This window comes from Eucalyptus grandis, chromosome 8 (assembly GCF_016545825.1).
Source record: "Eucalyptus grandis isolate ANBG69807.140 chromosome 8, ASM1654582v1, whole genome shotgun sequence".
Classification (NCBI taxonomy): domain Eukaryota; kingdom Viridiplantae; phylum Streptophyta; class Magnoliopsida; order Myrtales; family Myrtaceae; genus Eucalyptus; species Eucalyptus grandis.
Window position 1 is genome coordinate 68,482,530 of NC_052619.1, and position 115,365 is coordinate 68,597,894.

Sequence of the window (115,365 nt, forward strand, 5' to 3'; positions counted from 1 at the left end):
TACGACAGACTAAGTAAGTTTTTAATTCAAAATGGCTTTGTCAAAGGTAAAATAGATACTACATTGTTTATCAAAAGAGAAAGCAAAAGTTTTTACTTGTTCAAATTTATGTTGACGATATCATTTTTGGATCTTTTAATGAAAATCTGTGCAATAAATTTTCTAAGTCTATGCAGGATGAGTTTGAAATGAGCATGATGGATGAACTAACCTTCTTTCTCAGGCTTCAAGTGAAACAACTGAAGGAAGCAATCTTTATTCATCAAAAAAAAAAAAATGCTAAAGAACTTGTCAAAAGTTTGGACTAGAAAATTGCAAAAAGAGCGATATACCAATGTCAAGTTCTTTGAAGATGGACAAGGATGAAGAGGGAAAGAAAGTTGACCAGAAGCTATACAGGAGTATCATTGGTTCACTTATTTATCTAACTGCTTCTAGACCTGACATTTTGTTTAGTATTTGTATTTGTGTCAGATTTCAATCAGACCCTAAAGAATCTCATTTAAGTGCTGCAAAGCATATTATCAAATATATTGCCTCAACTTCAAACTTGGGTCTCTGGTATCCTAAAGAAAGAGACTTCACTCTTCTTGGATACTCAGATGCAGACTTAGCTGGTTGCAAAGTTGATAAAAAGAGCACCTCGGGCACCTGTCAACTACTTGGAAGCAGGACAGTATCTTGGTTTTCAAGGAAGCAAAGTACAATAGCTCTTTCTACGGCAGAAGCAGAGTATGTAGTTCTTGAAGTTGTTCACAAATTCTGTGGATAAAACAATAGCTAAGAGACTTTGGAATTGAAGATTCATGCACTAAAATTAAATGTGACAACACCAGCGCAATCAATCTCACCAAGAATTCGATTCTTCACTCAAGAGCAAAACATATAGAGATTCGACATCACTTCATTAGAGATCATGTTCAAAATGGAGAAGTTTCGATTCAGTTTATTGACTCAAAGAATCAACCGGCGGATATATTTACAAAGCCTTTGGAGAAAAATCAATTTGAAGTTATTCGTTCCAGACTTAATATCTTAAAATCTAAAAAGTTCGGACTCGGGACTGAAAGTCTAAAAGCACTCAGACTCAGACAATCAAGATCTACAACTGTAAGTTATTTCTATTTTAGAAACTTATCTCTCGGTTCAAATCTTGAAAAGATATGATCATCTATCCAAATTTAATTGGTGTAATTTTCCCAATTTTTCGTGATTAGTGCAATCCTTCCTTTTCGAAAAGAAGTTATTTTGAAATAACAGTTATCTAATTTTTAAAAAGGCAGTTATTTTTAAAAGGCATTTTCATATTTACCTTTTCACGATGCTCCTTTTGTTCTTGGCTATGCACCTTATGGATTTGATTTTTTTTTTTTTTTATGTTGCAAGCTTTATGGCCAAGTGAATAAGTGTAATTAGGTATTTATATAAGTAGGAAATTAAAGTGGGATTATTAGGAATGATGGTGGGCTGGATAATTAAGGACCAAACCAGCCCATAGCCCCACCATTCGGCACTTTTGGCTTGGCCCGCGAAACCCAAAGGAAAGGGCTACCGTCCGACCGGCCCATGAAGCCCATAGGGTTGTTGATAGAAGGAGGGGTGGCCCATGAGAGGCCCATCCTCTTGCATGGCAATTACCAAGTGGCAAGGATTATCCAAGTGTCCCCTTGTATGTTTTGTGATGATTACATGCTAATCATGAGGGGGAAGAAAAGAAGAAGGGGCGGATTGAGCAAGGGGGCGTCGCACGAGAGAAAAGAAAAAGAGAGAGTGACCGTCCGAGAGAAAGAGAGGAAGGGAGAAAGGGAGAGAGCGAGCGAGCGAGAGAAGAAGGGGAAGAGGGAGGCCGTTCGCTGCCGTCGAGCCACCGAGTCCCGCCTTACCCCCGCCGTCTTGGCTTGCTGTGTTGTGCTCGGATTAGAGGCAAGTAGAGTCCATAAACCTACCATTTGCTTGCTGTGATATGTGTTGTAAGAGATGATAAACCTTGGTTGTGGTAGAAGTGAAGAAATTCGAAGCTCTAGGGAAAAATATGGTAGCCTTGCATTCTGTTTTCTAGAAAGGCAGTCTGACCTTTGATGAATTTGTGAGCTGCATGCGACTTTTTAGTTGGAATTTCATTTTGACTTCTTGATGAAAGTTGTAGAGAACTTATTTTAGAGTAACATATAAAAATTTCAGAAGAAATGAACAAGTATTGACTGGTGAAACTATTTTTCTTTGAAGAAGTCAGATCTAGAAATGGTAATGCTGACCTAGTATGATTCTGTGAATTTTAAAATTCTCCGGTTGAAATTAGATCTCGTGTTCTGAATGAAAGTTGAAGATAACATGTTAAGGAGTAACATACTAAAAATTTAGAGAAAATGGATTAGTTTAGGTTGGTGAAACAATCTTTATTCAAAACGGTTAGAACTGGAATTCCGTGCCGAGGGTTATGGACAGTTATGGTTATTATATTTTTTAATCTATCACAAATCTGGTTTCGAGTTCTTCATGAAATATTTACTTCTGGATTTCTTCTATAACATATAAAAGTTTCAGAATTTTTGGAGCTGATTTAGGATTTTTATCAAATTTGTGAACGAAACTATGTATGGCAATATTCCGAAATTATAAAGACTGTGATGCGTGGACTGTACCGAATTGTATGATGTTCTTTTGATATGGTGTCCTTCACAGAATATTTTCCTCTAGATCTTGTACATAACATGTCGAATATTTCAGAATTTATTAAGGCTTTTTACTAATTTTTCAAGAATTATGACCAAAGGAGTGCAATATGTTTTTATCCGGAAATTTGCTGCACTTTCAAAAATAAATGAAATTGCTCCATGTGATATAATGTCTTGAGTGGTTGATTATGCTACATATGTAGTGACATATGGCATGTTATATGACATCAAAAGCTGGTTGAGACCTTTGATATTGTTGCATCAAATGCCATGTTGAAATTGATATAAATGTGTGAATATAAATTGAGATAATAACAAGACTATCGAAGGTGTGAGCCTACGATGTCTCAGGAGTTTCAAGATGCCCGAAGTGTGTGTATCGGATGCCCGGAGTGTGTGTGCCGGATGTCCTCGGGAGTTTCGAGATGCTCGGAGGTGTGTACTGAAAGCCCTAGAGGTGTGTGCCGGGAGGATTCCTCGTAATGCTAATTGGGGTACGAGATGCCCGGAGTGTGTGTGCTAGATGCCCGGAGGTGTGTGCCGGAGGCTCCTCGCTATGCCAAGTTGGATGCGAGCGATAAATTGAGGGATGCAAACATTGGTCCCTAGAAAAAAAAAATGATGTGATCTAATTGAAAGATAAATATCGAGAATTGAATCATGTGCATGGGTGTGTGCTTATGGCATGGGATGAACCGCACGGGAATGCAAGCCTGGAGTGCATGGTGGTATGTACACATTTCATGATGATATATGCATGGCTGCTTGATGATATAGGTACAAGTGCATGGTGATATATGTACATCGTATGGTGATATATGCATGGCTGCAAGGTGAGGTATGCTTGAATGCATGAATGATATGTGTTTTATTCATGATACCTTGATTGTTCTGTTTGATACATTGTGTAGTTTGGTGGATCTTTACTGTTGAGTGGTTATACTCACCTCTTTTGGGGATTAACATTTCAGATTAGAAAGATGCCTCTTTCACCAGTTGTGCATGGTACCTTCTATGGCATACCTACTGACGTTGAGGTGGAGTGCACAGAGCATTCCTGTATTAGTATACCTAGTCTAGAGTATGTTCGAGTCCATGTATTGGTGATGTATTATGTGGGTTCTACTGATGGCCCTATTATCCAAGAGTTTTTGTTTGTTCACGTCGACACAATGGGGTGATGCTAGGGATGCTACCGCCATCGCCGCCCGATGCACTGGGTTGGGTGTGATGGCACATATGACTGGTGGAAGCTAATGTTTTTTGGGGATAGCCGACGCTTGTTGATGGAGGGGTGTACATGTTTGATATAGGGTCGAGTTCTCTTTTGGGTTATAGCCAAGTATAGTTAATAATCTTGGCCTTTTTGTTGTACCAACCCAAGATGTCCATCATGAAAATGTAAATAAAAGTGACTCAGCTTTGACTTTTCTTTTGGTGCGTAGTTGGTGTGCATTGCATTATTGTTATTAGAGTGAGGGATGGTGAGACTCGTTTATGCTTCCGTTGATGAGCTACGCTGGGACCTTTACAAAAAAAAAAAAAAAGGAGAAAAAGGGGAAAAGAATTTTATTGATCAACCCCTATGAACTATGGTTTCACTTTAATTAAAAAGCTTCAAGGACTGGCATGTAATAGGATAAGTGACAAGTACCTGTGGTGACCCTAACGGATCGGGGGCCGTCGAGGGGTGCCACAACGATTGGTATCAAAGCAAATGGTTATAGGTGGAGTGATAAGGAGCCTCATTTGGAAATTGAGGAATATGATGGCAATGCACACCATAAGGTATTAAATGGAATAATTGGTTAACTTTGAATAATGGGTAATTGGTATTCACTCGTAGATCCCTAGTAGTTTATTATGAGTTGTCTTTAGGTGCCAGTAACATGTTTATGTTACTTATATAGTAGTAGTTGCTTTTAAATGGAGACAGTGAGTCTCAAATTATTCCTGAGGCAAATGCTTGGAAACTGCAGGAAAGTCATGGTGCGAGCTGGAAGTGCTCATCCATCGAGGGCTGAAGCCTCTGCTGCAAGGGCTGAACCCCGAATGGAAGATATCTTGCAAGCATTGGCCAATATTGGAAATCTGATGGAGAGGCAAGCACAGCAACAACCCAAAGTGGAACGTCGCCCTCAAGGACTGGTGGAGCAATTTCTAAAGTTGAAGCCACCAAAGTTTAGTGGAATGGAAAGTCCTGAGGAGGCGGAACATTGGATTGATGGGATAGAACAGATTTTCCAGTTGTTGGACTGCAATGATGTTGAGAAAATAGTTTTGGCAAAGTACCAGTTGAAGGGAAATGCAAAGTTTTGGTGGAGAGCTTCGAGGGATACGATCTTTCCACCAGTCGGTGTGGCGGGATGAGTTTGTTAAAGCTTTTAATATGAAGCATTTCTCTAACTGTGCTAAGGATAAGAAGATCACTGAATTTGTTCAGTTGGAACAAAGGGAGCTAACAATGGATCAGTATGAGGCAAAATTTTCTGAATTGTCTAGGTATGCTCCCAGATTGATTGAGGATCGTGAGGAAAAAGCTAAGTGATTTCTGAAAGGGTTGAGGACTGATATTAGGAAACAACTGGTGCATATGAATATAAGGGATTATCATGAGATTTATGAAAGGGCATAGTTAGTGGAGCAGAAGCTGATGAGAGAGCGATCAGAGTTTAAGAGACAGCTAAGCTTTAGTGATATCAGGAGAGGTAAAAGACCCTATCCTGGTCAAGGTCAAACTTGGGAGGCTAAGAAAAAGAGCAATTTTGGAAATTTTGGAAGAGCTAGGGATGGCCTAAATATAGGGAAAGCACCCTATCAGCCTAATGTTTGTCGAAGGTGTGATGGGCGGCATGGCCCAAGACCTTGCAATGGACTGCTGAGATGTTATGATTGTGGACGAGTAGGTCACCTTAAGAGAGACTACCCACAAGAGAGGTCGTAAATGAGTGTTGGCTCAGTGCGACAAGCTGTTAGACCAAACCTACCAAGGAATCCTCAGAGGCCACTAGCACAAGGAAGGGTGTATGCGATCACCCAAGAGGAAGCGGAAGCTTCCAAAAATGTTATATCATGTACGATTTTCATAAATGGCAAGAAGCATATGCATTGTTTGACACGGGTGCTACGCATTCATTTATATCTGAAAGATATATGCAATTGAGTGAAATAGAAGCTACGCCTCTTGAGACGCTTCTTTATGTTTCCACGCCTTTAAAGAATATGGTATTATCTATGATGATGTGTGCAAAATGTAAGATAACAATAGGAGGAATGGATATGGAAATAGACCAAGTCGTAATGGCTATGTATGATTTTGATATTATCATAGGAATGGATTGGCTTCGTGAGTATCAGGCCAAAATGGATTGTTCTAGGAAAATGATCCAATTTGTTTTACCGGACCAGTCTAGTTGTGAATTTTTTGGAGGTCAGACCAACCTATCTATAGCACTTATTTCAGCAATAGAGGCTCATGCATTACTTGACAAAGGATGTCAAGGGTACCTAGCAGTGGCTAAGAATTTTACTAGGGAAGAACCTAAGCTCGATGAAATTCGAGTAGTCAGTGAATTTCCAAATGTATTTCCTGAGGAGTTACCTGGTTTACCACCGGAATGAGAAATTGAATTTGAAATTGAACTAATGCCTGGAACAGGACCAATATCGAAAGCCCCGTATAGGATGGCCTTAGTGGAACTGAAGGAATTGAAGGTGCAACTACAAGAGTTGCTTGATAAAGGATTCATTAGGCCAAGTGCTTCTCCTTGGGGTGCACCAATCTTGTTTGTGAAAAAGAAAGACGGGTCAATGCGTTTATGTATTGATTATAGACAGCTGAATCAAGTGGCTATGAAGAATAAATATCCTTTAGAATTGATGATCTATTCGACCAACTACAAGGAAGTTCGGTCTTTTCTAAGATTGACCTGAGATTGGGATACCATCAGCTAAGGATTAAGAAAGAAGACATTCCTAAGACTGCATATAGGACTCGTTATGGACATTATGAGTTCTTAGTTATGCCTTTTGGATTGACGAATGCACCGGCCGCATTCATGGATCTGATGAATAGGGTATTTAAGCCTTATTTGGATTAGTTTGTGATTGTCTTCATTGATGATATCTTGGTATATTCTAGAGGACCTGAGGAGCACGAGCAACACTTGAGGATAGTTTTGCAAACTCTGAGAGATCATGAATTGTATGATAAATTCAGCAAGTGTGAATTTTGGCTGGACCGGATAATATTTTTGGGACATGTGGTGTCAGAAGGAGGAATTGCAGTGGACCCGGCGAAAATTGAGATGGTAATAAATTGGCCAAAACCGACAACACCCACTGAAATACAGAGTTTCTTAGGATTGGCTGGTTATTATAGAAGATTTATTGAAGGGTTTTCACGACAGTCAAGCCCCTTAACGAAATTAACGCGAAAGAATGTAAAGTTTGAATGGAGTTGAGAATGTGAGAGGAGCTTTCAGGAACTTAAAAGAAAATTGACCACAGCTCCAATCCTGACTATACCATCTGGGTCTGATGGTTTTACAGTATATAGTGATGCATCTCACGAAGGACTGGGATGTGTTTTGATGCAATATGGCAAGGTCATAGCCTATACATCTAGACAATTGAAACCTCATGAACTGAATTACCCAATGCATGATTTGGAGTTTGTAGCTATAGTGTTTGCTTTGAAAATATGGAGACACTATCTGTATGGAGAGAAGTTTGAAATTTGTACAGATCATAAGAGCTTGACGTATTTGTTTTCGCAAAAAGAATTGAACATGAGACAAAGAAGGTGGATGGAGTTATTGAAAGATTATGACTGTGAGATACGATACCATTTAGGAAAGGCAAATAAGGTGGCAGATGCCCTTAGTCGAAAGTCGGCTATGGACATGGCTAGTCTAAGAATAACATAGTGGAATCTGTTAAAGTCTATTGTGGATTCAGACTTCAAGTTGGAAATGGACCACCTTACTGGTATGCTTACTGCATTAAGGATTGAGCCTGAAATCATTCAGAAAGTTAAGATTTTACAAAAATCTGACCCGGAAATTTTGAAAATACGAGACGATGTGTCTTTAGGAAAAAGACTAGAATTTTAAGTCTCTGAAGATGGAGTGGTGAGATGCCAATGATGACTTTGTGTTCCCGACAATGAAGAAGTGAAAAAGGAAATTCTGTCAGAGGCACATAGGAGTAATTATAGTATTCATCCAGGTAGTACAAAGATATACAGGAATTTACATTAGCAATTTTGGTGGAATGGCATGAAAGTAGATACGGCTAAACCTGTTTCTCAATGTTTAATGTGCCAACAAGTGAAGGCGGAACATCGCAAACCTATAGGACTATTGAGACCGTTAGACATACCATAGTGGAAATGGGAGCATGTAACAATGGACTTTGTGCAATGACTGCCAAGGACATCAAATGGTCACGATTTGATTTAGGTGATAGTGGATCGCTTGACTAAATTTGTCCATTTCCTAGCTGTCCGCATAAACTATTCAATGAATAAACTTGTTGAGATGTATGTAAGCCAGGTAATACGCTTACATGGTATTCCTGTAACAATCACCTCTGATCGAGACTCTAGGTTTACTTCAAATTTTTGGCGAAGTCTCCAAAATGCCTTAGGGACAAAGCTTCAATTTAGTACTGTTTTTCATCCTCAAACAAATGGACAAATAGAAAGAGTGATCCAGACTCTAGAAAATATGCTAAGAGCCTGTGTTATTGACTTTAGAGGAAATTGGAATGAAAATTTGCACCTAATAGAGTTCGCCTATAAAATAGTTTTCATAAAAGTATAGGCATGGCTCCATATGAAGCATTATATGGAAGAAGGTATAAAACCCCTATCTGTTGGAATGAAGTAGGTGAAGGAAAATTGACAAGACCCGAGCTAGTGCAAGTTACTACAGAAGCGGTTAAGATAATCAGGAAAAGACTTAAGACGGCCCAGAATTGACAAAGAGACTATACCCAGAATCGACAAAGAGACTATGTTGATAGGCGTAGAAGGCCTTTAGAGTTTAATGTGGGAGATCATGTATTCCTTAAAGTATCCCCTTTGAAAGGAATATCTCGATTTGGAATGAAGGGTAAGTTCAGCCCTAGATTTGTTGGACCTTTTAAGATACTTGAAAGAATAGGAGATGTAGCTTATTGTTTGGCGCCGCCTCCTAAATTGGGAAATTTACATGATGTGTTTCATGTGTCGATGTTGATAAAGTACCAACCGGATCCTGATCACATACTCAATCATAAAGCCATCAAAGTGGATGAGAAAGTGAGATACATCGAAGAGCCTATGCAAGTACTGGATCGAAAGGAGCAAATTCTTTGGACCAAGAAAATCCCGTTGGTAAAGATATTATGGCGACATCACGATGTGGAGGAAGCCACATGGGAGAGTGAGAAATCGATGAAGGAAAAGTACCATTACTTGTTTCAAAAGGCATAAGTGATGTCTAATTTCGAGGACGAAATTCTCTAAGGAGGAGAGAATTGTGGCATCCCAAAATTTCATGGCAATTTTTTAAGGCATTACGACCTATGGAAAAGTGAATGGTTGTGTTGTTGAAGTATGTTGTGGCCTTTAGACCGAAAATTGTAATAGATTAAGGCCGAACACTTTAATGGAAAGATATCTTATGTTCTTGGGTTATCAAAGTTGGTACTATAGGATAATTTGATAATAAGAATTTTGTTCTTGGCTATGCACCTTATGGATTTGATTTTTTTTTTTATATATTGCAAGCTTTATGGCCAAGTGAGTAAGTGTAATTAGGTATTTATATAAGTAAGAAATTAAAGTGGGATTATTAAGAATGATGGTGGGCTGGATAATTAAGGACCAAACCAGCCCATAGCCCCACCATTCGACACTTTTGGCTTGGTCCGTGAAGCCCAAAGGAAAGGGCTGCCGTCTCGACCAGCCCATGAAACCCATAGGGTTGTCGACAGATGGAGGGGTGGCCCATGAGAGGCCCATCCTCTTGCATGGAAATTACCAAGTGGCAAGGATTATCCAAGTGTCCCCTTGTAATTTTTGTGATGATTACATGCTAATCATGAGGGGGAAGAAAAGAAGAAGGGGCGGATTGAGCAAGGGGGGCGTCGCACGAGAGAAAGAGAAAAAGAGAGAGAGTGACCGTCCGAGAGAAAGAGAGGAAGAGAGAAAGGGAGAGAGCGAGCGAGCGAGAGAAGAAGGGAAAGAGGGAGGCCGTTCGCTGCCGTCGAGCCGCCGAGTCCCGCCTTGCCCCGCCCTCTTGGCTTGCTGTGTTGTGCTCGGATTAGAGGCAAGTAGAGTCCATAAACCTACCCTTTGCTTGCTGTGATATGTGTTGTAAGGGATGATAAACCTTGGTTGTGGTAGAAGTGAAGAAATTCGAAGCTCTAGGGAAAAATATGGTAGCCTTGCATTCTGTTTTCTAGAAAGGCAGTCCGACCTTTGATGAATTTGTGAGCTGCATGCGACTTTTTAGTTGAAATTTCATTTTAACTTCTTGATGAAAGCTGTAGAGAACTTCTTGGAGAGTAACATATCAAAATTTCAGAAGATTTTTCTTTGAAGAAGTCAGATCTGGAAATCGTAATGCTGACCTAGTATGATTCTGTGAATTTTATAAAATTCTCCGGTTGAAATTCGATCTCGTGTTCTGAATGAAAGTTGAAGATGACATGTTAAGGAGTAACATACTAAAAATTTATAGGAAATGGATGAGTTTAGGTTGTTGAAACAATCTTTATTCAAAACGGTTAGAACTGGAATTCGGTGCCGAGGGTTATGGATGGTTATGGTTATTATAGTTTTTAATCTATCACAAATATGGTTTCGAGTTCTTCATGAAATATTTACTTCTGGATTTCTTCTATAACATATAAAAGTTTCAGAATTTTTGGAGCTGATTTAGGATTTTTATCAAATTTGTGAACAAAACTATGTATGGCAATATTCCGAAATTATAAAGACTGTGATGCGTGGACTGTACCGAATTGTATGATGTTCTTTTGATATGGTGTCCTTCACGGAACATTTTCCTCTAGATCTTGTACATAACATGTCGAATATTTCAGAATTTATTAAGGCTGTTTACTAATTTTTCAAGAATTATGACCAAAGGAGTGCAATATGTTTTTATCCGGAAATTTGCTGCACTTTCAAAAATAAATGAAATTGCTCCATGTGATATAATGTCTTGAGTGGTTGATTATGCTGCATATGTAGTGACATATGGCATGTTATATGACATCAAAAGCTGGTTGAGACCTTTGATATTGTTGCATCAAATGCCATGTTGAAATTGAGATAAATGTGTGAATATAAATTGAGGTGTGAGCCAACGATGCCTCGGGAGTTTCGAGATGCTCGAAGTGTGTGTGCCGGATGCCCAGAGTGTGTGTGCCAGATGTCCTCGGGAGTTTCAAGATGCCCGGAGGTGTGTGCTAGAAGCCCTGGAGGTGTGTGCTGGGGGGGATTCCTCGTAATGCTAGTTAAGGTACGAGATGCCCGGAGTGTGTGTGCCGGATGCCCGGAGGTGTGTGCCAGAGACTCCTCGCGATGCCAGGTTGGATGCGAGCGATAAATTGAGGGATGCAAACATTGGTCCCTGGAAAAAAAAATGATGTGATCTAATTGAAAGATAAAGATCGAGAATTGAATCATGTGCATGGGTGTGTGCTTATGGCATGGGATGAACCGCATGGGAATGCAAGCCTGAAGTGCATGGTGGTATGTGCACGTTGCATGATGATATATGCATGGCTACTTGATGATATAGGTATAAATGCATGGTGATATATGTACATCGTATGGTGATATATGCATGGCTGCAAGGTGAGGTATGCTTGAATGCATGAATGATATGTGTTTTATTCATGATACCTTGATTGTTCTGTTTGATGCATTGTGTAGTTTGGTGGATTTTTACTGCTGAGTGGTTGTACTCACCCCTTTTAGGGATTAACATTTCAGATTAGAAATATGCCTCTTTCACTAGTTGTGCGTGGTACCTTCTATGGCATACCTACTGAGGTTGAGATGGAGTGCACAGAGCATTCCTGTATTAGTATACTTGGTCTGGAGTATGTCCGAGTCCGTGTATTGGTGATGTACGATGTGGGTTCTGCTGATGGCCCTATTATCCAAGAGTTTTTGTCCGTTCACGTTCAACGCAATGGGGTGATGCTAGGGATGCTACCGCCGCTGCTGCCCGATGCACCGGGTTGGGTGTGATGGCACGTATGACTAGTGGGAGCTGACAATTTTTGGGGATAGCCGACGCTTGTTGATAGAGGGGTGTACATGTTTGATATAGGGTCGAGTCCTCTTTTGGGTTATGGCCAAGTATAGTTAAAAATCTTGGCCTTTTTGCTATACCGACCCGAGATGTCCATCGTGAAAATGTAAATAAAAGTGACTCGGCTTTGTCTTTTCTTTTGGTGCGTAGTTGGTGTGCATTGTATTATTGTTATTGGAGTGAGGAATGGTGAGACTCGTTTATGCTTCCGTTGATGAGCTGCACTGGAACCTTTAAAAAAAAAGGAGAAAAGGGGGAAAAGAATTTTATTGATCAATCCCTATGAGCTATGGTTTCACTTTAATTAAAAAGCTTCAAGAACTGATATGTAGTAGGATAAGTGACAAGTACCTGTGGTGACCCTAACGGATCAGGGGCCGTCGAGGAGTGCCACATCAGCCAAATCTTTTTATCAGGATTTTCAGGCATGGTAATTAAGTTACCACCTCAGAATCTATCAAATATTTGACAAATGACCTTAAACTATTTCGCATTGTCATACTCGCCAATATACTCACGGCCACTATTAAGCCTAACAACTTTTTAAGACTAATTGTAATTGTTTTATTCTTTATCTCGGTAATTTTACTTCCACGATAATCTATAGAAGTCTTTAGATAACCGTTAAGAGTAGACATAATATCAACATTATCAACTTTTATACTCTTCTTTTAGACATGTGTGAGATTATTCCTTAAATAGAAAACTTTTGGAAACAACATTTTCAACCATATACGAGATGTATATGCCATTAGAACTTAAACACAATTTTTGCAGATGTGTCCTAATTTCGGTATTAGATAAAACATAACTTCAAGCCATTAAAGCTTTCATCATCTTTTAGCAGTGCAATCAGTAAACAAGCCACTTTTCAAATGTTCCAGAATGAAACGTTTCATGGACATTAAGCAAAATTTTAATGCTCTTTTCTCAAGCAACAAATCATTTGTCCACAACTTAAAATTTGAAGCAGTTAAAACCTCAATAATAGTGAAGTTATTAATTATAGAAAATATGACTGAAAAATAAGCAATGTATATAATTAGCATCATGTGAGTACCGTATAACTTAACGTACAAGTACACATCTAGAGAGTTACACATATAATCATATAATCACATTTGGGTAGAGTACATGACATGCAGTTATACACTCTCCACATGATAGCGGTTATAAGAATATATTCTAATCTTCGTGAATTCATCACCTTTGAGCAGATGAACCATTGGGATCAGTTAATCCTCTACCACATTATCATATATCCCTTCATGAACTAATACACAATCATCTCATTTGGGAGTATGACTACGCATTAGACTAAAAGACATCCCAATCAGCATACAAGACCGAAATTTCTCAAACCCAATCACGCGTGCTCAATTGAATCTTTGAAACTCTCTCATACCAGGGATATAAACTTAACTTTAATGATAGGGGCAGGTTATCACTAAAATCACATATCATGCTAAGTACATTGCTTTATCCATTAATAAAAATTAATCATATACATATATTTATATGTATCTATACATATATATATATATGTATCTATATTTAGCGAACTTGAAAGATAGATTCCAATGAAATCACTAATTACAGCAACACAAGAAACTTCTCATAACAAAAAAGAAAGATCTCTTATACATCCCGATTATCGATTACTTGAACAACATTAAAAGAATGCCGATCCAAAGGATCCCTCACAAGTTAACATAAATAGCAATACAGGGTACTCTAGATTGACAAGCTTAATAGCTTATCAACTATTGCTCATGAGTTTCATAAGGCAAAACATGACTCCAAGGCCAATAGCTGATTTATTAGTCAATTTTAAGTAACAAATTATCATTGCATCAACCAGTGGCCTATAAATTGAGTCAAAACACATAACCAAATATCTAAACTATAACAATAGATACAATTGCTCTGTGTAAATGCCGTCATACTTCTTAATCATAAAAATATTCAACTTGATAGACATTAACTAGCAACCAGATGAGTTTATATACAATATGCAATAACTTAACTGACATGCATCACCAACATTCAGCAGATGTGTTAATCAGTAGAATCAATTTGGTCATAAGTTCTTAAGACGTCCATCATTCAAAGATTACTAGCGTGTCAAGGAATATGCTTGAGCAACGAAAGTTTCATAACCTTTACTGTTTCTCATCAGCTCAATACATAGCTCAAATATTATCCCATACTTATTGTATCTCATTAAGCCAGTTTCAATTTATAATAAAGTTTGATTTTATTAATGAATCACACATTCATAATGTTTATGTAATAACATATTAGTAACCCATCACCTGTATTTTCAAAATCACATAAATACAAGAAAAATACACAAAAATATATTTAAAATACGCGTATTTAGGATTTTGTATGTATTTTCACATCCATAAAATTATTAAACATATAAAATAAATTCACCACAAGATAGAGGACAGCCACACGAATCCAACGCCGCCAGCCACGCGCCAAACGGAGGCTCCATGCGCCCCCACGCGTCGCCTAAGTGCGCAGCGCGTGGAGCACACGCGCGAGCCGCGCCTCATGCATGGGAGCACGTGAGGGCACGTGACCGCGCGTGGGCACGTCTCCGACACCCTGGCGGCGCGTGGACACACATGGGAGCGCGTGAGACCTCCCCCGGCGACGCGCCTCTGACCGTCTTGCTCGTCTCATCGAGCCTAGTCTAAATTTGTGATTTAATTTTATTTTTATTGAACAAAAAATCACGAAAATCACAAATTATGGCACAAATCTTATGCGTTCGAGTTCTAGGGTTATGGTTGCTCTGATACCACATGTTGGACGCAAATTGCGTAACCCCAAGATCTCCATAACTAAAACAAAAACATGCATAATTGAGTAGAAAAATTAACGCATCTATTTTGGGATCCATCGAACATAAAGCAGAAGCAGAAAGGGGATTATCCACTCATCAAGGGGATCCACGCATCAAGTCTTTCTCCTCTATTACCCTTCGTATCACTGGCTCAATAAGGCGGCCCCCTCACGTGTAGCGTTAGGTAAACGCCCCTTAGGTGAGGATACATGTGAGAATTAAAGTTAGATGAGAGACTTGAGCACTATTTATAGAGTTTCCAGCCAGGCCCCCTCATTATGAGCTAGGCTCAACTCGGCCTACACTAGTCAGCCCCATATTAGACTAATTAAGAAACATTCTATCTCATCTTAAACCAACCATGTTTTACAGTAGCTGTAAAAACAGTAAATTACAGTATCAATTAATGTAGTCCACATTAGGAAAACTCTTACACCTACTACTTCTAGGTTGAGCCAACCTTCAATAATCTATTACTGAATTGGAGAATCACATAATTATAATTGCTTATATACTTGAGTGTTCTCTAATTCTATAATTATATTCAATTTCCATGGTATTTACAGCACGAACTTGGTGCTCAGCCCTCCCTTTTGTTCGAACAGTGGGAGACTCCCTTCTGTTTGGCTGATGAAAGAAAGCATAAAAGACCAGAGGACTACTACACCTTGCGCTCAAAATATTACTAAAAGGGAGTTCTTTTTTTGTGCTGAATGGACTCTGCACACCTCACCCTGTCTTATTATTGCCTTCTTTGTCTTGTTCCTTACATTGCTTATCCTTATAAATCTGCAGCAGAGCCAATCAACTGTCTTGGACGGATTGGATGACATGCTGAGAGGACAAGTGAAGCTTCACAGTAAAAAGGAGAAACTATTTGATGGGTCCGGCACTCTACATCCATGTGCGGTCGCTCCACTCTCTGGTTGTCATCCGTTTGATAGGCCTCACCGAACAGGAGATTTCAAAGTCCCCTCCTATCTTAGCTCAATTTCAAGCCTTGCATTCGAATCAAAATCTTGACCCAATTTTCTATGTGACATAACGATTTTGAAATCTTAACTCAATTTTTCGTCTTCATTTCACTAATGTGAGCTGATGAATCCGACGTTCAAATTGATATCTTAACACTTGAATTTCTATTCCCATTTCACCTATAAGAGTTAATGAGTCTCATGTTTGAATCAATATCTTAAGTGATCTCGCATTCATACTTTAACCCGATTTTCTATTTCCATTTCATTGATAAAAATGATATGTTCTTTCGTCTTCATTGATTTTTTCGCTTGCTTTTCCTTGTGTGGTAGCGGCTTCTTCTTCTTCACTCTTCACTTCTCATTTCCCAGTACTCTTGTGATGGAGATGAGACTAAAAGAGCTAACAAGAGAGGGGAGGGAGAGAGAGTAACGAAGGGGAGAGAGAAAGGATGATTTGAAATCTCCTAATAAGTGGGGCTTTCGAACATGTAACGTCCAAAAAGTGGAGTAGCCATTCATTCAAATGAACTGTCAAGCATACCCAATGTATCTTCCAAGAAAATATTAGGTAGAACTATCCCTCTACTTAATATTATTGATCAGGCTATTTATTGTTTGACACTTGTACAATAAGGTCCGCTCATCAATTTTTATTTGACAAGTGGGCTGCAACTTGCCCTGATGAAGCCTATCTTCCTCTCTTCACTGCTCATCTTTCCCGATAATCCATCGTTTCGTCCATAGTCACTCTCCACTGTCCATCCCCACAACAAACCCAACTTCTTTTGGCAAGGTAAAACATAGGAACTCGTCCTTAAATAAGATAATCACATCTAGGAAAAAGGAAGAAAAGAAAAAGGAAATTAGGAGAAATGGTGTAGGAAGATAGTGAGGCTCGAATTCGCCTTAGATAAGACAATTAAAAGGAATCCCGCCATGGCTGCGACCGGTTCTGGCCACCTTGCCAAGATACATCCAGTCTTCAGTGCCTGCGTACGTGCGAATCATCACAGCCTCTTCGTTTTTTTTTTTTTTTTTTTAACACATGCTCATTCTTTTTCAGAGTCTTGGTGGAGAAGAAGGATATTGGTGATGAATTTTGGGTAAGTTGTCAATGAAGATGATGAATACAACGAGGAAATGAAAGCGAAGCAGGAGCATTTCCAGTGATAATTTGGTGATGGTGAAGCTCCGCCATCAACCGGAGAGGGGGGCGACCACCGCCGACGGCTTCACCCAGGACCTTCTCCGGGGGCAAAGCTTCCAGTGACCATGCGGGCCACTCATGAGCAGTGAAGAGACTTGTAAAAAGTAGGTGGATTTGTCGAGGACGATGAATAATGGAGAGAAGGGCTTTGCGCGTGCAAAAGCTGCCGTGGTTCCCACCTGCCAATTAAAAATTGATGAATTAGCCTCACCCGTGCACATATCAAACCATTAAGTAAACTGGTTCAAAGATTGAATCCTCGATTAAATTTATTTCCTTTTTTGGTTGTGGTAAATATTTAATATATCGTCAATCATGTAGGGTGTTACATTTCATATGTGATTCGATAGGAACATGCATTATATAAAATATATCAAAAAAATTACTTACGTTTAGTTTATATTGCATTGCGTTTAGTTTCCTAATTCAGAAATTACATATCTTATTTGCATTACGAATGATGTAGTAATTAGTAAATTACCTACTTTTGATTAGGATTTAATATGAATTATTTCCTAATTCGATTTAGGTAATCATCAAGATTTAGGCATTTTCCTATTTAATTTCCAAAGAAAATCCAAAAAAGTATTGCATGTATATCTCATCTAGAATTAATTAATTTCGTAAATTCCATGTCACATATTACATGACACTTAGTAGTCATATGCTTTAGGTCATGCCATAATTGCATCTCATGCATTACATATAATTTTAATATCTATAAAAAGAAAACACAAAAATAACAATCTCACATAATTGAATATAGGGTTAAGTCACGATTAATTCTATTTCATGTCATGAGAATTGCATATAGGTCATATTCAGTAAAATTTAATTAACATAGCATACATGTCACTCAGATTTCATTTTTAGTTCATTAATGCATGCTACTTTAGGCTTATATAAATCAAATTACATGTCAAGGTAGTTAGTTTATAGTTCTTTTGCTTGTCATTAGGATTAGTTTGCGTATAAATTGCATTTAAATTCTATTCACATGTCTCTAGTTTAACTTAGAATTTACATAGACATAACTTAGATTAAAATTTCATCCGATGCATTGCATATAGATTCATTTTTATAAATACAAGAAAAACCCGTGAAGAATTAAATGTCGTTGCATCTAGAAATCTTGTTTAGGCCAGACACGTGTTTTTTTTTTTTTTATTAACAATCTTGCGGATCACTTTGGGCATTATCATAATGAAGTTATGATTAGTAAATGCATTGCGGTCTTTTCCCATTCTTAGAAATTTATTTACTGCATTGATTTATTAAGTGTTAAATTTTGATTGCGCAAGATCACTTCTCACATGGTAATGAATTAAGATTAAAATTAGCCGAGAGCGCTCGCAAAATATTTTTGAAATAAAAAGAAAATGTGTCAAAAGGACGTTAGATTTATCTACCGTAACCAAATATCCATATCCATTAAATTTCTAGTTCTTGGAAGTAAAATGTATTCTTATACTGTACTTGAATTTCTAATTGACCTTAACAAATTAGTAGTGCCTCTATGAGGTAAGATAAATTGTATGTTTAAATTGTGTGCGAAGATGTGATTGATAAAACTTGAGAAAGCTTATGCTAAGTGTAATATCTACTGACACGTGGAATAAAGACACGTGAGCATTTTCTTTTCTTTATTTATTTGCGAACTTAATATTTTTCTACATCTGTTGAACAGAAGGCCATGGACTAGATAATAATTCAAGACGAAGGTCCACGTTGAGGTCCCATTTCTTTTTAATTAATAATTTCAAGCAAGGAAATTGACATTAACCATCTCTAAATTTTGGCCTCATTTGTAATATCATCCTTAAACTTTTAATTTATCAAATATCATTCTTGAACTAATTCTAAATGTTTGATGTAGTTTTTAAGCATTCAATTTGTTCAATCTACTCCATCAACTTTCTATAATAAAGTCAAATTAGTTATTCGATACTATTCACAATTATTCGTAATGGCAATTTCACTGAAAATTTAGAATACCTTTTTATTTCAATCATTTTCATAAATCAACAGAGTGAATTGGCGGTTAAAATTAAGTAGAAACTAATTAAGAGTCATATTGGATTAATATATCTACTCTTTCTAGCCTAAGTGTTTTCTTAAAATTATCTAGGACCGATGTTAATTTATCTATAACCACCCGTACCTTTATAGATCTTTTTCCTAAATTTTTACATTAATATAATTTTCACTCTTGTGTGTTCCATGTTGTCTAAAGAATAAGGAACAAGATTTTGAATTTGATTAGTATATGTATGGATATCTATAAATGAATTAATATCATTTCTAGATATCCTCGTGATATTATTATTATTATTATTATTATTATTATTATTATTATTATTATTATTATTATTATTATTATTATTATTATTATTATTATTATTATTATTATTATTATTATTATTATTATTATTATTATTATTATTATTATTATTATTATTATTATTATTATTATTATTATTGGTCGAAAGATATCCTCATGAGATACATTGGCATAAAATAGAAAAAATATCAATCTGAGACAGCTCTAAGGGTGTTTATACTTTACTATTATAAAGAGCATAAGTCAAATTTACTTGCTTTGAACTGTCATCATATCTATAAAGACCGAAATGGTTGATTCTTGAATACAACTTAAATGAAAAGATATTTGTAAAATCTAGGTAATGTTGTAATTATGAAAACTTGTTAATAGAACCAAAGAACCAAGTTGGTTTATATTGAAAAGTTAATGGACTAAATTGAACAAATTGAAAGTTTAAGAGCTTTATCGAAGTGTAGTTCTTCATGTGTATAGCTGTTGTGTTTCATGTCATCTCATCCCCTTGTTTCGGTTTGAGCAATGCAAGATATGAATCAAGTTGATTTGTGAATTTTGTATTGGACTCTTGGAATTTTTGTGTTGTTAGATTTATTAGATGTTGAATAGTTTTAAAAAAAATGCCAAAAAATTGCGCCTTGAATGACCAACTTCTCTTCTCTAGTAATTCTCTTATCTTTTGCCAACTTTTATTTACTTTTCTTATAGACGCTTTAAATTTATCAACTATTATACGATATTATAAATCTCTATTTCAATGACTTAGAAGCTTTTTTCCATTTAAGTAACACAATAGAAAAGTTGGTAAATTAAATAAACGAAAAAAACTTTGCTGACTTACTCAAATGAGAGTAATCTCAAACTAGTTTATAGCTTAATCAAAGAAATGTAGATAAATCACTTAACTTGAAGTTAGCAATTTGTCAATAAATATAAGACGTAGTTAATAAAGTAAATAAAAGTTGTAGAAGATATAAAAAAATTGTTGATCAAAAGAAAATGAAGTTAATAATTTTTTAAAAGAGTTGGTAGATCAAGGTGCTGTTGAGAAATGTAAATAATAGTTTGTAAACGGTAAAACAAAATATCTGCGAGTAACTCAACTAGACTTGACCAAGTATTAGCTAGTAATGTACCATAAGAAAATTTGGCAAGTCACGCTAAATTAGATTGTAAACGCTAAAAAGAGTTAGTAAATAAGAAATTGTTAATCAAGGTGAACAAAAGTTGGTAACTTTATAAAAAATTGCTAAGTCAAGAAAACAGAAACCAAATTCGGTAAATAAGTTAAATTGATGGCCCAAACTACTGATTAATTTAATGTGAAAAAATTTGGTAAGTCGCTCTAATTTAGATTAGTAAATTTTTTTATAGGAGGGTGTATTCAAAACACAAGTAAATTATACAGACAAAAGTCTGTAAATTGGCTACAAACGTCCATGATTTACAAACTATGTAACAACAATAGTAGCGCCCGATCATAGTCGTCATGCTCAATTTGCATTAGACTGCTTCAAATAGTTTACATCTTTCCTCAACCTCTCTCTCGACGTCTTCCTAGATAAGCAAAAAGACGCGACCCTTTGTCCTTTTGACTTGTCTCGGCGCTGGAGTTCCCCGAGGATGGATTTCGAATCACACTGTCCAACATCGTTCGACGAGCTCGATGCGCTTCAAGAGCAGCCAGAAAACGAAGCGTAGTTTGTTGATAATCGCAGGAGTGCTGAATAGTTATTGTATGGACCTGGTCACATTATGGACCTGGTCCAGCGGACGCAACTAGGTAAATTGTCAGGCCGTATTTGTCAGCTTGCACAGGTAATTGGAGGAGACGTTTTGGACATATGCAGTCATAGCGACTTTATCACCCACTTTGATTTCACGTTTTCAAGAGATCGATTGTAAAAAGTAATTACATCAAAACGGGCATGTATAGACTAGAAAACATCATCACGAAGCTTGATTCTCACTTCATCATCGAGTGCAAGCAATTTCGATGGTCGAGTCCATGCTGGAGTTTCGAGCACACCTATAAAATATAACTAATAAATGCCAAAAATTTTATCATTTTTGATCCAGTCATTGTCTCATCAGCTAGGAAACTGATGTTGGTCGTGTATCAAAAATTGAATGACGTGTGGAGCAACGCCATAGCACCACGTTATCAGCTTAATCTTTGGCTTATGGCCAAGCGCAGACTTCCCACTCAGCTCTCTTTTTATCTTATGGTAGAATTGGGAGTGCTTCCTATGCGTTTGCAAGAGTATGCCTGACTCTATTGATCAATTATTTTTTGGTTTCTTGTGTCACGACCGGCGCCGCTTTTTTAGCTTCCAGATGCAATTTGCCTTGGCACAACAGGATTTGGAGGGAAAACCTCCATTGGGCCGCTACTTTTTTTTATGTATAAAGATTTCTATAAGTGCATTGCTCGTTTTTCCTTCAGTGCTCTTTGTCATATCATTTGGAAAACTAGAAATAGCATCCTCTTCAAAGATCAACCTCTTACTATCCCAGCCATAAAGAACCATCTTTTCAAAGTGGTTAGAGATAAGGCTATCACTTTCAGGAACGTTGAAGATAATTTTAAAAACAGAAGGTTGCAGAGAAGTTGGGCCTTTGACCCGATTATTTTCTTAAGGATCCATAGTTTGACTGGCGTCTGCTGCATTGGAACCGCGGGTGTCGTTCCTCCTCGTTCGAGGCTTGTTTGGTAGCCGGTTATACATGCCATGCTTGTGTCACGGGCCGATCGATTGGGATCGTGACCGCACGGCGACTCGGGTACTTTAGGATTGATTTGGATTGTCGAAGCACGATCGTAGAGAGAGAAAGTTTCTAGAGAGAAAAGCTCAGGAGAGAAAGAAGCTTTATATTGCTGAAAGGATTGGATGATAAAAATGAGAGGAGGGCACCCTTCTTATACTCGAGGGCCTCTGATTACATCCGTTAATCTAGAATTCATTTGGTGGACGAGATCACACCGCCTCAACTACCGACATTAATGACAACTACTAACTACCAACATAAATAGATACAGACTTCTAGAACTTGGCGGCTCAATTACCGTATTGCCCGCCCTTGGAAAGTTCCGAAAGAAAACTTGTTGGGAATCCGAGCGAACGCAGAGGTCCTCCGCATCAAGGGATGGCCCTTTAGCTACCAGAACCTCTTGGCCGTGACACTTGTCTTTTGGTGTTTGTGTTGTAGTGTGTGTGCTGCGTTTTATTGGCTTTTACATCTCGGCTTCCTTCCACTCCTTATGATCCTTCATTTGGAGTGTAAGTTTTGGTGCCGAAATCTTTTGTACATTTAGCATTTCCTCAATATATTTATTACCTTTTACCAAAAGAAAAAAAAAATTGAATGACCTTTCCAAGGCATGGTGGACGTGTTCGAGGCAATCAAATCACCTGAACACCTTGCCGTCTTCTTCCAGGAATCTAGAATTGGCTGAATTACAGGACACCAGAATATCCCTAGGCATTTTATAATTGGTGTAAAATAATGAAATACACCAATCACCGGAAGTTGTGTTATATAAACATATGTGCTTGTTGCTGAAATTTCACACACGGGCGTCTCCCTCGTCTATCGCTACTTGCATAACCTCTCGTTCCCGCATCTAGTATAGATCTGAAAAGACCAGCCGAAATTGAATAAGATTTGGCAGACTTTAGATCAATTTCAACTTCCATCACTCAGTATACACTTCTTGATCTTGCTCTAGAGAGATACAGGTGATGGATCCGTCGCCCCTAGAATCGAGAAACTCCCGTGCACTTGCACATGCCGTGTGCGTCCCCTTCCCGGCCCAAGGCCATATCAACCCCATGATGCAGCTCGCCAAGCTCCTCCACGCTCGCGGCATCTTTGTCACGTTCGTCAACACCGAGTTCAACCACCGCCGCCTCCTCCGGTCTAGGGGAGCTGAATCGCTTCAAGACCTCGAAAACTTCTGCTTCGAGACGATACCAGATGGCCTCCCGCCATCGGACAGCAATGCAACACAGGATGTCCCGGCCCTCTGCGACTCGATCCAGAAGAACTGCTTGGGCCCTTTCAAAAAATTGCTTGCCAGGATCAAGAGTGACGAGGTTGTTCCGCCTGTGACTTGTGTGATTTCAGATGGGGCGATGGGCTTCGCCAGTGAAGCTGCGAAAGAGCTTGGAGTCCCAGAGGTTCAGTTCTGGACTGCCTCAGCTTGTGGGTTCATGGGTTATTTGCAGTACAGAGAGCTTGTTAAGAGAGGGATCGTTCCATTCAAAGGTACTTCTTCTGTTTATTTATTCATCTTTGCCTCTCTCGAGTAGATTCACTAGATCTTTACTTGTTTATTTAGTCATCTCCCCATTCATGAGTTATTTCCATTCATCTGTTTCTCTTGTTAAAGTTCTGGATTCGATCCTCACTGCATATTATATGGAACAGATGAAGACTTCCTGAGCAATGGGACGCTTGATGATCCCGTTGACTGGATCCCCGGCATGAGAAACATCCGACTCCGGGATATCCCGAGCTTCATGCGGACCACAAACCTGAACGACATCTTGTTCAACTACTTACAAGAAGAAGTGCAACACTGCCTGAAATCATCTGCTATCTTGTTCAACACCTTCAATGAGCTCGAACACGAAGTACTGGAGAAAATAGCAGACATTTCCCCTCGAATTTACTGTGCCGGGCCCCTTTCCTTGCTCCTCCAGGATATTCCCTCGAGCCCAGTCAAGTCTTTCAGGTCGAGTCTGTGGAAGGAAGACTACAGCTGCCTCGAATGGCTCGATCAGAGAGAAGCCGAGTCAGTTGTGTATGTGAACTATGGAAGTATCACTGTCATGACTGAGGAACACCTGAAGGAGTTTGCTTGGGGGCTTGCAAATAGCAAGCACCCATTTTTGTGGGTCATCAGGCCTGACGTTGTGCAGGGTGATTCTGCAATCCTACCACCGGAGTTCCTGGAGGAAGTGAAAGACAGAGGGTTCTTGACGAGTTGGTGTCCGCAGGATCAAGTCCTGAGTCACAGATCCGTCGGTGCTTTCCTAACGCATTGCGGGTGGAATTCTACTTTGGAAGGTATCTGTGGAGGCGTTCCTCTCATTTGCTGGCCGTTCTTTGCTGAGCAACAGACGAACTGTCGGTACGCATGTACCGAATGGGGGAATGGCATGGAAGTGAACCAAGATGTGAGGCGTGAGGAAATAGAAGCTCTCGTTGGGGAAGTGATGGAAGGGGTCCGCGGGAAGAAGATGAGGGAGAATGCTAAGAAGTGGAAGGAGGGAGCTGTGGAAGCCACCGGTCGCCAAGGGCCATCGTACAACGACTTCAATAGATTTATTAATGAGGTTTTCCGTTTGAATGATTAGATCAAAGGGAACCATTACCAGATTCCACCGTACGCCGAAAATCTGTCAAAAGAAGAAGAAATGAAAACACCAGGGTTCAAGATTTCACTACTTGTTTCCAGTATGTTAGTTTGCACCAGTTCCTTCGACATTGTATTTTAAGTCATTCAGCGTTAAATAATATGAATAAAGATATTTTACTTTCTTTACTTTCTATTATTGCATTTGCTGTCTTAATCTTGCATGCGTTACAGTAGTATTTCAAAAATCCCAGTAGTATGCCCAAATGCGACACATTCCACGAGTTTATATGATCGAAAAGTCGACAATTCAAGATCTTCAGTCCGCCTTCCAACGGTTCATCTGGTTTCCTTGCCCATGTGGAGCGAGCAGATCAACGGCGAATGTTTTGAAGATCTTGGTACATCTCCTTGGGGGCTTCTCGACATTGATGGCGTGCCCTGCATGCTTTATGCCACTAGCTGTGCATTTTTATTCACACGACTGTTCAATATAGCAAAAGGGAAAGGGTAAATCAGACGGGCACATTCCCGTAGTTTGATGAAAAACTCTTCCCACGCGGGAATCACTAAAGGGTGTAATTACAAGCTAACCCTCGTAAGAACTCTCCGCACAATTCAACAGCAAGTACGAGCTTGGGGACGAGCCTGGGAAAGGGCATTGAAGAAGAGGCATTTCTTTTAGAAAAGAAAAAGTTGGGAGTATTGGGAAGGCAACTCGTTTGGCTTCTATCTCACTTCGCTGTCCATCGCCGATTGCCACCGCCAGTTGAAGCCCGCGGCAAAAGCAGTGAAGACTTCTGCAAAGGCGATGCCCAGGAAGAAAGTTGTGAAGAAGGTTGCCGCCGCGAAGGTGAAGAAGAAACCGGTGAAGAAGTCGAAGAGCGTGAAGCTGCTGGTGAGGACTTCAGGGGACGGGATTTTAGACGATGATTTGTTTGTGTATAGAAAATGGTTTGGCAACATTTGACATAGCCCATTTCTTTTTTTTCTTTTTCTCTTGGTTTTTAAATTGTGCTAACTCTATTCTTGTTAGCGCATGTTTCTATGCAAGCTGCTAGGCGAGATTTTATTAGATGGTTGTGTTTGATAATGGGGAATCGAAAAGCTCTGACTTGTGTGGTGCTCCAATGAACGGAGTTAATAGTTAATCTCACGTAGAAGATTGCAAGTGAAATGGTGTATTGGTATCTTGTGGACCAGACGGAACTAGATCCACAGATTGTTTCGTTTGTATCGATACTCTATCTCTCTTTTGCAGCAGTTTCTCCAACCATAGAAAACGAAAAAAAGAATTATGCTTTCGCATCTATTTTGACAGAAGAAGAGGGGGGAGGGGAAGAATGAGAAACTTTTCGCAGCGCATTCGTTCTAAACTTATCTGGAGGCAGAATGCTTTTTGAAAGTCCCATCTCCTTCTGAAGCTCTCGGGGATTTCATCTTCAAATATTTGAACCTCCAAAAACTGTAAATGGGTTGGAGAAACTGCTCACTTACGGTGATTCTGTATTGTTTTCATTCGGGTTCTCTTTGTTAGGAATTATATCAAGCTCATACTTGCTCCCGAAGAACTTTGAGATTTCGAAGCTCTGTTGAGGGCAGTCACCGGCCCCTCTGCCTCTGCCTCACTCCCTTTCGAGCACGCGAGGGATAGCTGCTTTGTCGGCGACGGCAGGGGAACGGCCGTTCGACCAACACCAATGCAGCAATGAGCACGAAATAGTCAAATCTAAGAGTGAAGAAAGACATTCAGTTTTTGAGAGCGTTCGGTAGAGAGGAAAGAGGTTTGCTCTTTGTCCTTCTTCTTCGGACAAGGAAAGCACGAAGAGGAAAGAGAATACGAGACAAAGAAATAAATGTGTGCAGAGCAGGAGAGAGAGAGCGTAGGGAGCTAGTGTGTGCCAAGGTTGCACGGACACTCTCCGACACCCTTCGTGTCGTGTCCGACACTCCGACACGTGTCCGACACGCTCCGACACGTAGTCAACTGCCTTCGACACGTGATTTCGACACGCACGGGTTATTTTACAAATTTCCAAAACTTTTGGGGTTTAAATATAAATATATAAAAAATAATAATAAAAGCTAAAACAAATTTCTAATACTCATTTGAAGATGTTGGGTGCTTGAAAGTGCAAATTTTCACTTAATGAGCTGGAGAGTTTTTTTTTTTTTTTTTCAGAAGAAGTAGATAATGTGGATAATTGAATTTTTGTTATATTTGATGATGGAATGTTGATTTTTTTTCGTATTGTTAAATTTTAAATTTAATAATGAAACGTGGATTACTTGTTTTTTCCTCCAAGTTTTATGGATTATTACAATGAAATGTAGTTGAATTTGTCAAATTAAAACAATGAATGATATTAACAAATGTATGATTAATGTTATTGGTATAGATTAATTCTATGCTCTTTTTATTATTATTATTTAGTTATTTATGCATTTATATATTAAAATATTTATTTAATATATAATGTGTCGGAACGTGTCGAAATTTTCTACTTTTGAAAAATAACGTATCGGCGTGTCGTGTCGTGTCGTGTCGCGTGTCGCATGTCCGTGTCGGTGCAACCTAGGTGTGTGCAGGCTAGTGAAGGAAAAATAAAATTATTTTTGTGCATAAAGTCGTTTGCTGGTGAGCCGGTCCCACACCTCCATGTGTCGCTTCCTTAGTGGTTGGAGATCACACTAACCTGGTGGTCCAGGACCACCCAATATTTTGTCAGCACGAGGGAGTGGCTTCTCTCGAAGAGAGTCAAGAAAATGGACAAAAAGTAGCCCACAAATTTCCTTCATTATCAACCCGCTGACCCCACGAGTATATATATATAAGAAACATGAGAGCGCCTTCTTCTTCTGTATGAACAAAAGAAGTCTTTCTGCGGTAATAGATTCAGCATACCAATGAATCCAATCAGAAGGGATAAATTGGACTTGGAGAAGGCAACAAAGTCACGCTTCACGCTTGTTGAAATCTTCAGCCAACGATTCTTACGCGCCGATTTATCAACCCACACGTGGTCGAGTCACACAATGCTCATCAGTCAGATTTTGTTTGATAGGCCCAAGCTTGAAACATAGTTTAACATAAACAATTCTAGTAATTTTCTAGAAAGAGTCAATAAATTAAGGTGCACCTAAAAAGTGCAACTAAAAATTTGTCAGCGATAAGAAAAGTTAGCAAATAAAAAAATCAAATAAATGTTGATAAGTAACTCAATGAGAGTAGACCCAATATTAGGTAGTAATCTAACGAGAGAAAAGTTGGCGAGTTACATTAATTTAGATTGGTAATCACCAAAAAAGATTAGTAAATAATGATTTGCTAACCACTAAAATAAAAGTTGGTAACTACATAAAAATAATTAGTATAGCAAACCAAACAATTAGAGTTTGATAAGTAACTTAAACAGCAATTGGTAATCCAAAATTAGTTGGTAATTTAATATAACATAAGTTGTAAGTCTCACTAATTTAGTTTGATAATTTCATTAGAGAGCTAGTAACATCGAAATAATGATAAATTATACAAATAAAAGTTGGCGTTTTACAAATTAACGAAAAAGTCAGCAGCTTCATAAAAATATTAATAAGTTACTAATAAATTACCTAGAAAAAAAGTGGTCGTTGTAATTTAATTTTCAGTAGAATCTAAAAAATCTCATAAATACAAAATACGGCTCAATTCACTTAAAAAGCATGAACTTTAATTGGAATCTCAATTTTGGCCAAAAAAATATTTGCCCCATAAAAAGGCACCAATTTGCTCTGTGTCCCAATTCCAACCAAAACCTTTTTCTTCTAATAAAAAAACACTAATTTCCATTCAATACCCAAATCTAACTGCCATCAAGTTTCAGCCAAATACTCACGGAACAACATGTTGAATCTTTAACGGCATCGTTAGACACAGAAACTTGTTGTGTGCCAGATTTAGGTACAAGCTGAGAACTGATTTTTTTTTTTAGACATTAGAAAAGTTTTTGGGCCTATGCTTTTGAATGAGACAAAAAAAAAATGATTTGGCCCAAAATTAAGACACGACTTAACGTTAGTATATTTTCATGAGATAAAAAAAAAAGGAATTGGATTAAAATTAGGATCCGACCTAAAGTTGCCGTTTTTTTAACAGGAATAAACCTACAAAATACAAAGTACAACAAAGGCAAATGATACTTTGAATTGTCTGATTCGCTTTATTATGATAGAGCCTCCATTCATGTTGAAAATATTATGATCGAAGAGCCATTGAATCTGTTCTTACTTTGTATCAGACAGCCTCTTCACGGACCACGTGCCAACATCCCGCTATGATGCTGGATGCTGGTCAATTTCACGAACCGGGACAACCACGGCAGGTCATCGTACCTATGATGATGATGCGGATCAATTTCGAACAGAATTATTAATTCACGTACAGACGTAACTTTTTGCCGTTTTGACTAATCTTACCAAATGTTACTCCATCGGACTCGGTGCATTTAAAAAAATAAAAAAGCCAGAAAAGGAAATTCAGTGCCGTGCAGCATCTTGTCTGTTTGCATGAGTAATTCTGTTGAGATATCTATAAAATTGCAACTGAAATTCAATATCTCAAAGCGTTCATCTCTCTCCTTTTCTTTTGGTAAACCCCAGAAATGTGTCCTTAGGATATAGCAATTATCACGCTGACCACTACACATATGATGATTTACAATAGAAATAATTATTTTGGACATATTCGATCGTAGGAATTGTGACATCTAAATGTAAATAATAATTTTGTAACAAGTGATTAGTATCACTTAATTAATAGAATGCGTTTAGATATTATCTTCTACATTTTTTAAAGACCGATAGAAAAGATGTTTATCATACTTGACTACTAAACAAAAATTTAAAGCAAAAATCACTGGATTGAGAAATGACTTGTGTATAGTATAACAGGGTTTGATTCTCACATTATTGAGCACAAATGATTTCGACTTTCAACTACTTGCTCAAGCTTCGAGCGCACCTTTACGATACAAATGAGATTTTGTAGATCCGACAGTTACTTACCTAAATAAATACACCTATTTATAATATTTAAGTATTAAACAACGCATTCATCTAATGGCTTGAAATTTTAAAACAGTTGATAATGATCTCACGAAAGCTTACATGGTATCAAAAAAGGATGCCTTGAGTTTGAATTTTTTTCAGATCCCTTATTCACCTTCTTGATGTATATTCCATGTTGTAGTCACAAGTATTAAAATATTTAAATATTACACCAACTTCAAAATTTAAAACAGTTGGCGATAATCATGCAAGATCTCACAAAATAGTGGAAAACAATTAATACTATCATGTTTATCCCTATATATATGCATTATGAAATTGTCATTGTCAATCCACCTATTTTTTAATCAAGTAAAAAATGGGTTAATAGCATGAAAAACTCCAAACTAGTACACATGTGTAAATTTATCCCAAGCTAACATTTGACAACTAAAAACCCAAAACCAATACATTTATAACAAATTTACTTTCTATTAGTTTATGTTAAATGGGATTAATAACCCGTGACAAACGCCGAGGGGTTATAATCCCAAATTGGCACACCCGTCAACTATAATTTAATGATAAAATTTAATATCTATTTTGAGGTTTTTGGTGATCAAAAACTAATTTAAAATAAATATATCATAAATATACTAATTGAGAATTTTTCATGATATTAACTCCTAAGGAATTGATGTTAGGCATGTATCAAATCGATAGTACAATTCACAAGTTCGAGAGGTAATCAACTCACCTGACCACCTTGTCTTCTTTCTAGAATTTGCAGTCATTCACATCTAAAAGACCAGAAAATTTACATACACTATGATTAGTATAAAAAAATGAAGGGCCAGTATTATAAAAAAATCTCAAACCGATACATATATAATAATTACATCCCAAATTAGTTTTTAACTACTAAAAATCTCTAAATGGCATATTTGTAATAAATTTACGCTCCGTTAATTTTCATTAAATTGGATTAATATCACGAAAATTTATAAGTTAGTACATCTATGATAATCACAAAGTAAAACTTCAAAGTTACACCTATCAACTACCACATGTCGTTTGACTCGGTAGTTTAACCATAAAATTTAACAAAAACAGATGATAAATTTATCATAGGCATACCAATTTAAGATATTTCATGATATTAACCCAAAAATGAAATATACAATCACCCTATAAGTATACGCATCTCCCCGTGTCTAACGGCGATTCCATGAACTCTTCTTTTGCGCATCTAATATAAATCTGGAAAGACCGACCGAACTTGAGCAGATTTGGCAGACTTAAATCAGTTGCAAGTTCCATCACCCGGCGTACGCTTTCTGGATCTTTTGCCCTGGGGAGAGACCTGGGTGATGGGTTCGTCATCCCAAGAATCAAGAAAATCCCATACACATGCACACGCCGTGTGCGTCCCCTTCCCGGCCCAAGCCCACATCAACCCCATGATGCAGCTCGCCAAGCTCCTTCATGCTCGCGGCGTCTTCGTCACGTTCGTCAACACCGAGTTCAATCACCGCCGCCTCCTCCGGTCTAAGGGACCTGACTTGTTCCAAGACCTCGAAAACTTCCGCTTCGAGACAATCCCGGATGGCCTCCCGCCGTCGGACCGCGATGCAATGCAGGATCCCCCGGCCCTCTGCGACTCGACCCGGAAGAACTGTTTGGGCCCTTTCAAGAAATTGCTTGCCAGGATCAAGAGTGACGAGGTTGTTCCGCCTGTGACTTGTGTGATATCAGATGGGGCGACGGGCTTCGCCAGTGAAGTTGCGAGGGAGCTTGGAGTCCAAGAGGTTCAGTTCTGGACTGCCTCGGCTTGTGGGTTCATGGGTTATTTGCAGTACAGAGAGCTTGTTAAAAGAGGGATTGTTCCATTCGAAGGTAATTCCTTTGTTTATTTATTCATTTCAGCTTCTTTCGGATAAATTCACTAGATAACTACTTGTTTGTTTAGTTATCTCCCCATTCATGAGTTATTTCCATTCATCTGTTTCTCTTGTTAAAGTTCTGGATTCGATCCTCACTACAGATGAAGACTTCCTGAGCAATGGGACGCTCGATGATCCCATCGACTGGATCCCCAGCATGAGAAACATCCGACTCCAGGACATCCCGAACTTCATGCGGACCACAGACCTGAACGACATCATGTTCGACTTCTCAGGAGAAGAAGCGCAGCACTGCCTGAAATCATCTGCTATCTTGTTCAACACCTTCAATGAGCTCGAACACGAAGTACTGGAGAAAATATCAGACATTTCCCCTCAAATTTACTGTGCCGGGCCCCTTTCCTTGCTTCTCCAGGATATTCCCTCGAGCTCAGTCAAGTCTTTCAGTTTGAATCTGTGGAAGGAAGACTACAGCTGCCTCGAATGGCTCGATCAGAGAGAAGCCGAGTCAGTTGTGTATTTGAACTATGGGAGTATCACTGTCATGACTGAGGAACAGCTGAAGGAATTTGCTTGGGGGCTTGCAAATAGCAAGCACCCATTTTTGTGGGTGATCAGGCCTGATGTTGTGAAGGGTGATTCTGCAATCCTCCCACCGGAGTTCCTGGAGGAAGTGAAAGACAGAGGGTTCTTGACGAGTTGGTGTCCGCAGGATCAAGTCCTGAGTCATGGATCAGTCGGCACTTTCCTAACGCACTGCAGGTGGAATTCTACCTTGGAAGGTATCTGCGGAGGTGTTCCTCTCATTTGCTGGCCGTTCTTTGCTGAGCAACAAACAAACTGTCGGTACGCATGTACTGAATGGGGGATTGGCATGGAAATAAACCAGGATGTAAGGCGTGAGGAAATAGAAGCTTTTGTTCGGGAAGTGATGGAAGGGGTCAGCGGGAAGAAGATGAGGGAGAATGCTAAGAAGTGGAAGGAGAGAGCTGTGGAAGCCGCCAGTCGCAGAGGGCCATCGTACAACGACTTCAATAGATTTATTAAGGAGGTTGTCCATTTGAATGATTAGATCAAAAAAAATCCATTACCAGATTTTCACGTATTCTAAAAATCTATCGAAAGGAGAAGAACTAAAAACACCATGGTTCAAGATTTCCCTCTTCTAGTTTCAAGTCTGTTAGTATATGCAGCATTAAATAATATGAATAAAGACATTTTACTTTCTTTACATTCTATAATTGCATTTGCTGTCTTAATCGAGCATGCATTACAGTAGTAATTCAAAAACCCCAGTGCTATCCCCAAATGCGACACGTTTCATGAGTATCATGTGATTAAAACCTCAATAATTTAAGACCTTCCGTCCGCCTTTCGACCGTTCATCCGGTTTCCTCACCCATTTGGAGTGAGCGGATCGATGAGGAAAGTTTTCAAGATCTTATACATCTCTTTGGTCCTTCTCTACATTGATGGCGTGCCCTGCATCCTTTATAACCATTAGTTGCGCATTTCCATTCACACCACTGTTCAATACAACAAAAGGAAAAGGGTAAATCAGGCGGACACATTCCTGTTCTTTGATCATAAAACACAAGGCAACACCCATTGGAATGGCTTGAAGTTGAATCAAAATGCATAAAGAAAGTCATCTACATTCCTAAGTTCGTGAAATTCCGAGTTCCACGTAAACAGGCAGCGGACAATGCGGAACTTTAAAATGTAGCGAGCTGCGCGTACTCGAGCCAAATTCACTGGGGGTCTCTCTAAGTTTCGAAAGAGGAAAATGAGAGTGGCAGACTTTTTCAGCTTGGTTGAGGGAGTTTGATAGGGTAAACAACTGCTTAAACTGTCCAGAGTCCTTCCGAGTAACTTGCGGAACGTCATTACGGGCAAGCAAAATGAGATAATCTGGACTCTACGATCTAAATCGCAACGTGCCTCGTGCATAAAGGGTCTCCAGTGTGACGGCACGGTAAGATAGTATGATAGGCTGATCGTTTTAATCTTTCAGCCAACTCCATCAGAAATACTTCTTCATGCTCCCCCAAATGATCAGCAGCCACTGCATCAACAGTCAACTACAATTTAGCAAGAAGATGAAGAGTGGGGAAAGTACATTAAAAGTGCCAAAAGTTTCCGATGGGTCAAAGATATCAGTAAGTTCAATAGTTAGAAATCAATGGGATGATAAATCTTTTTCACTAGATTGAGAAATGACTTGTGTTAGTAGAAAATACTATAAGAGGGTATGATTCTCACTTTATTGAGCACAAATAATTTCAACTTACAATTTTCTGCTCAAGCTTTGAGAGTATCTTTACAAATGAGATTTCATAGATCCGACATTTACTTACCTAATAAAATATACATTTTATAATATCTAATATTAAACAACGCATTCATCTAACGTTTTAAATTTTTAAAATTATTATCAATGGTCTCGCAAAAACTTCATAGTATCAAAAAAATGAGATCGTAAGTTTAAATCTTTTTAGATCCATTATTTTGCTGTCTCCATATATTTCACTCAGTAGGCACAAATATTAAAATATTTTAATATTAAATCATTTTCAACTTTTAAAATAGTCCGGTAATAATTGTGCAAAATCTCGAAAAACCATGAGGAAAACATGTAATATTGTAATGTTTATCCCCATACATGCACGATGAAATTGTCGTTGTCGATCAAGCTATTCTTTCATCAGCTAAGAAATTGATCTTAGGCACGAATCATAACGAACGACCAGTCAAAGGTCCAGTAACGTGTTGAAGGTAGGCGTCACCTTACCTCACAATGACACTATTAAGGTAAAGTCACATCTAAAAGACCAGAATAGTCGTATGCGCTCTATAATTAGTGTAAACAAATGAAATATACAATCACCCTATTAAGGCGCGCATCTCCCACGTGTCTAATATAAATCTATAAAGACCGACCGAAATTGAACAGATTTGGCAGACTTATATCAGTTGCAAGTTCCATCACCTGGGACACACTTTCTTGATCTTTTGCTCTACGGAGAGGAAGAGACGTGGCTGATGGGTTCGTTATCCCAAGAATCAAGAAACTCCCATGCACATGCGCACGCCGTGTGCGTGCCCTTCCCGGCCCAAGGCCACATCAACCCCATGATGCAGCTTGCCCAGCTCCTCCTCGCGCGCGGCGTCTTCGTCACGTTCGTCAACACTGAGTTCAACCACCGCCGCCTCCTCCGGTCTAAGGGACTCGACTTGCTCCGAGGCCTTGAAAACTTCCGCTTTGAGACGATCCCAGATGGCCTCCCGCCATCAGACCGCGATGCGACACAAGATTCCCCAGCCCTCTGCGACTCACTCCGGAAGAACTGCTTGGGCCCTTTCAAGAAATTGCTTGCCAGGATCAAAAGTGACGAAGTTGTTCCGCCCGTGAGTTGTGTGATATCGGATGGGGTGATGAGCTTCGCCAGTAAAGCTGCGAGAGAGCTTGGAGTCCCAGAGGTTCAGTTCTGGACTGCTTCAGCTTGTGGGTTCATGGGTTATTTGCAGTACAAAGAGCTTGTTAAGAGAGGGATCGTTCCATTCGAAGGTACTGGCCTTTGTTTATGTGTTCGTCTTTGCTTCTCTCGGATAAATACACCAGATCTTTATTTGTTTATTTAGTTATCTCTATCCACATGAGTTATTTCCGTTCATCTGTTTCTCTTGTTAAAGTTCTGGATTGGATCCTCACTGCATATTACATGTAACAGATGAAGACTTCCTGAACAACGGGACGTTGGATGATCCTGTTGACTGGATCCCTGGCATGAGAAACATCCGGCTGCGGGACATTCCAAGCTTCATACGGACCACAGACCTGAACGATATCTTGTTTGACTTCCTAGGAGAAGAAGCGCAGCACTGCCTGAAATCATCTGCTATCTTGTTCCACACCTTCAATGAGCTTGAACACGAAGTACTGGAGAAAATTGCAGACATGTCCCCTCGAATTTACTGTACAGGGCCCCTTTCCTTGCTCGTCCAGGATATCCCCTCGAGCTCAGTCAAGTCTTTCAGGTCGAATCTGTGGAAGGAAGACTACAGCTGCCTCGAATGGCTCGATCAGAGAGAGGCCGAGTCGGTTGTGTATGTGAACTATGGGAGTATGATTGTCATGACTGAGGAACACCTGAAGGAGTTTGCTTGGGGGCTTGCAAATAGCAAGCACCCATTTTTGTGGGTGATCAGGCCTGATGTTGTGGGGGGTGATTCTGCAATTTTGCCTCAGGAGTTCCTTGAGGAAGTGAAAGACAGAGGGTTCTTGACGACCTGGTGTCCGCAGGATCAGGTCCTGCTTCATGGATCGGTTGGTGCTTTTCTAACCCACTGTGGGTGGAATTCTACATTGGAAGCTATCTGCGGAGGCGTTCCTCTCATTTGCTGGCCGTTCTTTGCCGAGCAACAGACAAACTGTCGGTACGCATGTACGGAATGGGGGATCGGCATGGAAGTGAACCAGGATGTGAGGCGTGAGGAAATAGAAGCTCTTGTTCAGGAAGTGATGGAAGGGGCCGGCGGGAAGAAGATGAGGGAGAATACTAAGAAGTGGAAGGAGAGAGCTTTGGAAGCCGCTGGTCGTGGAGGGTCATCGTACAATGACTTCAACAGATTCATTGAGGAGGTTGTCCATCTGAAGTATTAGGTTAAAGGGAACCATTACGATATTCACATATCTTCCGAGAATATATCGAAAGAAGCACTAATTTCCATTCTGTTGGTTTGTTCAGTTCCTTTGAAATGGTATTCAGAATCTTACAGTATTAGATAATATGAATAAAGATACTTTACCTTTTGTACATTCTATAATCGCATTTGCTGTCCTAATTTTGCATGCTTTTACTGTGCCGAATTAAAAAATTCCAGTGATATCTGCAAAACGTGATGCATTCCATGAGTATCACGTGATTGAAATCTCGGCAAATCATACCTTTGGTCCGCCTTCCGACCATTCATGTTTTCTGGGGTCATGTGGAGCAAGTGGACTTGTATATTCTATAATCGTATTTGCTGTCCTAATCTTGCATGCTTTTACCGTGCCAAATCAAAACATTCCAGTGCCATCTGCAAAATGCGACCCATTCCACAAGCATCACGTTATCGAAACCTCGGCAAATCATACCTTTGGTCCACCTTCCGACCATTCATCTGGTTTCCGGGCTCATGTGGAGCAAGCGGATCGATGATGGAGGTTTCTAAGATCTTGTACATCTCTTTAGGCTTCTCTGCATTGATGGCGTGCCCCTGCATCCTTTATGACCACCGGTCGTGCAATTTCCGCTCCACATGCCTTTTCAGTGTATGGAAATCATTATCATCTGATTGGAGTTTACGGTCTTGTGGACGACCGATGTATGCTGACCTGTGTTTTCGTGCCGTTTATGAATGGACTCGTCCCCTGTAAACTGGTCGCTCCAAGCCCACTCTCAAATCACCACGTATGATGCTGCGTTTGGAAAAGGCTTTGGAAAGGGACTTTAGGCCTCATCTTTAGGCCAAATATTGGGTGATAGGTTTCATTTTTGAAACCCACTTGCCTTTGAAAGGCTGAAAGCCCAAGGCAAGTGTTAGGCTACATTAGGCTGAAGCTACGTTGGACTTTCAGCTTTTGCCAAGGGTAGGTCCCGATTTTATCCTCACTGATTTTTTGATTTTCCAATTTTGCCCTTGTTTGTGACTGTTCATTTTCATCTCCTTGCGCTAGCCAACGTGGTTGCTATGGCTACGAGGGTTCGGCAAGGGGAAGTAAAGAGAGGCCAACAACATCACTAGTGACCCAAGCGGCCGTTGTCAACAAGCCATGTGATCATCGCTGGGGGGTCACGCAACCTAGGCGAATGTTGTCTAGGTCGCGAAACCCTCACAAGGCCAATTGAGGTCACCGATCCAGACAATGGACGACCCTCGATAGTCATGCAACCCCAATGAGGGGCTGCCTAGTGTCGAGTGACCCAACTGGCCCTTGTCAAGGTCGACCAAACTTCACGAGGGTCACGCCGGCGAGGGCCTGCGTTTGCGTGACCCAACTGGCCCTCGCTGGGGTCAAGCGAGCACGACCTAGTTGGCTTTTGCCAGCGTCAAGTGACCTCAGCGAGGGGTTGCACGAGTCATGCAACCTAGCTTGCCCTAACCTGCGCAACCTAGTTGGCCTTTGTCGGAGTTGAGCGACCTCCGTGAGGGTCGCTAGCGAGGGCAACCTGGAGACCCAGGTGGCCCTCGCCAAGGTCAAGCAACCTCCGTGAGGGCTTGCACAAGTCGCGCAATCCTCACCAAGGGCCACCCGACCCAAGGTGACCTTCACCGGTGGTCCTAGGGGCAGATGACGGCCACCGACTATCCATTGGCGACAGATCTAGATCACCGCCGGCCACCTGGTCTATTAGGGATAAAAAAAATTAATAACCAAAGTGCTTGAGTATAATTTTTCGTAACACAATTTTAAAAATACTTTACAATAGACTTTTAAATTACAATTTACCAAATACAATTTACATTTTGAAAAAATCTTTTAACTTAAAGTTTTTTATATTCTTTCAAAGGCTTTTTCCAAAAGTTTTTGAAGTGGATGAAGGAGTCATTTGAAAAGGGCAAGTGTTTTTTGTACTTTTTGGCTCGTCGCAGCAGCCATTACTAAGATTCAATAATTGCCTTTGTCGTAGTTGGAAACATTTTTTTGCATGTAAATAGAATTGTATATCCTCTTCGAAATTGGCTACAAAATGGGAATTTTGGCTAGACTGAGAGTTTGATAATCATAATTTTTTTCTCAGGAAAAGAAAAGGGATTGCTTGTAAATAAGTGGGCCGTCCAAGATGTTAGAGACATATCTTAATCTTTTGAAAATGACAAAATAAATTAAATGCTACTAACTTGTTTATTGATTGAGTAACTAGATAAAAGATGCACAAGTCAACATGCAACTGATAGAACATATAAAGTATATTATCAAAGATTATACTTTGAAGAACTAGGAAAGTAGACTGTATGTTAAAGTTGAACTTATTCAAATTGTGTCATAACAAAGTCTAGACTCTAAGGCTAAACAAGTTCAAAACGAGACACAAATATAGAACAAGATACAAGTGCAGAACGTACCACTAGTTCCAAACGTGACAATTTCAAAACAAAGCAAATTCAAAACGTAACTAGTTTAGAACGAAACAAGTTTAGAATAAGAAAACTTGACAGAACGTGACATAAGTCCATAACATATAATAACTAATGATCTGATTTAGATTTCACACCAAAAAAGACTTAATGGACTCAATTTTATTTGATTGGAAAATCAATTTTGAGACAAGTTCTCCTATATAAAGAAGCTCTACTTTTGAAAACCAAGACTCTGATTGTATAAATTATTAGAATCAAGTGGAGATTTAGCTTCTATCCCTCAACAGCCCCCAAATCTTCTTGATATAGATCTATCCAATGGATAAATTGGAAAATGATCATCTATAGATTGTCCAACAGCTAGTTTGCAAGTGGAGGAATATATAAGAAGACCAAGGTACTGACGAGCATGTGAAAGATGAAGCGTAAAATATATAATTTCAAATTTTGATTGTACTTAGACCATATACACTTATCTTTCGTAAGCTTAAATTTTGTAATCATTTGAGAGGTATTAACAATGTTATAAGCGTGTGTTTTGGTGTAAGATAGGAAATCCTATCAGTTTGGGTATAAGCAACACCAGTTTTGGGTAGAAGTACTTGGGTAGAAGCTGCACAACTTGACTATAACACGGCATTTATTATCTAGTAAAATCCAACAGGCAAGCTATCAGTATCGAAAAGTGAATAAAGGATTACTATAATATGAACTATTATAAATCTTATGTGCAATTTATCTCTTATCCTTAAACTCTCTTTATTTATTGCTATAGTCCATTATACACTCGCGAGGTGCTTTTAAAGTTTGTTCTACTGCATAATAGATTTTGAACTATGTTTCAAAATCTGACCTCTTTGATTTTGACTCGTTATTCCACTTTAGATTGTCAAGATTTTTTTATAATCACCTACTCACCTCTCCCTCCTCCCTATGGGAGATACCTATTAGCTACTTTCACAAGAGAATTTGCCGGTGTCTTTTTAGTGCCTAAGCCAAGCCTAACATGATCATGACAAAGAAATGGCAATCAAGTCTCGCAAAATAATGGGCCGGCTTGGCCATATGAATATCTAGCCCTCGCAAGAGGTAGATCATTCTTCTTAAGAAGAAAGAATTCTAGCATTTCCGTGGTCTAGGATTTCCCTTTTCTTTTGTCCAATCTGTTAGTTCGTCCAGTTCCTTCTGCATGGCATTTTCAATGCTGGTATTTTCAATCGTACAGCATTGAAAACATGGATAAAGATATACTTTCTGTACATTCTATAATTATATTTTGCTGTCCTCATCTTGCATGCATTACAGTAGTAATTCAAAAATTCCAGTGCTGTCCTATGAATGCCATACGTTCCACAAGAATCATATGATCGAAACCTCGGCAAGTCAATACATTCAGTCCGCCTTCTGCCCGTTCAGCTGGTTTCCCTTCTCATCTGAAGTGGGGGGATCGACGAGGAAAGTTTTTAAGATCTTGTACATCTCTTTGGGCTTCTCTGCATTGATGGCGTGCCCTGCATCCTTGATGACCACCAGCTGTGCATTTCCATCCACATGCCTGTTCAAATGCGACAAAACAGAAAGTAAAATCAGACGGACACAATCCAGTTGTTTGATGACATATAGATATAGGCAACACAGATCGGAATGCAATAAAGTCGTAGACAATGTTATCTACATTCCCCGAGTTCGTGAGATCCTGAGTCCCGCAACAAGAATCAGCGGCCAATGTGAATTTTTCTAAATGAAGGTAGCTCTGTACTCGAACCAAATGCACAGGTTGTCTCTAAAGTTTCCGAAAGAGGAAATTGAGAGCTGCTGCTTCAACTGTCCGAGTCCTTTCAATTAACACGCGCAACCTCATTGCAGGTAAAAACTACATGATAATCTAGAGTAGCATCTTAATTGCTCCCTTCCTCGTGCAAAAAGGGCCTCCAGTGTGACGGCACATTAAGACAGTATAATAGGCTAACCGTTTCAATCTTTCAGCCAACTCCAATGGAAATACAACATCGTGCTCCCCCCAAATGATCAACGGCGACTGCATCAGAGCCAACTACGATTTAGCAGGATGAAGAGATGTATAAAGGAAGAGAGATCAAGGACATCTCGACAGATGAGAAGCATGAACCTTAGCTAGCTTTGGTAGGTTAGAAAGTTTTCTGTCCTTGTGTAGAGCAACAATCAATTCTATCCTCTCTTGAAGATACTCTGTGCACATCACCTGCCAAAAGCATCAAGGTTTAAACAGAGTAACTACTAAATGTCCTGTTGGATCAATTACAGAAGGTTTGGTTTCAATTCAAACAAATATGTATCAGCAGCGTCCAGAACTCCACGAAAGTGACTCTAAACCCTCCTAATCTCCCGCAAACCATAATGACAAGCAGATCAGAACCACCGTCAACCATATATATATGTGGATTTAGCCCATGAAACTATGATGCCTTCTCAGTACCAACTGGATTACTGTCATCCATCCATATCACCTGCACTTCCCCAGCACCACATGTCCAAAACACTGCCAATTCTTGAGGTAACTACAATCCATTAGCAACATCAATGCCCCAACCTTAGCAAGATGATGACGCTACGGGAATGTCACTTTTCGACATAACTATCAAAGCAGATCTCGACGATCTAGCACAGATTCGCAAAGAACTGACTTTCAGCGCGTTCAAGCAAAAGTTGCAATTCATAAACCTAGCCCGACCCACGAGCATGACATTATCCAGGACAAACATTTTACTCACATCGATGAAGTCCTGGAGGAAGCAATTGGGCATCCGCTTGGGCGGCCGGTGGAACGAAATGCGCACCAAGTCCCGGACCTTCTCCGGCTGCTGCGGCAGCAGCACGCTCACCGCCTCGTCCACGCTCCGAACCCGAAACATCCCCTCCTCCATGTCCTTGTCCTCCAAGCACACCCCCGCGCAGATCAGCACCAGCTTGTCCACCCTCTCCCCGAACTGAACCGCCACGCTGTACGCCACGAACCCTCCGTAGCTCATCCCCACCACATTCATCCTCTTCACGCCGATCGCCTCCATCAGCGCCACCACGCACTGGGCCTGGAACTCCTCGCTCCGCTCCGGCCTCGTCGTGTAGGAGTCCCCGAAGAAGAGGAGGTCGGGGACGTACACGTTGAAGCGTGCGGCGAGCGGGGAGACGAAGTCGTTCCACTGCCACATTGCGTTGGCCCCGATGCCGTGGAGGAGGACGAGGTCGGGCCTCGCCGGCTTGGGCCTCCTGGGGACCCAGCAGTGCATCACCGTGCCGCCGCCGAGGTCGGTGACGGTGGACTTGAGGCCCGACCGCGAGAAGGAGAAGCGGAGGCACTGGTCCCTCGTCGCCGTGAAGCTGCAGCACCTGGCCATCGGAACGATGCTCAAACGCCCGAACCCTCTTTGCTCTGCCTCTGCTCTGCCTCTGCCCCTGCCTCTGCCTCTCTAGAAGCAGAGCTCAATGGTGGGTATGGCGATCAAAGAGCTGCCTCGTGAAGCGGGGAACACGGCTATGGTCCTCCAACCTCGTGGCCTGCGTCGCTATGCGGCTGCAGAGCGGACGATGGTCCTTGTCGCGCCGTTCGAACGTGGGAGGAGAAACAGGGGATGCAGACAAAAGTCGCCCGGCGTGTTCAACGAGAGGAACGTAATGGAGTCTTCTTCTTCGTCGGTAATGAGGCTAATTAATCAACTAAAAGTTAATTTAATCTTCTTCTTTTTTCAGTGGCGCTGGATTTAAAGAGAATGCGATTTTTAATATTCACGTGCCAGCTTGACCTCCACTCGCAAGTGGAAAAAAGGGGGAATCGATAAAGAGAGTACATTGATTGGATGACAGGGCCCAAAGGATTTGTCATTTTTCGAGAGGTGTGAACGAAATTTGATTTTTAATTGTAAGTTTTTTCTTTTTTCTTTTTTTATCCTAGAACCACTATACAGTCAGCGGCCGACGGCATAAATCAAAGGGAGCTCTAGCGAGGCCCATCTCTCACGGCACTCTACTTTAGTCGCACAATAGGGCATGGAATTTCGAACGCCTCCCCTCCCAAATAAAGAGGCAGGACGCGAATCTATCACAGAGTGGGCATTTTTAATTGTAAATTGATATCATAAAAAATCTTAAATCGATACACCAACAACACTATCCCAAGCAAACTTTGTGAACATCAAAAACCTCAATAGGTACATATATAATAAATTTACCATAAACTAATTTTATTCATAATGAATTTACCATCTATTAAACATTCATTAAATTGGATTAATACCATGAAGAATTCCATTAACTACTATGTACCATCTAACTCAATAATTTAAACAATATAATTTAATGAAAACTAAGCGAAAGTAAATTTATCACGGGTGTATTCATATTTAAGATTTTTTTGCTTAAAATATTAATTTAAAATAAATTTATTATAAATATATCAGTATACTTTTTTTATGTTATTAATCCTCAATTATATGAGAACGAAAGTCGTTGTTTTCAAAAGTGCAACAAAAAAAGTCCACGATATTAATATTTTAAATCAAGATCAGCGAAATTACCATCAGTCCAATCGTGGGGGCATGCTAGAAAAATTAGGTGATTCGACCCTAACCCCATCATTTTCCGTTATCCACGACGATATCGTTATGCATTAGAAAGGGGCAATCTTTCTAGAAGCGACTCTGTACAAATTCAAGGTTTGATTTCCAAAACATCTTCATCATGGTCCTGCTTGTCGCCATCACCGCACCAGCTTTCTCGAGAAACCATTATGTCTAAGTGGAGCTTCGTCGGTATTCCACCGTTTTTTCTGGTGAGTGGTTGTTCAACTGTTCCCTCAATTTCAAATGTTAATGGTCAAAATTGGCCGGGGGAGGACCTGCTTATTTTCCACAAATTTCGTGTTCTGGGTGGGCAGTGACCAACCCCGTTCCCTGACTGGATGAGACTGCTGCTCCCGTCACCATGGACACGACATCGGATAAACGGAAACCGGTGGCGGCGACGGGATGTCCGATAGTAGTCGCGGTGAGAGAGAGATAGAGGCAAAGATGGCTGAACCTGGGAGCCTCTTCTGGTCGCGACTCAATAGGATGAGACCGGTGAACTGTGATTGAATGTTGCCCCCTGTGAGGTGAGGATGGCCGCCCGGCCAGTCCAGCCCGTCAGGCACGGCATGCCCTTGGCCCGACACAATCGGGCCGTGCTGGGTCGTGCTCGGAGGTGGTGACGGCACCGAATTTATGAAACATTTCTTCGATTTTTGCCTTCAAATTAGTCAAAAATGTACTGAACTTGTACCTCATCCGTGTTCAATTGGATTTTTGCCTTAAAATTATTCAAAAATGTACTGAACTTGTACCTCATCCGTGTTCAATTGGATTTTTGCCTTAAAATTATTCAAAAATGTACTGAACTTGTACCTCATCCGTGTTCAATTGGAAGAGTGGCTTCTCATTGATTTTATTCAATTGATTTCTGTAATTTTTTTTTTTTTTTGGTAACCGAGAATTTTGAATTTTGAAGAGTGGGATATCGACATCAACCCAGTCTTGAATTAAAATCTACTCCATGGCCATTATGTTCAACAGGCGCAGGTATGGATGGGAACAAATAAGCCGCCTAGCAGAGAAAACACAAATTTGCAATAAATAGGAGCAAAAAAATAAAAATAAAGTCGATGTCATATGTCCCATTCCACATGTCAATAGTCCCTCTTCTTCTCTAAAAATTAAAAATAATACCACAAGAATAGTTCTAGGCAACGACTAAATTAGTTTGTTATGGAGAGACTCAGCGTTTTGACATTTCCCAGATGCAAAAGTTCAAAGGGCCACCAACCAAAACACTCACCCTGAATGGAGAGTGCACAGACAAATCTCATCTTCAGCCGACCAAGCTTCGAGCATTCTGTGCAACGACTTTGCCGTGTTGAGCTCGGGCCAAGCCATCTGAAGATATGGAGGAGTCTTAGCATCGCCGGGAACTTATAAATATGGAGATAATACAGTCAACTGAATAACTTGATCAGCATCTACAGTAAAAAAAAAAAAATACAAATAGTTGATGGAACATAACAGGGATGTATTGTCGCCTCCTCACCCAGCAAAACAGCATCGACAAACCTCAACTGGCCGATGACTGTGGCACATTAAGTTCTCCTGCTGCTCGCATTCTCCATAGCCATTTGTTTGCTTCTGGTCAGATTACATCTGCTTGATTCAAGATAATTGTAATTGCTTGGGGAGAGCACCCTGCAATCCAATGGAATAGATATGATTAAGCCACAGCCAAAGAACAACTATCGAGAGCGAAATTCTAACGACACAAAAATAGTACGAAATGGATGTCCATTGAAAGAAAACACACAGGTAAAACTGCGGGGAAGATCGCAACATGATGGTGGCTGGCTTGAGATTGGCAAGTTCACTCACTGACAGACAAAGGAAGCACCATGGTCAGGTTAGAAATCAGCTTCAGCTGCCAATGACAACAATTGCAGCATGGCATCCATTTCATCACTTCGAAATTCCTTGATTCTCTGAGCTAGAAAATAAGCATCAGTCGATGCAAAACATACTGGATATTATAACGAATAAGATTACAAAGAAATTGCTATCATGCCAAACTAATTATGCTTCATTTAGCTCAGTAAATGGTTGATTCGGCGGTATTCTTATGTGCTAAGTTGAGTATTCTAATAACTATGATCCTGGTGGAGTACGATAAAGTCTATTTATAAGCAAATTATTCAGTCTTCAGCAGGGTCTTATTTCTATTTAAAATTCCACTTGTGCTATGAACCCAGCAGCCATGTCAATTGTGCACATGCATCAACATGCATAAAATTGCAGAAATTACCTTTAACCTTCCAGCATCATACTCCCAAAACCAAAGATCACTCCTAAACCACCGCCATCACCATTCTCCCCACCATAGTAAGTGAAAGCAAGATGAGCTATCATTTTTATGCCAAAGGGAAAAAGAAAATAAAACAATCTTGAATTCTTTCTTAAGATGAAACTATTTGTCAGTTGATAAAGTTGCCAGCACAAAGCGACAGCAATTCTCACCGTAAGCCAAATGCAAAGCAAACTTCAGATCCCAACTCAATCGACTTTGATGATCTCATCAGCCCCTGGACCAGTGATGTCTGATAAAGAGGGATCTGGCTCCCCCATGCTCAAAACGTACACTGACATAGCTCTCCTGTAATTGTGCAAGCAATATACTTGCAAGCGGTCATGGCTTGTTTCATCTGAAAGAGCAAGATACTCGCAAGAAGATCTAGTCAATTATGTTGCACTCCAGGCTGCTTGCTTCTGCACGCCCCCACCTTTCATCATTTTCCTGACCATCTCCGCCTCTTCCCATCTCCCCATAGAACTACACATATTAGAAAGCAACACGTAATATCCATCATTATCTGGTTCAGATTGAATTGCACGGTTTGCAACTCTCATTCCGACCTCCAGTTTTTCATGGATGGCACAAGCACTTAATAGAGCCCCCCATACACCGCCATCAGGTCGCACAGGCATTGAAAGAACCAACTCTTCAGCTCCTTGCAGATCACCAGACTTGCTGAGAAGATCTACCATGCAAGTATAGTGCTTTACGTTGGGTTCAATGGAATAATGTTGCATTCTAGAAAAGAGACGCTTCCCTTCTTCAACAAGACCTGCATGTGCACAGGCTGACAGAAGTCCAAGAAAAGTGAGTGCGTTTGGTCTAACCTTTGAGTTCTCCATCAGCTGGAAAATCTCAACAGCAGATTTTGCATGTCCATGCATTCCATAACCAGAAATCATAACATTCCAAGAAATAATGTCCCTCTCGTTCATTAAGTCGAATAATTCACGAGCTTTGTCAAGTTTTCCACATTTTGCGTACATATGAACTAATGCAGTTGTAAGAGGAAGGTTCGTTTCAATCATTTCTTCCTCCAGATACTGGTGGATCCTTTCTCCTTTCTCTGACGAAGCCAGATTAGCACTGGCTGCAAGCACACTGACTAATGTTGCAGAGTTAGGCTTCATCTCCTCTGATACCATTCTATCAAAAAGGGCAATGGCACCTTCATAATGCTTATTATGAACATAAGATGATATTACAGCGTTCCATGAGACAGTATCTCTCTTCATCCTTGAAAAGATTCTTTGTACAACTGCCAAATTACCCAACCTACCATAGAAACCTATGAGTGAATTGGCAAATGAGGCATTCCCATCAATTGATCTTCTGATGGCATAACAATGAACTGACTTGCCCAGATTGGTTGCTCCTAATTTTGAACACGAAGAAATGACAGAGACCAAAGAATCTAAATCACATTCAATGCCTAGATGTTGCATATTCTTAAAGTACAGTATACAATTCTCTTCCATTCCCAACTTCCCACATCCTGAAACCATAATGTTCCACGGCTCTTTTGCAAGTTCATGTGCTCTAGTGGCAAAAAGCTTTTCAGCAACATTTAAGAGCCCGAACTTGCAATACATGGACAATAACGCATTGTGGACCATCTGATCCTGAACTAACAGAGAATGTCTTCGTATAAGCAAGCCATGAAACGTCCTCCCTTCTGAGACACTTATGGTATTAGCGAAAGCCAAAAGTACGCAACTGGTAACAATTCCATCTGGATATGTTCCACTGGATTGCATTTGAAGAAACAAAGACAAGCACTCTGCCATACATCCGAACCTTGCATAGACACTGATTACTGATGTCCATGAGAGAACATCCTTATTGACAATCTCACAAAAAGATGAATGAGCATCTTCAGGGAAATCACATCTCGAGTACATAGACAAAGCTGAACACTTAACTACTTCACAACACAAAAGTCCACTTTTTACTGCTAAACCATGAAGACAACGACCTTCTGATACTGCACCCATATTCCCAGAAGCTTGAAATCCACCCTCCATGGTTCTAAAATTGGGTCTCTCCTCCAACCCACCTAACCTCAGCATCTCGCGCAAACTCCACAATGCCTTCTCATTTTCCCCATTCTGCACGTATCCAATCAAAAGTGCGGTCCAAGCCACCACATCTCGCACGCGAATTTCATCAAACACCAAAGAGGCATCCATCATTTGGCCACACTTCGAATACATGTACACGAAAGAAGATCCGACCGCCGAGCTTCCCGCAAAGAGACCACATTTACACGCCAAAGCGTGGACCCACATCCCGTAATTCAGCGACCCAATGTCTGCGCAGGCTGCGACAACCATGGGGATCGTAAACTGGTCGGGCAGCTCATTCGCCGCGCGCATCCGGGAGTAAAACTCGATGGCCCGAGAACAGGCGCCATTCGAGAAGTGGGTTTTGACGATGGAGTTCCAAAGAAAGACGTCCTTCGCCTCAACACGATCGAACACCCGGGTCGAGCACGTGGGTCGGCCGAGAGACGCGTACAGAGAGACGAGCTTCGCCGCGACGAACGCGTTCCCGGAGTGCCCGGCCGTCACGACGAGGCCGTGGGACTGGAGGAGGGACGACGGCGAGGGGGCGCGGCTCGAGAGGATGGAGTCGAGGCGAGCGCGAACGTAGTCGGATCTCGAGAGCGGGGAAGACGAGAAGGAGCGCCGGGAGAGACGAGCGGTCCGCAGAGGGAGCAGCATGGGAACGGCCGTTCACGCCGAGGAGTCCGGGCTTATCGCCGCCGCGGTCGAACGCCGGCCGCCGTCGGCCGGGGGGGTCGGTCGTCGACGGGATTCAAGCCCGTTCCCCGGAGCTTAACCGGACATCTTCTTCAAAGAGTGGGCAACTCCTTCGCTGAGGGTGCCGACGATCGTTGCTTGCCAAAGTGGTTATACCTCCGGCGTAAATGTAATATTACGTGCAAGGTCAATCACCTTTGGGAAATTTTGCTCAAAAAAAATAAATAAATAAACTTTCGGAAAAATTCCGAATGGGGGGCATGAATTGCTGTCATATTCCCAAGTAAAGAGTTAAAAGAAGACTTTATTTCGAATAAGATTATGAATGTGTGTTTGGTGTAACATTCCCAAAAAATTTCCCATTAGAAAAATGTTAGACCGTTTGACAACTATTTTAAAAAAGCTTTTTAAGTAAAAGTCGGTATTTTGAAGGCTGAAAGAAACTAGTATTGACTTTTCAATATTTGGACAAATGCTGAAACTCTTTTTTTTTTTCAAAAGTATTATGGCTAATTCTTTAAATTTCCAATTTTGTCCCTATTTATTTTATTTTTTATTAAAAAAAGGACCAAACTATTTGCCGGTCTGGCGAAGAGCTATGGCCACCTGTGAGCCAAATTTAGCATTGGAGGCTATCAATCAAGGTTGCCTGAGGTCGCACGACCTCAAGCAACCAGGCGATGATTGCTTGGGTTGCACACCACCTAGGTTGGGCAGCCCTCGCTAGGGTCGCGCCACCCTCGCAGGAGGTCACTTAATCTCGGACAACCTCAATCGACAACCACCGACGCCAAATCTAACTTGTCGGCGCTATAGCTCTTCACCAAACCAGCAAAGGGTTTGATCTTCTTCTTTTTTAATTATATATATTTCATTTTTTAATATTATTGTCAAAATTTCTATTTAAAAAGATACATACATTATTATTTTTTCAATTTTAAACAAATAAAAATTTTAAAAAACTAATTTTAATCACTCAAAGGGCTTTCTAAATGTGTTTCCTATCAAACAACATTCCTTTCAAAATTGATTTTCAAAGAATAGTACAATAAATGACATTTGCATTTGCCTAAAAAATTTTAGGCTAAACTATTATGAGCTTTAAAAATACTAAATCAAATGCACTCGGAGCGCTTTTGTTTTTTCAAATAAGGATCTAAAATGGAACTTGTATCAAATAAATGTTTGAAGTGGTTATATCATCTCAAGAATGGCCTATCATTGCTAGTTGAAGGGTAATTTTTTCTTTTTATTTTGCAAAATTTTTCTTTTTCATTTTTCCTTTATAAAAAAAAAAAAAAAATTTGCCCCCTTCCCTCTGCCAACCATGGTGGAGGTCACTAGACTTAGGTGAGGGCGGCTCTTGCCAATGTTGGCCAAGGGTCACCCTTGCTTGGACTGGCGAAGACGAGGTTGCCCTTGCCCGCCTAGCCTTAGGCAAGGCAACCCTTGCTTGAGACCGATGATCACCATTGACCATTGATGAGGTGGGCAATGCCAAGGGAGGGAAGAGGAAAAAAAAAATCAAAAAATATACTTAGAATTATTTTTACTAAAATACCACTTCTCTAATGGTTGGATGCTAAAATTCTTTATTTGAGATGATTTGATTACTTCAATGTCCATTTTAGGTTGTTCATAAAATTCTAAACGCAAGTGAACGCATTGAACAAGTAATATAATAATGAGAAAATAGTATAGTCTTATAGAGATTGATGAATAACAAACTATTAAATATTAAAAATAAATTAATTCTAAAATTTATCTAACAGATCAAAATGTAATTGAGAATAAATTAAAGTTAAAAAAAAAAAAAAATTGGAAAGTAAATGCAGTAAATCAATCAAATAAATAAGTTAGAGAATCCGATTCACTATGGTTTCACTAGAATCACTAGATATAAATTTCAAATTGTTATGCGTATAATAACAATATCAAACATCTAATTGTGAATTTTCATAATCTATTTATTATCTTATCTCTATATATAGCAAACATGCTCAGTTTATTAATCTACTATATCTCCATATAAATTTAAATAAACATAAGTTACATTAAAATTTATTAATATTCCGACTTATAATGAGTCTTTTAAATCACTTTGTCACTGAATGCTATACAAATAACACGGTATATCTATATTTATATTTAATTCATGATCATATATTATAAGAAGCTATTGTATAGTATGACTTTTCAGTTTCAAACCTACATATCAAATCATTCAAGTGGTGACTAGTCACTTAAAAGTATCAAGCGCAATAATATATAACTCACATAAATGAAATTACTTGCAAAGCATAAAAGTCATAGAATTCATATTATCATGGTTAGGTTACATCGTAACTCTAATAAAAAAAAAAGAAAATTATAACATGATAGAAGAAAAATGAAAATATAAATTAAACCTAGCATCTTGAATCAAAAAGTAAGAATTATGTTATCACTTTTTGTCTTCTCTTCAAAATACTTGAAAAAACTCTAAAACAATGAAAAATAATCTAAAAATAAAAACCTAGCTATCCCCCAAGCTCTTGATATTATCCAATTGATAGGACAAATTCAAGAATCCTAATATAAGGCAATTGCATTTTTTCCCTGCATAAAATCAAGGAATAAATCGCAGAATCTTTGATTTGGTATCCATCTTCCAACATTTTTTTTTAAATTTGAATTCATGAATCACATAATACTCTTTTCCTTCTTTTTGCTCTTTCTTTTTTTTTTTTTTTTTTTGCTCAATGTCTCATTATTTTGCATAAATAAGGAAGATTTTGATCAATAGAAGGAAATTCAAATATTTTCTAATGAATATTTCCCTATAAAGTGCCATAATTGTTACCTAAAATAGGTAAAATAGCTCTATTATTATATAGTTATCAAACTCCTAAACTTAACATTTTGCTAATCCTTGAGCAAAAACTAGATATAATGCATACTCAAGCCAACAAACTCCTCTGTGACATATTTCCACTATTGTTCAAATTTACAATTCAAAGAAAAACACAAATTTCATCCAAACATTGAAATTGATTTATAAGTTAAGACCAATTTAATGATGTGATTCAAGTGTGTGTGTGAGTTCTCATCTTTTCAAATTCTATGTAATCTAGATAAATTCACATTGGTGTACAACCTCTCAAAAGTTCTCTGTAATTATGACAAATTCTCATAAGTTTGTTTTTCATTCTTCTCTCCACTATTGCAAGCTAATTACCACCTAAAAATCAATAAGATTTTTCTCGATTTGTAATGTAAAGTTAGGCTAAGGGCAAGATAACAATAATTTTAAGCACAAATCACCCATCAACAAGTTAATTTCTATGATCTAATTTGAGCCGATGGCATAATCCCCAATTTCACTATTTCAAGATAATCTTTGTGCCACCACATATCAACATTCTTTTTTTTTTTTTCTTTTTTTCATTGCTCTTTTTTTTTTTTTTTGAGAAACTTTTTGGCGGAGTTCCTCCCAAAGTCCCTCTTAATATAACTTGAAAATTTTCAACTCATTAAGTATCCAAAAGGCTCGCTCAATTAAAAATTGGATAGGAACCATAAAAGCAATTTTTTTTTTCGATGATACACCTCAAACAACCATAGCAATCAATTTTTTTTCATGCTTCACCCTTCCTCCCAAATTGCTATTAGGCTCAAATAAACTTTTATCCCAAAAAAAAAAAAAAAAATCAACATGTTCGTGGGGGTGTGGGACAATGATATAATTTGATAAAAGTTAAGCTAAACATATATGAGTGTCAATGAATAATTGGATAGTAATTAAAGCTTAATGAGATGACTAGGAATAAATAAACAAGATTGGTTTGAAAGGGTCAATTGATCCAAAAATTACCTAAATTTTTTTTCTTAGTTAGATGTAGTATAGGATTTCGCCTCAAGAGAAAATCAAACAAATTCTAAAATTTTGGTAAGATCTAAAAAAATCACATATTTCACATTAATGTTCTCTAAATTTACACACAATTCAAAAATTAAGGATTTTTAGTGTTCAGTAAGTGGGTCAACATAATTAGAATCAAAATTAACTCACACATCAATTGCAAGTTCGAACAAAATTTAAATTTTCCCAAGAATCACAAAAATTAACAAGGAATGTAATCATGATAAATAAATAGATAATTAATTAAATTTAGTAAAAATTGTGTCTCCCCCCAAACTTGAATGAAGCATTGCCCTAAATGGGGGGAAAAGGAACAATAAAACTCTCCTTATTGTAGGATGTGTCCATAGATAGCCTTGATGATTAAATTCCTAGAACGTGATCCTTCAAGAAAGAAAACTTTGAATCTTCAAAGTAAGGCTTCAAATGCCTATGAGATTGGATGGTAAGCTTGTATTATTCTTCCATCAAAATTCTGTGTATGCAAAATGAAGGGCTAATTTCTTTGATATCAACCATTTTCCATCCAATTGCATTCTTATGCTTTCTTAATACTCTGAACAATTTCTCCTCCATCAAATATGTTATAGAAGAAGATATAACTACTAACAAAGAAGAAACTCCATATAAATAAGCATATTTCAAAAAAGAAGGTAAAAGTTTGAGTTCAAGAATTTGAGGCTCTTCAATTGATGGCTTAGATTTTGTTGTGTGTTGTCCCAACTTCTCAAACTTAATTGTCTTTTGCCTTGAATATGGTGAAATTGCCTCTATGATATTTGCATACTCATTTATATGTTATTTCTCAATTTCTTTATCCTATCAAACCAAACATACTTCAAATAGGTCTTTAAAAGTATTTTCTTGAAAAATCTCATTTACCAACTTGACAACTATTTCAACTCTAAAACAAGAATTATTGTAAAATATATATTTCATTACTTTAAAAACATTAAATGAAACAAGATCATCTTGAACTCTACTAACCAACTTCCTATATATAAATAAGAGCTCTTTCCTGTTACTAGAAAATGTCAATCTAAGATAAGTAGTACCTTAAAATCTTCCTCCATATTAAGAACCATGAAATCTGCATGAAAGATAAATTTGTCAACTTTTATTAATACATCTTCCATAATATATCTTTAATATTTAATTGATCAATCATCCAATGTGATTGCTTTTACCTCACCCAATCCTAATTTCTTGAAAACTGAAAAAAGCATCAAATTAATAATTGCACTAAATCACACGATGCCTTACATTCCCTAATAGTGCAAGGAATAGTAAAACTCTCTAGATCTTTTAACTTCGGAGTTAATTTGTTTTATAGAATGGCTAAACACTCCTCATTCAACTTCACAATTTCATAATCCTCTAACTTCTTTTTATTTGCTAAAATTTTCTTCAAAAATATTCATAACTAGACATCTACACTAAGAGATCTGCAAAAGAAATGTGAACGTGCTTAAAAATATATCAAGAAAATTAGAAAATTACTTATTTATTTTGTGCTACTGGAGTCGTTGAGGGAATGGAATTGATGGCACATATGACTTGGGATTATTTAGAAAAAGTTTGCTCTTGCTTGCCTCATTTGATTGTTTATTGATCTTTTCTTCTGTATTTCTGAAAATCTCTTGTCATGCATCTTCTTCTCCCATTTGTTAACCACTTTTTAGGGTTATAACTTTATATTTTCAATTGAATTTTTCTCTATGTTGCTAGGCAAAGAACCCTGTTGTTCCCTAACATCATATTTGTTAACTAACCCACTTGCATCTCTAGATTTTTTATTGTAGCCTCTTGCCTTTTAAATCTTATATTCATGCTCTTGATGAAATCCTGAGTGGTGTTAATAAGTTTTATGACTGTATCTTATCTTCTAGATTTGACTTCATCTCTTCTAATAATTTGAATCACGGTGGTGGCCTCGTCACATTCTAATTATTCCATGAAAAAATTGGATGATTACACAATCTCGAATTGTATGTGTTGGAGTATGAATTATTTTGTGACCTATTAAAATTCCCAACAAAGTTAGCATTTGCATTAGGTTATGAAAAAGGGATACCTACTTGATATCGTATGCTAACATGTCTCACATCACAAACATCACATGTCAAATTCTGAATTTTCATGATTGAAACTTTCATGTTATTTAGGTTTTGTTGAATGCTTCAAATTGTGCAGTAATTGCAGCAAAAGCATCCACTTTATGAACTCCGCTAGCTTTTCACATTGGTAGCCTCTTAATAAGCCATTGATAACTATTGGATGTCATTTCATCTAATAAGTTGTAGGCTTTTTCTGGTATTTTATTATTTAGAATTTCTCCTATAGCTGCATCAATCATAGAACGAATATTTGTACTAGAGCCATTATAAAAAATTCATACCTGCATCCATATGGGTAATCTGTGATGTGGGCATCTCTTAAGAAATTCCTTGAATCTTTCACATGCTTCATATAATGATTCATAATTCATCTACATAATTCATAATTCATCTGCATAAAATTAACAATATCAATACGCATTTTTGTAGACTTTGTAGATAGAAAGAACTTATCAAGAAATTTTTCAGCCATATCATTCTATGTTGTGATTGATTCTGCAAGAAGATAAGAGAGCCAATCCTTACCTTTATCACTAAGAGAGAAAGGAAATAATCTTAATCTAATAGCATCATCTCTAACTCCATATATTTAATGGTGTCACGGATTTCAAGAAAAACATCAATCTGAGTGTTTTGATCATTGCTTGATAGCCCACTAAATTGCTCTGATTGTTGAAGCATTTGAATGAGTGATAACTTGTCAAATTGGATGTGGTGCCCTAAACTATTGGTGCAGTATAATTTCTCAAAAGTTTACGTGAATTTTCATTCTCACCATCTACCATTTTATTAGCATAATTTCTATGTTCTCTTAATCGCCTTTTAAATGCATATTCGATTTATGGATCAAACTCAGCAAATTTCCCTTGTTGGTTATGTGTCATAAACCAATGTACACCTTGAACGAAAAAATAAATAAATAAATAAAACGAATGCTAGATTAAATTTAGAATTATTTTGTATCTGTAAAATTCTAAGTGCAAATGAACGTATTGAACAAGTAATGATAAGAAAAAAATATCATATTACGGAGATTAACAAATAACAAACCAATTAAATATTAAAAATAGATTAATTATAAAATGTATCTAATAAATCAAAATAGAATTGAAAATAAATTAAAATCATAAAATTTAAAAGAAAAATTGGGAAACTAAATACAGTAAATCAATCAAACAAATATTAAAGCATCTGATTCATCATAACCATTATGTATGAATTTCAGATTATTACGCATACAAAAACGATATCAAATATGTGATAATAGAATTTCTTAATCTATTTAGTATCTCATTTCAAGGTATAGCAAACCTACTTAGTTTATTAATCCACTATATCTCGATATAAATTTAAATAAACATAAGTACATTAAAATGTATGTATATTCTCGACTTATAATGAGTTTTTTAGGTCATCTTATTATCGAAAATTACACAAATAACGTGGTATATCTTTATTCATGTTTAAATGGTTATATATTATAAGAAGTAATTGCATATTTTTACTTTTTAATCTCAAACATGCACATCAGATCATTCAAATGGTGGCTAGTCACTTAAAAGCATCAAACGTAATAATATATACTTCATATATATAACATAGTAGAAGAAGAAACAATAATATAAATTAAACTTAGCATCTTGAATCATAGAACAATAATTTTATTACCACTTTTGTCTTCTCTTCAAAATACTTGAAAAAGCCTCCAGAATAATGAGAAAATGATCTAAAAATAAAAACCTAGATGTCCCCTAGGCTCTCGATGTTATCTTATTCATAGGATACATTCAAGAATCCTCATACACGACAATTATTTTTTTCCACAAAAAATCAAGAAATAAATTATAGAATCATTGATTTGGTATCCATCTTCCAATGCTTTCTTATTTGAAATCCTAAATCACACAATTTTCTTTCTTTCTTTTTGGCCTTTTTTCCTTATTTTCATCATATCTCATTATTCTACATAAATAAGAAAGATTTTGGTAAATAGAAAGAAATCCAAATATTTTCTAAGGAATATTGCATTATAAAATACCATATTTGTTATTTAAAATCGATAAAATAACTCTATTATTATAGAGTTATCACATGCCGTTATTTGAAACTTTCTCATAAACTTTGAAAAACAAAATCATATGAATAGTCCTTGAATTTTTTATTGGTTCAATATAATCCTTAAACTATTGGTAAATGTTTAATGTGGTTCTTCTATTTACTCAAACGACAAATAATATGTTATTTGATGGTGTGGATTATTATTGGGCTAATACTACCAAAAAAAAAAAAAACTCTCAAACTAGTATACTCGTGCCACATTTACCTTCATAAAAACTCTTAAATTGGTGTATCCACCAAACTAATATATTTGTGCCACAATTACCCCAACCCGTGTTAAATTTGGACTTTTTTTTATAGATAAATATGGCACAAGTGTCCCAGTTTGGTTAAATGTGGCATGCATATGACATGAAACTTAGTTTAGGTAGATGTAGCATGAATGTATTTATTTGAGAATTTTTATGACACAAAATATAATTTGAGGTAAATATGACATGTGCGTATTGGTTTGGAAATTTGTTGCTGTATTTTTTTTTTTTTTTATATAATTGCATTGAAAGTACTAAAACTTATCAACAAATTGTAATTGAGTCAAAAAGTATAATTAAATCCTAAAACTTGTTACGAAAGTGCAATTAAATTTTAAAATTTTCAAAAAATACAATTAAGTTTTAAAACTTATCAAATTAGTCAAATCAAGTCTTTTTTTTTTTATTGATGGCACTTTTTAAAAGTTTTAGTATACGATTATACTTTCGTAATAAGTTTTAGGATTTAATTACACGTTTTGAAAGTTTTAGAATTCAATTATACTTTCACGATAATTTAAAATTTTAATTACACTTTTTAAAAATTTTAGAACTCAATTGCATATTTTTGATAAATTTTAAGATTTCGAATGCATTTATTCCAGTATTACTCCCATTAGACTTCTTAGGTCAAGATATGGATCAAATAGTCAAATTCCTTTTTAGGTGGTCTATGAGCTAGTGCTCGAGGGATTAGTTAAAAAATACCTTTTCTTTCCTGGGTCAATTTTTGGTGGCACTAAAATCATTTAAAAATCTTTTCTTTAATCATCTTTTCAAAGTTCGTTCAGAACGAAGCGTAGTGACTGGGGCAGAGCGGACTTGCCCACGCACCAAAAGTCGACCACTCGCGATTACCGCTTGACGTTGCTGTCGGATCATTGAAGGCGGACAGCGGTAATAATTGCAGACTTCCCTTCAAAGGCCAAATCTTTTTTCTCCTCTTCTGCATCCTCAGATTCAATGGAGACGGTGTAAGGAAAAGGCAAAAGGACAGAACCTTCTTACAGATTTTGTTCTCTCTCTCTCTCTCTCTCTCTCTCCTTTAAGCCCGACCCTCTCTCGGATTCAGTGGCCTGTCCAACTCAGTTCCCTTTGCCCTTTTGGAATAAACCATTATTCCAGGTTCGAAAAGAGATAAAGAGAGAGAATTCAGCCGGTGGGTTTACCTTTTTGGCTTCTGGGTCCTTTGGATTCTGGATTCTCGTCCCCTGTTGCTGGTCCTGTGGGTTACTGTTTCTTAGGTTTGTTGTCTTTGTTGTTCTGTAATTGGTGTCTTCTTTGTTCTGTTCCTCTTTCTGATTGAATTGTTTTGTGAAAGAATTCGGGGGCAGGAGGGGGGTGGATTTTCTCCGCGAGTTGCAGAACTTCGTTTAGTGCTGCCCGAGATCCTCCATTGTTGTTGTCAATCTTGCATTTTGATGTTCTTTCTCAACGGTTTAATGGGTCGTTGTTTTTCCTTGTTTAGCCTGTATAGTCTGAGCAACAAGAGCGCCGCCGGGGTGGTGGTTGGGGGTGGTGGAGCCTTGGGTTTTGTGGTGTGTTCTTGCAATAATTACCTGCAACGATCTTAGAGTCTGCTTAGTTTTTTGGTTTACTTAGCTCGGGATGAGTAACTTCTTGTTCATAATTAACAAGAATTAAGAATTCATCAGGTCGGAGCTGATGGTAAAAAAAGTTTGCCCTTCTTTCAGAGTTCTCTTGGTGGTGTGACCTTTTTCTAGAAACATTTTGGTTATTGCTCAGCACTTTCTTAATCTTTCATGAGTGAGCCTGATTGGAGTGAATAAGGTCTAGAGTGTGCTTTCCTATTAGCACTGGAATATGAAAGTTCAGTACCAAAGACAACTGTTGATGCTGGACCTCTGGAGTATTGGCAGTTGCATTTACTTTACTTTACTTGGCTCTAAGTTTGACTGTTTCTCAATTTTTTTTGCCCGTGATTCTTTGGATACAGTTCAGTCATCTTTGACTGATCCATGTTCCTACTAAACTCTTTCTTTCCCCTAATCCTTTTGGTTTTTGAATGAGGTGAATACTAAATATTGAGGCATATATATTTGCTGGTGAATTGACTGAAATATAGGACTTGAAGATGCTAATTTTGTGTTGTGTGTGAGTACAATTTCTTGCAATTAATGAGTGAGAGGACTCAAAAGGACCCATAATCTCCTGATGGGCTTCAGTCGCAGAAGTTTTGTTTAGCCTGATGATGCCAAAGTTGCTATTTTAAGAAGTTCTACAGGATTCCTTTGTAGAGGATAAGTTTCATGACAAATTATCTTCTTCTTGTAGAGGATAAGCTTCATAGGTAAGGGTTATGAGTAGTGTCGCTTGTCCATATCTGGCCATACCCTTCATTTTGCATCATAAACTCCTTTTTCAGATAACACCCTTTGCCCATGAAATTGCATTGCACATCACTTTACTCCCAAGGTTTATTTGTCCTCACACTTTCACAATTTAATAAGGTGCCCCGAGTTCTTATTGCTAGTGACTTTCGGCAGAGTTGAGCCACCCTGAAGAATTTGACAATTAATTGCCGAAACCAATGGGCATAATCCTCCATTGAGATGAATTGGCATCGAGATTATTTGGTGTCAATTTCTTTCATTAAACAGTGGAGCCCTATGGTTGCAGTAACAAATTAGTGAAATTCCGAGCTGAAAATTTTACTGGTTAGTGGTGTAAGGTGCCAAATGATTTCTTTGCACATTTTATTTCAGTAGTCATGGGTCATCTATCGCAGGCATGATCTGTTTCTGGTGCAAAGTTCATCTGTCCCTAGGATTTAGGCCAGACTGATGCATTAAGTGCGATAAAGTATTTTTCATGAGCAAAGTTACATCATTAAGGACAAAATTTAAGTGGAAATACTAAGTAGATTTTGCTAGTGGTCAAGCAACAATTGACCAGAAAAAATCATCAGCAACATGATAAACAGAATAACTCTGGTTGAGATGCATCGGCAATCTGCTACAGATCTCTACCCTCATATAGCAGATTCTAAATTGTGCAGTTGCCTGTCAGTATGCATTTTTTTGGTTGTCTTTGACATTTACTAAAATCTGGGTTGTTTACACAGGGATGGCATGCGGATATCCTTTAATATTCACCTGGGTTTGCCACTGCTGTGAGTGCTTCAGTTGATATTATAAAGATGGAACTCTCTCTCGTTCTTTTGGCTTTGGCTTGCCTGCAGTCTTTTGTCTTATCCGATTATCAAGGTACATGAATTCATTTGAGACTTGACCTGATGCATTTCCCGATTTTTTTAAACATCTTAAATGTTATTGTGTATTCTTGTGAGCCCTGACTGTTCACACTGGACTGGTCGGTTTGACCAGTCGAACCTGGAAAGAGTTTTAGGTCCAGTCTGGCTCATGCCCTTAATTTGGAGGCTGTCAACACCAGATTTGACATGGTCAAACCTGTTCAATTGAGGCTCTCTATTTTTTTTATATACTGTGGAACCCAGCACAAGGCAAGGAAGCACGTGTCCATGCCACCTGGCTATAGCTTTCTTTGTTAACACAATGATCTTGTTTTAATTCTTTAAAGCGATCTATGATTGAAACTTGAAATACTGTGGAGTCTGGAGCTCCAACCTGTGACTTGGCAGAAGTAACTGATCTGCCTTTTGCATTTTTGGGCAATTCTTCTGTAGTGTCTTCTGCATACAATTAATATGTTTATCGCTTCTTTTACCCACTGGGATTTCATCTGAATTGATTGAGCTGGAACTACAGTCCTAAGTGATTTTCAATCCAATACGGTTTTCTAATTATTGGTGGGAGTTACTTTGGTTCTCATCAAGGACAACATGTACCATAAGGTCTGATATCTGTTAGAAACGTCCAATGGCTTCTCCATGCCTTAGCATTTATGTTGACTAGTGAGTTTATATGCTGAGCACTGGACAGGAGCCAAAGGCCCATTTAGATTGTAAGTCTATAAGTCTCTATGCATACTTGCTGGGTAAGCTCGAACATATTTATGTCTTTTGCTGAGTACTATTTCTTTGAGGAAGAAAACAAAATTGCTAGTTGGTCAGAACGAAAGTGAGAGATGGTTCCCGTCTTAAAATGATTTAACTAGAAGTTTATTGTCTCCTTGGATCCTTTCTGAGAGTAGATCTCGGCTGAAACAATCAAAAGGGAATTAGTTATGTCCCTAAATCTTTCAGAAACCTGGTTTTGACTTCTTCAGGTTTTCCCTACCTGTATATTCAAAACTTTGCCTAATGCTCAACTAGAGTTATTATAGCTTTTGAAAGACAGAAGCATCTGCCACAAAGTGAACATCAGAAGCATCTGCTACAAAAACATGCTGAGTGCGCCATATTAATTAGCACCCTGTTTTGTACATCCTCTGTTAAAAACTTAATAATGTACAAAAATGAGGACATTCGGCTTATTCAGTGACATGATATGTATAACCATAAAGACTCTCTTGATCTGCATTTTTAATATAGTTATGATTGTTTCTATGTTCTGAATGTTTTTGGTGGTGATCTTAGTTTTTGAGCCACTGCCGCTAGCTTGATTAGATGCTGAATATCAATTCTTCTGGTTTTACAGGAGATGCACTTTTCTCATTGAGAAATTCATTAAATGCGTCAAACAGTCAGCTCACAGACTGGAATCCAAATCAAGTTAATCCTTGCACTTGGTCTAATGTCATCTGTGATCCAAATAACAATGTCGTTTCTGTGTAAGCTATCGTTACTTTGGGCTTTTCCTTCAGGTTGACTGCATGTGGAGGCTCTAATTTCAGATTGACTTATTTGTATGCAGAACATTGTCATCAATGAACTTTTCAGGTACATTATCTCCCAAAATTGGAGCGCTGAAGACGCTCACTACACTGTAAGTGTGGGCCAGAGTCGTTCACATGTCGAAGTATTGGCAAAGTCATAGAGTTCATTAGCATTGTTAATGGGCTTTCTCCTTTTTATCTTTGTGAGACCTTGTGTGAACTTGAAAAACTCAATTAATTAATCCCTGATGGAAAATTTACTTTGATTTCCGATTTAAAAGATTACATTGCGCCTAGTGATAGCATTGTGCTCCCTTTCATGCTAAGGTTATTCTAATCAATCTAAATTGTTTCCATTGTGCTTGCCTTTGTCGTCCTTTCTGAATATTGCCATTGTTTTGATGCAGTAACTTGCAAGGGAATGGCATAACTGGTGAGATACCTCCAGAAATTGGAAATTTGACAAGTTTGACCAACTTGGATCTGGAGAACAATCGTTTGACTGGTCAAATACCACCTTCCGTTGGGAATCTACTAAAGCTTCAATTTTTGTAAGCATCAGTATCTCCAGTGCTTTTATATCTGGAACAATCTATATGGAAATTGCAGCCCTAATGGATAAGATTTTGTGACCGTGCTAGCAGGTCATTAAGTCAAAATAACCTCAGTGGAACCATTCCTGAGTCACTTTCTACTCTTCATAACTTGATCAATCTGTAAGTAGCCATTCCTTCTTTACTTCAAGATGAGTCAGTATGGTTGCATCATACTTGATCATCTGTTTTATTTTATTTTTTTAAAATTAATTTGATTCCTATGAGCTAGTTCCTAGTTTTATTCAATTACTCAGCAAATTCTAAGGGCACTATTTAAGCTCTTATGCAGCCAGCTTGCCTTTAACAACCTTGAAGGTCAAATTCCTGCTCACTTATTCCAAGTTCCGAAATACAAGTAAGGCAACAGTAACACTTATTGATCAATCATTTTAACTAATTAAGCCTCTACCCTTGGTCGTTCCCTTCTTTTGAGAATCTCTCTCTCTCTCTCGCGTGTGCTCGTGTGCGCCCGCATAGAGGCACATGCATATTCTACTTATCAAATGGGCTAGACCATCAACAAGCATTGATTTTCTTGTTGTTTGTTAATTGCAGCTTTTCTGCAAACAAATTAAATTGTGGCATTAATCAGCTGCGTTCATGTGCCTCTGATGGCAGTGATTCAGGTAGTTTGCAGTAGTGAATGCTCTCAATTATTTTACTGTAACCAGGCAGTGTCATATAAGGCACATATGCCTTGATGATGTAAAGTTCATATTTCTGACAGGTGCTTCGCATAAGCCGAAAGTTGGAATTATAGTTGGTATAGTTGGAGGGCTTTTTATTCTCCTCCTTGTCATTCTGGTGCTCTTTCTATATAAGGGTCGACACAAAGGCTATAAACGTGAAGTATTTGTAGATGTCGCAGGTATGTGTTGCTCTTTCTGTCAATGACATGACTAATGGTATTGTTAGCATCTAAGAGGATGTTTTACGTTGAAGTCAGAAGAATTTAGTTGGTGTACAGAGTTTGAATTTGATTGATTGTAGGAAAGAAAGCCCTAAACTGGATTTATCAGAGCTACTTTTTATATCCTGTTCTAATGTTCCTTTTTCCAGTACTAACTATTACGTCCTACTGGCAGGTGAAGTAGACCGGCGAATTGCATTTGGCCAGTTAAAACGATTTTCATGGAGGGAATTGCAGCTTGCAACAGACAGCTTCAGTGAGAAAAATGTCCTGGGTCAGGGTGGTTTTGGGAAAGTCTACAAAGGAGTGCTTGCTGATAATATGAAAATTGCTGTGAAGCGATTAACTGATTTTGAGAGCCCTGGTGGAGATGCAGCTTTTCAACGTGAAGTCGAAATGATAAGTGTTGCAGTTCATAGGAATCTTTTGAGGTTAATTGGATTTTGCACAACACCTACAGAGCGCTTGCTGGTGTATCCCTTCATGCAAAACTTAAGTGTTGCGTATCGGCTTCGAGGTGAGAATGCTTGGTGCAAGTCCACAAACTGTTGTTGAATAACTCTTCAAGGAAAATGCGTTTTCGCGTTGCTTCCAAGCAAAATAAGAGGCTATATTGGTAATTCATTTCTGAAATCATACTACGATGAAAAATCAGTTTGGCGATCTCCTTATTGGACAAAAGCATTAAATCAGACTTTACAGTGAACTTCAAGCCTAGTTTGACCATTTTTTTGTCCAGTCTTTTCCTGTTGGATATACTCCTGCACTCTACTTTGGTAACAAAAGTTTGTCAGACTAGTTAAAGTGTTGAAAGTCTTATCAAGACTAGATTCCTGGCTCATACTTCTTTATACTTTATTACATAGTTAATACTCATGGATGACAATCAAGAAAATTAATTACATCTCAGGGACGACATATTTAGACATTTATTGTTGCTCAATACTTAATATTTTTTCATGTTTTTTTCATTTGTTACCATCTAGGCACTAATCTGATCTGGCTGCTGCAGAGATCAAACCTGGGGAGGCTGTTTTGAATTGGCCCAGAAGAAAACGGGTAGCATTGGGTGCTGCACGTGGTCTGGAGTATCTTCACGAACACTGCAATCCTAAGATTATTCATCGGGACGTAAAAGCTGCTAATGTTTTGCTTGATGAGGATTTTGAAGCTGTTGTGGGTGATTTCGGCCTTGCAAAATTAGTTGATGTGAGACAGACTAATGTTACAACTCAAGTTCGTGGGACAATGGGCCATATTGCGCCGGAATATTTGTCAACTGGGAAGTCCTCAGAGAGGACTGATGTTTTTGGTTATGGAATTATGCTTTTAGAGCTGGTAACAGGTCAACGTGCAATTGACTTCTCACGTCTAGAGGAAGAAGATGATGTGCTACTGCTTGACCATGTAAGACATTTTATTCTTCTCATTGTTTCTTTATGGAATTTATTTCCTCCTCCCTTTCTATTTTTATCCATTTGTTATTGTAGGATGCTCAGAATGGAAGATTTTGGCTAACAAAGAATGATTGGTTTGTACTATCTATGACATTCTAAGTGAAGCTGAATAGATTAAACAAATTCTATTTGTGAGAGTCGAAGTACTACTGCTGGCTTGTTTATCATTATTTACACAAGTTCCAGAACTGTGTTGAACACATAGGAATGATGATACTGGCTTTGATGCCCGTGCATCCATGCTCAACAACATTTTGTGCTGTGGGAAATCAATATTCCAGGAATGTGCCATGTAGTTAGAGCGTCTTATTTTCGTCTCGTTTCCATGTTCACTAAAGTGGCTGCTTTATTAAAGAAACTGGGATTTCCCTTTGCATTAACTCTTATCGTCATTTTCTGACCTCTGCCAATTCGAGAAAGAGGACATTGCAGTCCTTTCAAAAATTAGAAGCGTGCATATCCTTGTTGCTCTCTACTGTTGATTTTGCTAAGCTTTTAAAATCTTGAATCCGCATTTAAGCTGTTTAAGCTTTGCAGTTTATGAACCTCTGCATTGGTGGTTCAATGCAGAGGTTCAAAATCCGAAATCACCCACAACGGCTTCAAAATATTTTGAAGCATTGGTGGTTCAATGCAGAGTATCTCCACTGTTGATTTTGAAGCCGTTGTGGGTGCTTTTAGACTGTAAATCGGGTGACTTGTTCCTGTTGGAGGCTTGTTCTAAAATTGAGTAGATGTTCATGCTTTGTGAAGTACTTCTTTATGCTTGACCGCTTCACTTTACATGTGTGCATGAAGGTCAAGAAGCTGGAGAGGGAGAAACGGCTTGATGCTATCGTAGACCGTAACTTAAGTAAAAACTACAACATGCAAGAGGTGGAGATGATGATGCAAGTGGCTCTTCTTTGTACCCAAGCATCGCCAGAGGACCGTCCAGCGATGTCGGATGTTGTTCGGATGCTGGAGGGCGAAGGGCTGGCTGAGAGGTGGGAGGAGTGGCAGAATGTCGAAGTTACTCGAAGGCAAGAATATGAGAGGATACAGAGAAGATTCGACTGGGGAGAAGATTCCGTGTATCATCAAGATGCAATTGAGCTGTCTGGTGGAAGATGAGACAGAAGTGTTCTCTACCCTTATTCTGATAGCATCCTGTTTTCAATTCTTAGTGGTGCTTCCATTATTTCTTGTTCCATTGTGTTTGCAATGTACAGACGGAAGAATTGGCCAATACCAGTTTTTGTGTCGAAGTTTTCCTGCCCAGTGTGTTCTTGGTTTTGTGTTTCTGTGCTAGTATTTTTATGTCATTGACAATGCTAAGGTATAGTAAATTTTCTATATGAACGATGGTACTCGGTTTTGTGGAAAAATATAGCCGCCAATATTTCTAGTGTTTATTCAGTGTTGATCCAGAGTTGATGTACTTCCAGAATTGTTAACCACTCATTGCTGAGCATGAGCCACCTGCGTGATAACAGAGGCCGTTGCCCGTTTCTTCACAGAATTGCAGCCGGAACTCATTTGCAGGCAAATGCAGAACGAAACGAAACTGCAGATGAAACCTACTTGAATCAAGGTGATTCTCTCCTGAGTGACAACAGGGTTGCAGATATGATAACGGCATGGATATGGCACAGTGCCGTCGAGGAAGATGAGCAGCCCATTGCAACAACCAAGAAGCGAAGGTCATGTACACATTGCTCTTAAGAATCACAACCGCGGTTCCCTCTCCGCTGCTCGAACCAGTTTCATCTTCTTCTTGAGGTCCCAGTCATGGGAAAGACAGACCGAGCATGTCACCGGCCGGATGATCGGAACTATAACACAAGGTGTACAAGATGACTGGCACGGTGGTTCTTTGCAGATGCATTTGAGCGGAATGAGCTGTGGAAATGAATGAGCGCCGCCTCCTGCGCAGATTTCGTGTTCAGACGAGTTGGTCGGCCTGTAGTCTCCCGAGCATGCGATCTCGATCATGACATCGTCCGGCAGGCCTTCAAAGCCGGCCCTCCTCTTGCTGTCGAATTTATTTTCGTCATAAGAATGTTACTAACAAATTACTTAGCTTGCCGGAACGCTTGTCAAGCATCTATATAAACTTGAGGCATAACGAGGATTCAAACTTTGTTACATGAAATTTCAAAAAAGATATTCCACCTATCATACTAATATATTCATTACATTTCTTAGAAAACTCAATAAAAGATATTTTATTGTTGACACAGCTTCATTCTATATTGTGGCCGTGAATATGAACAATTAATCTCAGCCCAACTAATCACTTTTTGGAGGAAAAATAACCAAACCCAAATGATCAAATAATGACTTTTATGGTACTTTTCCATGATGATTTCTCCCACTTTTCTTTTAAATTTTGAATAAATTAAAGCTCTGCTTGTTTCACAAAAAATAAGTAATTTTAAAAATATCTTCAAAAAAAAATGATTATTTATATCATTTAGAAATGTAACTAAACATAAAATATTTTCATGATTCACAAAAATATTTAAATATAAAATATAATCCATAACAAAAGTAAATTTTATTTACTAATTATTTCAAGCAGTCATTTTTAAGAAAATATTTTTAAAATTGTTCATTTTTCGCACAAAACAAATGGAGCCCAGTGCTAATTAAGTCTCTAAAAGGTTGTATAATGCCTTAAATGTCAACATTGGAATGCTTTGGAAGGTTTCAAGTCACTCGATTCAAAAAGTTAAAAGCATGGAATGAAGACAAAAGTCATTAAATAATAGAAATCCATTCCGAAAGTCCAAACGGAGTGCTGGGAATGAAGACTAGACAGGTCGATCACGGAGAAACCTGTTGAGTCTCCAAACCATCCTGAACCAGAATCAACAATCAAACTCCTTCCTAAACCCTAATCCCTAAAGGAAAATCAAACTTAACTTCACTGAAGATCTTTCAAGGACACGAGGCTGCTTTTGAACTCGACAACCACCCTGCTCATCATTCTGTTCCTAGGTCTGACAAGACTTGCTGCAGATCATACCGAAAGAATCCCCTACGAGGCCAGAACAGAAGTAGCTCGCCATCTTGGCTATCCATAAGCTGCATGTGCTTATAGTTTGAATAGCTTGTTACGGACTCGGAAGCCAGATGCCGATTGGAGTCCCTTTCTAGATCGATGTCGCACTTCTTTATCCAATGCCGACTTGCATAGTCCTCCAAAACTCATATGCGCAGGAGTTCATCGCCAATCAAATACACATAGACACAGCCCTTCATTTCCGCCAAGTGCATATTCAAATGGCCATCGCTCGACAGACATGAATCTCCTGGATGAGGCATAAAACAAAATTTGCTCTCTCTAGTGCTAAAGACCATGATGGAATGCGAACATGGGGGCGACATGCCTTCCTTCCCAACAGCAACCACCATCTAGTGAAGACGACCCTCTACGCCAAACGGGACTTCTTGTTCTCTAGGACAATAAGGAAACATCCTGACATCTTTCCACGCCGCTGGCCCTAGACCGCCCATGTGATACAAGAAGCCAAAGTTTTTTTGTAAGAAAGCAGCCGGTATTTGTTCGGAAGGGAATGGAGAAAGAAACTGCAGATTGAACCCTCTTGCTGCATCCCAATTCACTCCTGCGTGACGGGGTTGCGAATATCATATATAGAGGGGTGTTGAGAATGGAGATTGCTAAATGAATCTAGAAGATTCACGTAGGAATGCAAGCAAGCCAAGATGAAGAAGAAATTCTAGAACAAGCTAGAGAAGCCTAAGTGGACAACATTCCACGTAAATCTAGAATGTTGTATTTAGTTCCTATAAATAGGAAAGAGGGGGGAGCGTAGCAAAACAACAAATGTAAGAGAGTGAGAGGAGCATGAGAGTATACTTCATGGATATGATAAAACTCCTCTACCAATACTTCCTTCAACTATTGTAAAATTATTTTCATAAACTAGTGAAACTATCCTTATCCTATAAAAATTGATCTTTATCCTTGAATTATCCTATCTTGTCCTTATCCATCCATTATAAACTATACCATACACTTGCACGTCGCTAACCAAAAACTATCATCAATACCAAAACCATGCTTCTGCACACATACACATCCAAAATTTTCTAACAACGAAAAAGTCGCAAAAAAGATCAGCAGTCCGTCACAACAACCAAACAAATCACAACACCTGAACACGGTCGTTATGCGTCAAAAACCCGGTAACATTGCTCATCTAATTGGTTTCTCCTCCAGAAAGTCCCAGTCCCAATAGAACAAAAAGGGCTCATGGAACCGGCGCTCGGAAAGCATGGAGCACATGACAGTTACCGAAGAAGCTCTTTGGAGATGCACTCGGGTGAAGTGAGCTGTCGCGATCAAAGCATGCCATCTTCTGCATACTCTTTTTGCGTTATCAAGTTGGTCAACTTCCAGTCTGCTGAGCACATCCATTACCAAATCATCCGGTAAGGTTCCTAAGCCATCCTGCTTCTCACCATCGGATACCTCGATTGACTTGCCCCAGTGATGGGGCAAAAGCCACGGGAAGCAGCAAGAAACCCCCATATGTGAGTAAAAGAACAAAGATGTGTTTGCTCCAATTGTGAAAATAACCATTAACGTTGTCATCTGTATTCTGTAATGTTTTAGGCTTTGCAAATTATTCAGCGTTGTGACATTGAAGGTGTTCCTTCTGATAATGCAACGGAGAGAATTTAAGCACACCATGCACAGCTATTGGATATGATTCAGATTCAACGAACAAAAAGGAAACCAAGTCGAAGCATGCAATTCACGGAATTCAGTCGAAGTTTTAGTAATTCTAAAAAGAAACAGCAAAAAGTTGATACCTTTACTTCGCAGCAGCAAGGTAGCAAGGCAGAGTCGGACCAAAATCACCGCTCAGTAAAGGACAGCGAGGGAGAACCCCCGGGGGGCGGGAGGAAAATGGAAATAAAGATCAGAGCGAGAGAGATATTTCCATTTCCCTTATTTCTTAGGATCATGCATATATCTTTTTTTTTATGATGTATATCCCAATCAATTATGATTGATATTGTATTGCCTTCAATAGTCATCGTAATAACCATCTAATAAGTACACTCGTGTAATCTTTATTATAAGATATCAAAAAAAGTCCTAAATATATTGCATCGATGATAATTCAGTCTTAAGCCTTTTAATATAGTGTCAATTTAGTCATTTGAGCTAATTTTGGTGAGATATTATTAACATGAATGCCGACTAACTTACATGGCATTGTCAATGCTAATGTAAACAATTTTTAATAATGTTTTAATTTTATTATTTCTTCTTTTTTTCCATCTTCTTCCTTTTGCGGGTGACTAGCCACTGGCTGAATTGGCCTCGCTTGGGCAAGGCTCACAATCATCAGGAACATGTGAGGCCTAGCAGGACAAGAGTGAGCCCCGACGAGGTTTGACTTGCCTAGGCCAAATTGGGTGACGGCAAGCCTCACCCAAGCCAGGGCAACCTCGCTGAGCATTGCCTTCGCCCTTGCAAGGGCCAGCCTCACCAAATCTAGCAAGGGAAGCCCTCATTGGGGCTTGCCCTCGCCTTGGCGATGCCAATCCAACCATGGCCAATACCTAGTCACTAGCAAAAGGAAGAAGATGGGGAAAAAATGAAAGAAAGAAAATCTAAAAATAATTTAAAAATAAATCAATACTAAAACAATATTAAAAGTTATCCACGTTAAGGCCAACAGTGCCATATAGATTGGTTGGTGTCCACGCCAGCAATACCGTACCAAAATTAGTCAAAATGCATAATTAGCATTATATCAAAAAGTTTAAGACCAAATTGGAACTATTAAAAAATTTAGGATTAAATTGTCACCAATGCAATAAATTTAATATTTTCTTTTGACACTTTTCCCATAGGTGGCCTAGCATCAATACAATAAATCTTTAAGACCCTCTTTCATATAATATGAAGGTCTAATTTTTTTGGCATAACAAGGGCTCAAACTTACTTTGTTACATGAAATTACAAAAAAGACGTTCCACCTATTATACTAATATATTCAGTTCATTATATTTCTTTAAAAACTCAATAAAGATATTTTACTCTTGACACAGCTTCATTTTATATTGTGACCATGCATATGAACATTTAATCAACCCAACTAATCACTTTTGGAGGAAAATTAAGTAAGCCCAAATGATCACTTTGTGAGAAATGACGATTTTTCTGGTACTTCTCGATAATGATTTCTCCCAACTTTTCTTTCAAAATTTGAAAATTAATGCTTCATTTGTTTCGCGAAAAATGAACAATTTATAAAATATTTTCCTTAAAATGATAGCTTATATTATTTACAAATATAACTGAACAAAGAATATTTTTATTGTTCATGAAAATATTTAATCATAAATGTTATTGATTATGAAAATATATTTCATTGATTAATTATTTCAGGTGATTTAATCGATCATTTTTAGGAAAATATTTTTCAAATAATTTATTTTTCATGCAAAACACACCGAGCCTAACACTGATTAAGTTCCTAAAAGGTTGTGTAATACCTTAAATGTCAATATCGGAATGATTTGGAAGGTTTCAAGTGACAAGCGATTTGTATTAAGTTAAAGCATGGCAGAGATTATCAAAAGAGATAAAAGTCCAAATAATAGAAATCCATTCCAAAGTCCAAACGGAGTGCTGTGAATGAAGACTAAAGAGGTCGATCACAGAGAAATCTGTTAAGTCTCCCAACCATCTTAAACCAGAATCAACAATGAAACTTCTCCCTAAACCCTAAACCCTAGAAAATCAAACTTAACTTCACTGCAGATCTTTCAAGGACACGAGGCTGCTTTTAAACTCGGCGACGACCACCCTGCTCATCATTCCGTACCTAGATAGGCCCAACATGACTTGTGTGATCGTCCTTGACCGCAGATTATACCGAAAGAATCCCCTGTGAGGCCAGAACAGAAGCAGCTCGCCATCTTGGCTATCTATAAGCTGCATGCCCTTATAGTCCGAATAGCTCGTTACGGACTCAGAAGCCGGATGCTGATTGAAGTCCCTTTCTAGATCGATATCGCACTTCTTTACCCAATGCCAACTCGCGTAGTCCTCCAAAACCCATATGAGCATGAGTTTATCACGAATCGCATACACATATACGCGGCCCTTCATTTACACCAAGTGCATATTCGAATGGCCATCGCTTGACGGACATGAATCTCCTGGATGAGGCATAAAACAAAATTTGCTCTCTCTAGTGCTAAAGACCATGATGGAATGCGAACATGGGGTCGACATGCCTTCCTTCCCAACCACCATCCAGTGAAGACGACCCTCTACTCCAGACGGGGTTTCTTGTTCTCTAGGACGATAAGGAAACATCCCGACATTTTTCCACGCGGCTGGCCATAGACCGCCCGTGTGATACAAGAAGCCATTGGGAGTTTCTCTGTAAGAAAGCAGCCGATATTTGTTCGGAAGCGACTGGAGAAAGAAACCGCAGATCGAGCCATCTTGCTCCCAGACGATTTCCTCCTGCGTGACGGGGTTTTGAATCTCATATATAGAAAAGGGGAGAATCGCCGAGAAGATAAGCAGTCCGTCACAACAACCTAGAAGATCCCAAATGCACATGGTCGTTATGTATCGAAAACCTGGTGACTTTGCTCCTCTAATAGGTTTCTTCACCTGAGAGCTCCAGTTGGGGAAGAACAAAAAGCCCCGGTCACCAACCTTGCGGTCGAAGAACATAGGGGAGATGACAGGTACCGAAGAAGCTCTTTGAAGATGCACTCTGGTGAAGTGAGCCGTCCCGATCAAAGCACGCCAACTTCTGCATACTCTTTTTGCGTGGCCGAGCTGGTCGACTTCCAGTCTGCTGAGCACATCCATGACGACATCATCCGGTAAGGTTTTGAAGCCGTCCTGCTTCCGACGATGGCGCGAAAGCCACGGGAAGCAACGAGAAATCTCCATATGCATCACTGTCAGTAGATGAACAAATATGTGTCTGATCCAATTGCAAAACCAACCGCTGACACAAGTCACCTGTACTCCGTAATGCCTTTTCTTAAGGTTTGGCAAATTACTCAGCGTAGTGACATCGAAGGTGCTCCATTCTGATTATTATGAAACAGAGAGAGTTAGCACGCGATGCACAGCTATCGAGCCTGATCCAGATTGAACGAACAAGAAGGAAACGAATTTGAAGCATCCGATTACTGAATTCAATCAAAGGTTGAAAATTTTCAGAAAGAAACAAAAAAAAGTTGATACCTCATAGTCGGACGGAAATCACCGTTCGGTGGGGACAGCGAGAGCGATTGACAATTAGGTTATTTCCATTCTTCCTGTATCTTACGATCATGCATATACTCGTTTGATGTACATATCTCGATCGATTATGATTGAAATTCTGTTACCTTCGATAGATATCTAATAAAGTCAATAAGTATATTCACGTAATCTTCATTAAGAGATATCAAAATATACAGCACATAATTTCCTCTTCCATTTATTTCTTATTTTGGTAATTGAATATTCTCCTGTGCATACTTTTATCATAGAATACTTTAATTAAAACGTAGCACAGTAAATTTAGCATAGATACAATAATCTTTTAACGCATCATTACTTACGTATAAAACTAAATTATCACATTGTCGGGCAAAAAAACAAAAATATCAAAACACAAATAATTAATTAATATAATGGAAAAAATGTAGGGACACATGATAAAATATTTTATATCTTAAATATTATACTATCTATGAAATGTTATTAACAATAGAAACTTTTATCGCCTAACCAAAATGGGAAAAAAATTTAAATTACATTCTAAAAAAAAAACTCACATATAAATGAGTTATAGTTAGATAATAAAATAATGAAGCGAAAGGATGAGGGACAAAAAATGGGTCCACGTATGTCACGTTACTTTCGTGGAGAAAACACCAAGATTTTCATAAAATGAGGAGTCTAGCAATTTACAATTTGAGGTGACAAACTTAGAAATAATACCAATGAAAGATTTTTTTTTTTTTTTATAATATATATTCTTATAGATTGAACGTGGATAGTGAAAGAAAAAGTCTGTGCAAACACCCTTGTCCACAGGAAAATATTCTGTGTTTTCAAAGTGCCACGTCAATTGTTGATGTCGCGTGCGTTTTTTAGTCATGTCGGCTGATTTTGTTATTAAAAGTGAATAGTGAAAGAAAAAGCCTTTGCAAACACCCTCATCCACTATTAATTTAGTGATTGAACTGGCTGTTCCTTTCAGGAAATAGAAGCGTGCACATCCTCGGTGCTCTTCTGTGTTGATTTTACTAAGCTTTCAAAAAGATTGAATCAGAATCTAAGCTTTTTAACTATGCAGCCTATGAACCTTTACGAACATGGGAAAAGGTTAAAAATAAAAATAAAAAATAAAGGAAAAGAAAGGCCTAATATCCTAAAAAGCGTCTAACTTTATCTCTTGTCCCAGTTTTATCTTTTATCTTATAAAAAACCTCTAACTTTATGTCTAATCTTAATTCTATCGAAAATCTTTTTTTGTCCTATAAAAAATCCCAAACATATGTGCAGTCTCAATTCTATCTTAATCCCTTTTTTGTCTCACAATAAAACCCCAACTTTAGGTCTAGTCACAATTTTATCTTAAACTATTTTTTATCTCATAATAAACCCTCAACTTTAGATCCAATATCAATTCTATTCTAAAATAAAAAATTATCTCATAAAAAAATCCCAATTTTAGGTCCAGCTTCAAATTTACTTTAATTTTTTTTTGTCTCGTAAAAAGTCATCAACTTTTACTTGAGTCCCAAATATACCTCCATTAATCTTTTGTTAGCAATTTTGTACTTGGTCTTCGATCTCTTGTGCTTGGGAACATTCCATCTCTTTGAATCAGAAAGCTTGTGCTTGAGAGGCTTGTACAGCTCGTGCTTAGGAATTTCTCATCTATCGGTTGCCAATGAGAAACTTTTGAATGGATGGTTAATAGTGGTAGATTTATGACTTAAGTAAAATTCATTGTTTTTTTATGAGATTGTAAAAATGTTAGGGTAAAATTGAGACTAAACAATAAAATTGGGATAAAACCTAAAGTTGAGAGCTTTTCATAGCACAAAAAAAAGTTCAAGGTAGAATTGGGACATGAAAAAAAAACATTTAAGGTAAAATTAGGATTGGACCTAAAATTAGAGTTTTTTATTAGATAAAAAGTAGAATGGGACAAAAGTTAAAGTTACGGACCTGAGCAGGTCCTTAAAAGGCTCTGACCACCAGGAAAGTTTGGGTAGAGGTCTGAGTCCGGGGTGTCGATAAAAATGTATCGGCCCCATTGGTTTTCCCGTCCACACCCCCCTTACGGGGGTAGGGGAACCAGCCTAGATCCAAGCGGGCTTCCTATGTGGACAAAAGTTAAAGTTGAAGGTTTTTTTAAGGATACTTGGCCGAAAAAGAAATAAGGAAATCTACTCTTTAACATACCAAACGTGATCGAGACGAGGACAAAGTGTCAATACAAGTCTTTAGAGCCCTCTTTCATAAAATATAGTTCAATATATATTATTTTCGAGAACTTAATAAAGATGCTTTCCAGACAGCTTTACTTAATATCGTGGCCATTAAGGTAATCAATTAATCAACCCAACTAATCACTTGTTGAGGAACAACTATTCAACCCAAATGATCACTTTGAGTTTGTGAGAATTGATGACTTTTCTGGTACTTTTTTTTTTCTTTCAAATTTTTGTAAATAACTTATATTAATTAAGTTTCCAAGGTTAATTCCTTAAGCATCAACACGCGAATGCTCTGCATTTGGCAATCAAGACAAAATTCATGACAAAATAACATTTATCATATTATGGGCTTAGTGCTTGCTCAAAATTGAATAAAGTTGAGTATAAGAGAGATATAGCCCACATAAAATTATTCCATGGAAGAGGTGAGATAAACGTGAATAGAATTTCTAATATGCATAACATGAAAGTTATTTTTCTTCAATAACAAATTTTTTAAATTAATAAGATTAAAATTATATTTCAATATAAATTATATTTGACTTCTATTATAAGAAATTCAAAATAACCAAGACTAAAAATTTAGTTTTTTAATTTAATCTTATTTTTTATTTATGTATTCAAATTTAAATTTATCTTAAAATATAAATATAAATATATGTATAGTTATTACATATTTAGGTATTTTGGTATATTATTACAATTAAATATTATAATAAAATTTTATTAGAGAATGACGGAGGGAAGAAGGAATAAAAAAAAAAAGAAAATAATTAAAATAAGAGAGGAAAAAATTAAATAAAAATAAAGTACGCAAGAGTGTCACTAGAGTTTTTTTCCCTCTCCGTTTGTGAACTTTTACGAAACAATTTACATAATAAGATATGAATATATCCAAATTTATTGCTGAAATTTATCAAAAAGTAGATAGGACATAACAAAAACCTTGATTTCAAATCTTATCTAGAAATCACGACAAGCAAACTTAGCCTAAAGGTTCCGAACAACTTGCGATTAATAAAGTCAAAGCATAGGATCCACAAAGATTTATCAAGTATCAAAAATTTAAAATAGCAATATCATTCCTAAACCCAAACAGAGGAGTAAAAACTATTCTGGTCCTGGGAATGAAGATTAAAAAGAATTCAATCACAGAGCATCAACAATCTAGCTTTCCGCTCCTAAACAAAACAACACTATCATCGTAACCATTACTACCTTTAAGGTCAAACTAATCTGATAGAAGATATTTTCGACCGAAAAAAAAAAATCTGACAGAAGCGGCCGGCCACCCCGAGCAGCGTGCCACTGCTTAGGCCTCGTCATTTCCCTGAACCACGCCCGGATTGGTTACCAGGGAAGGCTTCACGGGGATCAGAGGGGGGACCCTAACCCGTAGAGGGCTTGGCCGGGTTTCCCAATAGGACCCTTATCCCATACTACTCTCCCCTCACTTGCCTGTAAATGGCTTGTGAGGAGGAGTCCCCCCGGGATGGTCTATTCAGGGGGGAGCAGTTTAAGGACCTGCTCGGGTCCAACTTGGGCTCGGGGGGAGGCTCGGCCCACCCCCAGGGGCTTCGTTTCCCCTGGGTTGTCTTCATTGCCCTCCCCGGGCTTGTTCCTTGGGAGTTTTTCCGGGGAACTCCCTAAGATATAAACCCCATACAGGGACTCACTTCCCCCCTGGAGGGGCACCCTGCCTGATGGGTGGAGCCTTTTAAAGTCCTGCTCAGGACTAACCATTACTACCTTTAAGGTCAAACTAATCTCACAGAAGATATTTTCGACCGAAAAAAAAAAAATCTGACAGAAGATATTGCAAGGACAAGAGGCTTCTTTTGTATTCGGCGACGACCACCCTGGTCTTCATTCTGTACGTGTCATAGCCGAACCCGTCCATAAATGGCCACGGAACTCTTTTGATGGTTTGCGACTGCAGATTATGCTGAAAGAGTCCCCGGCCAGGCCAGAACAGAAGCAACTCCCCATCTCGGATGTCTATAAGCTGCATATTCTTGTAGTTTTCGTAGCTTGTTACGTTCTCATCATGAACCGGATGCCGATTTAAGTTCCATTGTAGATTGATATCGCATTTCTTTACCCACTGCCAGCTTGCATGGTCCTCCAGAACCCAGATGCTCATGAATTTAACTTGAATCGCGTACACGTATACGCGGCCCTGCATTTCCACCAAGTGCATGTTCGAATGTCCCTTGCTCGGTAGACATGAATCTCCCGGATGAGGCATAAAACAAAATGCATTCTCTCTAGCGCTAAAGACCATGATGGAATGCGAACACGGAGGCGACACGCCTTCCTTCCCAACCACCATCCAGTGAAGACGACCCCTTACGCCAGACGGGGCTTCTTGTTCTCTAGGACGATAACGAAACATTCCGACGTCTATGCACGCCGCTGGCCCTAGACCATCCACCTGATACCAGAAGCCATTGGGAGTTTCTCTGTAAGAAAGCAACCGGTATTTGTTCGAAAGCGGATGGAGAAAGAATCCGCAGATCGAGCCCTTATGCGGCACCGGGACTCGCTCCCACGTGACAGGGTTGTGAATCTCATACATAGATGCGGTGCGAGTCTTGATTAAGATAAACAGTCCGTCACAACAACCTAGAAGATGACAAGATCTGTCGACAGTTATGTCTCGCAAAGCCGGCGGTGACTTTGCTCCTGCAATCGGTTTCTTCTCCATAGAGCCCCAGTCGATAAAGAACAGACCGACATTGTAATATACAGGGTCCTCGAAGCACAAGGGGTACACGACAGTTACCGAAGAAACTCTTTGAAGATGCAGTCGGGCGAAGTGAGCTGTCGCGATCAAAGCATGCCACCTTCTGCATACTCTTATTGCGCATTTGAGCTGGTCGACTTCCAGCCTGCTGAGCACATCCACTACGACATTATCCGGTAAGGTTCCGAAACCGTCCCGCTTCTTGCCATTGGATGTGCGCGAACGCCACGGGAAGCAACGAGAAACCCCCATGTGCATCACTGTAAATTGATCATGAAAAGGAGAGAGAATTTAAGTGCGCGATGCGCAGCTTCTGGACATGATTCAGATTCAACGAACAGAAAGGCAGACAAAGTTGGAAGCATACGGTTCACTGAATTCCAGTCGAAGCTTGAAAATCTTTGGAAAGAAATAGAAAAAAGTCGATACCTTCAACTTCAAAGCGTTGTGACGAGCTTCCTTGGCCGAAACCGTCCCACTTCTTGCCATTGGATGTGCACGAACGCCACGGGAAGCAACGAGAAACCCCCATGTGCATCACTGTAAATTGATCATGAAAAGGAGAGAATTTAAGTGCGATGCGCAGCTTCTGGACATGATTCAGATTCAACGAACAGAAAGGCAGACAAAGTTGGAAGCATACGGTTCACTGAATTCCAGTCGAAGCTTGAAAATCTTTGGAAAGAAATAGAAAAAAGTTGATACCTTCAACTTCAAAGCGTTGTGACGAGCTTCCTTGGTCGATTAGGGGCTATAAATAAGAGATAATGATGATCCAATGAAGATGAGATAATGTTGATCAATAAGATACGAGATAATAATGATCCGATGATATATGATAATGACATACTTATCTAATAAAGCCCAATATACTCTTTTCCTAATAAAATTACATAATTCTCTCTTTCGGTTTTTTGTTCTTATCCCGGTGGTTGAAATCAAATAAATAAGGGACTCTTGTAGTAGAAAATTTAGATTTTTAGTGGCGTATTGCACAACTTGTTATAGAAAAATAAAATTAAAATGGAGCATGAAATATTTTAGCAATAATTCAGTTTTTTTGGTTAGCGTATGATTAGTCATAGAAGGCACATATAAGACTAATTATCACATTGTCAACCAAAAATTTTAATTATCAAAGTACAAACAACAATTAACTAGTGTAAAAGTAGACATATACAAACATAGTATAAAATATTTTGTAAGTATTATAGTATCTTTGAAGTGCATATTATCAATAGAATCTTTTATCGTCTAATTAATATCTGGAGAAACTTCAAATTATTCGCTAAAATAAAAGATAATTTTTTTAACACAGCGACTTATAATTAGATAATAAAATAACGAAGCGAGAGGATGAGGGATAATAAATTAGTCCACATATCTCTTGCTACTTTAGTTGAGAAAGGACCAAGATTATTTCACATAACGAGGAGAGTCCAATTTCAATAATCAGCAGTTTGAGGTGCCACACTTAGAGATAACACCGATAAGAGGAGAGTCCCATTTCAATAATCTACAATTTGACGCGACAACTTAGAGATAACATCAACAATTTATTTAATCTACAATTTGAGGTGACACGCTTAGAGATAACACCAATAAAATATTATGCTACAATATTTTCATAAAGATCGAACGTGGATGGCTAAAGAAAATCTTTCCAAACACCTTCACCCTATATTAATTTAGCTATTGATAAAAGAGGGGCGACCATAGCGAGATGAGCCGATTATTGAATTTTTTTTTTTTTTGGCAATACACAAACCACATTTTCAATGAATATTTCTTCAGAAAGATCCTTTCAGATTCATCTTTACAGTTAGCACATGTCTTCTCAAGTTCTGCGGATTAGGTAAATTTACGTGTATTAATGAAATATACCCAAAATTTTATGAACATAGATATATTGATCAACTAATTTGTATTTTAAAGTTTCGTGACTTCCACAAAGTTTGAACAATATTGCAATTTTTCACAAAAAAAAGTAACCAAAAAAAAGAAAAGGAAAATAAGCAACCCGCAGAGAATTACATTGTGCATGTTTTGACCATGAAAACAAAGAATTACATCGCGCATTCATGTAATAGCACTCATAAAAATTGAAATGGCACAGGTTCAAGTCAGATGGAAGCAAAGCAAGCACGAACGAACACACCACAATAGAAAAAGGGAAGAGAAAATGGGGAAAACCATGACAAAATGCAACAATAATGTAAACTGGATCAACTGTTGAGAGAGTGCCAATTGAGGGAGAGCCGTAAGGTCGATATCACGCAACAGTCGTCGCAGACCTAAATTCAACAAAGGTACAAGAACCACCTGAAACAGCCCCAAAGTATAAATAAAACCCGGAGTAGTCCTTAAAAGAGCTTTTACGCCTCGGTAGAAGGCTGTGCCACCCCGAATTTCGCCAAGAGCTTGTTCAGAGAGTCAGCCGAACAGACTTGGTACTTCACATTCCCAGAAGGCATTAGGAACACTTCGGCCAGCTCAAGCTTATCGGAAGTAAGGCTAGTGCTGTCCATAGTTTTGCTCAGCACCTTCAGGGCAAGCTGGATTGCCTCCTCTCGGTTGATCTCATCCTTGTAATCTTGTTTCAGAATCGATTGTGCCGCTTGGTTATTGGCACCGATAGCCGCAGCTTTCCAGCCGCCATAGTTTCCGCTAGGATCACTCATGTAAAGCTGGAAACCATAGTTCTTGTCCCATCCTGCAAACAGAAATGAAACACCAAATGGGCGAAGCCCACCAAATTGAGTATACCCTTGCTTAGTATCACAGAGTGATTGAACTAGCTGTTCCACGGGCATCGGCTCCTGGTACGCATATGTGTACCGTTGAGCTTGGACTCTAGCAGTGTTGATCAAAATGTTGGCATCAGACATAATTCCAGCAACGGCGCATGCCACATGATCGTCGATCTTGTACATCTTCTCCGTTGAAGTTGAGGTTTGCAGAAGCTTTGAAGTAACCTTCTTTTCACCAACCAAGACGACCCCATCCTTAGCTAGTATCCCTATTGCACTCCCAGCATTGCCAATGGCCTCCATTGCATACTCGACTTGGTAGAGGCGACCTTCAGGGGAGAAGATTGTCGTGCGGCTGTCATATCTCCTAGACATTTTTGGTAACTGTGTAAAATACAGGGAAAAAAGCAAATTAGAGAAAACGATTATGAAACTGAAATTGAAAGCGATGAAAAAATTCTTTTTGGGCAGTATGGACAAAAATATTCTTTAACTTCAATTGTATTTCTCTCTTGAAACAGTGGCATATGAACATTAGTGAAAAGGGCATGTTGAACCTCCAAGAAGACTCCACCAAATGTCTATCCAAAAGAAAACTACCAATTGTCACACTACCAGTCGTTGAGTGCAATAACTACACTATGGTCTCAGCCCTAGACAAAGATAACTCAAAAGAGGGTCAGCTCTGGACTAATCTAAAAGCCATTTATCCTGTCCAACTTACTGGAAATGTACATATAAAAAACTCATATTGTTCTTTTCCGTGAAGACAAAGTCCCTAATATGGACTTAGAGTATCCGTTATTTCATTGCAAATTCAAACTCTAATGGCTTGTCCCCAAATGGTAACAGGCTGAGGGACTAATCCAGTCAATATAATTGGGACAGCAAAGTACATCCCAAATGACAATATTATAAAGTTATTGCAGCAGCGCACATGCACATGCTTCCTAATTTTATCTAATCAGCTAATCATTGCTATAACATGTCCACCCCTTTCCAAGTAGGATCAAGATTGAATTGAGCAATTCAAAACGTTCAAAAGAACAGAGCAACCAAGCCTAAGGCTTATGGTTATCACATCAAAGTGCATGGAAGAATAAGCAATTTGAAAGTGTCATGGGTAGAATCCTACATTTTCAGATCAAAGGCGCATAACATAACTGATAAAGTAATTCCAACTCTAAGTATGTATTCCTTCATAGCAAGAACAATTAGAGAAAAATGCTATCTTCAGGCAATTAGAGTTTGTCACGTATTCAATCAAGTGTGTGAAACAAAAGACACGCGTAACAGAGATATGCTCGTCTCCCATGATGTTTCTAAAGAAAATATCAAGCCTTCAAACAAACTTGTATCAGGAAGATAACCATGCAGCAATCCCCAGTATAACTTTTTGGAACTTTTTATTGTCTAAGTCACCACTAGGTCAGAATTTCAAGTTAAATGAAAGAAATATGATACTGCAAGGATGATATAGAGAATCGATGATCAAATGTACAATGGGAACATGCTAAACAAACTAAACCAAGCTCAACCTAAGTCACGAGAGGAGAACCAACCAACCAATGTCTCATCAAACTCAAGCAATATTACACCACAAGAAGGCTTTGTTCAAAAGCAGATGTATCTCAACAACACCACAGATTAAGGACAAAGATTTATCAAGCATTTTCAGCCACAGAAAGAGACTCAGAGCCAATAAAAAGAAAAATACCAACAGTAAATATCCCAACACGCCCTTATGCCCACTCTACCTCGAGTCTTGCCAACTATTCCATCCAAACAACAATGCTAAAAGCAACCGAGGGTAGAAATACATGGTCAAAATTCAAAATTTGCTTCAAAAGAGCGCTCAAGCTTGTCAAAAAAATCGCCATGTATGCTTTGGCTTCAACAGACATTGATTATCCTGTGCTACAAGCCCCAACCATCGGAAGAAGATCGGAATGAAATAAGCGAGTCCCTATTGCAAAATGGGCAATTCAGACACAAAACTGATGAACCCACCACCATCTGGGCCTAAACCAAGAATCAGCAAAGAGCCAAGCATACTCCACAGACTCAAAAATCTTCACAAAAGAAAGTCCAAAGGCTCCGAACTCGATGACCCAGAACCCAAAAACTTCTGATCACGGGTGTTGCCGCAAAACGAGTCCTCTCCCCCCAACAACAAAAAAGGCCACGAGCCTTCCACGTCGAACCTACAGACCACTAATCTACATCCCTTTTCCCCACAATTCAAGCATAGTCACGAAACTTACGAACCCACCACCGTCCAGGCCTAAACCAAGAATCACCAAAGAGTCAAGCATACTCCACAGACTCAAAAATCTTCAGACAAGAAAGTCCACAGGTTCCTACCTCAACGACCCAGAACCCAAAAACTTCCGATCACGGGCGTCGCCACAAAACGAGTCCCCGCGAAAGACCAAGAACCTTCCGCGCCGAACCTACAGACAGCTAAATCCACATCCCCTCCCCAGGAGCAATAGCAGCAAGCTGCGTCTCGGTCAGCCCCCAACATCATCCCCCGCTTTCATCGCACTAGCCTGAACAAAACCCACGCTCGGAAACCTCCCGCCCCACCCCCCCCCCTCCACTACAGACTTCGAGATCGAAATCGAGCGAGCGAGGGTACCGGACTAAACCCTCGATCCTGCATCCCCACAAGGTCGCCACGCCCAACATAAATGGAAGAGAGAGAGAGAGAGAGAGAGAGAGAGAGTACAGCTTGCGAAGCTCGGCGACCGGCGAGGGCTCTCCGACTGGTTGCCTGAGATCGGGAGAATTGCAGCGAACGACAGAGCTCGGAAGTGAAAGTAAGGGAGAGGAAGGGGGAAAGGACGGGGTGAGTTTATAATTTCGTTTCTTCGGAGGGGTGGATTGTTGGCAAAGAAACGTAGGTTTCCTCCGGGGCCCTCCTCCGTAAATTGGACAGAAAGATAAAATAATAAAGGAAAAATGGGATAGGCGCATTTAAAAAATCTAAAATTTATCACTAAAATATAATTGAATATTAAAATTTTTCAAAAAATATTATTATTAAAAGGACTTAATTTAATCACAAGTTTTAAAACTTGATTATATTTTTTAAAGATTTCATTACGTTTTTAAGACTTTATTACACTTTTTAGAATTTTAATAATAAATTATATTTTGTGGTGAGTTTTAGGGCTTTTAATATATTTATCCTAAAATGAATATATAAAGAATTTCTGAGAAAAATATATGCATATGTATGTATGTATAGGTTTTCTGCCTTTTGTTTTTTTTCTTTTTCTTTTGCTTCTTTTCGGACGTGCATCGATCTGCCAGAAAAATAACACGTAAACAAATTTCTTTGTTCTTTCTTTAGGGAGGTTTTATAAGGTAGTTTTGTCGAGATTTAATTTGGTCTTTTATGGTGTGAAGTGCCGCGTGGCAATCCCATATATGAAGCGAAGCGTCTATCGGGGGAGTAGAGTGAAATTAAACGGATAAAAAAAAGCATTTCGTCGTATATAAATTTCGATTAATTTTTCGAAATTTAGACATTAATGAGATGTGGAAGCCAAGAAGAGATAAATTTTGGAAAATACACGTGATAATTTCTCTTTTATCCTTAATTTTACAAAACTATACTCAATAACAGCAGAAGATAGGGGACGACAAATTGATGAATCGGCCCTTATTTTCGTTTGATTATCTGGCTCGTCCAGCAACAGTCATTAAGTAAAGTGAAACTCCACTCGATAAACACAAAAGCATTTACTGACCAAAAAAAAAACACAAAAGCATTTCGACTTTAATATAGTATAACATTTTTTAGGGCCATCAAAAGAGAATTGTATCCATAAATGTTAATAGTATTAGGTTCTATTTATTTCGAGAAAAATATGACATTTCTAGAAAAATATTTTTCATATGATCATTTTCCTGAAAAAAAGGACAATATTTTTTTGTCGTTTGACTAAAACCAAACGTTGCTCTAAAAAATGTTTTCATTCTTTTGGTAGGAAAGTGATTTTTCTAATTAGATACGCACTATTCGAGCTGACTTGCGTCTGGGCAACCAAAACCTGGGCACTAGTATCAAGACCCCAAGCCCGACCTTAATGGACCCAAGCTAAGGCACTGGGGAACCAATCATGGGCTCGAGGTCCTAAGCTTAAGATAGGAGGACCAAGGTGCAGGCTCTCAAGCCCGACGTTAATGGACCCAAGTGTGTATGCCGAGACCTAGCCAAGGCCCTAGGGTGTCGAGCCCAACCTTGATAGACCTAGGCTTAGCCTCGATGGAGCTAGGTGAGATACTAAGGTCCCAAGTTTAGCTTGGATGACACAAGCGTGAGCACAAGGGTCCTGAGCTGACTTCCATGGAGCTAGGCATGAGTACTAACGTCCCAAGTTTAGCCTGGATGGACACAAGCCCGAGTACAAGGGACCTAAGCAGACCTCGATAGACTTGATCTTATGCATGAAGTCGTAGGCACTAAGAAGTTGAGCCTTAATGCTAGGGACCCAATACCGAGTGCGAGTACTAGAGTCCTAGGCCTTGACCTCAATGGACCCGGGCTCAAATGCAGGAGATCTAGACATGGGCATCGAGATCTTGAGCTTGGGCATAGGGGACCCAAGCACAAGTACTAGGTTCTTGGGCTCTATATTGATGGACTCAGACTAGGGCATGGGCATTGGTGTCCCGAGCCTAGCCTCTATGGATTGGGGCGCGGCTTCCATGGGCCAAGGCCCAAGCACTAGGAACCCTGGCTCGGTCTCTATAGACTCAAGGCATGTGCACAAGCATCTCAAGCCCAACCTCCGTAGACTTGAGTGCAGCCTCAATGGACTTGGGCTTGGGCACTGGGGATACAAACCACGAACACCAGCGTTTTTGGTTCAACCTCAATGACCCCAAGCCTGGGCGTTAGGGATCTAGGCACGAGCACAAGGGTTTTAGGCTCGACCTCTATGTACCCAAGCTTGGATGTCAACATCTTAGAGGCGTTGGTGTCCCAAGCCTAACCTTTGTGGACCGAGGTTTGGCCTTGATGGTCCCCAATAAACCTGGTGCCGGGCTTTAAATCCGTGCCCGGGCTCTCATATGCAAATATTGAATTTTTTATTTAAGCATGATATCTAATCATATTTTGAAAAAAAAAATATTTTCCACAAAACAAATAGAGTATAAGTATCATATCGGCTCCTAGATCTCTAGCAACTTCTCATGAAAACTCTGACTGCTCCTTTGGGTTTGATAGAAAGCCCTACTTCTGGAGTATCACGCCGAGCTTACAACTTAGGAACGATATCCAATGAGCAAGCAGTAACTGCAGGCTCTTCATTCACATGCAGAAGCAAGCATAGCAACTTGAGCAGAAATGAGCTCAACGTGAAGGTATTTATTATTATATATACCATCACATCAATAACACCTCTTCTGAACTTGTTCTTGTAGTACTCGTTTCTGTGATTGTTGCACGCAATTGATCGGCTAGGATCTAATGAAGCAAAGGAGCATCTTCCTCGTTCTGTTGAACTCCTCCGTCGTTCTCGCCATCTTCGTAATCTTCTTCGTTCTGCTCAATGCCCCAATCAAGTTCCCCTTTATGGCTTCGCCCGAGAACAGCTTTAAGTTCGACAAAGCGCCGGCTCCAAGGGGCACTCAGTTCAGCCTCCTCATCGGGGTCCTGACGAGGCCGAACAATTTCGACCGCCGCCATTTTCTTCGGCTAGTGTACGGCATCCAATTTCTTCCTGTAGCCGAAGTAGAAGTCAAGTTTGTGTTCTGCAGCGTGACCAATCGTGAGCAGAAGATTTTGTTGGCGCTCGAAATCCTGAGGTTCAACGACATAATCATCCTCAATTGCACCGAGAACATGAACTCCGGTAAGACCTACACGTACTTCTCCTCGCTCCCAGACATCCTTCCGGGGCGCTTTGACTACATCATGAAAGCCGATGACGACGTCTACATTCGGCTGCCACGGCTGGTGTCCTCGCTTCAGCCACTGCCAAGACAGGATTTGTACTACGGGTTCGTGCTTCCTTGCGCGAGCATGAATCCGCACGAGGGGTACATGTCCGGGATGGGGTTTGTGTTATCCTGGGATCTTGTTGAATGGATTGCTAGCTCGGAAATTCCTAAGAATGATAAATTTGGACCGGAGGACAAGTTGGTCGGAAGGTGGCTGAACACGGGGAACAAGGCAAGGAACAGGTTCACAGGCAAACCAGCAATGTATGACTATCCAGGAACCAACGGAAGGTGCTCTCATGATCTTGTGCCAGACACAGTGGCAGTTCACAGGCTCAAGAGATGGGATCAGTGGTTGCATGTGCTGGAATTCTTCAATGTTACGAAAGAGCTAAATCACTCGAAACTTTATAATTTGTGAGTTTCCCTTAGGCTTATTCTAGTTGCTCAGTATTCCTTACGAATATGTCAGTAGGGATTTGACTTGCCTCATGTACACCAATTGAACAAACCAAAGAAGAAAGTAAATGAGCCTATATTGACTTGCAGAGGAACTCTCAGTAACAGTGTGATGGCTTTCAGCCAAGTTTATTGCATCAAATATTAGAGTCAGCCAAAAAAAAAAAATATTATGTAACACAAATCAATCCGATGCGATTTGCAAAACAAAAGCCTCCCGAAAAGTTATGAAGTGATGCATACAAAACCAACAATCTCAACCGCTAACAGATGACTTTTGCATTTCTACTTGCTTCTGCCCTGGGGTTGAGCAGCTTGTGCATGCATTACAATCCGGAGGAGGAAGATCATCCGACAGACTTATGCGAAAAGTTCGCTGCTTCTCTTCATTTTCAGGAACATGGAGGAGCGCCTCCATAATTAAAATTTCCCAATCCCAAGGACGCAGAAAGGACAACCATGTGTCATCTGTAATTTTCCAGTTATGGCAATCAATTTCGGTATACAGCTTACAGATAAGATATAGCAAAATGCAAGAAGAACAACACTGCAACACACACTCATTCAACTCAAACTTTCATAAACAAAGTAATTTGGAATCACAGCTGCTATTACAGAACCAGCTTTATACACTTTCACTTATTATGATGTGCCTAAACCACATGCAATTCTAAAAACTGAAAAGGCCCTCGATTAGGAAGGACAGTAAAAAGAGTAATCTAGCAATCACATATCAGGAAAAGTAATGACGCCTCTTTTCTCATCAGAAATAACCCAACAACACCACGACAGAGACGATGAGAGTTCATCAGTTCAATAGAATATACACACCTCCATTTCTGACTGCCTTCAACTGGAAGATTCCGCTGCCTTGCGGACCAGATACAGGAAATGTGCAAGAAACAGAGTGCCTCTGGTGAGCAACTGCTAGAGATGCATTGTACCAGGGGCCCTTCTTAATCGGTTCCCCAATGGCATCTATGATAGCCTTGTTCTTACTTGCTTTATCCACAGCTTTACTAAATGAATTAAAGAAAAGACCAAGGAAGCATTAGAAAAATCATGATGATGAGAACTGAACAAACAAAGTGATGATTAATGGTCATCTACACTCGTTTACCAATAAGTTTAGCAAGAAACGAACCAGCAAATTTAAGGAAAGATAAGGAAAGGCATACTAACAAAATATTATTACTGCCTAGCAGCATAGAGGATCACTCTAAAAAGAACTAGAGTAACTTGTGGGACAATAAGCTTGTAAATGAAAAAAAAAAAAGGGAGGGAAAAACATGATCCTTGTGACTAGCAGGTTAAGCATGAGCACAGTACAAAGACCCATTTTTTATTTTTTCAAGATTTAAAGGACACTTTTGAATTTTGAAGAACAAAATTCCTACTGCCAATCTTGTGAACAGGATCTCTGTTTAGGAATTGCATTTCTTGCAAGTATTCTCAGAGACTCAATTTTTGGCTTCCAAGTGAAGTTTGATGACCATATAAAAGACTCTTGATGAAATTACTCATACGTGTAGTTTGCAGTTACAGCAAGTTGGTCAAGATTCATTTGACCCATTAATTTCTTCCAAAAATGGATCTTTTAGCCAAGCTGGATGTTGAGGGATAAGTGTCCGTACTACACAGAATTCCTGGTCACAATTTACTAATGGAGATAATGTAAGACATGACTGGATTAATTTTAGGGAGTTCAAGAACGTGACTACCTAATTGCATTGTTTTTGGATTGAATTGTGCGTGTTACCAAATTTTAGGACCTACAAAGGAAAAAAAAAGGACATGGGAAACCTCTCTTCACTTGCAACCAGATGGCACAGCCTTGAAGTGAAGAGCAAGGTTACTATGAGTATTTATTTATTATTTTGTATAATACCTTCCTTGGACTTGCCAAAAATTTTGGAGTTCAAGATTCTTTCCCAGAAAGCAATTGGTTTCAAAGATAGCTCTTACATTGATCTGCTTTTTATAATTCTGCTTCATCAGCTTTACTCAAAAGGCTATATTGTAGGTTGTATCAGTTAATATATATGTCAGCAATCATAAAACCTGGTCATGTAAATCAGGAACGTATATTTGGTTGCTCTGTGCACTTACAACTCAAAGATATTGCAATCAAATTTCTTCATTAAAGCTATACAGGACATATATGCCTAAAGGATTGAATGCTTGGTATTATGTATATCAACTATTCATGCCAGCCATGGCAACAAATGATTTGAGTTGAGATCATGAGTGAAAATGCCAAATAATTGGAAGGCATTAAGCCTGGACTAATTTGCACTCCACCCGGGAATATCTTTTGAGCACAAGCTCCCAATTTATTCTCTTTTGGGTATGTAAAAGTATAGTAGGCAATATAGTCCTCAAATAGAGCCACATTAGCCATGAGATTCTATAAAGTCAAGCATATGAAAGGAAGCTGAGTTCCCCAACCCAATCAATATCTTTTGGGCTCAACCTTCACTACCTACTACACTACAACCATGTACTAATGTTAACTCAAACGATCAAATTTCCCCATTCTCTGGCAGCTCCCCATTACTTGTTACCATAAAGAAGTTTAACCCGAGAAATCATAAAGAAACAATGAGAAACTACCTGCTACAGGCATTGTAGATAGCAAAATCGTCAAGAGCGCTCAAAGCGACACCGCCCGTCACAGTAATCAGCACGAACGACACGGCCTTCCGAGCGTAACCGCTTTTGCCCTCATTTGAAGGCTGCGCGGAACTGCAAAAACACAAGCACCAAGTATTCAAGTCAGCCAATTCAACTGAAACAATCCAGTCGCCTTCCTAAATCAACCGAACGCGTCGAAACAACACAAACCGCCAATTTACGCAGCAGAACTCCGAACGAATGAACGAAAAATAAATCAAATGGGCCGAATAAAAGACCCGCCGCCGAACCTAGAGTACAGCGATCTCGGCGTGTCCTTGGCGACGGAAACTACCCTTCTGGCCAGCATTTCGCGCTCTCCTCCGGCCGTAGCCCTTCCTCTCTCCGACGGCGGAATCCTCGTCGGAGCAGCGTATTCAACCGTCCGGGCGACGCGGGAAGATCCTCCGGCGACCTGGTTGAGGAATTTCATCAAACGGGTTAGAGGCATCACCCGAGTTGAGCCTCTTTGCGTACTGAAAACGAACCGAAAACGAGAATCCGTGCTAGAGAGAGAGAGAGATGGAGACCTCGAGGTTGCGGCGGCGGCGGCGGCGGCGGCGGCGGCGGCGGCGGCGGCGGCGGTGGCGGTGGCGGTGGCGGGATGTCGTCGCCGGTTGGCTGCTTAGCGCGAGCAAAGAGGGAGAAGCTCGAACTTGTCGAGGAGGAGGAGGAGGACGCGTTTGATTAAATTTCGGGGTTAATTCCGAAATTCGCATATTAACCCCACAAGTTTGTTAATTCATGTCGATTTTCCCCCAACTTCTTCGTGAATTTTCCTTTAAGGGCGGTGTCTCTTGAATTAAGCTTGGCATGTCGTTTTTGCACCCTCCTTTGGGGTGATTCATTCGGCAAGACTGCGTATCTCTTGTGAGAAAATAGAGCATTTATGTCCTAAATACACTGTCGTGATCGCACTGCGTCTAGCATTTATGTGGATCTAATTTCGAGTTAAGCAGCTCTAATTTAAAGAATACAATAACTCTAAATTGGAGACTCAAAATGGTATTTGATTAAAAAGCCCTCGTGCCAATCTTCTGAGTTTTTTAGCTTTCGCCCGAGCTCGAAGAGAAAAATACAGTGCCATTCCAATAGGCTGTGGACGATCCCATTGTGGACAGCTCTGATTGGCCGAGTATGCCATCGCCCTCTCTTTCCTTGGCTCTAAGTCTTGATCCTACGGTAAATCGATATCCATCTCTATGTCTATCGCCCTTCTTCCTCTCTTCTTTGCTTCAATCTCAACACTATTTCACATCACCGCCGTCGTTGACAAGGACAACGAGCCTAGAAATTAACCTAGGCCTCTCTCGACGGTGTCGATTAGGGCTCGAAATTGAACACGAGTGTTGCGCAATTGTCAGCGAATTAGTTTTGAAACAAAAAATTGTAACAAAGACCTCAACAAAGTGGGTTAGGCCACATCTGGAGCCTGGCATCACATGAGATCTCTGCTGGTGTTGTTCAATCGTCGGCTGGAGTCTTTCACCTCCTCTGTGTATTCCAGTTCCGAAGTGTGGACTAGGAATGGCAAAGAGAGGGCAAAAGGAGGAATACAAAAATATTAATGAGGATAAAATTAGAAGAAAAAACAATTAAATACTAAACTTAAGCCAAACATTTCAAAGGTATCATAGAATTCATTCAGCGTCTTTGACCTCCTCGATGTTGTGTTACCGACCATTTCAATTTTGGCACAAAGGCTTCCAAAGGAATTTTTTCAGTGCCAATTAAATTTAATGCACGACTTCTATTAATGCAGAAAATTCTGACATTCGAGAAAAGTGTAGGCAAAGATGTGCGAAAGGACCGCCATGGTTTAATCACACGTATAAATGAATCCGATGGCTAATCGTGCATATTCGTTCAAACAAATCACCCATGTCGATGGACCCACCTTTTATTAATTCGAAATCGAAAGCACAGGGACTAAATTGAAATAGTCTTCTAAGTTTAGGAAAATTCTATAATTAACCCAATTTTACGTAACTTTCGTTTTACTTCTTTGTCCCCACGGGGGGGCAATTCTGGAAGATCGTAAAAAGCGTTTCTTTTCACTTCCATCTCGCTTGTGCTTACGGCAAGCACACGTTGATCGATCGACAGAGACGATAGCAATGTCCGAGCCGGAGTCCGTCCTCGATCACCGCCACCTCGCGGCGGCGGCGCCGGCCGCCGGCGAGATGAAGAAGGACAAGGGGAAGGTGAAGCTGTCGCCTTCCGCGTGGAGATCGCCGAATCGGAGCAGCAGCCACAGCGGGAGCGGCGAGGAGCTCGACGGAGACGCCCCGAGATCCGGCGGCGGCGGCGGCGGCGATTCCTCCCTCCCCGCCGCCAGGTTCACCTCTCGGAACGCTTCCTCCAAGTACGACTTCGTCAAGGTTCGTTCTTCTTTCCCCCGACGAAGACGCGATCGCGTGCGAGTTTTCTGGTTCGAAAGAGGGAATCTGGATATCACTCTGCTCGCGTTGATGTTTTTCTTGCAGGTGAAGGTGTGGTTGGGGGATAATTGCGATCATTACTACGTTCTCTCGAGGTTTCTCCTCAGCAGAATGTTGACCGTCACTAAGGTTCTTCTTCACTTTCCGACGAACTTCCACGTACTGCTAGTTCCGCATCTCAGTGTTTTTGGATGAGCTTTCCTAGGCTACATCAGCCACTGGATACTGTAATCCTTTGGTATGGGCTCTGGTTATGATGCTTGAGAGGCTTTTCGGCATGCTGATGAATTGATTCCCAATGCGGTTCGTGCTGATAAAAATGTGATGATGAGCCAATTTTATGAAGAATGCTTCTAATTATGGCTCGTCTGGTTAGCAGTCGGCACCTTATGTTTAGAACATTTTGCACTGTTTGATCCACATTCGTGTTGGTCGATTCTTGTATTTTCTATGTTTTAGATGAAGTAGTGAAATTTATTGAATCTTGGAGATGATGAATGATCTTTATGGCATTTGGGTCAGATTCCGAATCACGTTGCCATCAAAATTGCCCTTGAACTGAAAAAGCTGCTCATAGACAACAGCCTTCTGGATGTGTAGGTCTCTCTCTCTTTCTGAGTAGTGTTGCCCTTGCACGACAGCATAACTGTGCAGCTTCTTATTTTGAGTTCTGTCTTGCAGCTCTCAGTCTGACTTGGAAGCTAACCTCTTTAAGGTAATTTATCCCTTTCCTGCGCTTTCCTTGGTTAGGTTTTGTTTCAAGAAAACATCTAAATGGAAATTTGACATTTAGATCAAACGCGTGCTATAGATTGCTAATATGCAGATGAGAAGTACACAAAATATGCTGTCTCGATGAAAGAGAGATGTTAATGGATCCACCAGAGCTGATACCACGTAGAACCTCTTTGCTAGTCATGTGTTTCTTTTTTTGGTCTGTTCACTAATCATATGTTGAGGAGCCTTATGTCTCGTTGTTTTGTAATAATTCATTTGAAGGAATTATAAGCTTTAATTTGATTGCTATCACTTTCGAACTCTGCTTAGTTTCCTTCCATTTTGCTTTTTACAATGCAGCTCATGGAGCGGCGGGGTTATGGAGAGGAGTATATAAATCGTTACAAAATGATGACTAGGTAATTAAGCTCTGCTAGAATCTATGTCACTTCCTCCCAAACCTTTTCCTTTCCAAAACATGTAGCAAGATTACAATTGGCCTGGTCTTTTTGTTCTTGAGATGATATGAACAATAAAGAAAGGGTGGCCATTTTCTTGAAGTATTTTTGTTAAGTTGACTAGAGGAAATGCAGTGACTTGCACTTGACAATTGAAGGGTGAATTCAGGCTAGATAATCTATATAGTTTTCAAAATGTGCAGTGCATGTTGTTCTGAGACTTTCTTTGCGATGCCATTGTTCTTTAGGGTTTGTCAAATATAAGTAAACAGCAGCATGATTATTTTTCTTGTTCCTATCTCTTTCTTTCTCCTTTTTTGTGTTCTATGTGTATGTTAGCATCCGATAATCAACAATAATGAACTTTGAAGGTTAAAAGTATCCTACTTCTTGTTTCTGTGAGTTGTTTCTGGTTACATATTTTCTCAAAGTGAAAGCAAGCTTATTTAAGAGGATGGTCTTCCATGGAATTGTAAAATAAGAGTAAACTGGTCAAAGAAAAATGTCAGGAGGTGTCATGGAGTTTACTCTAAACCTGGGATTAATTCCTTTCCAGATTTCACCATCAAAGAGTGCCTTTGGTTATCCTAGTGTGTGGGACTGCCTGCGTTGGAAAATCTACCATTGCAACACAGCTTGCTCAGAGATTGAATTTACCAAATGTCTTACAGGTAATAACTTTCGCCCTCAATTTCGCGGAGTTTTTCCGTGAAGGCAATTTGTCTCATAGTTTTCTTTCTATTTCTATTTGCATACACACAGACGGATATGGTATATGAGCTTCTGAGGACCTCAACAGAGTATGCTTTCTTCTATCACTATACTTTTGTTTTTGTTTAACATGCTTTCGGTTACGAAAATTTATCACAATGATCTAGAGTCTCATGCACAATTTACTATTAGTGCACCACTAGCATCCATTCCTGTTTGGGCACGAGACTATAGTTCACCCGAGGAGCTGATTACAGAATTTTGTAGAGAATGCAGAATTGTTCGTAAGGGTAATCTCTCTTATCCCTTTCTCAGCCTTTTCTTCAGTTCTATAATTTTGTTCCCCATTACCAGGAGATTATTATACTGTACTCTACATGAAGCATGTCATTAGATATTTTCTGCTCAAAGTTTACTTTCAGTGCCTTCTTAGTAATTGATCATAATTCCTGTGCTATTAATCTATTCCCTAGGCCTTGCTGGCGATTTAAAGAAGGCAATGAAAGATGGTAAGCCAATCATTATCGAGGTATGGACATATTAACATTCCTCTTAATTTTTATTGTCACGTAATCTTTTGGTGTGATACCGCTGTTTATGAGACTGTAGGAGAAGTGCCATAGATAAGATGTCAAGCATGTCAAGAATTGAAGCTTCTAACTCGAATGCAAAACTGCAAGCACATTATTGCGGTTCTTTGTCATGAAACACGGAACAGAAATGGACCACTCTCTGAATAGTCATTGCAAAATTTGATAGGATGGTGAGCTTTGAAAAGAAAATGATAGAATTGTGGAACTTTCTCCTCAAAACCAAGCTTAAAGTTTTATTGGTGAAATACAATCCAACTTCTGGTATACCTTAACGCTCCCCTTGTAATGGAAAGTTGTGATACCCCAATCCTTTTTCCTTTTTTCTTTTTTCTTTTTTCTCTATAAGTCTTTTCTCTTGAGTGCCAATTTTATCTTACACTATATTTTGTGCAATTTAAAATTCTGTAAGTGGTGCTTAATGTTTGCTATCAGGGAATACATCTGGACCCAAGCATTTATTTAATGGATGACGAGAACAAATTGCCTGCTGATGATCCAGCAAAAAGCAAAGAGGCAAAACCCTTACCTGTTACATCAGATGGTTATACTACCACTCAAATGGAAAATAATCCTCCATCTATCTGTGGTAGTCATGATGAGAATAGCAATAGCTCCCTTGGGCAAGCAAACTTAGAAGAAGTTTATGTTGACCAGTTGCCTAAAGTGTCAGTTTCTCTGGAATCTATGCACCTAGCTGGAAAAGTCACTGAATGTAAGATCCATGTTTCATTTCATCTTTTCTTTCATTTTCCCTATCCTCTCTGTGGATTTAGAATTAAGTCGTCTTTCATGGGCTCTTGCAAAGAAGTACTCTGTGGCCTTTGGTTCCATATTCACTTGTTGTAAATTTGTGCAACAAGATAAAGACTGATTCCATAGATAATTGAGACATTCATTCATGTTGATGGCAGTATGCCTAAATGTATTAGATTAAAAGATGCCGCTATTCCTGTTAAAGTTTTCTTATTTGCCTTCTGAATTTTGCATTTCCAGGTCAAAATGTCAAGGATGCAGAGGAAAATAAAACTATGGTGACTAGGAAAGAAAAGTCTGGTGCTGAACCAATAATTGTTCCTATAGTTTTAAAGATGCCAGAATTTGATCATAAGGTTCAACAGCCTGTTTCATTCTCTTTTTATTCAATATTACAAGCAGTTGCCAGAATACAGTTCAGTAGATGTTTGTTCCTTGATGTGTTGCTTTGGCCTGTAAAAGTCACAGCTTGTTACCAGCGCAATACACTTTTTAGACACCAAACGTCACATCCTCATTGATCTATCTAACTTTTATTTCTGGAACTAGTAACACTGTTTTTGATAAAAGCATAGTTTGTCGTCTTGGTAACTCTTAAAAGTAATCATACAGAAAAGGATTTACTTGTTTACTGGTCATTAGTCCTCCCAAGCTTCTGGTATTTGAATTACTAAGATGGCAATACCAAATCGGTTATTGGTTGGAGAAGTTAACAGTACTTGTGCTTTAGATATGTTGTTTAACATCTAGTTTCCACTTATGTCATACTGGTTTGTTTGTCTGCAGGCATTACTGGAGGAATGGATCTCAACACGGACATTCGGTGGTAAATGTCTTATTGAGGTATGACTAATTACTTCTTGACTGTTTCCTGGTACAAAATTATAATATGAATATGCATCTCTTTGATGAGTAATGGTAGTACATGGAAGTACACATCTGGGCTTGCTTTGAAGATGTAATCTTGCTAGTAGGCATTAACAAAAATGAGTAATGGTAATTGTAATCCTTGGACATGTTTATCCCCTCCTCTTTTTTCTCTTGAATGTCAAACTAGTGTCTGTTCCTACTGTTCGATTGTCGTGGAGGCAAGTAAAAAAAATTTAGACAACCTTGAAGGTGAGAAAAGGAAAAAAGATTAACTTGACAAGTATCGATTGATTGAATGGTTTGTCAAGCTGATGCTTTGTTGCCATGTTCTTGGCCTGCTAATATCTCATGTTTATTTGTCTTGTTGCCTTGATGACACTCTTTCCTTTTCCATAGTCTACAAAGACAGTGTTAATTTGCTAGTCCTTAGTCAATCCAACTATCTAGTTGATGCAGTATCGGCTTTCACTCTGGTTTGGGCATGCTGATGTCTATTATTCTTCAGTTTCTGTTGTTATGGACTCATATCACGAGCATGTTGTTTTCTAACTTTATGCTAATGTTCTGTTCTTCATTTTTTACTGGTTACTGGATGTTCACACCTTCATGTTTTGTGTATTTGACAGTTTTCTCTGTCCTTTGCAGGACAAGGATAGGCTGATAGCCAACTTAAAAACTATTCAAGATTATCTCAGCTCGTTTACAACACAGGTTTGTAGATTCATGAGTTACTCTTAGTGAAACTAGGTGCTTTCTACTCTTTATTCCTACCCTATATGTGTTTTGACCTGTCATCATGGCTCTACCAAGCATAAAACTCTTTTACCTTTGAAGCTAATCCATTAGTGCGAAACTTAAAGAGACCAACGAGTCAATTTTTTTAATGGTATGGTTCTTGGTGTTCTTGGTTAGAAAGGTCACATAGAGGAAGTGCACATGCAAATTTAGACTATTTAAAAATTCATATCTATTGATTGAGCTCACTATATGGCGATACATGATGAATGGATTCCTTTGGACAGCAAGCTAAAAGATATTTTTTATAGACTCAGTGGCATTTTTCCATGCCTTGTTCGCATTATGATACAGTGCTGGATAAACCGCTATTCTATATTTTTTCTTGCATTTTTCTGCACCTTAATTCATTTTGTTCTGCCACAGGGTTTGATAGTCGTTAATGTAGCTGCAACAACTTTCCCGCAAACATTAGATCATCTTCACAATCATCTTCTTGAGGTAGTTTCTTCACAATTGCCTTCTCATGTTGAACAGTGAGGTCAGACAAATTACACACTTGGAAGCATGTTCACATGCATGATGCACAAAGTAGGCAAGTTTGGAGTTAGTGATTTGGTTGGTTGACATTTTGTTCGTTTTGCAATTCTCCCTTTTGAAGAGGATGAGTGCATTTAAAGAGGTTACAACGATATATTTCTTTTGCAGACTTGGAATGAAATCTTATCTTAATACCTATTATGATATAGCTGGTGATGTCCCTTAAGAAAGCGGTTGACTCTCGAAAAAGTCACATTTAGTAGATTATATCTGCAGCCTTTGAATGACACTATAAATATTCGGACTTGTGCTTCTACAATATTGTTGAGCTCGGGAACCTGCGGATTGCTATTATTGGTAACTTTTGCATCAAAATAAGATTATTCTGAGGGCCTAAAATTTTCTCTCTGCTCATTTCAATTCCCATTTGCAGTGTATTGAAAAAGGTATTTCATCATCTTCGAGCACAAATGGCAGGCAATCCGTGGAAAAATAGTTAGGGGTTGGATGATAGTTTGAGCCTTTTCTGGTGTTAAAGTATCATAACGAAAGATGTACGATAAAAGGTAATATCTCGTTTTTTTTTTTTTTTTTGGGGGGTGGGGGAAAGGAGAGAAAGCAAAAGTTGCATTTTGTCTTATTGTTCTTGCTGCTGTCATTGCTATTATTTTATTGTTGCTGCTGTATATGTTAGTTAAAGTACTATGAGTGCTAAGTATGAGTGATGTTGAGGATTCGTTACCCTCAAAGATGCTAACATCTAGTTCCTGTTTTCTTGCGGTACCCAATACTGATATTATGCCATTCAGGCAGTTGCCTGACCTACGTATTTTTTTATTATAATTTAAGGTGCATCTGGCAGAAGAAAGTTTGACATTTATTGAAGGATAGAGCTAGTGTGTCGAATGCATATGTAGTTCTATATTGTTCTTACTTGATTATTGGATGTTGCATGCTATTTCTGTGTTACATCTACCCATTGATAGTAGCATAGCATACTCTAATATTATCGTCCCCTTTTTTTAATCTTCGATTTTCAAGCCATTGAACTTTTTATGCAGGCAATGTGGTAAATATCCCAAATGTGTGGCAATGTGAGAGAGCAAATCTGATAAGAAAACGTTGTAGACCAACTGAAGTAGCCTGAATGCTGCACTGGAAGCTTTCTACAGGCAGCAGATTGTCTCAGAACAGTTCTTCCGTTGCCCATGGGAAAGCGCATGCAACGCTTCCTTCAGAGGCAATAGCTGTTGACTTTGTATCGACACAAAAAAGACGCGAGTGAAAATTGGTGCCTAGTTTATACTCATCGGCAGCTGAAATGGTTGTGAAACATGATGGATTGTATGAGTGCTTCATTTTGCATTTTAGTTTGTAGCCAGTGAATTGGACACGCCATGTACATTATGATGAAAGTCATATAGTCTTTGCTTGAGTGGTTAGATTGGATATCAAGAAAGGAATGCGGACTGGTGAATGGATTCTTAAAACAAATTGAACAATTATTAACAGGAGTTAAGATAAAGAGATGATCATCTGATGATGTGAAAACACAGCTTGTTGGCCCAAAAACTCAAGCAAATTCCGACAACACCTTCGATAGAGATAAATCTCACTAGCAATACTTGTTTTTGCTCCGAAGGTTCCTTTTTCTTTTCTATTTTTAAATTGGCGGAATGCTCTGGAGGTTGATTACATGGCTTTTATTCTAACTCGCGACCTTTTGTAGTGATCTTCGTTTTGAGAGAGATCTTTGTTCCTTGGTCCGCCAGTGGTAGTGCATACTATTTAATCTTTATCTGACATTAAAATATAATTGTTCAATTCTCTCTAAAGATCGACATGGGCAAAACCAATGTGTAGGTTTCTTATCCAATTTTTCTTTTTAACTCGAAGTAAAAATTTGAATGCGTTTTACTAGTCTGTTTATTGTACCATTTGGAAAGTACTAACATATGGAAGGAAAATCCTATCGTTGGTCTTGCGGCTTCGACACTCGAATTGGATCGATGTGAGCAAGCATTTTCCTTTCTCGGCTTGGTTCAGCCTCCTTAGGCCGCTCAGGCACAATCGTTAATGAAAAGAACCATCACATTATTTTTCATTGACACGTGCAGAAGTCGGAAATTGACGAGGATAGGGTTTGAAATCCAAATAAAAAAAAAGTCTATTAGAATGCATATCACGCGAATAAATCAAACTCACTATCGTCAGTCGCGTAATCGACGCATAAAACACTTTCTCTCAGGCACACCGGGGCCAACGACGGAGGGATATAATCGTCAAAGTGGAAGAGAAGACAGGGGCATAATGGTCCCAGAAAAGAAGTGAATAATAAATAAATAAATAAAAAAGAAACGTGGAATGAATTCAAAGGTGTTGACCAATGACCATGCGGGAAGGTGATGACGAATGATGACGATGATGATGATATGGCCGGCTTCGTCGTGCATGGCGGTTTCTCCTCTTTTTCACGAACTTACAAGGAAGCCACGAATAACGACCGCATACATTTCTCCGTCCCTCGCTCCCTCGCGTGCGTGATTTTCTTGCTCCTCAGATTCAGATCTGAAACCGCGGCCGGGAATCGAAACGCCAGCCCCCGATCCGATCCCCGACGAGAAGGAAGGAAGACGACGACGGCGACGAAGGAAGGAAGGAGAAGATGGCGAACGTGTCCCCTCTGGCCAAGTACAAGCTCGTCTTCCTCGGGGACCAATCCGTCGGCAAGACCAGCATCATCACCCGCTTCATGTACGACAAGTTCGACACCACTTACCAGGTCCGTCCTCCCCTCGATCCTTCTGCCTCGTCGCTCCCCACGTACGTGCATGCGTCGGGATCCGCGCCAGCGTTCGGGCGTCTCGCGGATCGCGCGCGACGCTTTCGAAAACGGTGCGCGATTGTCTGTGTCGAGAGTTCGTTCCTGCCGAACGTTTCCGGATCTCTCGAGGCCTGTTGGTGCATCGAGAGGATGAAATTCTGCGACCGAGGGTTTTGAGGCTCTAAAGGGATGAACTTGCATCGAAGGATGCCGATTTCATGAGCATGCGAGGGCTTTCCGTGAAGTGAAGCCTCGAATAAGGATTAGAAAAGAGCTCAAGGTTCAACTACATTGAGCACGATTCCGAACTTTGAGTTTTCTCTTTTACTTATTAGATCGTAGAGGACAAAGACAAAAGCTTTTTCCATATATACGAACTGGGCCGGTTATCAGGAGAAAGGGGTACTTGCTTTGGTGTTTAGTGTTTGCGTATTTTGATCATCGCATTTCAGATGTCGTGAACTTGCATCCGAATGTGAAAAAGGAAAATGGGAACTTTATCTAGTGGGATTCTTTTGAGATCGGATTACCGTTCCGTGACATGATTGAGCTCACTTGTTAAGCTGTCTGAACTGCAGGCCACCATCGGGATCGATTTTTTGTCGAAGACGATGTACCTTGAGGATCGGACAGTGCGATTGCAGCTTTGGTAGAGTACCAGCCTCCTGAGTCCTGCTATTTCATATCCCTAACGTGCAAGTTTGTCTGAATTGAAATTGGTAATACCGGGCAATATTAATCCTGATGAGCAAAAGAAGCGTAGTATTTTACTAATACCGAAATCAGCTCAATCTTAAAGGGATAACGGAGGTAATAGAAAAAGTGAAGATGCCATACCATGCTGGTGTTGCAGGCCAAGAAAATGTTGCAATTGGATACATCTTTTTTCTCGACTAAGTCCATATCAATCAGTCTCTTCAGAGCTCATGATTTCACAATAACAATTAAGGATCGTTTTTTTTGTGTGATTGTTTTCTATTAGTCTCTCCATTTCTGCGAATCTTTTATTTCTAAACAATATGGTTTACAAAGTTTACTGTTGAGTATATAGATGGGATGTTTGATCTTTTATTATACATTAAATGAATGTGACATTTGCTCGATTTCTAGACATTTTCGTGTATCACATTCTTGGCTTTGTTGTACCCAGGGATACTGCTGGACAGGAGAGATTCCGTAGTCTCATCCCGAGTTACATTAGAGATTCATCAGTTGCAGTTATCGTGTATGACGTAGCCAGTAAGTATCGGTAGGAAGAAATTTTTTATCACTTCCTTGTTTATCCTGTCAATCTATGAAGTAGCCAGTATCAGTCTAGGGTGAAATTTTTGAACACTTCGTTATCTTGTCAAGCTCTTATCAAACATTCATATTTCATCTTAGAATAGCAAAGGAAACTAGAATTTGGAGTATCGACTGTGTCCAGGAGACAAATACTACTTAGGCTGGATTTTGTGTGTATCTGTTTATTTCATGTTTTGGGATGGTTTTTCCATTGATTTGAATTGAGGAAATCTTTCTGACAATTATTTGCTCAGACTAGTAACTTATCTTGTCATCTGAATGTTTGGTAAGGACCTCACTGTAGTCTCATGTTCCAGATAGGCAATCCTTTCTGAACACTTCCAAGTGGATTGAGGAAGTTCGGACTGAAAGAGGGAGTGATGTAATCATCGTCCTTGTTGGGAACAAAACTGATCTTGTTGATAAGAGGTAGGATACCTAATAACTTTGAATTTCTTCAAACTTGTATTTATCATATTCTTGTCTCTGTTTAATCTTAAAATTAGTGGAAGGCATCATTAGAGATGCTAGTTAGTTCTGCTTGGATCTCTGTCTAGATTAGTGCTATGTGTTTCCAACATTTTCCTAATGTGATTGTTTATGTTCCTACAATTTTTTTATGCCTTTTTCCAACTAAGATGACGATAGAACTTTCTCTTTCTGCTAGAAGCTTGAAACTTGTCATGCCCAAGTTGATATGCTGACCAAGTTATCATGAACATGACAATTGGCAAAGAATGTCCCTTCCAGTTTAAAAGAATATGGAATGTAGTTCGCTTCAGAAGACTCTATAATGGTTTACGTTTGAATTTTTTGATGAGATTTAGACCCATTGTCAAATTCGAGTATGGATCTTTTCTTGGTTTGAATTGTATTCTGCAGCAAATTGAGATGATCCTATCTGATTAATTTTCTAAAGGATTTTATTGTCTGCATGAGGAGCAACGACTAGAGTTCACAAAACAATGAAGCTTTCGGCGGCATATTTACAATAGTAATAATATACTATATCTAATGATCTGTGATGGAAATCTCACAGGCAAGTCTCGATAGAGGACGGAGATGCCAAAGCCCGTGAGTTTGGAGTTATGTTCATTGAAACGAGTGCAAAAGCAGGATTTAATATTAAGGTAACAAGATTGCATTCGTGATTAATTTTTTTTTTTTTTTTTGTTTGTTATTAATTCAGCTGATGAACTTCTCAAAGAATGATTTGTCGAGGATCTCCTTTTATTTCTATGGATTATATTGATCTTGGAATGCAGGAGTTTCAACTGTCAACCTTTTTCTTGAACCTGCATGCTTTTTTATATGGTGCAATCGCGCACCTCTGTTATCCTCAGTTTATGTGATGACAGGACAGCAGTGTGTCTCTGTTCGTTTTCTTAAATGTGCTCGTTTTGGAAACTGCAGCCTCTATTCCGAAAGATCGCTGCCGCCTTGCCGGGGATGGAGACACTTAACTCTACAAAGCAGGAAGACATGGTTGATGTAAATCTGAAGCCCACCGTAAATTCTTCCCAGAACGAGAATCAAGGAGGAGGTTGCCCTTGCTAAGTGCACTTTTGTTATTACTAGAAGGCAGTTCACAGGTTTTTTTTTTTTTTCTTCCTTTTTCATTCAATTTTTAATGTCATTGTGTTCATGTCTCCCCACCTTACTTGGTCCATGATGAAAACGATCTGGACAGCAGGTGAAAATGAATAGGAAACGGCGAACTTGCTTTGCTTATGCTTGTAAAAGGGAGCTTAGTCAGATGGAGTGCATTCTCATTTTTGTTCTGTGGATTACAACCGAATCATAAAATTCTCCATTTGTAGTCTCAGAAAATCCTCTCTTCTGTCTACCGGAAAACTTGAAAATGCAATGTTTTTCCTCTCTTGTTACTTCGTTTCTTTTACATGAATCTCTTGTTCTTTCACAAAAATCTTACTGTCTACTTTGATGGCTAAGGCCTCAGTTGCTACAACGCCTGATCAATGAGGGGGCTCGGGTGGGCAGATTGGAATTTGAGCTTAAAAGTCATTTTCTAAGCCACCCACAATATTAAAAATATCGAATGATTCTTTTAACTGATTGAGGTTGGGCGGACCCAAACTCAAGGAAGGATGCGCTTGTCCGAGCTTATCTAAAGCGTGCTTCAACAATAATTAGCCTGGGTGAGCAAGCAAGTTGCCAGACCCATGATCAGGTTTAGCTTAAGAGTTTTGAGGGACTTCCTAACATGGCTATTTTGGAGGGGGGAAATGCTGTTTAGCGAAAAGGTAAGGGAAAAATGGAATTTTGGAAGAGCAAAAGAAGACTTGCCCACACTGTCAACATGCCAAAGTGGTATTGTACATTCCCATGTCCGAGTGGACTGTGATTGCACTGCAGGTCAATGGCCAGAGTAGTTTCCACAGGCCAGTGGAGAATGACGCGCATATAGAAAGGACAATGACAAAACAGTACCAATTAATGACTTTTAAAAGTGTGCCTTTTTTCTTTTGAAATGAACATAAACTATGATGCAAGGTTGAATGATCCTTATGAATTTATTTCTAAAAAAACCATAGGCATAATAAGAATTAGCTTTTGCCGACATTTAATCACAGTAAGTATGCATTACCAAGCAATCCAAGTCCAAAGCAGTTGAGCAGATTCGCCTATGTACATACAAGCCTAGTAATACTCACTAGAAAGAAACAGGAAAGAAAGATTTACAACAGCCAATTCTAAATATAACAGAGTAGCATCAAACTGTCATGAGCTGTGCTCGAACCCAGTACCATTCTGCCTAACTCTGAGGGTTAGATAAATGAGTACCAATGTCCCAAAGCTTGACCTGTAACCGCAACAACAGCAGATTACTATGGTCATATAGACAGATCTACTAAATGGGCAAGAGTAGATATATCCCTTTTATCTATCTTTTACATAATGATATTCTGCATTGTTCATGTACTGTTTGTCTTGGTCCTCCATTGACGCTCAAACAACTTTAGTCAATCAATTGAGGTTTGCTAACCCATTTTGAGGAGAAATAATTCTACATATGCTGAGAAATCTGGTGCAGTATATAATATTATGGTCAAGACAGGTAGCATATTGATGGCTCCTCCTATGACTTGGCATTTTAACAGATCATTTAGTACATGGCAAATTTAGCAGATAATGGGAACATTATAGAATTGCTATCCCATTACAGGTAAAAACTATATAGTTTTTGTTTAATGGCTCTTTTAGGAAACTAGTTAAGCAACTAAATAAAAAATGTGCCCTTAATATGCGGTGACATTCCTTAAGACATGTTATCTCTGGAATTCAAACATTTCCTCACTATCTTTTATCATCTAAGTATGCATAACCAAGTGTCCTGAATGCTGGACATGGAGCGTGCTCTTACTATGAAGAATAAAGAGCTTGGGATAGGTTCTGCAAGCAGAAATGACTGCAGAAACTTGAACAATTAATTGAGGCTGTCTTCAGCTGCAATGAAATTAAAGCTTACAAGATGGAGAAGAGGATGACAATTTTCCTGGAATCAAATGAGGCAGCACGCTTGTATCTCCTCCATCTGTTGTTTGAGGAATCATGAAACCTCTCTGTCACTGGCTTTTCTGTAACATAAAAAAAACAGCATAGGACAAACTTCCAAGCTTAGCAATTTCACTGTGCAAAATATGATACAGACTTTAACACCAGCAAGGCAAAATGCATTAGAAGAGAGAAACAATTAAATGCAGGCATTTAGAGAAGCTCAAATGGTTTTTTTTTTTTTTTTTTCCTTTTCAAAAAGCTCAAACTGGTCGAAGAGAATTTTTTTCACATTGATGAAATATACAACTCCAAATGCAAGTTGAGTCTGTTGGAAGAGCAAATTATCATGTGAAAATAGACAGGCAGAATGTTGCTCCACCAGATTCGTATGAAGTGAGCACCTATCTGTTAGTTTAATGGATGAGTTCTGAATTCATACTTACAAAGAGCTCATTTATTTTGTACTTTGCAAATTCTTTGCCAAGTAAAATTCTTTTAAATTTGAATTTGTTAAGAGATCTGATGACTACTTGAGCAAGATTGTTTGGTAACATCTTCAACCACAATGCCATAATTTGTGTGTACAAGAAGTCAGAGAGATGCACAAAGAGTCAAGGTTTAGATTAGTCCCGAGTTAGAGCAGTAAGTCCATTTGACAGTTTAAATGGTGAAAAAAGTCGGTGTTTGGCCGCAAGATTAAGATTTATCTAAAAGTAAAAAAGAAAGTCGGATCCAGAAGTGTCCTAAATGTTTTCAAGATTTAAGGCGCTCAACAATAAATAAAAAGTCTCATTTCAGATTCTAGTGAAAGAGAAAGTCAAAAGGCTAAAAGGAACAACCACACTAAAGACCTACTAAATTAGTAGCTATAATTAGCATCAAAACATCCAATTAAAAGATTACTAGAAAACACTAGAACAAAGATAGTGTCACATTGTCTTCAAGCTCATACCTTTATTAGGGAGATTCAGCAACATTGCATTGTGATCCATTAGTAGTTGAGCTAACTTTTCGCCCGTCTTCAAGCTCACTTGTCTCTGCAAGACCCTTGGAGCATTCTGTTAGTAACCAAAATCTGATATGAGCAACAATTAATGGCATAATTACTATCAAGAAGTTGTCATACCATGCTACAGAGGAGGTACCCTAAGAAATGATTTTCACACCCAGCTTTGAGATGAAGAGTTTATAAAACATTCCCCAAAAAAGAGCTCAATATCAAATGTCATACAAAACAAAGGATCTAATCACAGACAAAAAAAGTTACAAAAGATTTTGAACTTGTTTCTTATGTAGTGCCTAGCTCATCTGTAAGTAAAATATGGTAAGAGCTGCACTTACAGCAAGTAAACTATCACTGTTTTTGTTCCCATGAGATTCGTCTCGGAGTTTAGATTCTTCCCCAGTTTCCTTCTCGATATCTATATCTATAACACACTGTGAATAAGCTTCTAAGCTTTCCTTTTGAAAGTCGAAGCATTCTTCACAATTTGCATGGCCATCAAAGCATATCTGTTTTTCACATGGATCTTGAACTTCTAGTAAGCTAAGGACTGCTAGCTTTGATCCACATTGTGCACTCATATCGTCTTCTTCAGGCAACAGGGAGATGCTATAGACATCATTGTCCTGCACCAACAGGTTTTTCCAGTCTCATTGTCGGATCACAGAGCAAGCTCAAATAGACATGATGCCAAATGACAAAGCTAATCTAGAAAGGCTAAAGTTAATGTCCAAAGAGATAATGACTAAAGAGAATGAGAGTGCACATTCATGTGATCTCAAGAAAAATAGAACCTCATCATTACTTACCATCGCTTGCGAATGGTGAAAGGGGCAGTTTAATTTCATTGGAAGTGAATCCTCATCAAGGAAGACTGGGTATAAACCTGAATCGAAGCCTGAAGAAGCTTAATGAGAATTTATCACCGTAACATCGTTTAATATCCTACATGGTGTGTCTGAAGTTAATTACCCAGCTGACAGTGTTGGTTGTCTTCCTCAATAATCGAATCAAGCGCACAGAAGCACCGACAACCGACGGGAAGATCGCGGCTCACATCCGCAATCACCGGGAAGCACGTTCTGTCCTGTCGAAAGAACTCTCCTATCAGGATGCAGCAACGCTTGCGCACGGACAAAATAACCGGCACTCACTACAGCAGCTAGACATATGTAGTGGGAACACATCAGAGATCAAGACCTCATTTTGCATCTTCCCCAGAATTTTCAAGCTCAGTCAAGCATGCAACCCCTCAAACTCTCCTCCCTACACACAAACATCAAAGACTTCAAATTTTCCCCAAAAACAAGGACAGAGCACAGGCCCTCAACTCCCCATCATCTTTCACAACCCCCCCAACCATCAGGCAGAACGAGCAGGAAATTTCAGGCGAATCGAACGCAATGCCGTGAACTAGAGACGATGTAGCTGCGGAAAACGCACGGGGACGAGAGCGAAGGAGGGCGAACCTTACGTGCTCGCGAGAATCGACCGCCATTACCGCGGAGGCGACCGAGGAGAGAAGCGAATGCGCTCCGTGTAGAGAGAGAGAGAGAGAGGGAACAACCGAAGTGGTGGCGCGACTTGCCGGAAAACCACCTGACCGCGACGCTCGTGACGGCGACTTTTTTCTTGACCAAACTGCCCCTTTCATTTTCATCAGATTTATCCTTCCTTTTCTTTTTGGCTTTTCCCATCTATAACGGTCGATTGAATATATATATGTATGGAAAATGTTGCCAAAAACCCGAAAAGCATCTTATTCCAGCGTGACGTATTTATCCTGGATTTTCATTTTATAATACGAAAAATCTCAAATTTATACCGAGTGATATATTTACCCACTATTACAGGTTCATTAAAAGTCACTATTAAATATTCGACACAACATTATTAATGTTTTTCAAGAACAAACGGTGTTGATATGATGCCACATTTAAAAATAATTAAAAAAAAAAACAAAAAATGAAAGGAAAGATTATAGATGGTCGGATCACCACCTTGTTCCAACTTTGCCGATGAGGGTTGTTGGCCACGCCGGCAAGTGGAGCTCGGCCTAGATGTTGTTGAGCTCGAGCAGGGCGGCCGATTTTGCTTAGATCTGATCCAAGTAGCAACCTTAGCAACATTACAAACGCTTCTCCTTCATCATCTACTTGAGCAATAATTCAAGCATGGGCTGAGCTCAGAAATTGTCATGTACTAATATTGTCAATTAATATTTTGAATTTTGTCACCTCCAAATGCTCAAGACTCTCCTCAACTCTTAAGCCTTTTCCTCCCTATTGTAGACCCTTAGGCCAAACTTCGAGCTTGAGCGGCCATGGCTGCCACAAGCTTAGAAACTAGATTCGACCTTGAAGCTCATGGTTGCAACAGCCAGATTTGGCTCTAAAGGTTACAGCAGCTAGATTATCTGTCTTTAAGAGACTCATCCCTTCTCTTTGTCTCATCCTTTCTACTACGCTTATGTACATCAGAAATTTCATATCTAAGAGCAAGTCATGACTTAGTTGAGCAAAAATGCTAACAAACGCCTTCGAAGGTTCATGCGGCAGTGTATAGTGATAGATGAAAAATGCTAACAAAGTCAAAAGGATGAAAAATAAATAGTAACTTTGCAGTTTGTGTAAGGTCTTGACCTTGCTAATGGCCTATGGGGTCGAGACCAATTGCAATCTCTCACCTCTAGTTTGAATTTTTTTTCTTTATGTTGTTCATGTGGCACCACATCTACGCTACTTGTCATCGGAAAACATTGATAATGCTATTTAAAGGAGGGCTAACGTATCACTTGGAATAAATTTAGAGTTTTTTGTATCATAGAAATAAGTTTAAGATAAATGTGTTGCAGCAAATATAATTTGAAGTATTTTATGATTTTTCATCTTAAATATAATTTTAGTCTGCAACTGTCTTGCAATAATTTTTGTCTAATCAAGCCTAACCTTATCTAATCTTGCCAATTTGCTAGCATGGCAATGCCAACGCACTGAAAAATAAAAATAGCAAACAAAGATGCGGGATAGCCGAAAAGCAAGTCGGTGGACAAGGTCATGGGCCGCTTTGCCTCGACCACAACCGCGACCACCCTCATCAAGACCCTTGCCCTTTACCTAGGCAATGTCTTATGACTCTCCGATCCTAGCACCTTTGTGCATATAAATTTCGTTGTCAAAAAAAAAAAAAAAACAAAACAAAACAAAGGGAATTTCAGTTTTTTTTTTTTTTTTTTGAACAGAGGGAATTTCGGTAGTTAAAAAATCGGCCATGGTACTTGAAAATCGAGTACTCAAATGAATAAATAAATGAATAAGTACTTAAATGAATGACAGAATGAAAGGGAAAGACAAAAATAGGAAAAATAAAATAAAGGGAGATTTTGGAAGAATTATCAAGGGCAGGTCGAGGAAATAAATATAAGAGTGAATTCTTTTGGGTGGGGTCCGTCAGCGTACGAATGTTTGTCGGAATATTGGCGGATGAGCTGCACGTGAAGCTTTGGAGGAGACAGGCTGACAAAAAGCAAGAGACTCACGAGATCCTTTGCTGTTCTTCTTTTCTATTTTTGAGGTCCGATACGTTGCTCCTAAACTTTGATTCGACAGGCAATCCGATTCTTGAATTTTAAACGTAATTGACCTGATTCATGAACTTAACCTAGTTTATTATTGTCAAGAGACTTTTGATGCATAAATTATTTGTATCATTATCCATTTTTGATGGATTGCGATTAGTAATCGCAATCCGAGCTTAATTAGAACGCCCCAATCTGATTAATTAGCTGGTTTTTATTTCATGGTGTATCTACTTGAGTAAAAGAATTTTTGGTGATTCAGTTATCCAAACTTTCGTGCATTGGAGTTTTTTGAAGATAGTTAGTCAATGGAATTAAAGAAAATATCCATGCTTAAAATAATTTATAATAATAAAAGGGGAAAAATGAATGCTATCCTTTATAAATTTCTCAAAAAAAATAAACAAACACCGTCAATTTGCAATAAATAAGCATCCAAGAAACATTATATTTGATTCAATCTAACTAGTAGTTACTAATCTTTGAACAAAAAAAAAAAAAACTAGGCTTAATATCATAAAAAATTCCAAACTAACAAAATTGTGACAAATTTACACTAAACTAATTTTTTATCATGAAAAATCTCAAATTGATAATAACAAATTTTTCCCAAATTACTACATAAAAAACTAAAAATTAATACATTTATGACAAATATATCATCTATTAAATTGGATTAATATCGCAAAAAATCACAAAACTAGTATAATTATGACAAATGGAGAGTGAAATCCTAAATTAATACATAAATTAATTGTCATGTGTCATCAAATTCAGCAATTTAATAGTAAAATTTAACGGAAACTAACAAATACTAAATTTTCAAAAGTGTACTTAGTTTTGGGTAAATTTATCATAAGTGTACCGGTTTGAAGTTGTTTGTAGTATTAACTGAAAAAATAATCACTAATCATGCAAGAAATAAGAATTTATCTAACGAATGCATTTAGTGGTCGCATGAAATTTGGAATTTTCCTACATTAAACCCTATTGTGCATATTGAGATATTACCGATGATCGAAAATGGACAAACTAAGCTTTACCTAGGAAAACTAAGCTACTCATGTTCAAATCCTACAAATAATGTGACATCCTTGTTCCGACCCGATTTTTCAGAATTGAATTGTTTCGACAAGCGGTCGTCGGACAAGAATGTCTTGAGGATTGATATACCGCGATAACATCGAGAAAAGCCATTTAGAGGCAAAAATTTGATTTTTCATTGGTAAGAATATACAAGTGCAGAAAAGTGGAAACGAGCCATGGTCAAGAACCCAATGGGCCCGAGCCCAAGTGGGCGGCCCAAGGCCCACACACCCAAGGGAGGCCTATGGGCCCTTCAAGCCCATCAAGTCCTCTAATGACAAGATCTTGGCATTAAATGCATAAAATGATGTGAATAATGCATAAATACTATGAGATCTTGGTAAAGTGACTGAAATGTTCTTCCATTGGATTAAGGGCAAAAGGGCAAATAAGGAAATGGGCAAGGCAAGGGGCAGCCGTGCATGTAAGGGGGTGGCAACTTGAAGAAGTTTGAATCCTAACCTAGTCTAATCTAATCAAGCCACTTGAGTGCAATCCATCTCCCATTAATAGTAGGATCTTGCTTCTAATTTAAGCCACCTTGATTGACATAAGCTAAGAGAAGTGATGGACATTAATTGGGACAAGACTTCTCTCTCTCCTCCCTCTCCTCCCTTAACGCCAGCCACTCACTCTCTCCCTCACTCTCACTTTTATTTTGAATCAAAAACTCACCTTTCTCTCTCTTGGAGTAGCCGGATCACCCCCCTCCCCCCCATTCTCTCCCCCCAATAGGCATTCTCATCTTGGGAACCGGACCCGACCTGACCGAACCAAATTTTTTATATATAATTTATATTCATATAATATATTAATATTATATATGAAACTTATTTGTAATCGAAATTGCAATTTAGGTAACAACCTCTTATGTGGCCAAGAGACCACCAAAACTCTTGTTGTTACTCTTTATTTATAGAAAAACTCTCCTCATGCTCACACTCTCTCTCTTGCTCCCTTCACTTGCAAACGACAAGGCACTTCCAAGCTTTAAGTCTCATATCGACTAAACATTCAAAGTATAGAAGAGAGATTGTCTATAAAACCTAAGCCAAGCACAACCTTTAATCACGTTGTTCATGAGTTTTATGCTTAAAATTAAGCATGAAACACATAAACTATTATTGATATTCACACAAGTGAAGTTTGAATATTTTGCACGTGGAAACATGTGTGAGTAGTTTTATTAGATTGCTCGGAAACCGAATTTGATTGATCGGCCCGGAGCATGATTATTCTTTAGTGAATGGTCATTCTTTAGTGAAAAATAAAGTGCCAATTCTTTTGGACCGGACCCGGACCGGAACCGATGGTCCGGTCCTCGGTCTCGGTCCTAAGACCAACGGTCCGGTCCACGGTTCCCGAAATTGGGACCCGATTCTCTGATCCGGTTCCCCGGTTCCACCTTGGAACCGGACCGAACCAGGAACCGATCACCCTAATTCTCATCTTCATTCAAGCTTATTTCTTCATATTTCCTCTCATTCTACCTCATCGACGACTGTCCGTTGAATCCTTGACGCCAAACCGTCGTTTGCGCTAAACTACCTTCAAAGCCAACCGACTAGCCTCCTTAAGGGTTGTTTGGTGTTGCTTAGCCCTTGTTGAAGCTCCCTCTCACTTATTTTTTCTCTAATTTAGTCTCTTGTAAAGCCCGGAGGCCGTGCCGATGCCAAACCAATGCCGGACCGCCGCCAAACCTCCATCGGAGCCTCAACCAGCTGTTGTCCAGGTGCCGTCTGGCCTTGTTGTCCCCCTGACGCGTTTCGAAGCCCAAGTCATTTGTGAGTGACTTCCTAGCCCTTGATTAGGATCATCATTGCATTTAGGGAGTAGTTTAGGACTTATGAGTAGTTATAAGATGATTTGTTGACATGATGAGTTATTGATGGACTTAGATAGGTTATTGAGTTTCAAAACGATAGGTTATCTTTTTTAGGGTGACAAGTTGACGGGTTATGATGAGTGAAATTGATATGAGGTTTTATTATGCCATAATATGATGAAATGTTATTATGTGCTATAAGGATTATTGGTTAGATGTGATATATGGGATATGTGAGATAAGACTCATTGGTTAGATGTGATATTTGGGTTATGTGTTATAGGGATTATGTGCTAGATGCATTATTTGTGTTATGTGCTATAAGGATTATTGGTTAGATGTGATATTTAGGTTATGTGCTATAAGGATGATTTGTTAGATGTGATATTTGGGTTATGTGCTATAAGGATTATTGGTTAGATGTGACATTCGGGTTATGTTTTGTATGGATTATGATGATTTTATTCTACTTTGATAAGTAGTCTATATGCCATGAGTTTATGAAGTAATGGTGCATATATTTGTGATACAATGTAACGCACGTGTATGACATGATGACATATAACAAATGAAGTATCACTTGGGTTAAATAAGAAAGATAAGAAATGGAATGTGTAATGGTATGCTCATTGATCACCTAAGACCCTGTGTTTTACATGGGGTGTGAACCCGTCCTAATGTGTTTTATGTGGGACGATACTTGATTTACTTCGGATGTCCCTAAGTCAATGGAATGCCGTTTACGGATGGATTTCAAAACGAAATTCCTTACAGGAATGCCCCCAAATCAATGGGATGCCGTGCTCGATAAGGCGAAACAATGCTTAGTTACGTCGGATGATTGCGAACTTTCGAGTTAGCCTTAGGTCCTAAGTGGTTCTAATAATCTGGACAAATTTTTATGGAAAGTGCATGAGATTCATATATATTTAGGTCTGGATTATTGCATGGCATGAGCGCATGATTTGAACCATAATACGCATTCGTATGTTTGACTCGAGAGCATGGAATATATGTTATGGAGTTGCCTATGCATCTATATTGATGGTCTTGAATAGTAGATTTGTTATTATGAGAATAGTAAGAGTAAAGCAAGAAGAGTGTTGCCATGTTTTGCCATTGATAAATAATTGTTTGTTTAGGGCGCTTTCGAGGTGAACGACTTCCCTACGCAAAGTCTAGGAAGTTCACCCTATGCGAAATCTAGGAAGTTCACTCATTACGTTTATTTCATATTTGTTTGTTGAAATGTTTATAGACCCTAAGAATGGCTAAGCCATTATGACAGATTTGTTTTGGCCTCCCCATTGAGCACAATCAGGAGGTGATGGAGTACCCTGTAGTGGGAGGGGCCGATGCGCATTGTAGGCATTACGTCATATGACCATTTGGGTCAATGATGGTCTGCCTAACCTTGTGCCACACCCATGCGTGGCCTAGTACTTTTGGGTGGGCATTGAGAGCTACTGGTTCCATCCATGACTTCAAGGGTCTGTCGGGTGTCGGAGGCTTTGGAGGAGGCATGGTTGGGATGCCAAGGATGGGGATGTTCCCGATAGGGAGGTGTTCGACCACAAGATTGACCCTGCGCTAATTGTCAAGTTGGAGGCATGGATCCCGAAGACCATTAGGGCTCAAGTAGTAGTGGGATTGCTAGTACTTTTTAGACCATCCTCGTAGTATTATAGGCATGGGTATACCCCAAGCCTTTTTTGTAGGAGGTTATGGTGAAACGGTTAGGCATACTAAATATGATGAAGTTGGTTATTTAATCTTTGAATTTGTGGTGTATGAGATTTTGACTCATGACACTTTTATATATATATATACATATATATGATTATGTTTTTAATTATCTATGTTGATCGATAGTTGGAGATTTGTTTATGTTTCCACTTATGCATTTTAATATTATAGCGAATTGGGTCAGCAACGCCTCTTGAGATGTCACAATCGAATGACCAAAAGATAAGTAAAGGTTTGATGAGTGTGGATTGTCGCGTGACCGTGGAGGTTCGGGGCGTGACAAATAGGTTTCAAGTTTCCTTTCTTTTTTCTTCTTTTCTAATAGCAAGTTATTTTTCACATATAAAAATATCTAATCGCTAAGTACATGCTATTCCAATATGCCAAAAATATATTAACTATCCTGAAAAAAAAAAAAGTTACCGTATATGGTTACGTACTTCTCTTTATCAAAAGTTAAAGCCACATGGAGAAATTATCTAAGTATTTTGAGGGGTTACTAATGGTATTACACAAAATTAAATTCTACATGTAAAGTTCATATGATTAATGATTATTGGGGTAAAAAGGTATTGTGCGGCATGTCATAAGGAGTAAGCTTTTTACATCGGTTTGCAGCGCGTCTTCATCGATTATTAATTTTTTTTAATTCGAGAAAATGATTTTTAAATTGCAAACCCCTGTCTCGAAAATGTTAAAAGTTCTTTTCCCCGTTTGCAATTCTTTAATAATTCCACAGAATGCTTAGCTCGTCCTTTTCCATCACATTCAATTTATTTTCAATCAAGAAACAAACAAAAATCACCAAAGTAACATATTTCCAACGGCTCTTGTTCCTATTACATTTTTCAATGACAACGTACCAATCATAAGTTAGAGTCGTAAACATAACGTAACGTTATTATGCAGTCACTTTTACTTTTATTTTTTCCAACCCTCTTTATTGTAAATTATAATTTAGATCATCGAGAAATGTGCGTATATTAATAATCCGGGTGCTAAGCTGATATAGTTAATTTGGGACCAAATGGGTCTGA

The 115,365-nt window shown here is 38.9% G+C and overlaps 12 protein-coding genes and 1 non-coding gene across 45 annotated transcripts; 7 read left to right on the plus strand and 6 right to left on the minus strand.

Annotated features, from left to right (window-relative positions):
- The first annotated feature begins 22,934 nt into the window (after positions 1-22,934).
- LOC104415776 (linamarin synthase 2) lies at positions 22,935-24,922 on the plus strand. The gene is made up of 2 exons (XM_010027132.3): positions 22,935-23,640; positions 23,803-24,922. Exons 1-2 carry the CDS (start codon positions 23,115-23,117, stop codon positions 24,732-24,734), a joined length of 1,458 nt encoding a protein of 485 aa, XP_010025434.2. The 5' UTR covers positions 22,935-23,114; the 3' UTR covers positions 24,735-24,922.
- Positions 24,923-31,128: 6,206 nt separating this feature from the next.
- LOC104417787 (linamarin synthase 1-like) lies at positions 31,129-32,734 on the plus strand. Its single transcript, XM_010029002.3, has 2 exons — positions 31,129-31,654; positions 31,803-32,734. Exons 1-2 carry the CDS (start codon positions 31,129-31,131, stop codon positions 32,732-32,734), a joined length of 1,458 nt encoding a protein of 485 aa, XP_010027304.2.
- Positions 32,735-34,704: 1,970 nt separating this feature from the next.
- On the plus strand, positions 34,705-36,388 carry LOC120286236 (linamarin synthase 1-like). The gene is made up of 2 exons (XM_039300283.1): positions 34,705-35,230; positions 35,394-36,388. The coding sequence occupies exons 1-2, from the start codon at positions 34,705-34,707 to the stop codon at positions 36,323-36,325; spliced, it is 1,458 nt and encodes a 485-aa protein (XP_039156217.1). The 3' UTR covers positions 36,326-36,388.
- Positions 36,389-40,026: 3,638 nt separating this feature from the next.
- On the minus strand, positions 40,027-42,479 carry LOC104415777. The gene is made up of 4 exons (XM_010027133.3): positions 41,541-42,479; positions 40,919-41,011; positions 40,761-40,828; positions 40,027-40,345 (listed from the first exon to the last, which is right to left on the minus strand). The coding sequence occupies exons 1-4, from the start codon at positions 42,162-42,164 to the stop codon at positions 40,183-40,185; spliced, it is 948 nt and encodes a 315-aa protein (XP_010025435.2). The 5' UTR covers positions 42,165-42,479; the 3' UTR covers positions 40,027-40,182.
- Positions 42,480-44,409: 1,930 nt separating this feature from the next.
- LOC104415778 (pentatricopeptide repeat-containing protein At4g39952, mitochondrial) lies at positions 44,410-48,593 on the minus strand. 18 transcript variants are annotated; one of them, XM_039301208.1, is made up of 5 exons: positions 45,855-48,593; positions 45,643-45,707; positions 45,151-45,214; positions 44,884-45,035; positions 44,410-44,732 (listed from the first exon to the last, which is right to left on the minus strand). In XM_039301208.1, the coding sequence occupies exon 1, from the start codon at positions 48,411-48,413 to the stop codon at positions 46,077-46,079; it is 2,337 nt and encodes a 778-aa protein (XP_039157142.1). In that variant the 5' UTR covers positions 48,414-48,593; the 3' UTR covers positions 44,410-44,732; positions 44,884-45,035; positions 45,151-45,214; positions 45,643-45,707; positions 45,855-46,076. The 18 variants fall into 18 exon arrangements, with proteins under 18 accessions (XP_039157142.1, XP_039157137.1, XP_039157144.1 ...); XM_039301203.1 differs by having other exon boundaries at positions 45,643-45,739; XM_039301210.1 differs by lacking the exon at positions 45,151-45,214 and adding an exon at positions 45,216-45,322 and having other exon boundaries at positions 45,643-45,739.
- A 6,174-nt stretch (positions 48,594-54,767) lies between these two features.
- LOC120287946 lies at positions 54,768-54,873 on the plus strand. Its single transcript, XR_005546200.1, has one exon. It is a non-coding gene; the product is annotated as a small nucleolar RNA R71 (small nucleolar RNA).
- A 2,778-nt stretch (positions 54,874-57,651) lies between these two features.
- LOC104415780 (probable LRR receptor-like serine/threonine-protein kinase At5g10290) lies at positions 57,652-65,958 on the plus strand. Of its 4 annotated transcripts, XM_039300406.1 has the most exons (13): positions 57,744-58,083; positions 59,347-59,517; positions 59,925-60,066; positions 61,420-61,552; positions 61,636-61,707; positions 62,005-62,148; positions 62,242-62,313; positions 62,483-62,548; positions 62,749-62,819; positions 62,921-63,061; positions 63,279-63,620; positions 64,116-64,510; positions 65,359-65,958. In XM_039300406.1, exons 3-13 carry the CDS (start codon positions 60,000-60,002, stop codon positions 65,671-65,673), a joined length of 1,818 nt encoding a protein of 605 aa, XP_039156340.1. In that variant the 5' UTR covers positions 57,744-58,083; positions 59,347-59,517; positions 59,925-59,999; the 3' UTR covers positions 65,674-65,958. The 4 variants fall into 4 exon arrangements, with proteins under 4 accessions (XP_039156341.1, XP_039156340.1, XP_010025444.2 ...); XM_039300407.1 differs by lacking the exons at positions 57,744-58,083; positions 59,347-59,517 and adding an exon at positions 57,652-57,736; XM_010027142.3 differs by lacking the exon at positions 59,347-59,517.
- A 10,599-nt stretch (positions 65,959-76,557) lies between these two features.
- On the minus strand, positions 76,558-78,064 carry LOC108954487 (F-box protein At3g07870). The gene is made up of 2 exons (XM_018860516.2): positions 76,919-78,064; positions 76,558-76,809 (listed from the first exon to the last, which is right to left on the minus strand). The coding sequence occupies exons 1-2, from the start codon at positions 78,062-78,064 to the stop codon at positions 76,558-76,560; spliced, it is 1,398 nt and encodes a 465-aa protein (XP_018716061.2).
- Positions 78,065-79,979: 1,915 nt separating this feature from the next.
- On the minus strand, positions 79,980-83,444 carry LOC104415781 (proteasome subunit alpha type-4). Its single transcript, XM_010027147.3, has 2 exons — positions 83,288-83,444; positions 79,980-80,940 (listed from the first exon to the last, which is right to left on the minus strand). The coding sequence occupies exon 2, from the start codon at positions 80,929-80,931 to the stop codon at positions 80,182-80,184; it is 750 nt and encodes a 249-aa protein (XP_010025449.1). The 5' UTR covers positions 80,932-80,940; positions 83,288-83,444; the 3' UTR covers positions 79,980-80,181.
- Positions 83,445-87,030: 3,586 nt separating this feature from the next.
- On the minus strand, positions 87,031-90,390 carry LOC104417790. The gene is made up of 5 exons (XM_039299162.1): positions 90,177-90,390; positions 89,898-90,061; positions 89,587-89,718; positions 87,805-87,992; positions 87,031-87,441 (listed from the first exon to the last, which is right to left on the minus strand). The coding sequence occupies exons 1-5, from the start codon at positions 90,363-90,365 to the stop codon at positions 87,230-87,232; spliced, it is 885 nt and encodes a 294-aa protein (XP_039155096.1). The 5' UTR covers positions 90,366-90,390; the 3' UTR covers positions 87,031-87,229.
- A 1,320-nt stretch (positions 90,391-91,710) lies between these two features.
- Positions 91,711-98,969, plus strand: LOC104415782. 3 transcript variants are annotated; one of them, XR_720474.3, is made up of 17 exons: positions 91,711-92,027; positions 92,133-92,216; positions 92,610-92,683; positions 92,769-92,802; positions 93,165-93,223; positions 93,819-93,933; positions 94,025-94,062; positions 94,166-94,263; positions 94,447-94,502; positions 94,999-95,278; positions 95,560-95,675; positions 96,106-96,162; positions 96,835-96,900; positions 97,351-97,425; positions 97,633-97,821; positions 97,898-98,030; positions 98,526-98,969. XR_720474.3 is itself a non-coding variant. In XM_010027148.3 (15 exons), the coding sequence occupies exons 1-15, from the start codon at positions 91,764-91,766 to the stop codon at positions 98,535-98,537; spliced, it is 1,428 nt and encodes a 475-aa protein (XP_010025450.2). In that variant the 5' UTR covers positions 91,711-91,763; the 3' UTR covers positions 98,538-98,969. The 3 variants fall into 3 exon arrangements, 1 of the variants encoding a protein (XP_010025450.2); XR_720473.3 differs by lacking the exon at positions 97,633-97,821 and having other exon boundaries at positions 91,712-92,027; XM_010027148.3 differs by lacking the exons at positions 97,633-97,821; positions 97,898-98,030.
- Positions 98,970-99,945: 976 nt separating this feature from the next.
- LOC104415783 (ras-related protein RABH1e) lies at positions 99,946-103,458 on the plus strand. The gene is made up of 6 exons (XM_010027149.3): positions 99,946-100,246; positions 100,867-100,937; positions 101,439-101,527; positions 101,890-102,001; positions 102,612-102,702; positions 102,986-103,458. Exons 1-6 carry the CDS (start codon positions 100,130-100,132, stop codon positions 103,127-103,129), a joined length of 624 nt encoding a protein of 207 aa, XP_010025451.1. The 5' UTR covers positions 99,946-100,129; the 3' UTR covers positions 103,130-103,458.
- A 670-nt stretch (positions 103,459-104,128) lies between these two features.
- LOC104415785 lies at positions 104,129-107,727 on the minus strand. Of its 11 annotated transcripts, none has more exons than XM_010027152.3 (8): positions 107,569-107,709; positions 107,295-107,360; positions 107,067-107,181; positions 106,904-106,992; positions 106,433-106,720; positions 106,044-106,149; positions 105,063-105,171; positions 104,129-104,396 (listed from the first exon to the last, which is right to left on the minus strand). In XM_010027152.3, exons 2-8 carry the CDS (start codon positions 107,304-107,306, stop codon positions 104,315-104,317), a joined length of 801 nt encoding a protein of 266 aa, XP_010025454.1. In that variant the 5' UTR covers positions 107,307-107,360; positions 107,569-107,709; the 3' UTR covers positions 104,129-104,314. The 11 variants fall into 11 exon arrangements, with proteins under 11 accessions (XP_010025454.1, XP_010025455.1, XP_039154792.1 ...); XM_010027153.3 differs by having other exon boundaries at positions 107,564-107,707; XM_039298858.1 differs by having other exon boundaries at positions 106,904-106,980; positions 107,564-107,706.
- Between the last annotated feature and the right edge of the window lie 7,638 nt (positions 107,728-115,365).

What these genes read in the sequence shown, in the direction of transcription:
- LOC104415776 (XM_010027132.3), top strand. Translation starts at nt 23,115, where the DNA reads ATGGATCCGTCGCCCCTAGAATCGAGAAACTCCCGTGCACTTGCACAT. An exon ending in AGGGATCGTTCCATTCAAAG is followed by an intron (nt 23,641 to 23,802) that starts GTACTTCTTCTG and finishes TATATGGAACAG; the next exon opens with ATGAAGACTTCCTGAGCAAT.
- LOC104417787 (XM_010029002.3), top strand. Translation starts at nt 31,129, where the DNA reads ATGGGTTCGTCATCCCAAGAATCAAGAAAATCCCATACACATGCACAC. An exon ending in AGGGATTGTTCCATTCGAAG is followed by an intron (nt 31,655 to 31,802) that starts GTAATTCCTTTG and finishes TCCTCACTACAG; the next exon opens with ATGAAGACTTCCTGAGCAAT.
- LOC120286236 (XM_039300283.1), top strand. Translation starts at nt 34,705, where the DNA reads ATGGGTTCGTTATCCCAAGAATCAAGAAACTCCCATGCACATGCGCAC. An exon ending in AGGGATCGTTCCATTCGAAG is followed by an intron (nt 35,231 to 35,393) that starts GTACTGGCCTTT and finishes TACATGTAACAG; the next exon opens with ATGAAGACTTCCTGAACAAC.
- LOC104415777 (XM_010027133.3), bottom strand. Translation starts at nt 42,164, where the DNA reads ATGGCCAGGTGCTGCAGCTTCACGGCGACGAGGGACCAGTGCCTCCGC. An exon ending in TCCTCCAGGACTTCATCGAT is followed by an intron (nt 41,012 to 41,540) that starts GTGAGTAAAATG and finishes TGCTTTTGGCAG; the next exon opens with GTGATGTGCACAGAGTATCT. An exon ending in TTGGCTGAAAGATTGAAACG is followed by an intron (nt 40,346 to 40,760) that starts GTTAGCCTATTA and finishes GCATTTGAACAG; the next exon opens with GCATGTGGATGGAAATGCAC.
- LOC104415778 (XM_039301209.1), bottom strand. Translation starts at nt 48,413, where the DNA reads ATGCTGCTCCCTCTGCGGACCGCTCGTCTCTCCCGGCGCTCCTTCTCG.
- LOC104415780 (XM_039300407.1), top strand. Translation starts at nt 60,000, where the DNA reads ATGGAACTCTCTCTCGTTCTTTTGGCTTTGGCTTGCCTGCAGTCTTTT. An exon ending in AATAACAATGTCGTTTCTGT is followed by an intron (nt 61,553 to 61,635) that starts GTAAGCTATCGT and finishes ATTTGTATGCAG; the next exon opens with AACATTGTCATCAATGAACT. An exon ending in TTCCAAGTTCCGAAATACAA is followed by an intron (nt 62,549 to 62,748) that starts GTAAGGCAACAG and finishes TGTTAATTGCAG; the next exon opens with CTTTTCTGCAAACAAATTAA.
- LOC108954487 (XM_018860516.2), bottom strand. Translation starts at nt 78,064, where the DNA reads ATGCACATGGGGGTTTCTCGTTGCTTCCCGTGGCGTTCGCGCACATCC. An exon ending in CGTACAGAATGAAGACCAGG is followed by an intron (nt 76,810 to 76,918) that starts GTGGTCGTCGCC and finishes TTGACCTTAAAG; the next exon opens with GTAGTAATGGTTAGTCCTGA.
- LOC104415781 (XM_010027147.3), bottom strand. Translation starts at nt 80,931, where the DNA reads ATGTCTAGGAGATATGACAGCCGCACGACAATCTTCTCCCCTGAAGGT.
- LOC104417790 (XM_039299162.1), bottom strand. Translation starts at nt 90,365, where the DNA reads ATGCGAATTTCGGAATTAACCCCGAAATTTAATCAAACGCGTCCTCCT. An exon ending in CCGAGATCGCTGTACTCTAG is followed by an intron (nt 89,719 to 89,897) that starts GTTCGGCGGCGG and finishes GTGTTTTTGCAG; the next exon opens with TTCCGCGCAGCCTTCAAATG. An exon ending in ATCTACAATGCCTGTAGCAG is followed by an intron (nt 87,993 to 89,586) that starts GTAGTTTCTCAT and finishes TAATTCATTTAG; the next exon opens with TAAAGCTGTGGATAAAGCAA.
- LOC104415782 (XM_010027148.3), top strand. Translation starts at nt 91,764, where the DNA reads ATGTCCGAGCCGGAGTCCGTCCTCGATCACCGCCACCTCGCGGCGGCG. An exon ending in GACAACAGCCTTCTGGATGT is followed by an intron (nt 92,684 to 92,768) that starts GTAGGTCTCTCT and finishes TCTGTCTTGCAG; the next exon opens with CTCTCAGTCTGACTTGGAAG. An exon ending in GTAAGCCAATCATTATCGAG is followed by an intron (nt 94,503 to 94,998) that starts GTATGGACATAT and finishes GTTTGCTATCAG; the next exon opens with GGAATACATCTGGACCCAAG.
- LOC104415783 (XM_010027149.3), top strand. Translation starts at nt 100,130, where the DNA reads ATGGCGAACGTGTCCCCTCTGGCCAAGTACAAGCTCGTCTTCCTCGGG. An exon ending in TATCGTGTATGACGTAGCCA is followed by an intron (nt 101,528 to 101,889) that starts GTAAGTATCGGT and finishes CTCATGTTCCAG; the next exon opens with ATAGGCAATCCTTTCTGAAC. An exon ending in AAGCAGGATTTAATATTAAG is followed by an intron (nt 102,703 to 102,985) that starts GTAACAAGATTG and finishes TGGAAACTGCAG; the next exon opens with CCTCTATTCCGAAAGATCGC.
- LOC104415785 (XM_010027150.3), bottom strand. Translation starts at nt 107,592, where the DNA reads ATGGCGGTCGATTCTCGCGAGCAC. An exon ending in CGGTCGATTCTCGCGAGCAC is followed by an intron (nt 107,182 to 107,568) that starts GTAAGGTTCGCC and finishes TTCTTTCGACAG; the next exon opens with GACAGAACGTGCTTCCCGGT. An exon ending in GTCATCCTCTTCTCCATCTT is followed by an intron (nt 104,397 to 105,062) that starts GTAAGCTTTAAT and finishes TTGCGGTTACAG; the next exon opens with GTCAAGCTTTGGGACATTGG.